Source organism: Eupeodes corollae, chromosome 1 (genome assembly GCF_945859685.1).
Source record: "Eupeodes corollae chromosome 1, idEupCoro1.1, whole genome shotgun sequence".
Classification (NCBI taxonomy): domain Eukaryota; kingdom Metazoa; phylum Arthropoda; class Insecta; order Diptera; family Syrphidae; genus Eupeodes; species Eupeodes corollae.
Window position 1 is genome coordinate 234,037,777 of NC_079147.1, and position 144,179 is coordinate 234,181,955.

At 33.8% G+C, this 144,179-nt stretch overlaps 2 protein-coding genes across 9 annotated transcripts; both read left to right on the forward strand.

Moving 5' to 3' along the window:
• Positions 1-2,507: 2,507 nt before the first annotated feature.
• LOC129943299 (sphingomyelin phosphodiesterase) lies at positions 2,508-74,475 on the forward strand. Of its 8 annotated transcripts, none has more exons than XM_056052627.1 (10): positions 2,508-2,628; positions 3,097-3,511; positions 61,537-61,722; positions 61,791-62,147; positions 62,209-62,342; positions 62,395-63,155; positions 63,212-63,465; positions 63,527-63,821; positions 68,291-68,476; positions 68,756-69,079. In XM_056052627.1, exons 3-10 carry the CDS (start codon positions 61,653-61,655, stop codon positions 68,898-68,900), a joined length of 2,202 nt encoding a protein of 733 aa, XP_055908602.1. In that variant the 5' UTR covers positions 2,508-2,628; positions 3,097-3,511; positions 61,537-61,652; the 3' UTR covers positions 68,901-69,079. The 8 variants fall into 8 exon arrangements, with proteins under 8 accessions (XP_055908602.1, XP_055908603.1, XP_055908601.1 ...); XM_056052628.1 differs by having other exon boundaries at positions 2,510-2,628; positions 3,130-3,511; XM_056052626.1 differs by having other exon boundaries at positions 2,587-2,727; positions 3,130-3,511.
• A 36,667-nt stretch (positions 74,476-111,142) lies between these two features.
• Positions 111,143-114,027, forward strand: LOC129943084 (CCAAT/enhancer-binding protein). The gene has a single exon (XM_056052303.1). The coding sequence runs from the start codon at positions 112,208-112,210 to the stop codon at positions 113,477-113,479; it is 1,272 nt and encodes a 423-aa protein (XP_055908278.1). The 5' UTR covers positions 111,143-112,207; the 3' UTR covers positions 113,480-114,027.
• The last annotated feature ends 30,152 nt before the right edge of the window (positions 114,028-144,179 follow it).

Sequence of the window (144,179 nt, forward strand, 5' to 3'; positions counted from 1 at the left end):
CGTATGTCCGTACGTTTGACACGTTTTTTTCGTCGTCCATAGCTCAAGAATCAGAAGAGATACCGATTTCCAATAAATTTTGTTAAACAGATAATGGTGCAGAAAGATGAAGAAACGGCTCTGAAGAAAATATCGTGGGTGGTTTTCTTGAGATAGTAGTTTAAAAACGAGGCTAGGATGCGAACCACACTGATAACTTCCCATTCCGTCTGTCGATTTGTCTTGCTTAAAAGTTTGTCAATATGTACTCGTATCAATTTTCACCAAATTTGCGTACTATTTTTTGTAGTTTTTATTTTTTATGGAAAAACGGACTGTTGGATTTTTATATAAAAATTACTGAATACCAAAAACAATATTTTCTGTGAAATAAAATAAGTTTGAAGCCAATATCTACAATTTTTGAAAAAAATATTTGAGTCGAAAATCAATTTTTAAAAACTTTTGTTAAATTTGTTTTAGGTTTTTAATTGTTTGTACAGAAACTGTCAATTCGATTTTTTAAAAATTTTACTGAATGTTAACAACAATATGTTTTGAAAGATAAAAGTAGTTTAAAGCCAATATCTCAAAGTTTTGAAAAGATATTTGAGTCGAAAATCAATTTTTACCAACTTTTATTAGTTTTTTTTTAGATTTTTTATTTTTTGTAAAAAAAAAAACTGTCAATTCGTTTTTTCTCAACATTTTTCAGAATGTTGAAAACAATATTTCTTATAAGATAATATAAAATTGAAGCTTAAATTTCAAGTTTTTGAAAAGATATTTGAATCGATATTCAATTTTTACCAACTTTGAGTAATGTTTTTTTAGAGTTTTATTTTTTATAAAAAAAACTCTCAATTCGATTTTTCTCACAATTTTATCAGATGTAAACAACATTATTCTTCGTTGTACAAAGTTGTTCTGGAGATGAAATCATATTTAAGTGGTAAAATTTTGGAAGCAGTTCTTTTTATAAAAAATAAAAACCTAAAAAAATATTACTAAAAGTTAGTACAAATGTATTTTCTACTTTAAACTTATTTTATTTATTGTTTAAATATTGTTGTCAACATTCAGTAACATTTTGAGAAAAATCGAATAAACAGTTCTTTTAACAAAAAATTAAAAACCTAAAAAAATTGCACAAGTTGGTAAAAATTGATTCTCGACTTAAAGATCTTTTTAAAACTTTGAAATATTGGCTTTAAATTAATCCTATCTTACGAGAAATATTGCTTTCGACACTCAGTAAAATTTTAAGAAAAATCAAATTGACAATTTTTTTTTACAAAAAATTAAAAATTATAAAAAAAATAATACAATTGTTACAAACTTGATTCTCGGCTCAAATAAATGTTTAAAAATTTGAGATATGGGCTTTAAACTACTTTTATCTTTTAAGAAATATTGTTGTTTTATTGACAGTTTTCTTACAAAAAATAAAAACTTAAAGGAAAATTTAACAAAAGTTGGTAAAAATTTACTTTCGACTCAAATAGCTTTTCAAAAATTAAAAATATTGTCTTCGACTTTTTTTTCACAGAAAATATTGTTTTCGATATTCAGTTTTTTTTTTATAAAAATCCTACAGTCTGTTTAAAAAAATCTACAAAAATAGTCCGCGAATTTGGTAATTGATGCTCGGTTCTTTAAATCTCTCAAATTAAATTCAACTATCCAATTTGTAAAAAATTAAGAAATGCTACTTAAATTGGTAAAAGTTAGTTTTCAGCTAAAATTCTAAATAGAACTATTTCATTATATGCAAAATATTGTTGTTAATTTTTTAGAATAATTTAACTGATAACTTTTTTAAAAAAACACGAAAACCTATAAACCTTTTAAGCAAGACATTTCAACAGACGGGATGGGAAGTTATCCGTGTGGGTCACATCCCAGCCTCTTTTTTCAATTAAAATAAAAGTAACAAAAGGTTCAAAAAATAAAATCGGTACTTACAAGATTGATCATTGTTCCACATATTTATTTAATTCTTCCAGACATACCTATAAACAAAAAAACACTCTTAATTTAAAATAACCAAGCTTTTTTTTATCAACAAATTTTCAAACATTGAACTATACACGAGTGGATGCCAAATTGCTTTTTAATTTTGCGTCAGAATTTTAAATTTCTACTGATAATATTGATCGCGTAATCATTTAATTGAAACTCTCCAAACACATTAAAAACTTTTCAATGAAGACAACCGCTCGCCAGCCCAACATAATTGGTCTGAATCGAACCGAGTTCTCTTTAACTCCCCAAACCGAAAGAGCATACAACAATCAAACTTATAAAGGGTGTCTCAAATTAAGCTATACAATGGTTTCAGCTTAACCAACCACACTTAAATGCCGAAGCTTGTCTCTCAATTCTTGGATTTGGGAAAAAGCGCAGCTCAGCTCAATCAGCCATCACCTTGATCATGCTTTCTTATGCTTTTAGCAGATATGAGGCGATGGAGCATGGGAATCCACAAACCACATCCAATTTAAAATGTGGGTAGAGCAGAGCTAGAGCAGCAACATCGACTTGGAAGTTGGAACTTGAAAGCACAGATCAGTCTTAGCGCACAGTCAGTGTAGATCCATCACTTGACTTGGTCGGTTGATCGTAATTCGAGTCCATTCACAGATTCGTGTCAGTAAAAGAAGTTCGAAATAGTTTATTTTTTCTTAGTCTTGCTTTCTTCTTCACCGCCTTTCCCTCCCTGAATGTGTGACTCACTTTAAGAAAATCGTAACAATTTTATATTTTGTCGCATGCCTCCGCGGTTTCTTTTTTTTTTTCTTTTTGGATTAAATTATTTTCGTTGATTTCTTTCAATAAATCTGCGCGCTTCTGTCAAAGAAAAGATACTTGTTTCGTTCACACAAATAAAAGATATAATTAAACCGTTAATTTATTTGATATTCACTCAACGTATCTATGAAAAATAAGCTTCACTTTATTCCAACCTTATTGTGAATCAGTTGGTCAATTGTTAAAAAAGAAAATAAATACTCGTAGTTATCGTTTACTGGCCTCTGTATTTATTTTCGTTTTTAGAGAGTTTTGTGTTGCTCTTTGTAATTGTAATTGTAATTGTAATTTTAATTGTAATTGAAGGCAAGTGTTGATTTGTTTTATATGAATTCACAGAGTGTGGAATTTGTGAGATATTAGATATCTAAATTATTTTAATTATAACTGTGGTGTGAGCTTCATTTTTTGATTTGCTCCAATTAATGAAATTTCAAAGCTGCACACACGTCAAGTGTCCTGTTTCAGACGTTTGAATCAGAATCAACGGGTTTTGTAATTTTGCCACCATCGGCCATCGCATCTCATCGAGCATCGACTGCGGTGACATCGGGACAAACAAAAGCATCAAAATCCCAGCCATTGCATCGTAATCGATAAAGTCATCGCTCGTCAGCCCGTTGCCGTGTCCATAGCCGTCCGTCCATTCGGAGTCCATTCCAGGCAGCAGCAGCTGAGTGAAGTTTTGCAGCAGAGGAAATCCGAGTTTCATTCAGGAAAAGTGAGTGCAATCAAGCGTGTTTTGTGGATTAGTAGTACCTGTCTGGTCCATATACTCACAATGCCATCCAGCATAGAGCCATATAGACCATGGCATGGCGATGGCATAGCCCCGGTCTTTCTCGCCTCTAGAAACCAACCCATAACCAGTTTATAAGCGAGAAACTAACCAATCAACCCAACCTCTCTCACTTTTCAAATCGCATTTTCTTGCTATTTTTTGCGCGCTATGCTGTTCTTCGACAGCAGCTCACAAAAACAAACTAAGAAAAATAAAAACATACAGAAAAGCTGTTCTCTTGTACTTCATGAATATTATAAGCTTTACTATGTAGTTTCCATACCTTGGGGATTATGCAGGCGTTAGTTGCGAAAAAATAAAATTACTTGAGTACAATAATCGTGGTAATCAAGATTGAGTAACACGAATTAAGGCAAGAAGTTATACATGCGTGTATAATAAGATAGAGTACCTACTTGCTTATTTTAATTAATATGCATACACCACAAGAGTGAATGTTCAATGAAAATGTTTAATTAATTTTTCAAGAAAATTTCAATTTGAAAAAGAAAAGCAGCTTTATTTTAGTTGAACGTAATCATAATAGTTTGCGAATTGACAACATCAAATGTTGAAAGTTAATATCGGGTTTTCTAATAGGGATTTTGACAACTTTAATTTTAATTTTCAATAATCATCAAACTGTCACTTTCAATTTATCCGTAATCTCAACATTCTTATCGTGGTAAGGGGAATGTTATAGCTATCATTGAAATGGATGAAACTGTTTGAATCGATATTTGATGGTGTTTCCCTTTGATTAGAAATGAAAATTATATATAAAATTTATTTTTCTATTTTCCGGACGGAAATTCATTTTCCTGAACAGCTGATACTTTTATGCTCAAAAGTGAAACGAATCGTTATAATGATTTGTATTCCAATTTTACACAATTCCAATGACAGATTTTTGTGGATTTCAATTAGGAAATTATTTTAAATGACAGAAATTTTTAAGGATAGCTATAAATAACCTGTCAAAAAATTGCAATGTTTGTTTTAAATGATGAAAACCAATGACAGCTATTACCAGCGCCTAAAGTACACGAACTTGATATGTTTGCAAATTATACAATTTTTTTACTGAATTCCGGAGTCGGTGACCGAAATTATAAAAGCAATAACTCTAACTTTTGGTCATAATTCTTACCCATATTAGACAGGAAATAATAAGTTTAGTACCAACATTTTAGTCTACATATTTGTTGTGGTCGAAGTGTCGAAAATATCGCTAGTCTTCTGGCGTCCCTATATAGCAAACGATTCAAATCAGTCAATTCTACTGCGTTCTCAAAAAATAGCTGTCACGCAGACAATATTATGGCATATTTTAGTATCTTAGTTTACACGCATATAAGATATAGCTGACCAAAGAATTTAAGCCGGCAAAACAATTTAAAGACCGATTGCGCTAGTTGTCAAGTCCTTATTCGAAAGCTTTTATCTATAATATTAATAGATATCTCAACTCAAGAAGATTACACCTACTTTAGAAGCAGGTGATTTCGAATAAAAAGTTTAATTTTGATGAAAATTTTATCAGAAAAATGCCCAAAACGGTTAAGCTATTATTTTCATGAACTTTTAAATAAATAATTAGCGGCCTTTAATCTATAACTTCAAGAATTTCATACATGAAGTCTTGCATCAATTGTGAAGCATTGGCATCAACTTTATCTTTTATAAGGTTTAAAGAAAAAGTTTTAAGGTGAGAAATCCCCAATTCTCGTTGGCCATTTATGATCAACTTTTTGTTCAAGACATTACACGGTCAATTAAATTACAGCGTTACAGTTGAAACGTTTTTATTTTCGGATAAGTAAGGTCCACAATCTAAACCCAAAAACCAAAAACCACTCTAAACAGTGGTAAGTTGAGGATGCAAAACAATTATCTATTAATTTTTATATTTCAGAGCGCCAAATGCTGCAATTCTGGTTATTAACGTAGTCTCCGACCTAATGATTTTTCGACAAAAATCGGGATCATACCCAATCAGCGAAAAAAAATGTTGCTAGTGAACTATTGGCTTGAGTTCTTATGTTAACTGAACTTTAAAAGTCGTACGACCTATTTCCTTTTGCAAAATACCGTGTAATCTCGTTTGTGGAATTCCTAATTCCAGGGCGGAACGAAATACAACAAACCTGGTGTTTGTTCAATTCTACAGACTATAGCAGATATATTCTCAGAAGTGCCTCAGCGACATTCTTTACATCACTAACTTTTCCTTACATGTCAAATTTTTTTATAAGTTTCGCTATTATCGAGCGGGAAGTTGCGTAAATACGAGTTGAAAATTCTAAAATATTTTTGAGCTTTTATAATGTCAACAGATAACAGCTTCAAAAGTGAAAGCTACCCAAAAAGGTACACCCAAATATTCGTAGTTGAATCTTAATCTATTAATGGTACCCGTACATTTAACTTCACGGATACTGTCTGTCCTGTTATTAAAAATGCTTTCTCAAATTAGCCGTTCGGATTTGGCATAAAAACTGAAGGTCTCCTCCATCACTGCTTCAAGCCACTAGGCCCTAGTTCTCAAGAGACTGTTTAAAAAAAAGTGCTTTAATCTTTTTCGAGTAGAATTTTATGATCAACAATATTTAGCCACAGTTAAAAAAGACTATAAAGAATATTTGAGTAATTTAAATTAAACTAAATTTCAACCTCGAAGTTTTTATATTTAAAACTTAAGGAACATTTAAGTTAGTCTTAAAAACGTACCTTAAAAGAACATTTCTGTTCAGCTTTGTCAGAATTTGTATTTGATATAAGAACAATTAAGTATCAATTTTTCTTAGAATATTGGAACTGACATATCAACTTTATCACAGAAGTTAATTGTAACAATACCCGTGGGTTTTTTTGAAATTCTTTAAATAGTATAGTAGAAAATTCCCAAGAAAACGCATCGGCAGTAGCCAGATTTGTGTATTTAAAAATTGGAACAACTGAAACAATATCTGTCAAATAGAAGAAAGTTTTATGAAAAACAAAAGTTAAAATTAACTTAGCAAACAAAAAAACTAATGAAATGGAAAATTTTCAAGAAGAAATGGTAAGAAAACTTCTGGAAAGTGAGATTCTATAAAAAAAGTTAATTTAAGAATTTAAAGGAAGTTTCTTCGTAAACTAATAAATTAACATGTGGTGCTTAAAGCTCGCTTCAATTCTTTATAGACCTGAATCGAGTTGAAAATAGCTTGATTCCATTATCGGAATGGAGTCAATTTTGTGAAAAAAAAACTATGTGGAGCAGTCGGTTTTACAGATAATGCATTATGGTCCGTTTATTTGCATGTTTGTGTACAAAAAATATAGTTTTGTTTTAATCAAATTTAAAAAAAAATGTGCATGGAGTAGTTTGCTATATTCTGGTGCTGAACTATTTAGTTCTTCATTGTTTAACCAGAATTAAACTCTCTCATTTGCACTCCATAAGAAACATCGATACACCATTTGCATTTTAGAAAGTGCTATCAAACTTAATCATTTTTAAATCTTCTTGTGTGGTGGAAACACAAAAAAGGTTTATTTAATCTTATCTTAGATAAACCCTTGGTGGAAACATAGCAAAACATAATTATCTTTTCTATTGTTTTCTATTGTAAAATAAGCCAAGTTAGTACATTTTCATTAACAAAACTAAATAATATCAAAAATAACAGATTGATTGTTTTCCCCAATGGAAAACACACGATTCCAATTGCACAACTACTCAATGAACACAGCCATCGAGATACAAATGCAATATCAATCGTACCAACATTTGAGAACGAAATCACATAAGATCCATTTAAGACTCATATAGTGTCAAAAACCCATTCGTAGTAAGATTCTACTTAAACTTTTATCGGTAGTATTCATACTGCGGATATTGTTTTTGTTATTCGTGTAAAATCCTACTATACTATTGATAGATTTTCCAACAAAACACGGGTATTGTTGAAACAAATATTACACCTGAAGGGTCCAACAACGCCTGTTATTTTTTTTTTTTTGAAAAATTGTTTTTAATCATACAACTTTCTGGATCGATTAATAATGTTGCTTTTCACTGAAAATTGAAAAGTCATACATATTTCTATTTTTGTAAAATATTGACTGAAAAGCTAGATATTTTCAAAGTTAATAGTACTGACGTAATATTTTTGTTTTAAGTATTTAAACCCAGATAAATTGCTTACCCTAAAACTATTTCCATTGCACCACCACATTTATACACAAGACAAAATATCTTCATTTTCAGAGCATATACTGTGCCTAGGATGCAAAACCATTGAACTTTTTCCAACTTTTTCTATGTGTTTTTTATTTTTTCAATTTAATTTTTTATTTCTCACCCCATGATCGACAACGAATTGATTGGATTTTAGAATAGATTTTCAATTCATGCTCTGCGACTGGACGACTGCTAACCTCTGGGATGATTCTTGTTGAGGCCGAACCTCTTGTCGTTCATATATTGTTGTAAGTCTATAGTTCCTCTGAGCTTTGTTTTTATCTTATCAAGTTTTTACCTTTTGACCTCTTTGTATTTTTGTTATTTTTTTAATTCAGTTAAAATATCGATTTTGCCGCCGTTGTTGTTTGCATTGTTTTGTGAGACGATTGCGGTCTGTCAATATTGAAATTATCACTTGAAATTTCAGCCTTATTCATTTTATAATGTACATATGTAGGTATGCGGTTGATTGATGATGATAATAATTTACAAACAAATAAGAGACAAATATACATAAATTCAGGAAATGATGGTCATATATACAAATAGAGCAATGCTATTTAAATTTTGAAAAAAGGAATATTTGATCATCAATTTGTTGTGAACATCTATTTACAATATGTATGTGCAATGTGCATTACAAATATCAACAACAAATATTTCTGCATTGTAATTTGAAGTTATTGAAAATATATTTTATGTGAATATCAAATTCAAGTATAGATACAAATAATAATTCCGGCCATGGATATGATTTTTAAAATGCACTCTTGAAATTCTCACAATTTTGAGTATCTTCCTACAAAAAACTTTATGTTCATTTCTATTTTTGAAATTACTTTGTAAGGTTCACTGAAAACCTTTTCAACCTTCTAAATTGTTAAAAAATAGTAAAATGTCACTTTTAACTCACAAATAAATACAACTTTATATTGTCCAAGAGAAATTTTGAACTTCACGCGTTTTCATAAATTTGGAAACAATTTCTTTTTCGGAAGCTTACCAAGAACTAATATACACAAATCAATAAGATTAATCTATTTGCTGTTTAAAATACGCATAATTAGATGTACATACGAATAACAAACCTTATCATTTATTGACTTCGTCATAGTGTGAGAACAAAATATTTTTAAACTATGGAAGCAGTGTTTTTTTTCATTGTCAACAAATGTTTTTCTTTATTGCAATTTTAATTTTTTTTTTTGAACAACTTATGATTTTAAATTTCATTGTTTGTTTCGTAATAGAAAAATATTAATAATTATTATTTGTACTACTTTCTTATCAAAACAATATGTAGGATTTCACACGAATAACAAGAACAATGTCCGCATTTCGCAGTATGAATACTACCGATAAAAGTTTAAGTAGAATCTTACTAGGGATGGGTTTTCGACACCATACGAGTCTCGAATGGATGTTATGTGATTTCGTTCTTAAATATTGGTACGATTGATACTGCAATTGTATCTCGATGGCTGTGTTCGTTGAGTAGTTGTGCATTCGGGATCATGTGTTTTCCATTGGGGAAAAAAAACTTTTACTGTTGATATTATTTAATTTTGTTAGTGAAGATTGACTAACTGGGTTTATTTTGCAAGAATAGAAAAGTTAATTAAGTTTTGCTATGTTTTCACTAAAGGTTAATCTCAGTTTAGATAAAATAAATCTTTTTGATGTTTTCAGTGCACAAGTAGATTTAAAAATGATTACGTTTGACAGCATGTTTTAAAATGAAAATTGTTTTTCTATGTTTCTTATGAATTGCAAGTGAGATAGTTTGATTCGTGTTAAACAATGAAGAACTGAATAGTTCAGCAACATATAAGAATACGCTACCAACTCCATATGCAATTTTTTTTTAATTTGTTTAAAACTAAACTATATATTTTCTTGTACACAAAAATGGAAATAAATAGACCATAATGCATTATCTGTAAAACCAACTTCTCCACACAGGTTTTTCTTCACAAGTTTGGAATCATAATCAAGCTCATTTCAACTCGATTCAGTTACGAGTATATACAAAACTGAGACGAGTTTCAAGCTCGCTTTGATACCACATATTAATGTAATAGTCTACGAACAAACCCCCTTCTTGAAGATTTTATTTTACGTCAAAGCTGCAATTGTTAAATCAACTATTTTTATTTCACTCAATTTCCTCTCAATTTCTTCTTGAAAATTGTTCATTTTATTAGTTTTAGTTAGATTTTTTTTGCTAAGTTAAATTTAACATTTGATTATGTCAAAGCTTTCTTCTATTTTTGATTTTTTTTATTATTATTCTGACAGATGTTCTTTCAGTTGTACCAATTTTGAAATACAAAACTCTGGCTACTGCGGATCGTTTTGTTGGCAATTTCTCGCCGTTCTATATAATATATGGAAACCAAAAAAACGCACTTAATGGTTGCGAATTTCGTGCCGAAAAGGAGAAAATAAATAACTTTTTAATAAAAGCAACTTCTCGTAAATTTTTTAAACTTGTGTTCTACCGATTATAATAGTCGGTCTTTCCACTTTCTCTTTACATATTTTTCATACCATTTACGTGTTTTAAATAAAATCGTCTTAAGTCAATAATATGTTGGGGCTTTAGAGTGTGCTATAAAGTGCCAGTAATAACCATATTCGTTTTCATCATTGAAACCAATCATTGGAGTTTTTTTTTGACAGGTTGGTTATAGCTTTTTTTGAATATTTATGTCATTGGACGCAAATTTCTTGATTGGAATCAAGCATTTAAGGTTAGAGTTGATCATTGAAAGAAAACTGTTAATTGAAACGAAAAGAAAATGGAAGCCTTTCAGTGGAACGGTTTTGTTTCGAATTGTGTAATTTGAAACCAGTTGTTTATTGAAAAAGATTTCCATGAACACAAAAAATTAAAATCCACAAAAAAAAAAGTTCTTCATTAATCAAAGAATTTATGTCGGTAAAGTGGGACCGTATCGAAATTCCGCTTTTTAAAATCCCGTTTTTAAAAAATCTCTAAAAAAGATGTAATATCCCGTCTTTTAAAATACCACTAATTCAAAATCCCGATCAATTAAAATCCCGCTTTTGAATATCCCGTAAAATTCCTACAGTCCCGCCTTTTTTTTTTTACAAAATACGTGCATTAAACTAAATAACAATAAGAGTCAAGGGTTTGAATGTTAAATTAGTAGACTTAAATATAATAATATTGTAATTTGATTGGTTTTTTGGTTTTTACTGTACATAAACATTAATTTTTGTTTACAATATTAACTCTTTCACAAAAATTTACATCCTTCAGCAAATCTACCTGTCAGTAACGCTTTTACCGCTCGAGTTGACTTTGTTAATTGATTTGAGTTTGTTTCTTTGACTTGTCTTACTTTATATTTTTATTTTTTAATGTGTTATATTTGTTTAAGATTGCAATAAAATGAAACTAGAAACTTATCTCATTTCTTATTTGTTCAATAATTTCGATTTTGCAATCAAAACTAGTTGTTTAATTTTTAAAAATTGCGCTATTTTTTAAAATTAACCAACTAGTATTGATTTAAAAAATACAACTCATCAGAAAATAAAAAAATATAAAGTAAAGCAGTATTCTTTAAAAACAAACTCAAATCAATTAACAAAGTCAACGATAGCAGTCAAATTGTTATCGGAAGGTAGATTTGTTTATGGACGCATATTTTTTGTGCAAGAGTTAATATTGTAAACAAAACTTAATGTTTATGTACAGTAAAACAAAACAAATTACGGTATTATATTATTTTAGTCAAGTAATTGAACATAAAAACCTTTGACGCATATTGTTATTTAGCTTACTGCACATATTTTGTAAAAAAGAAAAACGGGATTTGACGGGATTTTAAAAAGCGGCCTTGCAATTGATCGGGATCTTGAATAGGCTGGATTTCAAAAGACGAGATCCCAAAAAATCAGTATTTTAGAAAACGGGATTATAAAACTTTTTTTTGTCGGTATTTTTTAAAACGGAATTTTAAAAAGCCGGATTCCGATACGCTCCCTATAAAATCCTATAAGAAGGGAATAATAACTCCCTTTTACTACAAATGAAAGATTCGAAACAGATTAAACCCTGCAACTCTCAAAAATACATAACAAAGCATACAAACCTTAATCTTTGAACTAGACAAATTATTTTGAGATTTCAGAAACTCAGAAATCATATGGGTTTACGAAATTACTAAGTTTGTAACTTGCTTATATAACTTTAAATCTTATTCAAGATTATAAGCCATACACTTTATTGAATTCTAGTAAAATCGGTTCGGAGAAGGGTTTCAACAAAAAATTAGTGAAAGAATTATTTAAATATACACTGCCAACCACTAGAATGAAGCCACACATTTTAGATTTTCGCTTTTTATAGCTGTTGAAAGTGTTGTACTCGGAAATACTACCTTTGAAAAGGTCCGTATTTCACAATCACAAATTTATACAATCACTAGATTTATGGTTCGACAATTAAAATTGAATTTACCGGAAATACCAACGTACTCCACCAGATGTGCCCTGATAAGTCTATCTACGCTGAGAAATCGGCGCCTTGAAAATTGTGTGATGTTTGTTTATGATAAAATCTCTTGAATATCTATGTTCCAGGAAGAAATATACGATCAAAACATTTGTTTTATATCCCCTTGCATGGTATAATTACGGTTGTAATAAACCATTCACAAGATGTATGAAATTATTTAATGAACTTAAATTTAGTTTAGATATTAGTCTTGTAAGAAATGTATTTAAATTACAATTAAGTGAAAAAGTAAATATGAATAAAGTTTATATTAGTTTTAAGCAATCTGTAAGAGATAGATGAATGAATACATAAATAAATAAATAAATTAAAGGGTGAAGTGGAAACGAACTGTGAAATTCCACAAGATCAAAAAATAAACTAATTAAAAAGGGTATATAAAAGTGCGTCACTTGGATGAGGCCCCTTCCAAAATCTGAAAAAAATCGACAAAATTAATGAAATATTTACATTTTACGGTTAAACAACCATTCTGTATAATGTTTGTTTACATTATTATCCTTGTCTTCAAATTGTCTGCCAACTTCATAAACTTTGTGAAAAATCCATGTTCAAACGATTTCAATTTTGTTAAAGTGTAGTGCATATAGGTGCCTTGGCAAAAGTTACACGTCTTCTGATTGAATTCAACTTCTAAGACCCATCGAAGTGTGAATTGGGGCATAGTTTTTTTTGGAAAATCCAAGGCAGAGCTCCAAAAACGCTTTCATTTTCGGAAATTACCGTTCCAGCACAAATAAAAAGTTGTTACCGTTCATTATTGTGGACAAAAACTAAAAGTTTATAGCTCCCCACACAATTACACCTGATGCACGGCTATGATGTCATTTCAAAATAAGCTCATCTTTTTTCAGGTCATAGAAATAGAACTTGTAACCAACGGCCCGTCAAGGTAACATTTCTTTTAATCCAAATAGACAACGCGTATATTCATTCAATGCTTCAAATAACATGGTCTCTTGCAAAATTCATCCGATGCTCCTTGTGTACTTTCCTCAAAACAGTTTTATTTTTGAGTTTCCTTTTATCCTCTGAACCGTTTTTATTCTGGCTGATACTCAGCTTTTGACCCTTATTTTAGTCACTGGTAGAGTGAAATTTGAGATAAGCCGCTTTTCTCGTGATGTTCTTGTTTCTGCTTTGTACATTTTTTAATTTTCCCATATTTTTGGGGATCAGCAATATGATTTCTTGCAACTCTCAAGCTTCTGTTAAGTTTCATTGCTATTTCACGTCCTGAGAGTAGCAGAGCATCTATTTTTGCTCTTTTTTAGCTTTCACAGTTTTTCCAGAGCCCATGCGTGTTTCAAGTCAGTTTAAAGCAGTTGTTTTCAACACTCTTTTAGATATTCAAAACAAAAGTTTTTAAGAGATTGCATGGAAGTATTTGGAGTGGTCTCGTCGTAGTGGATCATTTTTAAACTCTTTCTCTAGTAATTTATGATTTTATATTGTGAAATTCCAACGCTTCTTTCCGATTTTGCATTTGACTTTAAGAATTTATAAAAGTGAAAGACGTTCCTATTCACAGGTAGTAAACATTTTCGGGTACAACAAAAAATGTTTGACCTCATCCTAGTGGTTAGCAGTGTACTTCTATTAAAAAGAAAAGTAAAATATTTGGTTAGCCTCAAATCTTCGACTTTAGTTCTACATTTATTAACATCCCATAGGAAGTTATTGTAATCGGCCCGATTTGTCGAATTGAAAATTTTGACATTTCTCGACGTTTCAAAATCCCTAGAGTCGAAATAAAAGATTTTTAGAAAAATGTCTAAGCGTGCGTGTGTTACGTACGTTCGCGACGTTTTTTTCTTCGTCCATAGCTCAAGAACCAGAAGAGATATCGATTTCAAATAAATAATAAGGAAGAAAGATGCAGAAAAGGCTCTCAAGAAAATTTCGTGGGTGGTTCTTTTACCATAGAAGTTTGAAAAAAGGTGAAGATGTTGATTAACCCTAAATATTTTAGTAACCAAAAACGCTAGAGACTTGAATTAAATTTGTAATCATATTGTAACGTGATACCAATCATATATATTTTTGTGAAAAAATCTAACAAACGGGTTTTTTATAAATCAAAAAACTGAAAAAAAAAAATGTTCAACAATGTTTTGACATCTGGAAACATTTTGAGAAAAATCAAATTGACATTTTTTTATAAAAAATAAAAACGTAAAATAAGCATTACTAAAATGTGGTAAAAATTGATTTTCGACTCAAATATCATTTAAAAATTGAGATATTGGTTTAAAATTAATTTTATCTTATAAAATAATATTGTTTTCAACAATTAATTGAATTCGAAAAAAATCAAATTGATACTTTTTCTTAGAAGAAATAAGGACCTAAACAAAAAATTACTAAAACTTTGTAGAAATTGAGGCTTAAGTAATTTTCGACTCAAATATCTTTTCAAAAATTTCAGATTTTAGGTTCAAACTTATTTTATTTTATAATAAATATTCTTTGGTAAAATTTTGAGAAAAATTGAATTGATAGTTTTTTTTACAAAAAATAAAAACCTAAAAAATTATGCTAAAACTTGGTACAAATTTATTTTCGACACAAATATCTTTTTAAAACTTAAAAATATTGGCTTTTAACTATTTCTGTCTCAGAAAATATTTTTTTCGACATTCAGTAATTGTTTTATAAAAAATAGTCAATTTTTTTTTTATAAAAGTTAAAATCTAAAATAGCACGCGAAATTGGTAAAAACTGATGTTCGGTTCTCGATATCTCTTGAACAATAGAAGATATTGACTTCAAATTAATTTCATTTATCCGATTTGTATTTGTTGATATAAGAAATAAAATCTTTTATGAAATGCCACTAAAATTGGTAAAAATTGGTTTGCGACTAAAAATCTCACTATCACAAATAGATTTTGAAATAAAACTATTTCATTATTTATGTAAAATATTGTTTGTAATTTCGAATTTTTTAAAGATAGTTCAACTTATACCTTTTTTAACAAAAAAAAACACAAAAAACCTACAAACTTTAAAGCAAGAGAAATCGACAGACGGGATGGGACGTTATCAGTGTGGGTCGCATCCCAGCCTCTTTGTTTATTTTATTTTTGTTATTTACTTAAATGACCTTATAATAGCTTGCAACAAAATTTGTGAAAAATCTTGTTTGTGTCGATAATAAAAACTGCGTAGATACTTTATAACACTAATACAGTATGGACTCGATTTATGGAACCCTCTGTTAGTGCAAGTTTTCATTTTTTGCAGCACTAAATTTTAAAGCTCTTAAAATTAAAATATGATAATAATCATAAGTGCAACTTTTCTTCCTCTTATTCTGCATTTCTGCAATTCATTTGTCTTAAGAAAATTGCTTGTACACATAATTGTTTGTAACTATTTCATATTTATACAAATATTTTAGTACAAAATTGTCTATTAAAAAAAGTGAATTTTGACCAGAATTGGAAACGGTTTTTTAAGTAAAGAGAATCTTTGTCAAATACTATGTTATTGACGAAAAGCCACATAAACAAAAAGTGAACCGCTTTTAAGAATTTGAGTATACAAAATAAAACAACCTCCGTCATTGTAACTGACCCAATTTCTTTTAGATGCGTAAATCGAGTTTGTACTGTAAACAGAGAACCAAATATGATACTAGCTTCCGGATTATTTTATACTTCACATTATGATTTTCTTATCAACTTAAACACTTAAAAGTCCAAGCTAAATTAAAAATAAAGATTAAAGAGCATCTAAAGAAATATGAAATCACTTTATTTACTGAGCAAAAACTTAATCATTTAAATTAACATATTTTTAATAAGATCAAATTAGCAAAATCAATAACTAGTCAAATAAGTAGCAAAGGTTTCATAGTGAGACATTGATAGCAAAATATTCCCAAAATATACTTTCTATAGTTTGGCTATCTGAACACTCAATTAATTGCTTTTGATATTTTTACAAATTGATCTGTTTTTCTCTTTGAATTTATTTCCCATCATTTCGGTTAATTTCTCAGAAATAATAATTTAAATTAAGTTTAAAATTTTAATAAACTCTGTTATCGATTAAAAAGTTAAAAATAAGATTGAAAATTAAAACACTTTCTCTTTTCATATTCGCTCGCAAAATAAAATAAAAAAAAACTAACAAAAAAGTGTTAAAAAACGAAGTTGGTCAACAAGTTTTTTGATATTTTGTTTAACAATAAATTTTCTGTTTATTCACAATCTCGAATTAATTTCCAACTTGTTGTTTGTGAGGTGAAGAGTGATGAAGAGATTTTCAGTGTTTACTTTTATAAGAAAATCCTTTATGCTTGTTATCTATTGGTCAGATACTACGTAACGTCTATACTCTGAACTTTTGTCTTTTCTTATCCATCAACACAAGATACTTTTTGGTAGATACTAGATAGTATCTAGTTGTAGCTTTCCCGCTGCCCTAAAAATACTGAATTCGTTGGTAGTTTTCATACACCTATTGTATATGTTTGCCTTCGTATTCCCAGTGCAGATAGTTTCAATCAATGCCAGATTCAGAGATTCAGAGCTTCAGAGTTGTTTTGAGGGCATGATGCAGATGATGAGCATTTTTGCCTTCGTCCAAACTCAATGAAGGAGTATATGAACTATCTAATACTAGAATCTATGTTCTCTTAGGTACATAGACTCTGTATAAAACAATTTTGAGGATACCCAAAAGTATCTGTCGTTCGCCTTTGGCATGATAAATGAATGCAGTGAATGGGCAGCAACTTTTTTCCTTATGGTGTTTCATGTTTTGTTGGGTGGTCTCACCAATCTTACCATACAAAACTCTGTACGGTTATCTACATACTATGAATAAATGTGAGTGTAGCTAAATATATAAATCCAACCATCTGTTGCATCTGCATACATTCCAATTCATTTCATAAACCGTTGTATCTTGTGTCAATATTTGCATTTGCACATGAAATTCAATTTCAATGGAGAACCAAAGATCCTATATAACTTCAAGTGTAGGAGTATTGTGGCCACGGTTGCCAATCGAAGTCAAATTTGTATGTTATAATAAAGGGTGTTTCAAATATAAAGCTAGTTTTGACATTTTGTAAAACTTAACTTACAAAATAAGACCGATACAAAAATAAAAATATATTAGAAAAGGTTTAAGGTTTGGCAATACTTTTTCAAAGATGGTATTTTTGACAGCTGTCACTTGATTTATGCTCAGTTTGGTTTGCCATTTCAATATGAATAAATTTACTTCTTGAGAACGTTTACAAATCGTGCAAATTTATTAGTAACAAAAATAATGGTTCGAAGCACGCACCGCAATGCAAATATGGATAGAATAAAACTTTTGGTGAGTGCATTATCTCACGTCGAGTCGTCGTGGGCCTGTGGCGTGGCCTTAAAGATAGTGTGGTTTAACACTGCTAGAATAATTTTTGTTAAGTTATGGAAAGTCAATTGTCTTTGCAGATAAACTTGAGACACTTGCCACGTTTGAAAAGAAGGTGCTAACATACGGCTTCAATTGCTGCAAAAATTGGGATGGGATGGAATTTATTCGACCCTGTCCAGGCGGCCTTTTCCCCGAAATCATTCTTAAAATATAATGGCACATCCTTATATTTATTATAAAAGCTACATTTTTGGTCATAATATTATATTATATGCCGTTCATTTCGTCTTGAAAGCCAAGCGTCTAAAAATATATTATAACACTTTTCTTTATTTAAAAGCTTAAATTGTTTCGTTTTTTTAAAACTATCATCTGGCATTTGACAAATAAAATTAAGCCATTACTAAAAATGAAACGATACCAGTTTCAGTAATTTCGATTTCGACAAAAATGGTTAGAGTTTTTGATACATATTTGGCAAAACTAAAATACACCTGGGTTGTCGAGAAACTGACTCTCGGCCAGCTATAATGAAATCGGTAGTCAAATTTTAGTTTTTGTCAAAAGATAGTGATGCGAAGACTGCACTCAAGAACAGTTGCTGCTGTTATCCGGAGTGACAAAACTGAGGTTTGGCGATTTCTCACCGGTCTTTGGAATTATACATCCCACAAAGGACTTTACACTGTACTCAAGTCACCAATAGTGTTGTTCCTATGCTGATGGAATCCGCCTTTGTGACTTGGAAAATTCAAGAGTGGTTGTTGAAAAGCCTCTACATCGTTTGTTTTGGAGCTTAAAAATAAATTAGTTGGCCCAACAGTCCGTTGAGAACTAGGCTCGAATGACATAAAACTCTTAACTATTCCTGTGTGCGAATAATGTTTTCAAGGATGGAGGGCACTTACAGTTTTAAGCCAAACGACTAATTTGATAAAGCTCTTTTCATGACAAGAATGACTCAACAACTCAAGACCTCTGGAATGACAGTCCAATTCACAAAACATCATGCCACGGGAACTACTGTCTTGGAACTTACTTATTCAATAATAATGCCGGAGCTGCTGAATCAGTTTCGACTAAAATTTTAGGAAAAGTGCCACTGAAAATTGACAAGATATGTGGCACATATTTGATTGGAAGAGAACTTAACTGGCAACCGTGTTGCGGATATCTGCAAAAGTGATGGTGCCATTTGCACTTGTCGTAAACATCTTCCAACCTACATAACCTTCATTGCTTCCCATATCCTTCTATATACCCAGTATCAACTATCACTGAATGCAATTCTCCTTTCTGTTTGAATGAATAAAATTTTCAAAAAACAAAAAAAAAGAATAATAAAAAGTTCTGCAACTGTGACACAGTGATTTGTTTTCACTTTTCCAACCTCAGACTCAAAGTCTCGACCCTATAGATGCAAACAACAACAGTTACAACAACAACAAAAAGGCACATACAAGTATACCCATTGAATAGAAAAGCTCCACATAACAAGATAAACTTCAACCAAAAAACCAACCCAAGTTGCATGGTTTATACTCCAATACCATTCGTGCGGGTTTTTCGTTATCAATTCCAGTTAACTTGCAACTTCAGGGCACATAATATGCCACGCATCCGTTGTTTTGTTGTTCATTTCAATTTGTTTGTATGGTTTTTATTTTTCTCGGATAAACCAAAGCAAAGAGAACCTTTGTTATTTTTATTTTGATTTTTATTTTTCTTGTTGCAAAAAAATGCTGGTGAATGGTTTTATTTTATGAGATTGTGATCCTTTATTTTGTTGGAGGTTATTTTTACCCTAATACAGTGTGCAACATTTCTTAATTTAACCAACAAAAGAGGTTTAATCTTCTGCAAAAGGAGTTGAGTCTCCTTTTAAAAGAGTGGCTCAAAATTTGTGTGAGGTTTGCTGATGATTTCTTTAAAATAATATTTTATCTCCTTAGACTTTCGAGAGACTTTAAATTAATCCTTTAAAATGTACTGCCGATTTACGATCATGTGCTTTAAAACTCAAACTTTTACCACCTAAATTGTATCAAATCAAAATGAAACCAAAAGCCAATCAACCTAATATTGTAAAGGGTGGTTTTTAAGTGTTATTTGATTTTGAAAATTTAACAGGCCTGTTGTTTTACTCGCATGGTGGTTTGGAAATTCGCCTTGAATGGTATCATGCCTCTGGAATAACATTTAAGAAGTTTTCAAATATATTTTAAAAAATACTGTGCAGATTGGGAATAGTGTGAGTATTAACTGAGATTATTTTGTTGGTGCATTGCTTTAGTAAAATAGCGTTCAACACTTTGAATCCAATGAGATTCGACGTTATATTTCCAAATGTTATAGATAAAGCTCTATTCCATGATTGTGAAAATTTTTAAGGTGACCCACAGATCAAGGTTATCACATTTAGCTCGGTTGAAACATTTGCATCATTTTGATATTTTTGCAAAAATGTATACTTGTATTTCCTTCCTTTATTTAAAAAGGGACGGGTAGACCGCCTTGACATATGAAATGCTATCAACACTGTCGTAGTACCAGTGGCGTGATAGTTAGTGTGTAGGACTGTCATGCCAGAGGTCTTGGTCACTGACAATATAACTCGCACATAGGAATGGTTGAGAGTCGTAAGTCACTAAGCCCTAGTTCTCAATGGACTTATGCACCACCTTATTTATTAATTTAGTTATCAACATTGTAAAAAGTGACAGAATTATCTAAAAATTATGACGAAAATTGAATTTTTGGTTTCAAGGTAGTACCAAAATTCAAAAATCAAATATGCTGAGGTTTAAGAGCTTAAACCGTATGAAGGGGATGGGGTAAATTGTGCTTTCCTAGGCTTTTGTGTGAAAGTTTAATAATAAAATAAATTGGAATTATTTAAGAATTTCGGGATCCAAGATGTTTTAAGCTTGACGACAACCAACTAAATAACCCCCAAATTTGTCGAAAACACTTGCCAAAATGTATATTTTTATATTTCAAATTAAATTTGTTCAACGCGCTTTCTAAGAAATCAGTTAAGTGTTATTTTGTAATTATCTCACGATTGTACAGAGTTATCCATTTTGCGTTTTCAAAAGTAAACTTTTTTTTAAGATATCGCCACGACAAGGAATTATGCGACCAGGAAATATCTTGCAATAAAGCCACATTCAAGTTTTGTGGCTGTGGCACAGTCTTAGTGAACGTATTCATAAAAAAAAGTCAGCTATCATATGACCACTACGCTTCGAATTGAAGGTGAAAGTGGTCGTTTTCCAAGAAGTAAGGTCCAATCACACATCTGACTAGAGAGCGCACTTAACAGTTTCTTTTTGTGGATGTAATGGCCTCTCATCAATTACTTTAGGGTACTCAGAACCCCAAATACTACAATTTTGTTTATTAACTGAAGAAAATTTTGTCCAAAAATCGCCGTCCACCGCCTGTTGTTCAAGTACCCATTCGACGTACCTACGACGTTGTGAATGGTCAGTTGGCTTCAGTTATTGTGTGAGCTAGACTTGCTATGGATGTAGGTGGAGATGCAAATGCAAAATACGCCATAATCCGCCGCAAGACAGTCCTAATTGCTGAGAACGAAGAGGAATCGACACTTTCACGTCTTCAGCAACACTTTCACTGACAGAGCGAAACAATGGTCTCTTCAAATTTCTTCACAGTTTTGCCAATTGCTTGCGTAGTTGGACGGTTATGTTAACCATAATCTCCTCTTAAAGCTTGAAGTGTGGCTTTGGTGGTATCACCAAAATGCCTACAATTTTTGGCCATTGTGGGATAGTTAAGCGATAGATGTTCGTAAATGTCAGACTTTCAACTGAAAAACAAAACTGCTTTAACAACTTACTTTGAAATATGATGTCGAATTCTAGTTTTTTGCAAAATGGATAACCCGATATAATCATAAAATAAACGGGAATAAATTAACAATTTCGGGGTCCCACAAGTTTTTTAAGTGTTACGACAATCAACTGAATGACTCCTAGTTTGACGAAAATACACAAAACGTGTATTTTTTCAATATTTCAAATCAATTTCATTAAAAAATTTCATAAAAATTTCACAATGTGCAAGAAGCATTTTCTAAGAAATTTGATATGTGATACTTTTACAACAATTGTAAAAAAAAAATATTAAAATGGATTAATTGCAATTATCTCATGATTCAATGATTTTGTCGGATTAATTCTATTTTTGTACATTATTGGGAAATATAAAATAAATATAAATAAATAAAATATTTTGAATCACAAATCCTTCAAGATGAATTCTTTGAGAAAGCACTTTTTCAAATAAGCCGTTCGGATTCGGCCTAAAATGGTTTAGAGTTGTAAGTCACTAGGCCAACGGACTCTTGGGCCACCCAATTTATTTTTATTTTATAAATAAAATATAAAACTAATTTTAATTTAAGAAAAAGTCACCCACAAGTTTACTTATATATCAAAAAACTAAAAGAAAATATTGGTCAGCTCAAACATGACATTTTTGTCACTTAGGAAAAACTTTAAAGGAACATTTTTTTGGCCTGTAGGATATAACCCTTTGTATATTTATTTTGACTAAAATTACGTCTGCGACGTTTTTAGTGAAAAAAATATGTATTATGTTGTTAAAAATATAGTGTATAATTCCAATTTTAAGTTGTTCAAAATTGTCAGATAAAAACCAAGTAAAAATTGTTTGTTATTTGCATTAAACGCAGTCAATTATAAGGTACTCTTTAAATTTTTAAAAGTCTTAAGAAATGCTTTGGAAATCTAAAATTTTGAATAGTACCTAAATATATAAACTAATACTTCATAAGAATATATATACATAAGCCAAAAATAATTGATTCCAATTTACACATTATATTTCAAAAAGTTGACCCTTTATACCAACTTCTTTATTCCATCACAATTTGATCGTCCATTAATACTAATTGTATTTTTTTTTATAAAATATTAACATTTTCTTGTAATATTTTTTATTTGTTTCTTAAATTTCTACATCAATGAAATCAGATATTTGTCCTACATACGTTATTTTTAACAATATTTTAATTTTAATTATTCTTGAAATAAACCAAAAGAAGTAAGTAAACACTTTCGAAACAGTCGTTGTGATCTGAAGTATTTTTTAAAACTCTCCTAAAAATCTAAAACTCACTTAAAACTCAAGTTTTTTATAAAACAAAATGTTTATGAAGTTTTTAAAATATAATCTTTAAAAAATGCTAAAGACAACCATAAACGAATTTTTAAGTCAAAACTCAACATATCGCTGAACAATAAATTGTATGATGATTTTGTAAATCACAAATTCTAGGGTTTTTAGATACAGTTTAAGATCTTATAAGTCTCATGCTCAAAAGTAGGACAATAACTTCTAGCATGAGAAGTTTTACTCCCACCAGATCGGTGAATCGAGGCACCACCCAAGGTGGGGTCCTTACGCCTCTTTTATGGAACATGGCAGTAAACGACCTACTTACATTATTGGAAGCAGAGGGTTTACGCACCCCCAAGTTCTCTCGGAACTCTTACAAAATGCCTTAAATAGGCTTACAAAATGGGCTAAGCAATGTGGCTTGGACGTCAATCCACATAAAACAGAATTAATACTCTTTTCGAGAAGATATAAAATTCTTCAGATTAACCCACCCAAGATTAAAGGAATACCATTATGCTTTTATGCTAAATATTTAGGCCTCATTTTAGACAAAAAACTAAATTGGAAAGCAAATATTGATGAAAGAGTAAAAAAGGCTACTGTAACGCTTTTTACTTGTAAAAAGACCATAGGATCAAAATGGAGCTTCTCCCCAAAAATAACCCACGGGCTATACACTTCGGTAATCAGACCGATACTCATTTATGGAGCTGTCGTATGGTGGACCGCAATAGACAAAATGGTAAATCTAAATAAGCTCATTAAAGTCCAGCGGTCAGCAGGTATGTTCATCACAGGAGCACTTCGCTCAACACCAACCGCAGCACTGGAAGTGCTTTTAAACCTAACACCAAAATTGTGGCAGCCAACTCATGTGTGAGGCTTAGAGCCACCTCTCAATGGAACAGTAGCAATATTGGACATACTACTATTCTAGACAATTTTAGATTTATCCCAGATCGCTAAGACTATACCACTCCAAAAATGGTGTTCGGTAAAAGCTTCCATGTGTCCAATGTCCATCCCTTCAAGATCCTCCTGGGAAGAAGAGAGACCCCTGGAAGATGATGCGGTACACTTCTATACAAACGGTTCAAAAACCGATCACGGAGTTGGAAGTGGTATCTATTCGGAACAACTGAATCTCAGTCTATGCTATAGACTTCCCAATCAATGTAGTGTATTCCAGGCAGAAGTAATGGCTATTAAAAGAGCACTATCCTGGCTCAAAGAAAACGTTATATTTTGTAAGGATATACGAATCTTCTCAGACAGCCAAGCCGCTCTTAAATCTCTCGCGTCTGTCTCCACAAACTCTCAAACAGTCCACGATTGTCGATCATCTCTGAATGAGATGGCGGAACGGTTTAACATTCATATCATTTGGGTGCCGGGCCACAGAGACATTCCGGGAAATTGCAAAGCCGATGAGCTCGCCAAAAACGGAACAGTTCTGCCTAATGTTGGACAAAAACATAACATAGGAACACCACTTGCTACATGCAAATATCTTCTCAAACAATATGCTCTAGAATCAACAAATGCTAGATGCCTAGCAACCAAGAGAATATGGCCAAGCATAGACTTAAAACGGTCAAAAAGCTTGATATCCCTGAGCAGACAAAGTATAAGTTTTACAATTGGAGTAATAACAGGACACTGCCTAATAAGAAGACATGAGGCTAGGGGTCTACACAAATGACTTTTGTAGAAGCTGCATGGACGAGGAGGAAGAGGAAACAGTCCAACACCTTTTATGTACATATCCAGCGCTCTCTATTAGAAGGAATAACTTCTCGGTAATCCCTTCTTCGATAACACCATTGAACTGGCAACGATTGACAAAACTGTTAAGTTCATTACTCTCCCATGAGTAACCTCATTAGTGGTATCTACATACCTAGATACAGTTTAGATCATTTAAGTAAATTACTTAGTTTCTGGAAATTCTTATTAGGTAGTCTTTATTTGACTCTATATGAATTTTAGAGGGAATCTAGAATTTAATACTTATATATTTTAGTTTTGAAAAATATTCTTTGGATTTAATATTTAGTACTAATTTCGAATCCGAACTTTGATTTTAACTATCTGGTAAATTGGCAAGAGTAAGATAGCTCAGGTGATAAGATATTATAACGGATTTATTATTAAGAACAGTTTCTTGAAGTATTGAAAAATTACACTTTAAATATTTTTTAACTTTTAATACTCAAATTTTGAGTTTAAAAATATTTTTTTCAAAATCTACACATAGTTTTGACTTGGTTAAAAAAGTCATAAAAATATCCGTTTTCACTCATAAATTGGTTTTACTACAGATTCATTATGAGAACAGAACTTATTTTCAAAGTTTTTTGCCTTTTCCTATGGAAAACCGGTTAAGCAGAAATGGTTTATCGTTTCTTTTGAATTTATCTAAGACAAGTAAAATCTAACAACTTATGAAGATTTTTCGAAAATGTTATAAAATATTATAAATATTTCAAGTCAATATTAAAAAAAATTATTATAGATTTGGAAAATCATTACAAATTTTCCTGGAAAAAAGTAACTTCATGAATAAAAGCCTTATACCTATAAGCGGTTTTCTTTCGAATTTAAAAAAAAAGTTATAACCCAAAACCTTTAAGTGATAGGTTTAATAATATTGAAGTTGCCTATTTTTCAACCTTGTCAACCAATGTTAATATTTCCAGTAAGCTAAGCTCAATTTTTATCCAATAATTTTGGCGAATTTGCTTACTGTGTGAAGCCCTGATGTAAACTCTATACCAAAATCCAAAATATATACAATTTAAACCACGATAACAACTTAAAAGCTTTAACTTTCATTTTATAAACAACAACAATCGTTTCAAAGAAAAGAAGGAAAAGAATATAAAAATACGAACAAAAAGAAAGAACAGAATTAGGAAATTGTGTCAGACCATCAAGTCAAGTCAAGTCAAGTTAACTGATTGTTGTTCTTTTGCTTTTCGTTGTTGTTGTTTTATATTATTCTCATTTTGACAGGGGATCTGTAATCGCAAAAAACCGTTATTATGTTGTAAGAAGTTTTTGATAGCTAGATACCGTATTCATACGAGAAAGTTGCGCTTATTAAAAATTCTCAGAGAATCGAAAGGGCCCTTCTGTCTGTTTACGCGTTCCCATAAAATACAATGATGCGTGATGTGTGCGGTGCGGTGCAGAAGTGGGGCGGTATGGTACGGTACAGCGACCCGGCCTATCCCAAAAAATGCAGTCGGAAGTTTCCCTTTTTTCGTTTTCATTTTCGCTGTCACTATCACTTGGCTATACTTAAAATTGAATGTTGCTGTACGACTTTTGTTGTTTTTGTATTCAAATGCCGCAGCGAAAGAGAAACTGAAATGTTGGTCGTAGGTTTTTCAAAATATTTATACATTTTAATGAAAAGTAGATTTCAACTGACATGAGACAACGTTAGGCTTAAGCTTTTTCAATTTGATTGGGAGTGGACGTTACAGAGTTTGAATTGAGAACCGTACTAAAATGTTTGTAGAAAGAAAGTGAAAATTTTAAGAATGTTTTATTAATTTAATTCGGGTTATAAACTACAGTTCTGGCTTTTTATGGATAGATGAAATTGAAAATTTATTATCTTTTTGATTTGCATAATTTAGCTGCGGGGTTTTTTGAATGAGGGTATTAGAGGTCGTGGATGTTTGTTGGAAATTGAAAAATAAAAACAGTACAAATAAGCTTGTGTGTCCTCCATTTAAGTACTTAACACAGTTGAATTACACGTCAAATATAATTTTATTATGGTGGTGCCAAACAACATTTTACCTTGAGTTGTTTAATAACAAAAACAGAATTTAAAAACAAAACCACGCTGTCAAACTTCATGTTTCACACCTACTAAAGTTTGATATAAAATCAAGGTAGGGGATTCTAGGGCAAGACTGTGCGTTTTGCAATTTTAAGTCGTTCTGTCTTTAAAATAAGAATTATATCAATGAGAAAATGAAAGTAATCTTTCTCAAATTGGGAACAGAAATAAGAACATTTTAGAAAATATTTAGAAAGTGTGGAATGCTATTTTAACTTTTTACAGTATCTTGTTTTATTACTTTTGAAAAAGTTAGCTCACATTTATAATGACAATTGTCAATTTGTCACAATTTAAGAAGTTTAAAGCTTATATATTGTTAAAATATTAACTTATGTTATTTTGAAAAATTCAAAAGCATATTTTTTAAAATATAGTTTGTTAAAATGTGGACCATACAACTGTCAAAGAGAATGTTTTCAGGGAAATATGAATTTTTGAAACTATCAAAAATTTAATTGAAATAAAGAGTCAAAAGTTTTGTAATTTATTTTAAAAAAAGGGAATATTGCTTGGGGAAGATAAATATATATTGTTAGTTGATAATGTCTTATTTAGAGACAACGGTGGTGGGCGCAAGCATGTGAACATCATTGATATTTCAAGAGTCAATATTTCCAAAATCAGGTATTTAATAATCGGTAATATAATCAGCCGATGTTTTTAACGGTCTACACCGAAGTTATTGTAATCAGTCCGATTTGTCGAATTGCAAAATTTTGACATTTCTCGACGTTTCAAGGTCCGTAGAGTCGAAATAAAAGATTTTTAGAGAGATGTCTGTTTGTGCGTTAGAACGTAGATACGTTCGTACCTTCGTACGTCCATACGTCTGAAAAGTTTTTTTCGTCGTCCTTAGCTTTAAAGAAACAGCTTTTGTTAAGGGTGTCCCAAAATTAACGCAAGATTTTAATTAAATAGAAAACGCCGTTTTTAGTCTTTTGATAGTTATATTTTTATTGGCTCGTAAAGTACATAGGATAGTGTTATGTATGGAATAACACATCGGACAAATGGCCTCCACGGCTTTGCATGCACATGCGCACTCTTTTGTTGAAATTTTCCATGACCATTCTGCATAAATGTGGCTGAATTTCGTTGATGCAGCGTTGAATCTCCTCCTTTAATGTACGGGTGGATGTGGGCTTCTTGACATAGACTTGTGATTTCAAATAACCCCATAAAAAGAAGTCTAATGGTGTTAAATCACACGATCTAGGAGGCCAATTTTGATCACCGAAACAAGAGAGTACACGACCTGGAAATGATGTCTCATGCAGTAATTGAATTGTTTCACGGATGTTGTGGATGTTTTTCGACATTCACATGTGGATTCTCCGAACCCCAAATGCGGCAATTTTGGCGATTGACAAAGCCATCAAGATGAAAATGTGCTTCATCGCTTAGGATAATTTTGCTCGAAAAATCAGGTACCATTTGTTGATGTTTAATAATCCATTCAACGAACTCTCTTCTCTGTCCATGGTCATTAGGCTTCAATTGTTGTGTTAATTGAATTTTGTAAGCATGAAGACACAGATTTTTGGTGAGTATACGCTGTAGAGACGTTCTTGAAATTTGCAATTCTTGTCCACGACGTCGAATTGAGGTTAATGGAATGTCAGCAACACTCTTACGCACTGCTTCGACATTCACATTTGAACGGCTTGTTTTTGGACGACCAGTGACCAGCGTCTCCAACGGATACAGTCTCCATGAATTTTTCAATTAATCTCTTCACAGTTGACGAAGTTAAAACACTATTCCGACCATATTTTGTATGAAATTTTCGAACTGCAGCCGTCAAGCTTTCACTATTTTTGAAATATTCTTTAATAATGAATACACGTTGTTCTATCGTGTAACGCTCCATTTTTAATAACCCTATACTGTTAACTGTCAAATTACTTTTTTTCAGGGTTGCCAACACTTCACTGCACAAATGGCGGCAAATTCAAATCTTGCGTTAATTTTGGGAAACCCTTTAAGCAAGACAAATCGAAAGACGGGATTGGAAGTTATCAGTGTGGGTCGCATCCCAGCCTCTTCGGTATCAAATAATTGAAAAGAAGCTGGGATGCCACCCACACTGATAACTTCCAATCCCGTCTGTCGATTTGTCTTGCTTAAAAGGTTGTCTATAAAAAACAGACTGTTGGATTTTATATAAAAATTACTGAATATCGAAAACATTATTTTCTGTAAAATAAAATAAGGTTCAAGCCAATGTTTTTAATTTTTGAAAAGATATTTGATTCAAAAATCATTTTTTACCAACTTTTGTTAATTTTTGTTCGGTTTTTAATTTTTTGTAAGAAAACTGTCAATTAGATTTTTTCAAAATTTTACTAAATGTTGAAAACAGTATTTTTTGAAAGATAAAAGTTAATTTATCCAATATCTCAAAGTTTTGAAAAGATATTTGAGTCGAAATTTTTTTTTTTTAGGTTTTTATTTTTTGTAAAAAAAATGTCAATTCGTTTTTTCTCAACATTTTTTAGAATGTTGAAAATAATATTCTTTATAAGATAAAATAAGTTTGGAAGCCTAAATTTTAAGTTTTTGAAAAGATACTTGAATCGATATTCAATTTTTACCAACTTTGAGTAATGTTTTTTTTTTAGATTTTTTATAAAAAACTGTCAATTCGATTTTTCTCAAAATTTTATCAGATGCCAAAAACATTACTTTTCGTTGCGCAAAATTGTTTTGGAGATGAAATCATATTTTAGTCGTAAAAAATTGGAGGTACATTTTTTTTTTTTTTGGATTTATAAAAAAAATAGTTTAACGGATTTTTTTCAAAAATATATTTCTTTGATATCACGTTACAATATATTATATAAACTTTAATTAAAGTCTCTAGCGTTTTTGGTTCGTAAGATATTTAAGATTAACGAAAATGTTCACCTTTTTTTCAAACTGCTATGGTAAAAAAACCACCCACGCAATTTTCTTGAGAGCCCTTTCTGCATCTTTCTGCCTTATTATCTTTCTAACAAAATTTATTTTAAATCGATATCTTTTCTGGTTCTTGAGCTATGACGACGAAAAAACCTCACGAACGTACGGACGTACGAACGTACGTACACGCACGCACAGACATCTTTCTAAAAATCTTTTATTTCGACTCTAATGACCTTAAAACGTCGAGAAATGTTAAAATTTTCAATTTGACAAATCAGACCCATTACAATAACTTCCTATGGGAAGTTAATAATACATTCCATGTCTAGTTAAACAACTTTGTCTAGTCAGCTTACAAAAACAAAACTATATTTTTTTAAGTTTTGCAACTAACTTTAAAAAAGATTGATACCACCGACGACGCAAGCGCAGAACAATAGATATAAGCCAGAATCCAATAGTCGAATACAAAAATTGAAATTGAAAACATTTACAGATTAAATAAGTTCAGTTCATTACAAAAAAAAAACCAAGTAACTAAACTAAGAAAAAGTAGTTAAATCAGTTGAAAAGAAATTCTATCGAAATATCAGAGTTAGTCTTAAGTTTTAAAATGACCTCATAGTGTTTTGCATGTTGGACCCTTTTCTACGATCACATTCATTGAGCTTCAAGGAGGTTTCAATTCACCAATGTCTAGAATGGAAAAGTCGAAAATTCATTTTTATAGGAATAAAAGTCAAATTTCTATCCGCAACAGGATTTCACTCTACCGTTTTTCTGCAGTGATTTTTCAAATTAAAAATGTTGACATTTCTCGACGTTTCAAGGTCCCTGAATCTAAATAAACGATTTGTATCGTAACGTGATACTTAACGAGTATATTTTTGGAAACAAATCAAGTAACTGATTTTTTTTTTTAAATCAACAAACTGAACAAAAATAATTGTCATCTCAAATACTCTTATGATTCTCCAAAATAATTTTGTGCAAAGAAGAATAACGTTTTTGACATCTGGAAAAATGTTGGGAGAAATCGAATTAACAATTTTTTTGTATAAAAAATAAAAACCTAAAAAAAAATTAATTAAAATTGGTAAAAATTAATTTTCGACCATATTATTTTCAAATTTGAGACTATGTCTTCAAACTAATTGTATCTTATAAGAAATATTGTTTTCAACATTCTGTTAAATTTTGATTAAAATCGAATTGAATTAAAACCTAAGAAAATAGTACGCAATTGCAACTAAAATTGGAAAAATTGGTTTTGGCCTAAAAATCTCTTTAACAAAAATTGATTTTGAAGTCAAGCTAATGCAAGATATTGTGGATATATTTTTAGAATATTTCAACGTATAACTTTTTTAACAAAACACGAACCCTTCAAATCTTTTAAGCAATACAAATCGGCAATCGAAATGGGAAGTTATCAGTGCTTTTTTCATGTAAATTTCTATAGTAATGGCTTTTCCAAAAAATCACTCCAATTGAAATTGCATACTTTCTACTAAAAGTGAAACAATGATGCTAAGATCATTTAAACAACATTTGTAAAGTTATCTTTTTAACGGATTACTTCATTAAATGTTTTTAAGATTCTAATAATGTGTTTAAAAGTTACGGTTATCAACTTGAGTACCTAATATTAATATCAATGGAATTTGTATTTATTAGTTATAACTTTCTTGACTTTGTTTACTGTTGTAGATGAAAACTTACATAAGCAAGATCTTTTGATTATTCTTTTTGAATAATAATTAAGTTTTGTTAAAAAAAAATGTCATTTTAGATGTAGAAACTGATTTTGAACAAATGTGTTTGCAGGTAGTAAATTACCTGTTTTTAATTAGGTACTACACAAATGTGACTCAGTTTAAGATAATGTAAAGCTTTTATTCTTGGCTTATATTTGTCTACTTTAGAGTCCAATTATATTACATCCGTCATTTGTTGTTTATTTTCTAAAATATAATTTTATTTGACTTTTTTTTATAAGTTTTAAAACAAACAACGAATTATTTTCTAAATCCGGAAATGTCATGTCGTGTGAAATGCGAAATCAAGTTTATTACATCACTACAAACAAATTAATTAATTGTGTCATGCATCGTAGTAAATTATTGCAGTTCATAAAGCGGAACCGAATTTCCTTATACTAAATTCATACAATCGAATTTAATATGAACTTAAAAAAAAGGAACCGCAAAAGAACAAATGTACTTCACGATGAATCAGAAAAATTGTAATGACCTTATGCACTAATGTAGGAATTTCTTTGTTCAAATGAATAAACAAAGAAGAGTAAGACCGTTGTCCATGTCCATGTTTGTTATGAGAACTTCAATAGCTTATTAAATGGGTTAATGAATGTAATAAAATGACTTGACCAGAAGTACCTACATACTCGTATGTATGACTAAAATAATCCAAGACTTCATAAAGACCAAGTGTTACCATGTTGATGGTAGAAAAACTACACCGTAATAATTAATTGTACCTATCTTTTTATTAACATAATATCTATGAATTGTATATAGATACAATAAAATAAAATATCTAGCTGGCAGAAAATTCATACTCAAACCCAAAGTTGCAAATTCTCTTAGCTTTAACTATTTTATGCGGAGGTCACGTTTGTTTATTTTATCGAAGAAAGATATAAAAATTCCAGTAGCAATATTTGGTTGAAAACCAGCAATAAAATTATGTAAATAATTATTTGATTTGTTTCTTTTTAGTAGAAAATTGATAAAGATTATAACACTGGGGAATGAAAGCTAAACGTCTTGCTCTTGCTCTACCTGGAAAAACCGCAACAATAATAGATTTAATGTTCAGGTACAGTGTTAGCTTCGTACTATTTTTAGTTTTAAAAGAAGACAAGTATTTTTGCATTTAGGTAAATTTTATAGCAACTTCGTGTTCAACTTGATAATAATCTTAACGATTTCTTTCTGTAGCTTGAACATTAGATAACTATAGAGACTAGTTTATGCTTGTTTATTTTTTAACTTCAAGTATGAAGTTATTGTAAGGAGTCCGATTTGACGGATTGAACATTTTGACAATTTTCGACGTTTCAAATTCCTTAGAATCAAAATGAAAGATTTTAAGAGAGACAGTATGCATCGTCCCTATACAGCTCGTCCCTGTAGATGCTGTCATATGCGGCCTTGAAATCGATCAAAAGATGGTGGGTGTCGATTTTGTGTTCTTGGGTTTTTTTGCAGGATCCACCGTAATGTGAATATTTGATCGACTGTGGACTTTCCTAGTCTAAAACCACACTGATTAATAATACCTATCAGGTTGTTGACGATGGTCTTTAGAAGTTCACATATTACGGCAGAGAAGATTTTGTAAGATATGTTAAAAAGATTAATTCCTCTATATAGTTGGTGCAGTTTAGAGTGTCTCCTTTTTTCATGATCGGACAAACAATACTGAGGTTCCATTCATCGGGCCTGCTTCCTTTCGACCATATCTTACAGATAAGTTGATGCATGCTCCTAACCAACTTATCTCCTGCTGCTTTCAAGATTTCGGCATTAAAGCCATCCGCTCCATCGGCGTTGATAGACTTCAGCTTAGACATGACAATCTTTACTTCGTCTAAGTCGGGAGGACGAGATTGTTGGCTTTCGTCGTCTATGTTGAATGGATCATCTTGCCGACAGCGGAAATCGGTACGTCGACGTCGTTATATAGTCTGCAGAAGTGGTCCTTCCATAAAAGAACGAGAGCTGCTCATGAGCTCTATGAGCAGCTATGAGCAGCAGTGGAAACACCAAAATGGAACCGCGGTCAATGCTGACGGTTCCACTAAGATGTTTCAACTTTCGTCTTTGCAGCCTTCGGTTCTAGGTTTATGTAATTGTGAACTTCGTTTCACCTGTTCATAAAACTTTCGAACTTCATTCCTGCTTTTAAACCGCTCAATATCTTCGACCGCACGCTTCTCATGCCCTCTCTTTTTCCTTCTGAGAAGTCGGCGTTCCTCTCGCCACTTCTGCTCATAGAGCTCATGAGCAGCTCTCGTCGTTTTATGCAGCGCCGCTTTGCGTGCTGTTGTTTGGCTGCATTTGCCTGCCAACATTTCTCATCAAACCAGAGGTTCCTTGTTGGTGGTTATTTAACCCCAGCACATCAGAGGCGGCTTCTCTGATTCCATCTTGGCAATGTACCACTGGTTTTCGGTACATTGTGTTGGCGGTAGAGAACTTCGAGAGAGGTTACTTGTTACTCTGTAGGAAAAGGATTTGGCGATCTCTGGCGATTGTAGCCGTTCGACGTTGTCTGGAAAACCGACGTGCTATCTTGGCTACAACGAGGTAGTCGTCCGAGTCGATGTTAGCTCCTCGGAAAGTTCGTACATCCATGATGCTGGAAGCGTGTCCGGCGTCGATCGCAATATGGTCAATCTGGTGGACGGTAGATTGATCTGAGAAGTCCAAGTACCTTTGTGGATGTTGAGGTGTGGAAAACGCGTACTGGCTACCACGACGTTTCGCCCCGCAGCAAAATCTATGAGCCTGAATCCCTTGTCGGAAGTGTTGTCGTGCAGGCTGTTCTTCCCGATTATTCCACCAAAGATGTCTTCCCTTCCTGTCCCTCCCTAGCTTGGCATTAAAATCGCCCAATACTATTTTAATATCTTAGCTAGGGCACTGCTCATATGTTTTGTCTAGGAGCTCGAAGTACATATCTTTGGTGTTGTCGTCTTTCTCTTCTGTGGGGCGTGCGCGCATATCAGGCTAATGTTATTTAGCCTTGATGCGCATGGTCATGAGGCGCTCATTGATGCACCTATAGCTCAAGACTTCTTGCCTAAGTCTAACTCCAATGACGAAGCCGCATCCAAATAAGCGCTGTTGGTTTTCGTGGTAGCAATCACCATATTAAATATCGCAGTATTTCCTGGATGGCGTGATATCTGCTTTATAGCGGTCTAGGGCCTCCGCTTATTCTTCGCCCGCACGTGGTCTGTTAAGGGTCCTCACATTCCACGTGCATATCCGAAGTTCGTTGTCCTTTATTCGTTTGCGTTGGCTGTCAACAGTAAATCCGTCCGTATCCGAGGCTTGTTGGTGCTTCGCAACTTTGAAAGCTTTTACGTGGCCAGGAAGTCACCCCGACGGCCCAACCTGGAGGGCCAGATTCTTAGTATAACTTCGGGGATGGGGAGCCGGATAAAACCGCTCCTTATAGGCCTGGGCTCCGAATAAGACGAAGAATCCCTATAAGGTGTTCACTAAGTAGTTCAACCTTACTGGAACTGTAGACACCACCGTTGATTCCATCTCGGGAATTCCTCCGCTGCCGTCTGGATAAGGAGAGGTGCCTTAGTGGAAACACCTCTCTCGTTTGAAGTTTAAAATTGTAATGGTTTTTTCCTAGTTCTTGTGAAAAGGAACTTTTAAATTACATTTATGGTATTTAACTTCTCGGCTGTTATTCATTATCATTAATACACAGGGTTATCCATTTTGTGGTTTCAAAAGTAATCATAAATAAGGTAGAACGTTGAAACACTACATCATTTAAATGACCACCACGTGAATTTTTGCAAACATCGATTCTTTTAAGGTTATTTTCGACCAGTTTTTGACACATATTGAGCGGATTCTCAGCCATAAATTCACGAATGTTGATTTTTAAGCGCTCAAGAGTCAAGGGTTAGTCTGCATAAACACGGTCGTTCGTGTAGCCCCACAAAAAAAGTCCAGCAGTTAAATTAGTTAAATCATCTTCCTTTAACTTAGTATGTTAAAAAGATAAATAAATATTTAACCTAATCGTGTAAAACTTTAAGCACTTTGTTGTCTCTTAGACAGAAGTACATCCGCTTAGTGTCCTTTAATTGGCCTAGGCTACCCAACGTTCAAAGAAGAATATAGTACTAGTAACATGTGAACCTTCAATCGAAAGAAATACGGACTTACATATATGAAACATGAACAAAAGACTTATTTAATATTCAATAAAAGACTCCATTTTATATGAATCCAAATCGCTTCAATTAGGTTAAGGAAATAAACATCGCATCAATTACTGCAAATAATATAAAAATCTATCAATTCCAAATGAAGTACCTGTCTCTACAAAACAATCCCACGAGATGAATAATTCAACAAAACAAAAGAACGAAAATGTCAAACGATAACAATACAAATAAAAAAAGTATGGTTATGGTTAAGGAGAGCCATCTTATATACATTGACATCCGTCGTCGATTTCAAGGTAAAAAGGAATCATTGACCTGAGTCTTCTGTGAAATCAATCTGTCAAAGTGTCATGTTGCTATCTTAACGATGACAGTAGAATGTAATTAGTCAACAGACATTTCTCTGGGGCATAACAAATTGGGATGAATAAACAAATAATGCTGCTACTTGATGGTCAATAAATATATATATTTTTTTATATCACATCAAATAAAAAGAAGTACATTTTGATTAACCGGTGAATTCTGTTCTGAGTGATAGCTTTTCTGTATTTGACTTTTCGAAGGTATTGTTAGTTATATTACACAACTGTTTCATGTTTTCTCCTAATACAGCTGTGCGGGGTTTGATTCAGTAGTTGTTAATCTTTTCAAAATAATAGGTTTGAGTTTAGGGCTGTAGACATCTCAGAGGTATACTGTATCAAAACATATGAAGTGGTACAGTCATAAGAGAGAGTAGAAAATTTAAACAGAAGGAATTTAATCAAGTAGGTTGTAAAATTTAACCGATAAAAATATTTCTAGCTAAAATTGTGGTGGCGAAAGTTTGTTGACTTCATTAGCTTTATTAAGCTCTCATAAGAGTTTTTTTTTGATAATCATTAGACAATATTGAACTGCAAAACAAAACAAGTTTCTTTTTATCTACAAAAAATGATTCCGTTTTTAAATACTTGAAATTTGCATTCCAGTTCTTTCTTCTTAAAATCGTTTTGATAGGTAGTTATGCAAATTTAAAATTTTTGCAAAGAATCGATTCTATGAAGTTGATGAGTACATGGAATTACTCATACTTTTTTATAAATACTTTTATGCCTAAATTTATAGTTCTATGATCTTCACATTGTCAAGTCAATAAGTCATTGGCGCAAAATTATAGACAGCCTATTTTAAGGGTCATAGAATAACACTAACTAACTATTTTTTAACTTTAATGTAGTTGTCTAGCTTTTGCTGAATTTTGAACGCTTTTTAACACCTTTAGCTTAGCACTAAAACCATTGCATTAAGAAAGTGTTATTGAACGCGCCTAAACAATGACAGTTCAGTCGAAAAATTAAGCGAACAAACCTTCAGCAAACAAATTAAGCTGTCAAATGTCGTTAAAAACAATTAAAAATTTATAAATTTAAAGAAGTTGAAAACCATTTCTTAATCCATTTTTTTTGTAGGTTTCCGTGTTTAGTAAGAAATGCATATTTCCAAAAAACATTAACTAAAAACTAGCAACAATGTTTTGCATATGCTCAAATTGATTTGATTTCAATATTTGTTTTTTTGTCGATTACCAATTTTTATCACAGAAGAGAAGGATGACAAGACCAAAGATATGTTCTTCAAGCTCTTAGATAAAACACATGAGCAGGGTCCTAGCTACGATATTAAAGCTGTCTTGGGCGATTTTAATGATAAGGAAGAGAAGACATCTTTGGTGGAATAATCGGGAACTTTCCGAAGAGCTAACATCGACCCGGACCACTACCTCGTTGTAGCCAAGGTAACACTTCGGGTTTCCAGACCCAAGGCAAAACAGGGAGGTGCAACGTCGAACGGCTACAGTCGCAAAAGAACGCCAAATCCTTTTCCGACCGAGTTATAAGTAACCCCTCTCGAATTTTTCTGCTACCAACACAATGTATCGAAAACAGTGGCAACATTGCCAAGAAGCAATCAGAAAAGCCGCCTCTGATGTGCTGGGTTTCAAACAGCCACCAACAAGGAACCCCTGGTTTGATGAGGAATGTCGACAGGCAAATGCAGCCAAACAACAGGCACACAAAGCGGCGCTGCATAAAAGGACAAGAGCTGCTCATGAGCTCTATGAGCAGAAGAGGCGATAGGAACGCCGACTTCTCAGAAGGAAAAAAAAGGGCATGCGAAGCGTGCTAACGAAGATGTTGAGAGGTTTAAAAGCAGGATCAAAGTTCGCAAGTTTTATGAAAAGGTGAAACGAAACTCACAGGTACATAAACCTAGAACCCTAGAACCGAAGGCTGCAAAGACGAAAGTGGAAACATCATAGTGGAACCGCAGTCAATGCTGAGGATATTGAAGGACCACTTCTGCAGACTGTATAACGGCGTCGACGAACTGAATTCCACTGTCAGGCAGGATGATCCATTCGAAATAGACGACGAAAGCCAACAATCCCGTCCTCCCGACTTAGACGAAGTAAAGATTGCCATATCTAAGCTGAAGTCTAATAAAGCTTCTGAAGCAGATGACTTGAATGCTGAGCTCTTTAAAGCAGCTGGAGATAATTTGGTTAGGAGCATGTACCAACTTACCTGTAAGATATGGCCGGAAGAAATCATGCCCGATGAATGGAACCTCAGTATTGTTTGTCCGATTCCGGAAAAAGATGCCCTCTAAACTGCATCAGTCTACTAAACATCGCTTAGAAAATCTTCTCTGCCGTAATATATGTGAACCTCTAAAGCCCATCGTCAACAACCTGATAGGTCGTTATCAGTGTGGTTTTACACCAGGAAAGTCCACAGTTCATCAAGTATTCACATTAAGGCAGATCCTGGAAAAGCCCAAGAACATCAAATCGATACCCACCATCTTTTCATCGATTTCAAGGCCGCATATGAAAGCATCTACAGGGACGAGCTGTTTAGAGCCATGTCTAGTTTTGGCATCCCTGCCAAACTCGTCCGTTTGTGCAGGATGACCATGGAGAATACACGCTGCTCCATAAAGGTTGGAAACAGCTTAACAGAACCTTTCGATGTCAAAAAAGGTTTTAGACAAGGTGATGCGCTGTCATGTGATTTTTTTAACATCGTGCTTGAAAGAATATTGCAGAGCTCACACGTCAAAACTAGAGGCACTATCCTTCAAAAGTCTGTCCAATTACTGACGTATGCTGATGACATTGACATAATCGGAAGAGCTCAGCGTAATGTCAATGGGGCTTTTGTGAGCATTGAGGCAGAGGCGGCAAAATTGGGTTTAGCGGTTAATGAGGGCAAAACAACGTACATGCTGTCGTCAAGAAAGGACATACAACACCGACGTCTTGGTAAAAAGGTCACCATCGACAGATGCAACTTTATGGTAGCCAAGGACTTCGTCTACCTGTAAACGCAGAAAACAACACCAGCGCTGAGATCAAACGCAGAATAACTCTTGGTAACCGCTGTTTCTTTGGACTAAGAAAGCAATTGAGTGGTAAAGTCATCTGTCGAGGGACCAAAGTGTTGCTATTTAATACCCTTATCATCCCCGTCCTGCTTTACGGTGCAGAAGCATGGACTATGACAAGGTGGAGTCCTTTCGCCTCTTTAATGGAACATGGTAGTAAACAACCTACTTACAGCATTGGAAGCAGAGGGTTTTAAGGTGATTGCCTATGCTCACGACCGCGACGTTGCAATATCTGTAACTGGGAAGCACCCCCAAATTCTCTCGGAACTCTTACAAAATGCCTTAAATAGGCTTACAAAATGGGCTAAGCAATGTGGCTTCGACGTCAACCCAAACAAAACAGAATTAATACTCTTTTCGAGAAGATATAAAATTCCTCAGATTAGCCCACCCAAGTTTAGAGGAATACCATTAAGATTTTCCGACCAAGCTAAATATTTGGGACTCATTTTAGACAAAAAACTAAATTGGAAGGCAAATATTGATGAAAGAGTCAAAAAGGCTACTGTAGCGCTTTTTACTTGTAAGAAGGCCATGGGATCAAAATTGGGCTTCTCCCCAAAAATAACCCACTGGCTATACACTTCGGTAATCAGGCCGATACTCATTTATGGAGCTGTCGTATGGTGGACCGCACTGGACAAGATGGTAAATCTAAATAAGCTCATCAAAGTCCAGCGGTCAGCAGGTATGTGCATCACAGGAGCACTTCGCTCAACACCAACCGCAGCACTAGAAGTGCTTTTAAACCTAACACCACTTGACATCTTCTCTAAAAAGGTGGCTGCCAACTCATGTGTAAGGCCTAGAGCCACCTCTCAATGGACCAGTAACAATACTGGACATACTACTATTCTAGACAATTTCAGATCTATCCCAGATCGCTTAGACTATACCACCGCAAAAATGGTATTTGGTAAAAGATTCCATGTGTCCATTCCTTCAAGAACCTCCTGGGAAGAAGAGAGACCCCAGGAAGACGATGCGGTACACTTCTATACAGACGGTTCAAAGACCGATCACGGAGTTGGAAGTGGTATATTTTCAGAACAATTGAATATCAATCTATCCTATAAACTTCCCAATCAATGTAGTGTATTCCAGGCAGAAGTTATGACGATTAAAGAAGCACTATCCTGGCTCAAAGAAAACGTTATATCTTGTAAGGATATACGAATCTTCTCAGACAGCTAAGCCGCTCTTAATCTCTCGCGTCTGTCTCCACAAACTCTCAAACAGTCCACGATTGTCGATCATCTCTAAATGAGATGACGGAACAGTTTAACATTCACCTCATTTGGGTGCCGGGCCACAGAGACATTCCGGGAAATTGCAAAGCCGATGAGCTCGCCAAAAACGGAACACTTCTGCCTTATGTTACACAAAAACATAACATAGGAACACCACTTGCAACATGAAAATATCTTCTCAAGCAATATGATCTAGAAACAACAAATGCTAGATGGTCACAAAGTACCACCTGCCTAGCAACCAAGCAAATATGGCCAAGTATTGACTTAAAACTAGTAGTACCCGTGGCATGATGGTTAGTGCGTTGGACTGTCATGCGAGGGGTCTTGGGTTCAATCCCTGCCTGTGCCACCTTAATTTAAAAAAAATAATTTTCGCGGGTACTGCCTCTTGCGAGGAATTGACAATTCCTTCAAGAGTAATTCTTGTCATGAAAAAGTGCTTTCTCAAATTAGCCGTTCGGATTCGGCCTTAAATTGTAGGTCCCTTCCATTCCATTCCTGACAACAGTACTCGCACACAGGAATGGTTGAGAGTTGTAAGTCACTAGGCCCTGGTTCACAAAGGACTGTTGCGCCACCCCATTTTTTTTTTTTTTTGATTGACTTAAAACTGTCAAAAGGCTTGATATCACTGAGCAGACAAGCTCTACAATTGTAGTAATAACGGGACACTGCCTCATAGGAAGACATGCTCTGAGGCTAGGGGTCTACACAAATGACTTCTGTAGAAGCTGCATGGACGATGAGGAAGAGGAAATAGTCTATGCACATGTCCAGCACTCTCCATTAGAAGGAGTAAATTTCTCGGTAATCGCTTCTTCGATAACACCAGTGAACTGGCAACGATTGACACAAAACCTCTCTCAAACTTTATTAAAAGTACAAAATGGTTTGTTTAAGTTCATTACTCTCCCATGAGTAACCTCATTAGTGGTATCGACCCAAGAGGTCTACGTGCGTCAATGACATCTGGACAGCCTCTCCAACCTAACCTAACCTATGGACTATGACAAAAGCGGATGAAAACACCTTGGGTCGCTTCGAGAGAAAAGTTCTTCGTGTGATCTACGGTCCCGTATGCATCGAAAGGGAGTGGAGGAGAAGATGGACCGACGAGCTGTACGGGCTGTACAGCGACGTAGACTTAGCCAGAACGGTAAAAGTCCAACGATTAAGATGGCTGGGTCACGTAGAGCGCATGGAAACCAATGCTCCGGCCCGGAAAGTCTTCGAATCCACAACCACAGGACAGCTTAGTAGAGGAAGACCGCGGATCAGGTGGCGCGCACAAGTGGAAGGCGACCGCACCAAACTTGGAGCGCAAAAACTGGAGACATCTAGCTAGAGACCGAGCTAGATGGAGAAGTTTGTTGGGTGAGGCCCTAGTTCACACAGGGCTGTAGCGCCACCTTAAGTAAGTAAGTAAGTATTTTTAACTTCATGTAGTTAGTAGATTAATGTTTGTCATTACAATTACAACTAATTAGATCGATTGTATTTAATTACAATTACAAACAACCAACTACTGATTGCTTGTAATTGAAAAAAAAGTTGAACTTTATTACAAAAAGTAATCATTATTTCCCAACTCTGCTCAAATAGAGCGTTTTTTTCAAAAAATCAAATCAAAAGGTGTGGCGCAACAGTCCGTTGTGAACCAGGGCCTAGTGACTTACAACTCTCAACCATTCCTGTGTGCGAGTACTGTTGTCAGGAATAGAAGGGACCTACAATTTTAGGCCGAATCCGAACGGCTAGTTTGAGAAAGCACTTTTTCATGACAAGAATTACTCTTGAAGGATTTGTCAATTCCTCGCAAGAGGCAGTACCCGCGAAAATTATTTTTTTAAATTAAGGTGGCACAGGCAGGGATTGAACCCAAGACCCCTTGCATGACAGTCCAACGCACTAACCATCATGCTACGGGTACTACGAGCGTTTTTTAATAGAAGAAAATTAGAATTTAACAAAACAACATTTTATCGCTACCTCTCTTGAACTTATTTTAGAAAATGAAGATATCGTCATTATATGTATTTTAAAAAAGGTACATGAGTTATGTTTTTTAACTTTTTCATCTTTAAAACTATATCATTACCTTCGAGCACAACTGTCTCTTGTGTGACAATAAAAATGATCCCATTACGCCTCGTTGGCGCTCAACAATAAGAGCTCAATCAACTCGAGACATTTATCTGTCATCTGTATGACTGACGACCGACTGAGACTGAGACCGAGGCTTAGGCTGCTGGCTGACAATTTGCAAATTGTCCGTATCTGTAACCTATTGTGCGCATCACAATCAACTAAGCCAATTAAATTGCAGCCTCGAAGCCTACAAACATGAATAAGTTCATTTATAATCTCGATCGTGGATCGTAGTAGTTTTGTTGTTGTTGTTGTTTTTCGAGAACTTCGGGTACCGATCGTACTTATAGCTATAAAAATTCTTAACCAAGTTATTTGTTGTTGTGGCTTTTATGTTTTGTTTTATTTCTTGTTCAACGATTTCACTATAGAAACAATTTGCGTGTGGCTAAAATACAACAAATAAATTCGTATCTGTATCTGATGGATTTTCCTTTCGACTCTCTTTTGTGCTTCCAGTCCGGGCCTTTGCCATCTGCCTGATGATCTGGTGGCCTAGGTCTGGGTGATTGGCTTAGCTCGTGTTCAACACAAAGCTGCAAAGGCACTGCACTTAAAATAAACGAGATTTTCACGATCATCTGCACAGCCTTGTGTTGGCAGCGCTGAAAATAAGTTTATTGCCATCCCGGTGGTGGTGAATATGAACAGGCGGCGGCTCGGCGATATTATGCTAGGAATAGATTGAAAGTGATTTGTTGGCTGGTGGAGGAGGCGCGATCTAGTGTTTCCACCTTTATCGGCCTCCAAAGTGCATTGTGTCATAGCTTCACAACACAGCAAAACTTCGATGGAAAGAAAACCTTAGATTAAATTATGATCTCGTGATTGTGCCGTGTTAATAGCAATCGAATCCAAACGAAAGTTATGATGGAATCCGACGCACGCATGAGTTGGGCCTTCAGTGTATCTAATTGAATGTGAATGAATGACTGGGGGGGGGGACAAATTTCACTCAAGCTCAACCAAGAGATGATCGTGATGGGCTGTCTGAGGCATAATGGTAAATGTAATGGGTTTAACGAACCACGTTTGGCGTGTGACTTTAATAAGAGTAGAGTTCGAATATCGTCTAAGTAGAAATGTTGCTTATTTGTTCGAGAACAAGATTTTCCACACAAAAAATGCATTGTTTAGTGACGTCATAATCGCTTCTAAGTTTAATGTAAATTTAACTTAATGGATAATTTTCTACATTATTCAGTCTATATTCTTTTAAAGATCGATAATTATTTTTGGGTTTATATCGATTATTGAATGAAATCAATTGATGAATTTGAAGTTTATAGCAAAGTTCTTTGTTTTTAATTCTTTTTTCAATATTTTAGTAGATTGTTATTTCAATTTGTTGATTAAAAGTTTCTAAAGTTCGTGCATTTGTTCAATCAATTTATTTGATGAAAAATACTTCAAAACTGTCCTCGTTTATTTGTATCTCATCATAATTCAAAAAATGTTTTGCTTATGGCATATTTGAGTACGAGTACTTGGCAAGATTATTAATTTGTTGGAGTCGTGGTTCAATGTCTAAATAAGCACCTGAAGTATAGAGTAGAATTTTAACATAGTTATATGAAAATTTAATGGGTTCTTTTAAGTGGATTACTCTTATTAATTTAACACTATTACTACAGTGGTCAATAAAAAATAACGGTTGTGGCAGTGTTGAGAGACTTCATACTGATAGCGTTCTGCAAGATACTTTGGTTTCTTACATTTTAAATGTAAGGTATGTTTTTAGGTTTTTAGTTAGTATCATTCAGTACATTTTAGATAATATAAAATTTTAGTGAATTAAAAGTTTATTAAAAAAATAATACAGGGACGTTACAAAAGTAGAGCGACAGGAGCAGCAAACGACGTTTTTTGACATTTCTCTTCAGGAGGGTTTACCAATGCATGATTAAAAGATATACGAGCAAACAAAGAGTCGAAATTATTAAAATTTACGACCGAAGTTCGGACTCAGTTGCCTTAAAGTTAAGAGCGTTACGTCCAATTTATGGTCGTCATAATCGTCCTAGAAGACCAAAAATTGAGCGGCTAGTGGAAAAAAATGAATCTACAGGTACAATACAAAATTTTTTCGGTATTAGTGAGAAAAAGAAGTGCCCGAAATGTCGAGAATATTGCTCCCGCTAAGGCTTCAATTGCAGAGAGCCCAAATGTGTCTCGTACGTCGTCGTTCTCAAGCGTTGGGCTTCTATGTGACGTCGTTGTGGTGAATTTCGCGAAAAGATATTGGCCTACATCCTCACAAGGTTAGATTGACGCTAGAACTGAAGCCGCTTGACCACTAGAGCGTCGTATGTTCAAGAATTGGACTAAGCAACAACTTGACAATGATTCGGATTTTCATCGAAAAATCATATTCAGCGACGAGGCTCATTTCTGGTTAAATGGCTTCGTTAGTAAAGAAAATATGCGGTATTGGTCATACACAATGGAATCGACTTTCACAGGAATAGAAAATTTCATTGATATCCAAAACCATTTTGTAGCGCTCTTATTGAAAAACCCGATACAAAACAAATTTTATACCATTTACAGTAAATATCCTTCTTCTCGATTATTGTGCTTGAATCTTTAACAAAACATATGCACTGCATGTTACATAAATAGGGACAAGATCTAAATTAACTTCAAATAACCTGTGGTGTAAGGATTCATAAAGTGCTGTCAGATAATTGAGCGAAATTTGGGCCCAGTACCGTTTTATGACTTCAATAACCTCTTCGGGTTTTTGGTATTGCTGTCCTTTTTTGGTAGACTTTTCTTAAAAGCTATACTGACACGTTTTCGGTGATGATCAGGTCAGGAGAATATGAGGGCCATGGTAAAGGTTCACATTTTGCCCCTGAATTCAGGCTTTTGTTGTCCATGCGGTATGTATTGGCACATTATCGTTTTAGAGAGTAAATCGGTGTCCACCAAATAATTCAGAAAAGTGAGGAAAATCTCGTTCCAGAATCGATTTATAAGTTATTGCTGATTGCCCTCATTTTAGAGCTTAAAAAACCCAACTACAAGGTATGGTAATAAGTGATTGCAACCCATACTATTAGACAACCTCCTTTGCTGAACCGTTTTTCAAGAAATATTTCTTCCTTTCTTAAATCATGAAAATAGCAGCAATATCCATCAGGTCCATCTAAATTAATTTGTTTACCATCGGAAAAGTAGTACCCGTGGCATGATGGTTATTGCGATGGACTGTCATGCGAGAGGTCTTGGGTTCGATCCCTTCCTATGCCACCTAAAGTTTTTTCACGGGTACTGCCTCTTGCGAGGAATTGACAAATTCTCCAGGAGTAATTCTTGTCATGAAAAGTGCTTTTTTATATTTGCTTAAAACTGTAGGTCCCTTCAATCCCTTACAACAGTACTCGCACACAGGAATGGTTGAGAGTTGTCAGTCACTAGTCCCTAGTTATCAAACGGACTGTTGCGCCACCCAATTTATTTATTTTACCATCGGAAAAGACGATGGTATGCCAAGCTCGATTCGACTTGATGAGATGATGTTGTAAAATTAAGGCGTTCGCTCTTGCATTCAATGGTCGTTTTTCTTCATTTTTTTGTTTCGTATAAGGTCTACTTTCTGTATCACTCAAGCAACGGTCAATCTACTAGCATTTAACTCAGCTTCTACTATGAATTTACTAATAGAAAGCCTTGAATTTAAAGTAGCTTTCACTATCAACCGCCTTTCCTGAAATAATGTTGCTTGACATTTGACACAAAAAAGGGATTTTTTTATGACCTTCTTTGGAAAAACCGCCATAAAACTTAAATTTATCAACTAAACCCAAAATTTGTTTAACAATATATAAACTTAATAAATACCTCATTCACTAAGCAACTTACCGAATCTAACTGAATCGATAGCAGACCTTGAATCAAAGGTGAAAACCTTTAAAACTTCTATAAGTAAAGCTTTTAGAGTCTCTTGCCCAATTAAGGCGTACTACGGTAAAACCCTTCCTTCTTGGTGGAATGAAGAACTGTCCAGTCTTAGGAAAATGACGAGGACAATTTTCAATATCTGCCACAAACATAAGTTTTACCAAAAGTATAAAGACTCTCTTAAAATTTACAAGCAAGCCCTGTCATCAGCCAGAAGACAAGGCTGGAGAGAATACTGGATGCCTCCTTCTCAAAGATGTGCCCATGTCGTGGAGACAGGTCAAAGTAGTTTTTATCCCGAAAGTGGGTAGGCGAGGTCACGAATCCGCGAAGGATTTCAGACCAATAAGCTTAACATCTTTTGTGCTTAAAACCTTGGAGCGCATTCTTGATTACCATATTAGAGAAATCCTAGTTGGGAGACCTCTCGAAAGCTCTCAACATGCTTATCTTAAGGGAAAATCTACGGAGACTGCCCTCCATGAGGTAGTGCGTACTGTAGAACAAACAATCCATTATAAAGAATTTACTCTTGCCACCTTCCTAGACATAGGAGGTGCTTTTAACAACGTCCTTACCGAATCCATAGAAGAATCGCTCGTTAAGAAGACTCCATTCGAAAATGGATTATTTCCATGCTCAGTAGTAGGAAGATTCGAGCCACTCTAGGCAATAAAATCGCAACAAAACACGTGAGTAGGGGAACACTCAAGGGTGGTGTCCTTTCGCCTCTTCTATGGCTTCTGGCCATGGATACAATTCTCGTTAAATTAGAGAGATGTGGAGTGAAGGCGGTAGCCTATGCGGATGATTTGCTGCTATTAGTTTCAGGAAAGTACACCTCTGTGATAAGTGTAATCACTTAGCAGCTGGGCCACGAGTTGTAGACTAGGAGTTAATCAAAGTAAAACTGAACTGTTGCTCTTTACCACCAAAACTAAAGTACCGCCCTTCACACTACCTCGACTCAACGGTCAAATCCTATAATTATCTTCCAGTGCAAAATATTTGGGAGTTATACTCGACCCTAAACTAAACTGGAAACTAAATATTGAAGTACGGGTTAAGAAGGTCTGTGTTGCCTTCTACGCCTGCAGAAAAAACTTTCGGCAAAAAGTGGGGACTTCAGTCGAAGATGATTTTATGGACGTACACAGCCGTAGTACGTCCAATCTTAACATATGGTTCGATTGTGTGAATATTGTGCGTTAAACGTTATTTTGGATCTTCTACCAATCGACCTTTTTATTAAATTCATAGTTTCCTGCATCGCTATTAGGCTGAAGGAATCAAATAGCTGGTTGTCAAAACCTTATGGTCACAGCAACACAACGAAATTGATTCCCTCAGATATTATTTCGGTAGACACTGACTACTCCGCTCCTACTTTGAGCCTTAGTAAGGGTTTTAAGGTTATTTTCCCATCCAGAGAAGATTGGGAGGATGACATCGTGTCGATAGGTTTCGACACAACCATCTTTACTTACGGCTCAAAGATGGAGTGAGGAGTTTGTTCTGGGAACTTTTCTGAGTCCCTAATTGTAGCCAAATCCTTCAGGCTTCCTGACTTGATAGCGTTTTTCAGTCTGAACTGCTGGCAATAAGGGAGGCATGTTAGATACTTAAACAAAGCCATTAACTCGGCCATATCCTCATCTAAATTGGTCCAGCAATGTCGCGATAAGCTTGCGAGCCTGAATATTAACCTCGGTGTCACCCTGATCTGGGGGCCATATTGGTATCGTGGGAAATGAACGGGCTGACGAGCTAGCCAGGCAAGGATAGGCCCTTCATAGCTCACTTGCGGAAATGGTTAACATACCTCTTGGTGCTATGAAGGGTAAAATCTTTTCTATCTACCAACCTGAATAAAACCGAAGGTGGAGCAATTTACCCAACTGCATTATATCTAGGAAGATATGACCCCCCTATAATAAAACCCGTACAAACGATCTTCTATGCAGGCCAAGGCAAAGCATAGCCACGATTGTTGCGGTTTGTACCGAACATTGGCCTATAGGAGTTCATGCAGAGAAGTTGGGTATCTCTTACAACACCTTTTGCCGTAGCTGTAGTGACCCAAGAGAAAGTGAAATGATAATCCATTTCCTCTGCAAATGTCCTGCTTTGGCAAACACTAGAATGAAATACTTTGGAAAAGCATTCTTTCAAGAACTTGATGAGCTATCTGAGACAAAGATTAGAGACCTAATCTTTTTTCTCAATGCGACAAAATGGCTCTAACATAATCGCTATGAAGCTTCTCTATAAATCTGTCCCTTTCAATCACAGGCCAAACGAGTTTTTGGTATCAAAACGGCACACTACAGCGCTAATTGGACTTGGGTTTTTCCAAAAAAACCTAAGGGTTTAAAAAATATCATCAAATAAAAAACGAAAAAGGCTTGTCCCTATTCACGTGACACAAAGTGTATAGTGCCTTAATACTCTTATAATGTCAAACACAGTGCGACCAATTAGGAAAGAAAGATAGGATTGGTGAGAAGATACTAATGCAATGAACCAGTCAAAACATTCCACATTCATGAAGTGCGGCTAAGGAAAGAAACACTGTACTGTATTTTTAAAAGTACGAGTATTATTTTGAAATTTTAATTTTTAGGTTTTTGAATTTTGAATATAAAAAATGAAAAACTAAATAAATATATGGAATACAACTTTAGAACGAAAACTTTTTCAAAAGTGCTTGCTAGTGTTACAAAGTTTTCTTCTGTATATTTTGTTTAGTATTTCATTTTTTTAAACAAAAAACTATTCGAGTAGTAATAAGAGTTCGTGCAGTTCGGAATTTTCTTCAAAGAATTAAACCACGTAAGCACCCTGCCGAAATATTTATAGCTGTTTACCTCGAAACTTTGATAAATCTCAAAATGATCAAATCGACAGATGAAAACGATTACAAATCATCAAATTTATAGTGAATTAATAGTTATTTATAGTTAACTAAAAGAAGATGAAAAATTGAAAAATGTATTGATATTTAGTATTGACCGTTTTAATAGTATAAATTTGACAATGTTGAGATAGTGACAAATTTCGAATTTTTATTTTAATCTTAACATTTAACCTCATAACTTTAAATCTGTACATAAGTCTGTTTTGAGGAACAATGAACTGAAAGACATTAGTACTTAAAATTCCATTCAACAAAATATTACCTAATTCACTAAAACTTTCATCTCAGTTCCAAAATATACAATCAATTATTTTTACAACTATACAACTACATCTATTTATTGTCATATTAAATTGACACTACAATTCCACTCTTATTCAAAGTAAGTCATACTTATAAATCATTTAAGACATTTCAAAACTTTACATTGAACACGCTTACAATAACAAATCTTCAAGGCTATCCGTACCGTTTATCTAAAGGTTTATGTAAATTATAAAGCTTTTATATTTTAGCAAACCAAAAACCTTAATAAAATATTTTAAATTTTATTAGCATGCCAAATAGCGAATTCATTGCAATTGCATTTTATGCAGTAAATAGATAAATAAAAGTTGCATAAAAAGTCGTTTATAATTTAGACTAAGCTATCCCTTAAAATGCATAAAATGTAACCCAAATAAAAATCCTATACCATATTCAAAGAAGTAAAGTTATGAAAACATTTCAAAATATGATGGTTTTGAAAATATGAAAAAATAAACATGGCTCAATATTTTAAACAATATTTTTTACAGAATTTTCAAGGGCTTAATATTTTACTAAGAAGCTATTTTCTAAGTATTTATCAATTTACAACCTTTCTTTTCGTTTTGCTGACTTGTAAATTTGTAATTCTATTGTATTAAAAAACGGGCATCCGAACATGACTTAACACTGACAGCTCGTGAAAATAAACAAGCCAAACAAACAGAGATATTAGTTGGAATTCACATCTGATGTAGACTAAACCATTTTATCCATTGCTCTTATAAGAATACTTGTAAAGTGTTTTTCAATTGGCACAGGTAGATTTTGGCGCCCCGTGGTGGCCATTTTGTTTTGGTGACATCTGTCAAATCTTTTTGTTGCTTATGCCAATTCACCATGGCAAGCAAACGTTACGGTAGACGTGGTTACCCTTCATAGTCGGCTCTTCAACGTTTGGTGGCCAAATTTGAGACTACCGGTTCAATAAACAATCAGCCAACACCCGTGCGTTCAAGGAACGCAAGATCGGCAGCGAACAATTCAGCGGTTCGTGAATGAACTCGGCCTTTCTCAGACTTCAATTTGACGAATCAAAAAGTTACCGTTTGGTGTGGTAACCATATTGACCTAGACGACTTGTGGTTTCAGCAGGACGGTGCTACGTGCTACGCAAATCACAATTGACTGATGCCCTAAAGGTGAACATAACACAGGCCATCGCTCAAATTCAGCCGGATCTATGCGGAAGAGTAATTGAAAATTGGGTCACACGGATCAGTGCCACCGTAAGAAGCCGAGGCGTGCATAAGGTGATCTTAAGTGTTTTCTTAGGTTTTCAAATCCATGGGATTTACATCGGCATTTGTTGAACAAGGCCAAGCCTTCGAGTATTTCGAAATGTTTTCTTAATTTAAAATAAAACAATTGTAGCGTTCGAATTATAAAAAACACACAGTTTAACCTTTTCAAGCGAAGTTGACAAGAAATATTGTCTAAGATAATGACAGAAGCCTTGTTTTTAAAATTCCGATTGGTTCAGCTGATACCAAGCCGATAAATTTTTAACTATAAAAAAGTACCTTGAAAATATTGAAAAAAGTCCAAACATATCTACGAAACTGACTCCGCGAGCCATTTGGCTCAGTCGTGTATGGGCAGCTTAAGAAATTACTATGAGCAATTTGAGGAATTGTGAAGTAAATTAAGTTGCTTCTTTAGATGATAATTTGATACACGAAAAAACAGTTGGAAAGTACATAAGTTAAAAATATTGAATTTTGTATAAAATTGTTGTACTCGCTCGGTATAGACTCTTGACCCACGGACTGATTGAAAAACCTAATTTTCAGGTCTTCTCTATTACTGTCTTACCCAATTCACTGAGAGATTCAAAAAGAGACAGCTTTTAATAAGTAGACTCGGCTGGACTGTATAGAGAAATCAAGATTACGTATTTTCCTCAAATAATTTTAAAAAAAGCTCAACGCAACTTTCGTGACTATATCCAATCATAAATAACTCTACTTAGTCAAAACCCCACCATCCTATACCCATGAGCCAAACAAATTGCGAATCCAATCAAGAAAAACAAATAAAATAAAATAAAAATAATGTGAATAAAAACACAACCAAATAAAAACAAACAGACCAAAAATTTATTCAAAAATGCAAAGTTTGCAAATTTTTATTGATATTGATTCGTTGTATGACGACTTCGTCAACGACGAGGGCTAACAAAAGATTGGACGGACGGATGATGATGATGCTGGTGGAATTGACTACACGCTCGCTGTACTGATGGCTGAACTGAGTTTTGAAGCCTGATGCACTGTCGATAGTAAATATATCGATATGGATGATGTTCATTCTATACAAAATCCCCAAACTTCATTTGGTCTTCACTTTATTTGACTACAATGTGATATGGCCGGACTGATACGCTTTGCTTACAGGCAGCTAGGATAATTCTGTATATGTCGGCTGATGTGTATTCATTCGAAAAGGGGGTGAGGGACTTTTCTACTATACCTATACTACAGGATATCAGATATAGTCCTGTCGCTGCTGCTCTATAGCCATGAAGCCGAAACAAACATGTTAAACAACAAATGAATTGCTGACGACTTCATTTAAATCAGCACAGGGAAAAAAGAAGAGAAAAAGAGTCCATCACGAAAATAGAGTCAATAGATTCAAAATTGGTAGAGGAGAAGGGAGATAGATGGAGCGTTCTTTGTACTATTTTAAGGATTTCCAATATAAAAGTTGAATGCTCATGTCTCAGAAAGAAAGTTAAAAACATATAAAAAGATGCAAATTGGTTAAATAATTTTGATTATAAAAATGGTACTTAAAAATATTGAAAAGCAACGTATTTCACATTCTTGATGTGCGACTGAGAAAAGAAACTCTGTATCTAATTGAGCTGTAAAATTGTATTTACTGGTATCCATTCTCATGCTACTTGGCATCCATGATTATTCAAATTCTTCATCCAAAGAGTAACTATAGCTTGAAGGTTAAGGCGCAGACCTGTCATGTAAGGCTTCTAGAAATGCCTCTTTTTTTCTGGCGAATAATTGACGAATCTTCCAAATTTATTATTTATCGTCGCAAACATCGAGTTTTTGAGTATTGTTAGTATATCCTAAAAACTTAATACTTAATAGATAGAAGTTGAAACACAAATTAATAAATAGAGTCAAAATGACTGGCCAACGACTTTAAAATCGTCTTAAATACTTCAATTGGTACTTAAAAATGTGAAACTTGTGGCTTTTGTCGAAATACTTCAAGTACTTGAAAACACTACTATGGTCTTGTCCTTGTTCTTAAAGTATAACAGTACCAGGGTATTGAAATACCAGTTACAGGTTACTGGAGTACCAGTCATAGGAAACAAGAGAACCAGTATCAGAGTAGCTTTGCCAGGTTCTATTACATTTAGGAAAACTTAATTTTTGAAACAGAGGGTTTTTTAATAAGGGCGGGTACTCGTAGATGTTAAAGCTGTGAGTGAGGTATTAACAAAAAAAAAATGTATTTGAAAGGTTCATGTATTTCATTAAGTGTAGAAGCTGTCATTCAAATGCCCGTGTCCGCTTCTTACGGTGGTGGCACGAATCCTAGTGGTCCAATTTTTAATGGCTCTGCCGCATAGATCCGGTTGAATTTGATCGATGGCCTGTGTTATGTTCAAATTAGGACATCAGTCGATTATGGTTTATTTGCAAAGACCTACGACTTCAGGCAACACCACAGGAAAAAGTCTAGCTGGGTCAAATCGAATAACCTTGATGGTCAATTCACATCATCCCTGCGAGAGATAACCTTACCCTCAAATCGTTCATGCAAAATGTCAATCGTGGTGTTTGCTGCGTGGGACGTATCGCCATTCTGCTGGAACCACATGTCGTCAAGGTACATATGGTTTAATTTGTGCCATAATATATAAGCTATCATCGTTATGTAGCGGTTGCTAACGTCGTTTTAAAAAAAGTTCGGACCAATTACGCCACCGACCCAAAATCCACACCAAACGAGAACTTTCTGAGGATGCATTATCACCTGGTGAACCTCGCGTGGGTTTGTGGCGTCCCATATATGGCAATGTTGCTTGTTTACATAGCCATACAACCAAAAATGTGCTTCTTTGGCCGAAATTCGAGTCCTCGATCCTCCAATATTTTAAACGATTCGAGGCCCAGTCAGCGAACAGCTCCTGGATCAGTTGGATCCTGTACAGGTGTAGGCCCAAGTCCCGACGCAAAAAAATTTAAGTCTGTGAAAGGCCGAGTTCTTGTGCACGGCGAGGAATGTACTGCCTTGAGATCTGCTGTACACTTTCACTGACCGCGCCGATGTTCTCGAACGGTCTAGCGTTCCTTTAACGAATGGTGTTTGTTGATTGCTTACTGAACCGGTCGTCTCAAAGAGTCAACTGTGAAGGTCCACCAAGTCTACCGTAAAATGGGCGCAATGCGCGCAACACTTATTTTGATAATAAAGTTTTATCATTTGAACGTGCTGTTCAATCTTTTTCCTTGCCATGATGATTTGGCATAAACAACTGAATAATAAACAAAAGATTTGACAGATGTCACCAAAACAAAATGGCCGCCACGGGGCACCAAAGTCTATCCGTGTCAATTAAAAAATCATTTATTTAGGTATCGTATGGTTCTAGTTTCTATAGTTTAATTATGTCATTAAAGAATTCTTTAATTTTACTCTTGGTGAGTCAATTCAATCCACTGACCTTTGCATTCATTGTCAAACAATTATGACATCCGCCGAATGATCTAGCATTTTCAATTCCTAAAATTACCTTATCATTTCTGACGCTGTCAATTTCTGACATGCTCAAAGCGTCTACGACATTCCACATGCTCTGTATTTATATGTTTCTGTGTTTTCTAAGGACTGTGCAATGAAGATGACTTTTAAGGAATCAAAAGTAGAAAAACCAAGATTCGTCCCGAAATTGGGCCGAATGAGAAATTGTAGAATTGGTATGAAGGGCGAAAGGGTTGCAATTTCAAATAAATCGATTACCAACATCTATTCAACTTTCTTTCGGCGGATTTGGTGAAAGCATAAGTTTGGAAAATAAATTAAACTTTCCCTTAACCTCTTTCACCTAATTCTGTTATAGGGTTGAATATTGTTTCAAAGATTTTCTTCTACTTCAAAATAAATAGAGTCAAAAACTTTAAATTTTCAATACTTACAAATCGTGTTAAGAACATATGTCTCATCCAATTCCAATTTCGACGTTCACTTAGTTTGTGAGCTACAACACTGACTGACAGTTCATCTAAAGTATGAAACACTTTCCGATATCGTAGGGCTTAGACATTTCCCAAAATGGTTTCGCCTAAAAAGAAAAAGTGTTTAATTTTACATTTGTTGTATCTAAAAAAATGTAATCTACGTTAGAAAGCCAAAAGTGTTAATAAGTGCAAAGAAAGAAAAAATCGAAAACATATTATTTTTCTGTAAAGGGGCGTGACATCCACCCACTTTTGGTGAATTTGCTTTGTTTTCATATTCTTCATCATTTCACATTTCAATCTTTTATCAAATCTTGTACAACTAACCCTAGTATCCCCTATGAAAAATATACGTCAGTTGTCAGTTCTTGTTAAGTCTTTTGTCCATGAAAATCTACAATTCATATGAGTAGAGTTACTCTATATGTACCTATGTACCTGGTTATATATTCCTTCCCTTCAATGTGACACAAACATGTCTACTACCTGTGAGTTTAGACAGTTGTGTAATGCAAATGTTGCATTCACCTAAATGTGTCGATACATATGTATGTTGCGTCCGGTCGGGTTCTGTTGATTTGATTAAAAGCATTCATTTTTTGTGAGCTTGTATCTCTTTTTAGAATACCAATTTCAATAGATAATTGTTCTTTCAAGTTTAGTTAGATCGTGCAGTCTTTTATTTGATTCAAATTAACGAATTAAAAAAAGAAACTAAAACATAGAAAAAGTCAATTTGTTCGTTAAAATTAAAAAAAAAAACAAAAAAAAAAGACAATGTCGAGATACAAAAAGACTAAAAGATACTTATTCGTATAGGTATTGATTATTCACATTCCACGAAAATACGGGTAATATGTCATGAAGTCGTATATGCTATACAGCAATTCAATTAGAATATAGTGAACTGGATTAATTTATGCACTGTTAGAATATATCTTCCGGAAATTCTTTGCATTATACGTCATCTTGTGATTTTATTTGCTACTATGCTCCACGCATAGTAATCAGATGCGGGAATATATTTCCCAGCCTCAGCCTTATCACAGCACCCCCAAGTCCCAATACACGCCCCCATTCCGCCCCTAACTTGTTTCCCTGAAGCATTCGAAATTTATTCGTGAAGTATGGAATATGGTGGTGGAGATGCTACGCCATACAGAGAGAAGCTTGAGGCATGAATCTTATTTTGAAATGGGCTCTGAACTGAAATTTGGAAGGAGCAGAGCAGAGCCGAGCAGAGGGGAGGTGTTGTATTGTTTTACGCAGAAAATACAAATGCAAAATGTTCCTTTTGAAATTTATTTATTTATGCAAGAACAATTCGTGAGAAAAGCGTATTTATCTTTATGGGGCACGATAGCCTTTTTGGATCTTAATTAGATCTTAAAGTGAGAGGCGCGTTATATAAAAGTATGTTTTCACTTGAATACTGATTTGTCGGCAACAGTTTGATAATTTTTTTTCTTTCGTTTTCAATCTGAAACATGGATAAATTTTATACCTACTCGTCGTCGTTTAATTTTGTTTTTGATGTAAAATTTATTTCAAATTGAAAAATATGAAATCCAAGTTTTTGCATATTTTGAAGGTAACTGTTTATGGGGGTATAGGAATATCTTCTGATTAAAATTTAATGGATGCGAAATTAATTAAACAGAAACTTTTCTTAACGGCACTCTCTTTTATATGGCTGTGTTAAATTTCGTTTTTAATACTCATTTTTTGATTTATATATATATTTTTTTGCATTTAATTAAATATGGGTAAGTTTGTTTCATCAAATTAGACAGAAGTTTTAATTTGAATAAGACAAAAACCTTTCTATGAACATTTTCAGGATATACGAATATATAAATCTTTATGCATGTAACTGAATATTATAATGAAATTTACTTTCATTATGGTTTGCTGAAAAGATTTTATACGTTTTCGGATTTTTAAAAAAGTTTAAAATTGATTTGTATATAGAACTAACTTCTTCAAGTACGTATACTGATTGGAAAGTTAAAAAATTAGAAGTTGGGGGATTATATTAAATTTTTAAAAATAGAAAAATAGAAGAAAGCTTTTATAAAGAAAAAACTTTACTTTTCGAATCATGATATCGTAAATTCGTTGGTAAAGATAACTCGATAACTAATCCAGTTTTAATAAACCTAAAAATAGGTGTGATAATGATGTGTATTAATTCATCTCTTATTCCTTTTTTATGTTAGACGGCTAAAGAACGAATCCCTGTATTTGACAGTACGGCCGAATTTGGGCTCAAGGGTATACCGACGAGCATTCCTAGAAGCGCGAGTATTACGGTTGAACTGTTTAAGGGGACCAGTGCAACTGGCTATTTCACTAGAGCATAAGCCGTTAAAATAACGGTAAAAAGAGGTCAGACAAGAGACCTTACGACGATGTTCAAGCGAAGCAAATGATGATATTATCATCTATGAATTTAAATGCTCTACGTTCAATACTATCCAAGAGGCTTAAGTAAGTTGCAGGAGCACCAGCCCAGAGATGGGAGTTATACTCAAGCTTTGGACGTATGTAGGTCTTGTAGATAACAGCCAAATCAGAGGAGGAGAAAAACTTCTTGCATCGCCTTAGAAAACCCAAACATTTTGCGGCATTTTAGGCGACATCGCGTTTAACAAAAGTTGCTGACCCTCATACCGAGAATATCGAGGTGTTCAGTCTTATTGATGCAAGTGCCATCCATGGATAATGGCAAAGGGGGTATATCACGCTTTAACGATACAAGACAGGATTGGGTTTTCGAAGCATTAAATTCCACGTGGTTTTTTAATCCCCATTGAACAATGCTGTTTAGGTCGGAATTTAATGAGCTTATCATATTTTGTCGTTGCAGTTCCACATCCGAAGAAGTGGGATGTGGGTCTGAAAATGAGTATGAAAAGCTAAGAGTATTATCGTCAGCGAAACTATATATTGGATTAGATGTTGCACACAGGAGATCATTAATAAAAATAAGAAAGAGTGTTGGAGATAAAACAGAGCCCTGGGGCACACCAGCATTTATATTATGGTTTTCGGACTTGAATCCATCCAATACTACTTGTATAGAACGATCCAAAAGGTAATTACTAATCCAATAAAGCAGGGATTCATGAAAACCGAAAGCGCGCATTTTCGATAAGAGAGCCTGATGCCAAACCCTATCAAATGCTTTTGAAATATGAAGTGTAATAATCTTACTTTCTTCAAAACCATGTAAAGATGTGCTCCACTGTTCGGTGAGATGAACCATGAGATCACTAGTGGACCTATTGCTACGAAAGCCGTATTGCCGGTCATTAAGAAACTTTCGATCTTTAAGATATTTCTTGAGCTGATAAATTATCAGCGTTTCCATGACCTTGGAAAGAAGGGACGTAAGTGCAATCGGCCCGTAGTTAGATAGTGAGGAAGATTCGCCTTTTCCATTCTTTTTAAGGTCATGGGAAGGCTGATTAGTTATCAGCTGAAGAAATTTCCCAAAGCATGGAAGCTTCTTAATGACCTACAGTATGGCTTTTGTAGCAATCTTACCGAACAGTGGAACAAATTATTTGAGAGAAAGTAAGACTATTGCACTTGATATTTCAAAGGCATTTGATAGAGTTTAAAATTGCGTGCTTTTGGTATTGATCAATCTTTTCTTCTTTAGATTAGAACCTACGTTTCGTATCTTCCAATTCAAGTTGTATTGGATAGTTTCAAATCTGAAACTCATAAAATAAATGCTGGTGTCGCCCAGGGCCGTGTAGATTTTAATGGTTCAAAACCTCAATGCCGCCTCCTGTCGTTAAAGCGTAACCCACTCCCGCTATCAAAGAGCGGCGGTTGCATCCAGGAAACTAATCAACTTTCAATACTCAGTACTGTGATAGGTACACATAGCACCTCTTATGGCATGATCACATATTCGACATCACCAAAAACGCTGCAAGGTGCTTAGGATTTCTCCAACCGTGTACAAAATTTGCCCCCCCTTCTGATCTGGCTGTAATTCACAAAGCCTTCAATCGTCCAAAACTTGAATATGAGTCACATATTTGGGCAGGTGCTCCAAAATTCTGTCGAATTAGCCAATTGCATTCCTCCACACAAACATTTCAGCCGTAATACTCGCACTTCCAGGAATGCTCATCACTTTACCCTTTAGCTCAATTTCGGACGTTCTGTTAAGTATATATATTTTTTTTTAACCACCCATCGAGAACGTCTAATGCTTTACAGAACTCTGTTTTTCCCAACTATTTCAACATTTTAAGAACAATGTGCACCGTTATCTCCTTCCCCATTTTCCTAACACGAGCATTGTGTTTAAACGTGAACATGTTTATTATTGTGACATTTTCCTTACAAAATTGTTTAAGGGTTTAATTGAAATTCAGAGCTAATTCTACTGTGTTTTGAATCACATCCTTAAATTATTACCTGTAATATAAATGTAGCAGGTGTTTTCTTCAGACTTGTGCAAATCGTGAAAATGTATTACCAAAATAAAGGTTGCCTTCGCGTCCAATTCGAGAAAACATAGATCCTGTAGCGTAAACTATAAAATGGTGCGTTTTAAAACCACTTGTCTACGAAGATAAGCCTGAGGCGATTGACACCTTGGAAGAGAATATTCGGCGCGTTATTGCTTACATACGAACTTTTGCTCCAAAAAGTGCAAGTTTCATCTATTCTGCGTACCATCCTGACCTCTCTCGAATAGTTTGAATTGGTACTATCTTCGGTAATCAGTTACTATCCATAATCATGATTTTAAGCACATAATCAATCTGCATTAGAAATGTCCGTACTCCCGTGCTCCCCATACTTGAGCTGCATGTAGCAAGATTGGTTCTTCTACTGCCTTAAAAACAGTGCACTTACTTTTGTTTAAGAAACACCTACTCCAAGATGCGCTGATGGAAGCTTTTGCATTTTTAAGCTTTTCTCTCGGATGCGTTTTCGTATTTTAATTTTTTGTCGAGTTCACTCCAAAGTAATTGAACTCTTTGACTATCTCTATATTCTCACCATTGTAGTCCCATTTTTTATTAAGGCAGTTTTTACCTTCTCTGTTCTTGAAAATCATGATCTTGGACTTTTCCAAAAGTCCGTCTAATCATAAGCTGTAGAGATTCTGGAGATGACGCGAGAACCACAATATCATCATCGAACGAAGTGCTTTAATTAATTCTCCAGCTTGTTTGATACCAGCAAGTAAGAAATCGACTAAGTCAAGTAAGAAATCGACTAAGTCATCGGTAAAGAGAGCGAATAGGCTTGGGCTCTTCGTACAACCTTATCGGATGCCTGATTATGTTCTGAACCAATCTTACCTTCCTGTACCATTACAAACTGCTGCATTAGTATCCATATACATCCCTTGAAGGGCTCTTCCAAACTTTAACCACATTCCAAATTCCCAAACCAAAGAGCTTGCTTTTTGACCGTGTCAAATGCAGACTTGAAATCTATGAAAAACGCGTAAAACTTCTTCATTCTTCTTACTTAACCGGATCTAAAACCTGTCTGGAATTCTTAATTAATTATTTTCGTTTCATTTCTTCTTGGAAATCACACGTCCAAAAAATCACTCTTTAAAACTGTTGACTTGGATTGAAAATATTCATTAAATCATAGTTCTTAGATGCAAGAATATTTTAATTTTTATTTCACAAAAAAAGTCTTAAAATATTTCATAAAATGAGAAAAAAGTTGCACATGCATGGCTAAAGTTTTGCTAAACCGGAATATTTCTATTTTGTAAATAGTACTTATCTTACCTCAGACATTTTACAGACAATTATAATGTAGTATCTAAAGCAGTTTTAAAACTTTCAACTATGCGTTTAATAACACAACAATTTGTAACATGAACTTTATTTAGCTAAAACAAAAGCACGTAGAACAAACAAGGAATCCATTAACTTAAACTCTTCCTAAAAGTATCCAAACACTATAATCTGATGCCGTATTTTATAGCAGAGGACTTAGTGTTTATTAAGCTCTAGCGTTTTTTATTTCAACCACATATTTTCTATATTAAACTGTAGTATTAACAAAATCAACCTGTTTGAAAAACTACCGTGTTGAACCGATGAATAATTCTTCAACTTAATTTTGTTCTTCAAATTAACACCATTTTCTAGTTAATATATTATTTGTAAGTGATTTCAAGTTAATGGTTTAAATTAGAAAATAAAAACCGTCTACTGAAGCAGTAAATTCAAAATCAATAATCCATTGGAACCAGGTCAGTAGTGTACTTGAGAAAATATTCCCAGTTACTCAAATGTGCCAAAGTGCACTTATAACAAACACAATTCACAAAAACACATTACCCAAGAGTCGTATGGGCAGGGGTTAAGTACTCCTTTATACTCGTAGCAAGTTCAATAGACTTATTCTGATATAGATTCTAAAATCCGTTAGGAACTGCTTTAGCTTTGCTTTTTGCCTTTGCTCATCACTCTTATCATTTTACGAAGTGTGGATGGGTTTGTAGTACGCAATGAAGTTGCACTTTTGATGCAGTATCCACTTGTACAAACTCGAGTACTGGGTTATGCAACGGAGAAATCATTTCTTCCTCTCTAAATGGGTGTACTGATTCTGGGTCTCGGTCTTGGTGTGGGTTTGGGTAAAGGAGAAAATCAAACGAAGATGTTGATGATTTGAATTGCTCACTCTGAGGTTGCTCTTCAAATTGATTTTAAAACGATTCTTGTTTTCATTCGTTTCAGATCCCAGATTCCATCATCACCACAGCCGCCCTGGTGTGGTCTGGAATCAAATAAACAACATATATACCGTTGTGAGGAGCATCATAAGCTATCATCAGAGGTGTGTACATTATTCAATGTTAGATATGACCAAGTCCTTGGTCATATTGGCCATTGTCAGTTGCATAGACTTTGATGGAGCAAATGGTAAGTAATGTTTTTATTAGAATCATGATTGTTTGATATATGTTTGGGTTTGTTGTCCTTGCATATAGGTTATCCTTTTGTGTACCAAAATAATAGAAATCCAGCTATAAAATGGATGGCACCAGAGGACAATTGGGACATACAGTCGGCGCCGAGGAGTATTATTCCACATGTAGAGCTGAGAAAGTTCCCCAACCGGACAAATCCGGCATTGAGCGACAATGACGAAGAGTTTCTTGAGCACTTAAGAGAGCTCAAGAAGAATGGCAGTGAGGCCAGGATGCTCTGGTTTGACACTCCGTCTGATGGGCTCACTTATTTGCCCTTTGTTGATAAGGCTTTGAGGCTGTTGAACCTTAAACAGGTCGCCTATGAAGTAGAGAACAGTGTGATGTCAAAAGTCTCCTGCACAGCGTGCAAGGCTGGTGAGTTAAAATTTTGAGCTTCTTCAGCAAGTTTCACTTTACAGATTTTTCTTTGCCTTAGGTGCTGGACTCCTGCAGCACTATATCCGGACCGGAAAGACTGAGGCTGAAATTATCAAAATGATCTACGAATTCTGTGTGAATTTACAGATCCAAAGCCCCAGAGTTTGCCAAGGAGTCAGCCAGTTATTTGGGGTAAGTTTTCACACGAATCTTTGACACTGAAATTCTAATTCTATTTTCTTAGGGTGAAGTAGTGTACGTCTTGAAGAGAACTCCTCTTGGACCTGATGAGATATGCAGCTTTGTGATTGGTGATGCCTGTGGGGATGTCTACAATCCGTATCATGAATGGGAAGTTGCATTCCCTCCAGTTCCCAAGCCACCAATTCAAGAAGTTCCCATACCGAAAGAGGGAGCTCCATTTTTCAAAGTACTTCACATCTCCGATACTCACTACGATCCACACTACGTCGAGGGTTCCAATGCCGAGTGTAACGAGCCACTCTGTTGTCGTTTGAGCAGTGGTCGTCCGTCAAACCCGAACGCAGCTGCTGGAAAATGGGGTGATTATCGAAAGTGTGACACACCCAAACGGACTGTTGACAATCTATTATCTCACATTGCCGATACCCATCAGGATATTGATTATATCCTGTGGACTGGTGATCTTCCTCCACACGATGTCTGGAATCAGACGAAACGTGAGAATCTAGAAATCATTAAGGAGACAGTGAAGCAAATGACCGAGAAGTTCCCTGGAGTTCCGATATTCCCAGCCCTGGGAAACCACGAAAGCGCCCCGGTTAATAGTTTTCCACCACCTTATGTCAATCAGGACGATAATTCTATCTCGTGGTTGTATGACGAACTCGACGTGCAATGGAGGCGGTGGTTGCCTGCGAGTGTGTCGCACACTGTTCGTCGAGGAGCTTTCTATTCGGTTTTGGTTCGACCTGGCTTTCGAATTATCTCCCTGAACATGAACTATTGTAACAATAAAAATTGGTAAGGAAATTATACAAAATCAGGGGATAAATATGAACTTATTCTTTTTCAAAAAGGTGGCTTCTTCTAAACTCTACTGATCCTGCAACTGAACTACAATGGTTTATCTACGAATTGCAAAGCGCTGAGTTTTCCAATGAAAAAGTTCATGTCATTGGTCACGTTCCGCCAGGACATTCGGATTGTCTAAAAGTCTGGTCAAGGAACTTCTATAGGATTATTGCACGTTATGAAAATACGATAGTTTCACAATTTTACGGACACACACATTTTGATGAATTTGAAGTTTTCTATGATCCCAGTGATTTAGGTAAAGAAAACAAGAAATAAGTATTAGACATTTGTTAACGTAGTTGCTTTTAATTTTCCAGGCCATACCACAAGTGTTGCTTATATTGGACCATCAGTCTCACCGTACTATGACTTAAACCCTGGATATAGAATCTATTACATCGATGGAGATCATGATCAAACGACAAGATTGGTCATTGATCATGAATCGTGGATTATGAATTTGAAAGAAGCTAATTTGTATGATTATCCAATTTGGTATAAGTTGTATACAACCAGAGCGTCGTACAGTATGAAAGCTCTAAGACCACAGGATTGGGATAGCTTGATCGATGAGATGGCTAATAATCAGGAGTTATTTGATGTGTATTATAAGTGAGTGTTTAATTTGGCTAAAAGACGGTATAACTTTTCATGTATTGACATAATATTTAAAATTTTTGAACATGTGTTTTGACGTACAGGGTGTAGATTTTTTTAGATTACTGATTTTTTTTTACTGTGACAGCTGTTTCCGGCTAAAAATGTCGACAGAAAATCAGTATCAAAGAGAAACGAAATGAGCTGCTTAACTTTTTACTAACGATTTGAAAATTGTAAATACATTTCCAAAAAGATGCAATGTAGTTTAAACATCAGTTCACTTTTTGCAACTAAGTTTTGAAGGGTGTCAGACTTAATTCATCCGCTTTTTTAAAGCTTCACAGTTTGCCTATTAAAACAGCTGGAATTGAAAAGCTATTACGTGCATTTTTGCGTCAACATAAAGTAAGGCTTTCGTGAGCATTCGAATATTTTTCTCGAACAATAACCTTGAAAGAACGTTTTCATTGTCTGCCTTTTTCTGTCTGCGGTGATTTCAGGATTTGGATTTTTGTTTCTGAAGAACAGTGAAGTATTGACGTTATTCAAACAATAGGAAAACGCTTCAAGCACTTAAGTCCAATTTCCGCCAATCAATCCGTAAGAAAGAGTCCGAAACTATTGACAATGTCTAGAAAATTGGATAGACAGAATGAGCTTTTGCGAAGGCAGCCATTTGCACGAACATTGGGATATTAAGGAACCAGTTATAGCTATCGTTGGTCATCATTGAACATTTTGTTTCGAGATTTAAAAGCGGATGAGTTCTAATTTGTATTTAGGCCAGGGCTATTCATTTTTGATGTTTTAAGTTAAATTAGTACAATTTGGTAACGATAAAATAAACTAAGTATTTAAAAACAAAATATCAAATCTCAACTTTCAACAACCTCACTAGATTTTTACACTTTTATATCAATGAGAGTACAACAGTTGTTATGGTTAGAACAACAGCAAGCATCTCTTCAGTTTTTATGTTCTAAGGCCATATACTGAGTCTCTGTGGTGGAGAGAGCGACAGTAGGTATGCATTCTACGAAATAGGTCCTCCTTGGTATTTAAAGAGATAACCTGTAGTTGACTTTCTGTCATCTGACTCATTAGCCCAGTTAGCGTCCTAAAATCCTTCTAAACATCCTTCAATGTCTCGAATATATTCTAGCTTGTAATTTATTGTTCCTTTTATAAAACGGAAAAGTCGTTTAACTGCTATCCAATGAGACTTTGAAGGATTATTATTAAATCCACTGCAAAGGATAAATCTGGGCGACTTTCTTGTGCTACATATAAAATTCTTCCAATAGCTTCTTGATATGGAACGGTTTTTATGTAATCAGTTTCGCGTTTGCTTTGTTGATGTGTTTCTTTTATTAGCTTTTGGTTAATATCTAAGGGTGTGGTTACCGGATTACAATCCTCCATACTGAACCGCTTCAGAATATTTTTTAAGTATGTCCGTTGGTCTAACCATAACTTTCCCTTTTCTCGATCGCCACTTATTTCGATTGGTATTTCGTTGCTTCAATCCACTGATGGAATTTCGTCTTCATTCCCCACTGAATCATATCCTGTCAAAATTTCACAATGAGATGTATCGTTTGTCTCACCATATTTTGGAAAAATTTACTTATGATGGAAAACTGCGTCTCGACTTATTATGAGTTCTTTTTTCTTAACGTCATAGAAGCGATATGATTTTGAGTGTGTGCAGTATCCGATAAAAATTACTTCTTTCCCTTTGGCATCGAATTTCTTCCGCTTTTCTTTTGGAATGTGAATAACTGCTTGACAACCGAAAACTTTAAGATGCTGTTGATTCACTTTTCTCCCACTCTAGATTTCTTAAGGTGTTTTTTCTTTTGTACCTTTGCAAGGTGTTCTGTTAATTAAACTGCCGTATTTGCAGCTTCAGCTCAAAAACGTTTGTGTAAACCAGACTCGATGAGAAGACAACGCGCTTTTTCGATTATGGTTCTATGCATTCTTTCTGAAAACCCGTTTTGTTCTGGAGAATATGGAACCGTAGTTTGATGTTGAATGCCTGCATCTGCTAGAATCTCCTTCATCTTTAAATTGCAATATTCCTTTCCATTGTCGCTTCTAATGGCCTTTATTTTGTTATCAGTCTGATTTTCTACAAAATTTTTGAACTCAAGGAACTTTTTCTCTACCTCATTCTTGCTTTTAATGAAAAACGCAAAGACTTTTCTTGAAAAATCATCAATGAATAGAAGCATGTACTCTGAATCTCCAATTGATTTTCGTTCAATCGGACCACAAAGATATGTGTGTACTAATTCTAGTATTGATTCTGCTCTAATACTAATTGAGTTAAGCGGCAGGCGTGCCATTTTACCTTTGATACATATGATGCAATCGATTTTTGAACTGTCGCAATCAATATTCTGCACCACTTTCGGAATCATAGCTTGAGTGGTTTCAATACTTGGATGTGCAACACGCTTGTGCCAAAGTTCAAAGTGTGAAGCTGCATTATTTGTAACACATGCACTTTGGTTGGGTGGTCTGTTGAGTCGGAACATATTGTTCACCAAGCTTGCAGTTGCAACAAAATTACCCCTTTGGTCTTTCACTAACCATCTGTTCTTGGAAAAAATCATTGAAAAACCCTTCTAAACAATTTTCGGGACAGATAAAAGATTAATGCAAAAGTGAGGAAAGTGAAGGACTTATAAAGATTCAACCTCACTTTCTTTGAATTTTCCAATAAATACCTTCATATCGACTTTACCTATACCTTGGACTTGCATTTTTGATTTATTTGCAACAATTACCTCAGAGTTAAGATTTTCCATCTTACTTAAAAAGCATGCACTATTTGAGCACATGTCAGCTGACGCTCCCGAGCCGAAATACCATTCTTCTTTGTCAAGAGCCGTGACGGAAAAACATCCTAACATCGCATTCTTCTTTTCTTGATGGTTATTATTCTTTTTTGGACATTTAGCAGCAATAGGGCCAAATTTGTTGCAGTTGTAACATTAAGGACCCTTAAAGTTCCCAGAGTTTTTCTTGCTCATGCCAACAAAACCAGTATCTTGACTTGCATCCAAATTAACGTCTTGAAGAAATTTGGTTTTAATACTGTCTCCTGTAATAAGAATCCCAGAGCTTTGAATTACCCCTATCATTGGCTTGTATTCTTCGGGAAGACCAGCTAAAAGCATTGATCCTATCCATTCTTCATCTAGGTTAAGACCAACAGACCTGAGCTTGTACTATGTATTTAAAACATCGTTAACGTACGCATCTACTGTAGAGAAATCTTTCAATTTTGTAGAACAAAACTTTTGGATGAGGCCAACTGTCCTCACAAGACCAGAATCTTGAAAAAAAATTTCTGAAGAGAATTCCAAATCTCCTTAGCGCTTATGCAATGTCTTATATGAGGATAAATGGATCTTTCAACAAGCAATATAAGCTCTGATTTTGCGTTTAAGAGCTTCGTTGCATCCTTCTCCGTCATTTGGAAATAAGCTTCAACGGAAAATTTCCAGTCTTCGAAGTTTTCGCTTCCTCGAAACTTTTCAATTTCGTTTCAGACATCTTTTCTCAATACAAATGTCCTTATTATTTTATATTTAGACCGTGATATGGCCCATTAACCTGATGTTTTAAGATTCATTTATTTTCAATACATCAAACATACAAAAATTAGTACAATTTGATAACGATAAAATAAACTATGTATTTAAAAACAAAGTATCAAATCTCAACTTTCAACAATTTTTAATTTTCTTAATGATGAACTCGTTTTCAAATCTCGGGACATACTCTTTCCACTAAAAGCATTTTATTTTCTTCGTATTCCAACCTGTCACTTTTACATTCAATGATCAACTCTAACCTTAAGACGCCTGTTATAGCTATCCTTGGTTTTCATCATTGAAAACGAACATTGGAATTGTTTTGACAGGTCGTTTATTTCCTGATTGAAATCCACTTACAAAACTTCTTCTGGCAGAAATATGTCATTGGAATTGGGGAAATTGGAACACAAATCAGTGGAACGATTCTTTTAACTTTTGAACATAAATGTATCAGCTGTTCAGGAAAATGAATTTCTGTCTGCAAAAGAGAAAAATACATTTTTAGAGAAAAACAAATGCGCAATTATCCTTTTTTCCCTCAAAAAAAATTCTTTGGGTGATTTCCGATCGATCAGTATATAATTTTCATTTCTAATTTCAAAGATAGCTATAACTGGCCCCTAAAAGGTCGATCCCAATGAGGAAATTTGTATTGAATGACAGATATTTTCAATGAAACCTATAACCAACCTATCAAAAACATTTATAATAATTGGCTTTAATGATAAAAATCAATAATAGCTAAAACTGGTCGCTGACTCTCACTTAAAAAGCCATTTCTTTTTTTTTTATTTTTATTTAGTTTTGTTTATTTTTTAGTCTCAAACATTTCAATTCTCTAGTATTCAAATTTTATTTTTATTTTTTCAGAAACTATTGGAAAAACTCTCCAGTGAAACCATCTTGCGATCACGAATGTCGAAAACGTATGCTTTGCGATTGCAAAAGTGGCCGAAGTCATGACCGCAAACACTTTTGTCAAGATGTCGAGGCCAAAATCGACGTTGGCACATCCAAGGGATGGAAAGATTGGATTTTCAGAGGATTCTCCGCATCGTATGTTGAAAACCTTCTTAAATAACACATAATCTGCATTGTGTTGTCTATTATTCGTTTCAATATTATTTTCTGTGGGTGTTTTTGGTTCCTCATCATTATCCATTTTTAAGTATTCATCGTTCATTTGGTTTTGAACTAATTTGAATTTTGTTTCTTTTTTCTTACAATTTATTCTTTGCTTCTGGTGATGGTTTCAAAAAAAATGTATTCTAACGCAAAACCCCAAAATAAAAACACAAATACAACTCACACAAAACACAACAAAAAAAAAAACAGTTCCTCAGATGAAGATGAAGGCCTTGAGAATAATTTACTCGACAGCAATAACGTTGAAAAGGACAACACGGATGCAAATCATAATATTATTGGAACAACTGAAAGAATTCCGGAAGTGATTTATGTCGGTGGCGGAGGGCAATAAAAAGGAAAAAAAAGAACTGTATATACCCATAGCATAAGTATAAAGGCCCAAAACTTTCTCTATACATATATATATACGAGTAGCATAACGGTAGCATAAGGACGATGGAAACCTTAAAAAATAAAAAGGCATTTTTTTATGGGTTGATTATGTAGAATTTATTAAATAAGTTTTTGTTCCCTCTTTTATTTTATTTTTGCTTTATTACTGGGAGTATTTATGTACCCAAAAGCTACTTGGAAGGGTTTAAGGGCACTGGGAGGAGACTGGTAATAAATAACCGCACTCCAGCAGGAGTCAGTTGAAAGTTAATAGCTTTAACGGTGTAATTTGACTTGGTTAAATATTAAATTATGCTACATGCCTATTTTGTGTAATTAGATTTATTGGATATGTAAAAAAGGTTATAAAACAAAAAGGAGTTAAAAAAGCAATCGATGTTGATCAGTGTTAAAAGATGTTAATCAAACAATAATCAAATTTGTATTATTTGGAGTGAAATTTTTGAACAAAAACGATATGGTTTGAGTTTAATGTTATTGAAACAAGCAAAGACAATTTTTGTAATTTTACTGTCAAACCTCAAATGAGTTAATTAAAGAAACAGCTTTTAAATTCGGGTGGGATATTGGATTCATTGTTTTTCAACTTTTGTAGATGTAATATTTTGACGATAAATTATTCACACATTTTTTCAAAACTAAACGGTTTTGTATCAGCAAATATTTCTGCATTAAGCATAATCAAACATAAAGCATAAAATACATGAAATAAGATTTCATTTTGAATACTTAGCCTACTATTTGGGAAATCGTCACTTTTGAAGATGTCATTTCTTTTTACATTTGACAATTAAAAACTCCGCCATTACTAAAAATGTAACGATTGCACAATTCACGCTTTAACAATGCATTAAAATGTTTTTAATTTTCTATAAAAAGAGTGAAAATATTCAAGTCGCAGAAAGCAATTTTGAGTAAAGGTGGACAATTTATTTAATAAGTTATAATAAGTAAGTGCTGTGAAGAATCAAAACCGTATTCGTTGTTTAAAAACAATTACAAATATTTCACTCGAAATAAAATTGAAATTCTTTTGAAATGAAAATTTGAGTTATGAAATTCACTTTTCTTAATATGAAGTAAATTTCGTGTTTTTCATTCCGATTTTTCCGAATTTCAATTCATTCCAAATCGACTTACGATTAAGTTGATGTGATTTGAATTCAATAAGAAGAAATTTGTTTTAATTATAGAAAATCACGCTAAACTAACACTTCGTATCGTATGAATAGGGACGAGTTTTTTTTTCGTTTTTTCTTAAACCCTTAGATTTTTTGAAAAAACCGAAACACACATTTTTGGATTAAATAAACTTTTACGGCGATTTTTCTGAAGAAATTCATAGGTTAGGTTAGGTTATAGTGGCTGTCCAAGATGGAAACGGACACACTTAGGCCAGTTTAATGGCCCATTGTGATACCACATGAATCTTGAGGCTTCCTCCTAAGCTCAATGGAACCAGTTTGAGTCCCTTACGAAACGTGAGGGGCTGATTATACCGATATGATTTAGATCGTTCAGATCGTTAAAGAAGAATTCTTCTAGGTAATTCTTGCGTTTTCGAGCTAGAGCAAGGCATGTGCAGAGAAGATGAGGAACTGTTTCTTGCTCTTCCTCGTCCATACAGCTTCTGCAAAAGTCATTTGAGAATACGCCTAGTCTAGTGCCGTGCTGTCCTATTAGACAGTGTCCGGTTATGACACCTATTATCGAGTTAATATGCGATCTGCTTAGAGAGAGCAAGCACCTTGAACGATTTAAATTCAGTGTTGGCCAGATGTTTTTTGTGACTTGACACGTGGTGATGTTGTTCCACCTGGTGCCTGCCCTCCTCACAGCGTCTTGCATTAGCAGCAGTTTACAAGTAGCAATTGGTATGCCAGTACTTGCCAAACGTGGTAGCATGGGCTGTACTGAACCGTTCCTGGCGAGTTCATCTGCTTTACAGTAACCTGGAATGTCTCTATGGCCCGGCACCCAGCAAAGGTGAATATTAAACTGTTGCGCCATCTCCATTAGAGATGATCGACAGTTATTGACTGTTATAGAGTTTGTAGAGACAGAGTCCAGAGATTTCCAGAGAAAATACGGATATCAGATGTTGATATCACGTTTTCTTTGAGCCAAGACAAGAATTCCTTTATCGCCAAAAGTTCCGCTGAAATACGCTACAATGATTGGAAATTCGGAATGAGAGACTTAATACCAGTCGTTCAGAGCACACACCTCCACCAACCCCTTCTTTTGCTGTCATAAAAAGTGACAAATCTTTGTGTGTCACATGAATAGGGACTAGATCTAAATTTACCTCTAAGACCTTTTAAAGTAAGGAAAATAACAACAAATCTTACAGTTTAGGTAAATACTGGTTTATTGAATGGATTAAAATAATTTTTAGTACTGTCTGCTTCCTTCTGATTTCTGAATTACTTCAAGTACGGATTCATAGAGTAGCGTCAAATAATTGAGCGAAATTTTTGCCTAGGACCGTTTTATGATGGCTCTTCGGTTTTTTGGTATTGTCGTCCTCCTTTGTACACTTTTCTTGAAAGCCATACACATATGATTTTTAGGTCAGGAGAATATGATGGCTGAAACACAAACACGCTTTAGCTTCGGCTTCGTCTGCGTTAAGATGGGCTTCTTCGAGGTTGTTTTGAATGACGTTTCTATAGTAACCAATAAAAATTCCTCCAAAAGCAAATGTATTTTGTTTGTTGAATTTTTTTAAGAGCTGTGAAGCTGTCAGACAAAGCAAATGTTCAGCAAATTTGAACTAAAGCTTCCGTTTAAAGTCACATTACGTTCTTTTCCTTACGATTGACAAACGAAACGTAAGGTCAAAGCTTCATTGTGATAGCATGCATTGAATTCCTATGACCGAACTCAGAAACGACAGGCAAAGCCGAAGCTGAAGCGTGTTTGTGCTCAGCCATGAGGACCATGGTAATAGATTCACATTTTGCCCCTGTATCCAGGCTTTCCTTGTCCGAGTTGTTTGTCTTGGTGCATTATCTTGTTGAAAAGTCTATCTTTGTGTACCAAATAATTCAGAAAACTGCGAAAAAGCTCCTTCCAGCATGATTTTGTAGTGATTACGACGTTTTATAGCTTTGAAATTAAGCTCAACTATCACGTAATACGTGATTACTCCCAATACCATTACACCGCCTCCTTTCCTGTGGCGGTTTTCAAGATAGATTTCTACTTTTCTTAAATCATGAAAATAGCAGCTATATCCATCAGGTCCCTCCAAATTAATTCCTTTTCATCGAAGAAGACGACGGTATGCCAAGCTCGATTCCACCTGCTGTGATTTGTTGCAAAAATAAGGTCTTGGTGGCTTTGTCTTCAATTTGTTGGGGTCGTATTTGGTGTACCTTCTGTATCACCCAAGCAACAGTAGAGCTGCTAACATTTATCCCAGCTTCTGCATTGATTTTACTAATGGCCTTGAATATGATTTTTCTGAAATGGTGTTGCCTACTTGACTTTTCCTTTAAGGTTTTGTGTATACCTCTCTGGGTCCTTGAGGAAGTTGTATACAACATTTGAACTTCTTCTAATTAATCGGATGATTATGCCGAAATCCCGGTAAGCTCGAAATTGGCATATTTGCTTCTTGGAAAGACCCTTACCTCTACCCGTACTTCTTGAATTTATCAAATTGAAACTCTTACTTGGCTCCCAAATAATCAGAGTATTCTTTTATCTGATTTAAAACACGCTAATAGGTTAATTAAGATCTTAGTCCTATTCATGTGACACAGAAAATTAGGTACTTCTTATGACCTTCTTCGGAAAAGCCGCCAAAAAACATGTATTTAGTAACTTAATCCAAAATTTTTGTTTGCAATATAAACATAATACTTCAATATTTCCACATTTGTGGTTTTCCAAAAAAAGCCTAAGGGTTTAAGAAACATCGGCAAATAAAAAAGGAAAAAAGCTTGTCCCTATCCATGTGACACGAAGTGTAATTTCCGTGTTCTATTTTTCGATTTTTACGATTTTCAATTCAACAATTATAGAAAATAAAACTAAATTAATTTTTCAATAAGACTTTGTTCGTTGAAAGTTTCAGCTCCTACTTCATATTTGAGGAAACTGATGAAAACTTAGAAAACAAATTTTCAGTACTACAAAAGTTCTTCGTATAACATTTCGAGTAAAGCCAATGTTCGATTTCGAAAAGTATAAGAAGTCATAAAATTGATCGAAGATATAACTCTGAAAACAATTTAACTTGATTTTCAATTTAGATTTAGATTTCGGGAACTTAGCTCATTTTAGTGTTGACATTTCTATCGACTCTTCGATTATCTTTTAAATCAGGCATTTGAAACCTTAATAAGACCTAAAGGCCAGAAAGCAGCACGAAACAATAAACAATTTAGCAATACATTTGTAGTTTACTACCGTTTAACGTCTGGAATATCTCTGCAGAAAGAGGTTTAAAAAATCAGGTTCTAGATTTTAAGGGCACAAAGTTAAAGTTTTCAGTGCGAGTCAAACTCAGCTTTTTTTAATGAATTTTTTGCGTTTTCATAAATTTTAATCGTTTCAAATTAAATATTATTACCTAGACAAAATTGTACAATCTTTTAATAATTACATTTATTTAAAACAAACAAGTAAAGAAAACCTGATTGGTTAGGCATTTATAATTACTTAATTTGGTTTTGGTAAGTATTTAAAGCTGAAAAAAGGTTTATGGTACATACACTCCTAACTACACTGTAAATACAATCAACACAAAAGAACAAAATGCTTCTGAATAATTTTTAAATTTCAAATAAAAACTATTACAAAATTTATCATCAATTATCTTTTCATAAATTTCATGATACAAAAATCAAAAACAAAACAGATTAAACGTTATAACATCAATAACTAGTCTGCCCAAATACGTTATGAATCTTGGCTAATCTCAACCTGCACAAATGAAACATGATGGCATTCCAAAGAGCAATGATTTTTAATGAAAACAAAACAAAACAAATATAAATCACGAAAAAACTAACATACCATTGAAAACAGTCAACTGCCATAACTAATTTAAGTTATAAGAAACAAAAATGTAAAATAAATGAATTTATTGACGGTTCTCAGCTGTCAAGTTATTCAGCAATAAACAACGGCAACTCTAAATAATTCTAAACACGATGGCAACATCGACAACTATAATTATATTAAACAAAATGTGCGTGAGCGAGATAAAAGTACGAGTGATGTGGATTGAAAAACCTTGCTTAACTTTTCCAGTGAAAATGAGGATATGGAAACCTTTCAGGATGCAAGAATGCTTTGCAAATGTGATACAAGTTTTTATTTACTACCTAATAATTTATGTTAAAACAAAAGTTATGTTAATTTTATAAATCAAATTTAACATTATGCATGAATGTTTAAAAATACAATTTTTAAAATTTAAATTAATTTTATTTATTTTAGTGTTTTTGTTTCATTAATTGTTATTGTTTTGTTTTTGTGTAATATTATTTTTATTATGAAGGAAATAAATCAATGCTGTATATTTTAATATTTTGTAAGATTTTAAGAATTTTTGTTCAGTGTTTTATTTTTAATTAAATAAAGTGACCTTATTTTTAAATAAATTAAATTTAAATTCTTGTTATTTTACATTTTATTAAACTTTAATAATACAAAACTACAGTTTTCAAATAAAGACTAAGAGTAAACGGAGGGGTTATTTTATTTTGTAAAGTATTTCATGAAAATGTTCAAAAAATTGTATGAAAAGTGTTTTTTATTCAATTCAAAAATAAATAATAAAAAAATACTTAATTGTTCTTGTTTTTTAAAATTTTATAAAAGGATTCTCAAATTTTTGATTTACATGGCAAATTCCAGTAAATAATTGTTTAAATTTAGTTTTAGTGACGACCAATTTAAATTTAATGGAATATGTACGTTAAATGCACCGACACTAAATTGTATCAACGGCTAAATCCAAAGTAAAAAAAGACAGAAAAGAAAATCTAAAGGTTTGTGAAATTGTATGGAGTTTTCTGGTTCTACATCTAACTACAAACTATAGGTAATCTTTTTAGAGACTATTTTGAATCAGTTTACGCAGCTACGTCTCCTTGTAAGCTTCCTGAATTTACTGTGTGTAATGTAGATGACATAGGGACAATGGCGGATCCAGAGGGGGGTCGTAGGGGTCATGACCCCCCTGGGAGATAATTTGTTTTTTATTTTTGTAGGAATTCCCTTCAATTCAAAACTAATCGTATTGAGTTAATGGATATGACCCCTATTATATTTTTAATTATTTATTTTTTGAATATGAAAACAAAATTTGTATTTTGCATTCTAAACTTTGTTTGGAAAAAGTATCACTTTTAACTGCGGGCTTTTCAGCCCTATTCTAAAAACTTAGCACAAATTCATCAAATTTTGACTAATGGACGAACCATGGGGGGACATATGAGCCATAAAGCTCATATAATTAAGTTGTATAGTAAAAAGTTTTTTTACTAATTTAATCCATTTTATTTTTTTTATGCACATAAAAAGTGAACATTGAAGTGATTTTTACTACCGACTCATAGAAACTATGTATATGGCAACTACATTATAATGGTAAAAAAGTCACAAAAGGTGGGTCCCCCATTCCATCCGCCTGTCTGTCTTTCCTGACCTCTAAAGCCTAAACCACTGTGCCGATTGAAACTGAGTTGATTAGCTTAAGGCGTTTTTTTTTTCATTTTTTAATACTAAAAATAACAGCAGTTCCCATGCAGAATTTTTGGTGTAATTTCGAAAATTCGATTTTTTTCAGAAATGAACCGATATATTTTGTTAGAACTTTCTCTAATTTTTGTCTTATTTCGGCTTCTTTCTACAAGAAAATCATATCTTGTAATTGCTCCAGAAGGGAACCCCTCATAAAGCCGTTAATTTGTTTTCAAATTTTCTCTAGATCTTAATCAACAGATTTCAAAAATCTTGTCTTTCAATGCAAGCTCTACTTGATGGTCAAATTTTCAAATTGATGATGATTTTTGATGATCGAAAATGTCATTATTTTTGTTTTGGCATTTCAGTTTAACTATTTTGGAGGTATTTCAGCTGGGCAACATATTTCTTTCAAAGTTGATTTTCTGTTGTATAAGATTTTTAAGATCGTTACAAATTGAAGAAATCTACATGTTGAAGTGAATTTGCTTTAGATGTTCTAGAACTGAGATTTAAACAAGAATTTCAAGAATATGAATGCCCCAAAAACATAAACTATTGGAAAACACATTTCTTTCTTTCATTTCTTTTTCTATAAAAGCTTTGAATCTCTTAAGAACTTACTTATGTACTTAAATAAATGCACTTATTTCCTTAAATTCAAGCACCAAACACTTTTCTTTCTACAAATATTTTCAAGCATCAGCTCCAATCTACGTGTGAGCAGACTGATAGCGATAGTAATAATTGACTCCAGAAAATTGAGTTCGAAAAACTACGTACAAAAAACCCATACAATTCATGATATGAAATTCTTTCTCATTTTCTGGGTTTTTGAATGTTTTTTGGAAGAAAGCAAAGTTTCAAAACAATTTCGTACATTTCTCCATGAAAGCAATAAAACCCTCTAAACTACTGTGTTTTGCTCTTAAATATTGCATATTTAGAAAACTGATATAATCTTGAAATGCTTTGATAATAAGAAAGTCTACTTAATTAAATAATTAGACTATACCTTGGTGGATAATAGCATTCTAAAATAATTCAATAACTAATGTTGTCATTTTAGCCTTGAAATGTTAAAATTAACGTTAAGATTGACATTATGTTATTTAAATTTTGTTAACCTGCTTTGAAGAACATTTTTTAGCGATAAGTAAAAACTCGTCTATATGGTAAGCGCGTGACAGATTTGGAAGGGGAGGGGGCCCTGATTCGCCCTGGATCCGCCCTTGCATAGGTATAGTTCATTTAGAAATGTTTGATGTACTTGAAGAGTTAAGTGGGATTGACGATAACAAAGGACTTGGTCCTGATGGTATATCTATAAAGATAATTACAAAATGTGCAACGTCTCTTGCGTTACCTTTGTTGCTAATCTTTAATAAACCTCCACAAACTAGTCAGTTCTTAGATGAGTGGAAAACGTCTTACATTGTTACACTTTTTTTTTCTTTTATTATTATTATTATTAATTATAATTAATATAATATTAACTATTCCAAACAAATTATCACGAGAAAATAAACCGACGACGGCGGCTGCGTAGCGCCGAACGACGATGCAACTCGCACTCAACCGAGTACGAATGCGACACAAAAGAGAGAACAAAAAAAAAGTGCAACAATACAGCTCTTTGACAAAGCTGTAACCGCGGCTGCTCAGCTGGGCTGGGTTCTTTTGGAAGAATTATGTTTATATAAATTATAACAATGTTGATTGATTTATAATAATCAATCAAATTGCTATAATATGGAAATATGTTATTGCAAGTACCTACAGTGGGGTACGTTGCAATAAAAATGGGCGCCAGGAATTTTTTTTTAAAATCGAAAAAGAAAATTCCAAAACTCTTTGCAATTAGTGAAGTGGTTAAAAAAAGAGAAACACAACGAACAATTGATTTTGAATTTAAAAATGTATTTCTTTGGGAAACCGTGGGATTGAAGATCCCTGGACTAAAACCCAAAATGTTTTCAAAATAAAAATTAGCGTATTACAAAAAAATATTAAATAATAAAAAAAACAAATTAAAAAAAGAAAATGGGCTTTTACCACCGGCCGCGTACCGAACAAAAGAACAAAAAGAACAAAGGAACAAAACAAAAATAGCTACTTATCTTTTTTTCTATTTCCCTCCTCTTGAAATCCTCACACCTCGATCCTCTATCCTCGAATCTCTAATTTTCTTTTTAATTTCTTCGATTTCCTGATTTCCTTCTCCTCGATTTTTCCTTTTTCTTTACAAACTCCTCGAACTTTTCCTTATCTTCTTACTGCTCACTTGTAAGGCTCTTTCTAGAGTGCCTTCCAAGCTAATTTCCAACTACTTTCTTCCTCCCTCGTCCATTCCAGTCACACACACATTCATACAACACAAGCATCCGTTTTCGTGATTGTCGGTCACGGTATCGCGGCTTCCTGGAAGCTTTACGCTCATCAGGAAAGCCACCGTTGTTGACTCTCAGCGAAACTTTACTTCCACACACACAATCACGGTTTCACCAAGTTGTTGGATGAGTTTCCAAAACTTGCCGAAACATAATGGCGAGTTCAGACCCCTTCCCAACTATTCTTATTTCTCGAGAAAGTGTAAAGAAAAACAAAAATCGAGAAGAAGTCTAAACTAGGCATTTTCCTATTACAATTAATATTACACGCGAGATTCGAGGTGTGAGTTTTGTACCAAAAATGAAATTTAGCGACTTAAAAAACGCGGCGTTAAAAACCCATTTTTTACATTAACGATTAAATGTTATATTATTATTATTAAATCTACGTTACTATGATAATTGTTAAAATACAAATATGTTGTTGTTGTTGTTCAAGTAGGGTCCGCCTGACCGCATACTTCTTCGGCTCATCCGCCGGCATTTTCGACCTTGTCGAAAGAACTCGTTCTCGATCACCTGTTTTTGTTGCTTTTGCAAAATAAAGGCTAGGTACACCTGTGGTTGATGAGACCATGGTTGCCCTCAACTTTGCCGATATTTTGCAGCAACAACGGGAAAAAGAAAACAGCCAAAGGCTGGTTTTTGTTGCGGTAAAATTTACCGTAACAACATATCGCACCTCCGCACAGTGGGATGATCCATAGCAATAAATAAAAAAATTAACTGTTTTAACGGTACTTTTGAGTGAATGGTAAGTCATGTTAAATATATGTAAGGTATAACTGCATTAAAATTATTTGGAATTGTTAACTCGTGCAAAAGTTACAGAGCCGTTAATAGTGACTAGTGAAAATTTGTTCTCAGACAGTGATAATAAGCAATTTTTTACTTTAATTTAAATCTGTTGCAAATTAAATTGTGCGCATAAATAATTAATATACCATGGCTTATAATATTGATCAAGGTATGTTAAATCATATTTTGCTTAAAAAAAAAATTGTTTATTTCGTGGTTAATTTAATATTAATTTTAAAGTGGATGGGTTATTCGACTTTTTTTTTAAATGAATTTCGTGTTTAAGTAAGGTTTTCTAAAATACCCCAAAAAACCCTGTTGAGATCTTTCTTGTTTTTTGATTATCTATATATCTATTCACTAAATCACGAAATAAGAGTTTGCGCAGATTTGCGTTTTTTTAATTATTGACGTTTTTGTAGGCTCAAATCCATCGATCAAAAATAGTGACCTATTTCAAACATGGATTGAAAGTGAGAAGTCAGTGAAATTAAGTGCTGTTTCTGAAAAAATTAATGAACTACTTGGCCTAAGAGAGTCGAATGAAGATGTTGAAGTTCAAATTCAAAAGGCTTCTAAATATTACTGCCTTAAATTGAGGGAAAAATGGGAAAAATCACAGAGAAAACGGGATAAGTTCATGCAACTTAATGAACGATGGCTTAGCCTTAATTTGCCGTTAAAAATAAATATGATTAATCGTGAAAGTGAGACAAATGATCGAAGTCTACCAGGAACGAGCAAAGGTAGGCCATCGAAAAATTTTGAAGCATGCAGCGAGCGCACGAAAAAACGTCGCGTACAGGAACTTATTTCCCAACACACTACAGAGGAGATTAACTACGCTGCTAAAATGAGTAGTCGCTATTCGGATTCTCCTCAAAAATCGGATAAGACTTTAACTATGGAGCAAGGCCTAGCATTGTACTTAGATTTGGATTTGTCTAAGAGGAAGTACGCTCTTCTACGTTCTGTTGTCAATGGTGTCCACAAAGACTGTTTTCCGAGTTATTATAAATTACAAAGATATAAAGCTGAACTACTGCCTGAAATTGCTGCTGTGTCCGAAACAATAGCTGAAGTCAACCTTCAATCGCTATTAAACAAAACTTCAAAAAGTATTGTTGAGATTATCAAGGACAATCTGTCATCTGAATGGAATACGAGCACTTCATTCGATCTAATATGCAAATGGGGCTTTGATGGTAGCTCTGGACATAGCAATTACAAACAAACATTTGTAAATAGTGATAGTACGGATAGCTTCTTATTTCTTAGTGCTTTCGTGCCATTGAAATTAGTGGATACTATAAAAGGCACAGAAGTTTGGATAAATTCCAGACCAGGTTCCACTTATTTCTGTCGGCCTATGAAATTAATTTTTCAGAAAGAGAACAGTGCCCTGATTGCGTCCGAGCAAAGTCACATGGAGGAGATTATTGAACATCTTCAACATTGCTATATCCATATTGATGGCAGAGAAATAAATATTAAATACACAATGCTAATGACGATGCTTGATGGCAGTGCAATAAATACATTGAGCGGGACAAATGCAGCACAAAATTGTTACATATGTGGAGCTAAACCTTCACAAATGAATTTACCCGCTGTAGAAGATCGAAAACCAAACACGAGTAATTACAGATTTGGCCTTTCATCTTTACATTCTTGGATCAGATGTTTCGAGTGCTTATTACACATCTCCTACAGACTACCCTTTAAAAGTTGGCAAATACGCGGTCCAGAAAATAAAACAGCGTTTGGAGAAAGAAAAAAAAATATCCAAGAAAATTTTAGATTAAAAATGGGTTTACTTGTCGACATCCCTAAACCTGGGTATGGTACAAGCAATGACGGAAATACCGCTCGACGATTTTTTTCAAATCCCGAATTAAGTTCGGAAATAACAGGGGTACACAAAAAACTTATACGCAACTTCGGAATAATATTAAGGACAATCGCAACTGGTCGTTAAATTAATGTGGAAAGATTTGTTAAGCTTTTGGAAGAAACGAAAAATATGTATCTTTCCCAATACAGTTGGTACTACATGCCAAGCAGTGTTCATAAGCTGTTGGTTCATGCGAAAGATATTATTTCCTTTTTCCATTTACCTATTGGTGTCCTTTCTGAAGAAGCATTGGAAGCTAGGCATAAGGAAATCCGAAAGGCCAGGTTGGATCATAGCCGAAAGTGCTCCAGAATAAGCTCAATGACTGATTTAATTAATTATTTATTAATAACTTCGGACCCACTTATATCGAATGTACGTTCAAATAGCTCACATGTTTCTAAAGTTGATCCAGATATTGATCAATATCTAGTCAGTAACAATTTAGAAATCTTAACGTTGCCAATTGATATAGATTTAAACGATATTGATGGAACATCAGAAAGCGATAGCAATTAATTTATTATTAATACATTTTTAATTCTTATATTTTATTTTTATCATAATTATTATAAATAACATAAAGTTTGAAGTTTATAAACCAATTAAATTTGAAAAAAATATTTGAAAGATGAGAAAAATAAAGTTTAAGTTCCAAAAAAAAAGTTCGCTTCTCAACTCTTTTATTTCCAAAAAAGCTGGGCGGGGCATTAATTGCTGGGGTAAGTATGTACTTTTTAGTAAATAACATAGATATTTAATGTAATAAGTGATTGCATGCAAAATAATAAGGAATCAGCCCTTAAAACAAGAGATAATAATTTCGCCGTTTTTCCTATACACTCGTCCCACTGTGCTCCGGTGCAATAATGACGTAAATGCAATTTTCTTAAATGTTCAGGAATCACGGTTAAAGTTTGCTTTCTTATTGAAAATACTATATCGCCCTAAAGTAGGCCTACAGAATCGACTTCAAGAGTCCTAAAAATAGCTGACTATTCAGTGAGTTAGAGTTCATATTATTACCTTTTATATCTTTCACCTGTTTCTTTTTTAAACTTGTGTAGGTTTGAACTATTGTGGAGCTCAAGGTACATTACGACTTTGTTGCTCCGAAAAATTTTATAGTTTAAACTTTTGTGTCAAACAAAAAAGTGGCCTCTTTTGGGCACTAGCAAAGATACAATCACGTCAATTTTACCAGGGATAAAACTTGACATTTGGGACATTATGGCGTTCTTAACTCAATTTCAGAAAAAATTGCAATTGGGTCGATATTGCACCGGAGGTGCGATATCTCCAATTTTTAAGTCAGGTCCAAAGCAAAAAATATTAAATTAACGACCAATATTTGTTTCGAGATGCATTCAGTTAAGATAACCTGGGGCGTCCCTCAAGGAAGCCACATTGGTCCATTGCTTTTTAATCTGTTCGTCAATGATATTCCGGACATTTTCCAATCTTCCTCAAGAAAAACTGCATCGATTGTTTTTGATTATATTTACTATCAATAATATACTTTAAGACAAAGTATTGCTGAAGAAGATTTTAGGAATCATATTAGATGCGAAGTTAACATTTAGTAATGAAATTAATAAATTATGTAGTCAATAAGTCATATACAATGTTGGATTTTTTGAGAAGGAACATTAGAGAGTTCTCCCACCCATAAATGCCCTTAAATGTCTCTTTATGACATTTTTAAGTTCAACCCTTGAATACTGTTGCGTGGTTTGAAATCCTTACTATGATAATCATTCTTTAAGGATTGAATGGATTCAAAAGAGTTTGACGTTTTTTTAAGCTAAATTGCAACTTTTTGGAATGCCATCAGAAGAAGGCATTTTTCTATTATGATAATAAAATATGGCCACATTATTTGTCTTGTATTGTTCGACACACTTACACTTTTATTTGCCCAAAAGGGGTCTCCGTATGGTTTTCTATTTTCTTGATAATTTTTCAAGAAGATATTATGGTAGACATGTACCAAATATGCGTTGGATCAGAAAAACCAATGCTGTTATTGATGAAATTGATATTTAAAAAAAAATAGTATTATAATTGTTTTTGTATTAATCATAATGCTATTATTATTTATAAATCTAAGTAATCTAAAAGGGAATTTACTCTCAAATTGATGAAACAATAAACTAAACTAAACTGAAATCCATAGGAAATTTTGTTGAAAGAAGTGAAATTCCGATTTCAATTCGTTAAGATTAAATTGCTGTATTTTGAATTCGACAAGAGGAAATTGTTTAAAAACAGAAGTATTTCAATTATAAAAAAGGGAATATAACCTAATTTTTGAAATTTGTGAAACGAACAAAGCATTTAAAGCATTATTTTAGAACGACAAATGCATTCCTTATTCTTACTTAATAAATAATACTATAATAGAGAAATCTTAGTGGTTTATTTGAACAAGATTAAGTCATACGAGGATGGGATTTACTATTATCAAAAGCTTTCTGACAATCTTCCGTCCAACTAAAATGTACATCTTTTCTCAATGAGTTGTATAAAGGTTGAATGTGTGATGCGAGATTTGGAAGGAATTTATTATATTAATCTAGAAGAACTTAAAAAGATTGCAGCTGTGGAAATTGCTTCGACTTTTTTTTGGGTTTGGGCTAATCCCTTTATAACACAGTGTATGACCTGATCTACGCTATCACAAACAAATTTACATTTTTCAACATTTATGTGAACGTTGTGACTCTCTAGACGATCTAGAACTTGAAAAAGATTGGAGTCGCAATCAGCTGCAGTGGCACCTCCAATTAATATGTCTAAATAACGTGTAACGTTTTTAAACCCTTAAAGAATCCAATTCATGACGGATTGGAATATTGCCGGTGCACTGCTTATTCCGAAAACAAGATGAGTAAACGCAAAAAGGACTAAAGCAGCATTCACATGAGCGCGACCAACGAACGACGAATGACTTATAAAATGTGAGCTTATATACGTTTGAAGACATATTTCCACACAAATTCTTTACAAAACGATAGCAATATAGTTTCTATTTGATTTATGATGCATACTTTTACTTTTCAATATCAAATATTAATAAATTTAAGAAAACAAATTTATTCGTCGCGAAAAAAATTGAAGTTGATACGAACTGCCAAACTTTATTCGCGTTCCACATTATCCACACTCCCAACGAATAAAATAATCGCACGTACTTAACCTAAAAAAACCATTCTTGTTTTGGTTTCGGTGGTCAAAGTCAAACTTTATTCGCGACGAATTAAAAACTCTCATGTGAAAGAAATGTCAAAATCGACGAATATTCGTTCATTCGTTGGTCGTTGGTCGTGCTCATGTGAATAATGCTTAAGAGCTTACGCGATTGTTCTCTTACAGAAAGTTGCTGATAAGCAGCCTTCAAATCAATTATTGAAAAATGTGAACATCCCGACAACCCTGCAAAAATAACCTGAATACGATGTAGTGCTCACTTAACCTAGAACCTGTGACTGAATGAAGATTAAGGTTTGTTTTTTTCTAATTTAATATATTGAAACTTATCTAAATATTGTTTTTCACTTATGATGGATGTTGTTGCTCCAGCATCAATCTTCATAGAAAGTAGCTGTCCAATTGTTCTTACTGTTACCTCTTTAGATTTATTGCAAATATTCACGCTATTAACGCTCTTCGCATTCAATCGAAAACGGAACGTGCTAGCTGTGTGGCCTTTTTTGTTACAGGCAAAACATTGGCATTCTTTTGGTGGACACTGATCCTCGTTATAGGCACTTCTCCCACAATGAAAATAATTCTGCTTGCTGTTACTATGCAGCGAAAGACTGCTGGAACTTGTTTTGTTAGAAGAATTTAGAGAACTAGGCGCCACTGCACGTGGTGTTTTATCATGATGTATACTTGAATTTGTATGTCGCAGAAAAGGCTTTTTGTTGTTATAGATAAAATTTTGTGACATAGGTTGAATGGCACATCTATATTTAATGCTTGCTGACACACTTTTTCGAAGGTTAATGAGTCATCACGAGGGAGCATTTCCTGAAGTTTATCACTTTGAACTCCTACAATAAACCTGTCTGCCAGAGTTTCATCGAGAATGAGAATGAAACTTATACTACGCTAACTTATCGTCTTTCATATCCTCTAAGAAATCTCCGAATCGACACAATTGGACAGCAGATTTGAGGCGCACAATAAATCGTTCAGCAATTCACCATCTTCTTAATAAATTTAATTAAATTTATAGCGCTCCGCTCTTTTGTTCTTAGCATTTTAATCATTTCTTCGAACGATTTTTCACTAAGCAATTTCGGAATAGTTAATTGGGATTTCGTAAATTTCGGCTCGCACTACCGAGGTTTTGCCTCCTCTTGGATAGCATTTACAATATACAAATTGTTTAATACGATTTTGTATGTGCCTTGAAGTTACCCGGAACAAAACGGAACAAACACATGTTTCGGTAATCCTTGTCGGAAATATTATGACTTTATCTTGTTTAAATAAACCACTTAGATTTCTATTTAATATTGTTATTTATTATGTTAGATGCTTACATGCCCATTGTTAGAAATAGTAAGTAAGTTAGTAAGGTAAAAATTAGTAATTGGTATAAACCTGAAATTTACTTTGCATAGTTTGGTAATGAACGGGTGATGCTTAACAGTATACATGGAATATAATAATTACAGACTGTAATTATGTTCCACATTTCAAGTTCAAATTTAATATATGTACGTATAACACTTATAACATAACGAGTAAAACAATGATACTTAAAAACTTTCAAGGAACTTTTTCGATTGTCCTACTGTCAAACACAACACCAGTCTTTATCAACCGATATTTGAAAATTGCCTTCCGCTGAGAATCATAAATCTGCAGCTAGCTGTAACGCATATCAATGTACAATACAAAGAAAAACAATAATATTTCATATTTATTTTATTAAAAAGCATATAGACAAAAAAAAACTTATGAAATTATACAAATTCTATAAATACCAGCATACTTTTTTATTGACTGATGTGATATCTTTCAGTTGTTTTGATTTCACTTTAAGTATGATTTCGAAAAATAGTCAGAAACATTTTCAGCGGTTTTTCATTTTACTAGATTTGGGGAACCTAGGTGTGTGTCTATTATTAAGTTTTTTTTTTAAGTTTTAAAATATGATATGATTAAGCGCAAAACTCTATTTTCCTTTTTCAAAAATATAAATGATTTCCTTAATATCAAGGACGGTATCCAAATGAATAGTGTGCGTGAATACACCATTTACAAGTGTCATATTTATTCTTTGAAAAAGTTAAAGATTGTAAAAAAAATTCTCGGAATAGCTTTCAAATACAGGTCTTTCCAATAGGAAGTTTCACTTCGATATTTAAAAATATAAAGGAATTTGATATATCAAAAGATGACAGCTGTCAAATAGCGGGATATTCCAAATTTAACCTCTTATTGGACGTTTTAAAGCTAGTTAAATCATAGGATGTCATCAAAATTTAACATATAGTTCCAAATTGTTTAAACAACAAAATTTATCTGTGCTTAATTTTTGTTAAGAAATTGAATGATTTGAACTTTTTCCATGTAATCAAGTATTGAAAATAGTTTTTTTGGATTTACCTTTAAACTTTGGAAGTTCGTTAATGACGAATAAAATGCCAATAGCTAAAATCTATTAATTACTATTTTGAAAGAACATTTATCAATAATTGTTTGAGCTCGTAAATCCTAAAATGTGCTTGTAAATACAAATTTTTATATAAGAATGCTAAGTTTGAGACGATAATTATGAATAAAGCTAATCTAGTTAGTTGAGATCCTATATAGGAAAAAAATGTGTAAACCAAAGTAAAGGTGCCGTGAAATAAGGCCAATTTAAAAAATTGGCCTTATTGCAGCTTAAAGTTAATCATATTGTATTGAAAAAGTAAAATGATGCCAAATTATTTTCACACACAAGACCTTATTTTTACGGTGAGACAACAGACCTGATTGGGAACACTATAGGACTTCGGGTAGGTGCGAGGTTGAGTTGATGCAAACCATATTGATAAAAGTGAAATAAAAACCATTTGTCTTTATTTCACTTTGTTTAAGTGTAATAAGACCAGATGTTTTAAATTGGCCTTATTACATCTTACAAAAATTACACAAGGCCAATTCTTTTAATTTGGCTTTATCTCAAAATCGATAATCGTATTCACAGTTTTTTTTACGAAAAATTAAAACTTAAAAGAAAAGTTTACAAAAGTTCGTAAAAATTGATTGTTGACACAAATATCTTTTCATTAATTTAAAATTTTGGCTTCGAACTTAACTTATAAGAAATATTGTTTTCAACATTCAGTAAAATATGAGAAAAATCGAATTGACAGTTTTTTTTACGAAAAATTAAAACTTAAAGGAAAGTTTACAAAAGTTCATAAAAATTGATTTCGACAGAAATATATGTTCAAAAATTTGAGATAATGGCTTCCAACTGATTTTAGCTTAAAATAAATATTGTTTTCAACATTCGGAAAAATTAAAAAAAAATCAAATTGTCAGTTTTATTACAACAAATAAAAACCTAAACCAAGAATTAATAAAAGTTGGTAAAAATTAAATTTCCACTCAATTTCTTTTCAAAAATTTGAGACAACTAATTTTAGCTAATGAGAAATATTAGTTTCAACATTCTGAAAAATTTTGAGAACAATCGAATTGACATTTTTTTTACAAAAACAAAAACCTAATAGGTACTAAGACTTGATAAAAATTTACTTTCGACTCAAATAGCTTTTTAAAAGTTAAAATATTGCCTTAAAACTTTTTTTTATTTCAAAGAAAATATTGTTTTCAATATTCAGTAGTTTTTTTCTTTTTTTATAAAAATCCAACAGTCCGTTTTTTCATAAAAAAAATAAAATCTACAAAAATAGTGCTCAAATTTGGTAAAAATTGATATCGCTCAAATTAATTTCATTCATCCAATTTTTAAAATTTAAGAAATGCTACTAAAATTGATAAAAAATTGTTTTCGACTAAAAATCTATTTACCAAAGCTAGATTCTCAAACTAAATTATTTCCTGATATCAAAAATATTGTTGATAATTTAAAAATTTTTAAGAATAATTAATCTGACAACTTTTTTAACTCAACACGAAAACCTACCAACAAATCGACAGACGGGATGGGAAGTTATCAGTGTGGTTTGCATCGTAGCCTCTTTTTTTATTTTGTAAGGTCCGATCACACCTCCCTCTTAAATTACGTGGGGTTTCTCAAAAACCATAATACGGCATCTAAGTGCATTTGTTTTTTAAATAGTGGGAGAGCGATTCAAACCGATATTTATTTAAAAACCACCCCAAAACTTCTGTTTGTCGTATTTTATGGTTTCAAAATGTTGTTTATTAAAACTAAAATTATAAATACTTGGAATCAGAAAAACCACTGTTAACTCTTCACTCTTCATCTTTCAAAATCTATTCTTTATTCAAACTGAACTAAACTTAAATGTTTGTACTTTCCGCTTTTGAAACATTTACATTTAAATTTTCTACAATTTATAATTTATTTTATCTTTATTCCTGCTCAAGTTGCTTAATCTTACTAAGTTCTTACTATTAAAATTTGGTTTTTAAATGTTTAACGGCTAAAATAATCAAAGCTTTTTTGCTTCAGTTTAGAAAACTTAACGAAAATGTGCTTTTTCTAAACAAAACATTTATGGTTGTTGTATGAGCTAATTTCGTCCACCCAAAAAATACGATATCATTTAGATCGTACGTTATTTCTGTTAAGAATTATAAAAACAATGTAATTATTTTGAGTTTAACAAACAAAACAGTTGCATTTTTTTAAAATCTGCAGGAAATAATATGTTTATGTGCTTTTAGAAATTCTTGTATAGGGATTTTAATTTGTATGCCAAGAAAAAAGACTTATAAATAAAAAAAAAGCATTTTTAGTTTTTGAATTTCAAATCTAATGATCTATTTATAAAATTGTAAAACATATCGATAGCTGTTATTAGCTTGATTGAAAATAATAAGCGTAAGTTTGAAAAGAAGTAGCGTAAGATTGACAAAAATTATAAGAAACTCATTTATATCTTGATTTTCTGAACTAACAAAATTGCTTTCATTTAAGTGCACGTTTTTATTCTGACTTTAAATATCCTTTCTTTCAAAGTGTACAAATACACCGAATTTAAGAATCTAAAAAAGAAGCTGGGATGCAACCCACAATGATAACTTCCCATCCCGTCTGTCGATTTGTCTTGCTTAAAAGTTTGTAGGTTTGTGTTGGATTAAAAAAGTTGTCAGTCGACATATTCTTAAAAAATTTAAATTTACCAACAATGTTTTTCATAAAAGAAAGTTTGAAAATCTATTTTTATTGAATAGATTTTTAGTCAAAAACGAATTTTTATCAAATTTAGTAACATTTCTTACATTTTTACAAACTGGTTAAATGAAATTAATTTGAGAGATATCAAGAACCGAACATCAATTTTTACCAAGTTTGCGTACTATTTTTCGGAGATTTAATTTTTTTATGAAAAAAAAACCGACTGTGGGATTTGTATAAAAAAAACTACTGAATATCGGAAAGAATATTTTCTGTGAAATAAAAAGAGTTTGAAGACAGTATTTTTAACTTTTAAAAAGCTTTTAGAGTTGTAAGTAATTTTTTACCTAGTTTATTCTTGTTAGGTGCTAATTTTTTTGTAAAAAACCTGTCAATTAGATTTTGCTCAAAATTTGACTGAATGTTAAAAACAATATTTTTCAAAATATAAAAGGAGTTTAAAGCCAATTTCTCAAAGTTTTAAAAAGATATTTCAGTCGAAAATCAATTTTTACCAACTTTTATAATTTTTTTGTTTAGGTTTTTATTTTTTATAAAAAACTATCTATTTGATTTCTCCCAAAATTTTACCAGATGTTGAAAACGTTATTTTGCTTTGCACAGAATTATTTTGGTGATAAAATCATTTTGTATTAGTAAAAATTTCGATGTGACACATTTTTTTTTCAGTTTTTTTTTATTTATAAAAAAAAACCGTTATTTGGTCTTTTTTTTTAAATATATACTTGTTTGGTATCACGTTACAATATAATATTATGTACAATTTAATTCAAGCCTCTAGCGTTTTTAGCTCGTAAATTATTTAGGGTTAACGAAAATTTTCACCAGTTTTTAAACTGCTATAGTAAAAAACCACACACATCTGTATAACAAAATTTGTTTGAAGTCGATATCTATTTTGGTTCTTGAGCTATGTATGAGGAAAAAACGTCGCATAATACTATTTATAAACATATTCGAAAATTCAGCTTACACAATGACTACTTTGACTTTAAGAAATGTACTTAATACTACGACTACTCAGTTTTCACATTTCTAAATTTAGGTTTGTTTGTTTTTGTTTTTACGAACTGTCAATTAAAAAATGTTACTACAATTTTTGGAAAAGCTGGTGAGCTGCTAACTTTGTTAACCCTTTAAATGGCTTGGCTAAAATTTTGCGAGATAGGATGTCAAATAATGGCAAATGTCAAAGCCCAGATGTATAAAGACGAATACGCTTATCTTAGTAAAAAAAACTTTCTACAATTTTCGGTCGGACTTAATGGTTCACAGTGCAAGCTCTTTACTTTTTCATTTTTACCACAATATTTGCTTGTACTTCAGCTAATCATTTCCATTACCAATTCTATTAATTTTGCTCAGGTAAACTCACTAAAAACATGATGGATACCAATCGGAGGGTTCATTATTCTCCAAAGAGATAAAAAAGACACTAATTAATTGATTGTACAAGTAGGTACCTTATATTGTTTATGCGTCGTCATAATTTTTCTTGAACTCTTAAAAAATGGTTCGATGACTCAAGTTGATTGAAGCCAGAGTCAAAACATCCGAATTATTCACGTTCACGCCTTAATGCCATTGTACTAGGAAGAACTCTCGCACCTACCGTGTTCACTGTACAGGTTATAATATTCTTACATATAATAACACCCAATATAATTTTCGCATTTTATCATAAGAACAACCGATAAGCAGTTCGTGCAACCTTATCTTCGTCGTCATCACAAATTTTCTGATTTCATGTGCCTGCGGGGACTGTGTTTGTTGTGTTTAGATTACCAAAAAATATTATAATTTCACTCTCTAGCTAAAGGGTGTTTCTTTCTATTATAAGTGCGATAAGATTTTTAAGTAATCGATTGAAAGGTTTAAAAACATAAATATCTGGAAGGTTCTAACTTTCGTTCTAGAGATTGGTGTTAGTCATTTGCTGTACACAAGCAGAAAGCCATGGGTAATATATTTAATTTTCAATGGTCCAAAAAGAACCTAAGAATTAACGAAGTTTAGCTTTTCTAACGCAAAGAGAACTCTGGGACCCTAACAATACAAATTTAAACAGAAAATGCTTAAAGTTAAAAACCTTAATCTTACCGTAATAAATAACACCCTTTGAGTTTAATGAACCATCAAGCATACATTGTTAATTCATTAAAAAATCACCTGCGATTTTCTTATCGGTCAGCTAGTCTCTCAAGCTCGGTAGTGTCATTTTGCAGCCTTTGCTTCCTGATCAAAGCTTCTCGTAAATGAATGACTAAAATTTATTATTTGTTTTTATACTTTCCATAAAATGACCTCGAATAACCCAATCAAACACACCTATTGATTTCGTAGGATAACGAAATAAGTTTGCTTCCCTGATGATAATATAATATTGCATCGATCCTGCCAAGCCTAGTTGTGGATGAGTCGATTCGATTTGATAAGTCGCTTTTTGTGTAATTTACATGATGATTGATTTTGTTTCGAATGAAATGTTCCTTTGTGTAAGAACGTTCTTGCTAAATTGTTTATATTTTTATTTGACAATACGCGGTATTGGGAACAAAAGTTTTCAGTAAAATTATGAAACTATATTTTGCGTTGCAGAAATATTTTGTCAAAGATAATAGCAATATTGCAATTTCGAGATATTGATAAAAGAATATTGATCAATCAGAAAAATACATTTTAAAATTGAGTAAGAGAAAGTTTGCCAATTCACAAAAGGTATTGTTCATTTTTTAAGAACAAAAGATGTGGAGTATTTTTTTTTTAATCTATACTTCTATACTAATATTATAAATCCGAATGTAAGTTTGTTTGTTACGATTTCACGCAAAAACTACTTAACCGATCATCATGAAACTTGTCACATACACTCTTGAAGGTATTAGAAGTAACATAGGATACTTTTTATTAAAAAAAAATAATTTTTTTTTACGAAAAATAAGAAAATTGTTTGTCAAAATATCGTCAAATTTAGCTACTTCAACGCCATCTGGCATCATCTAGCAACATAGTAATGAAGTTTCAACCCTGAATATTGTAATACCAACCCACTGTATTACCGACGGTGGCGACAATATCTAATTCAATATCTAATTCAATTGAATATAGTTTCAACTGTTTCTAATTATTCTATATTTATTGTTATTTTCTTCTGTCGTTACATGCAGTATAATACTATTCACATTTTTGAGCTTATCCGTAATTTTTATGGTTAGCTGTTACTTTAATATTTTAGATCTTACTCGCTGATGTTAATTCTTACTCTAACAAACAATCTTACATTCGCATTTATAATATTAGTATAGATGTCCGTCAGAAAAGACCACAAAATAGCAGTTGCTGTAGCTTCGTCAGGTATTGCCGCGACGCTATTATAGGGCGGTCGTACGGCACATTCCGTTTTAAAATTACCATTGAATTTGGCACAGGAAGATTCGCCCATCTGTAATTTTAGTAAAAATAGTTCACGAGGTAGGATGCTGCTAGAATGCAAGCTTTTAGTGTGGGATGAAAGTACAATGTCTCACAAGGAGGCTATAGAAGCTTTAAACCGGACCCTCAAAGACTTGCGAGATAGTACAGATAAAATGGTAGGCATGGTAGTTTTATTGGCTGGTGATTGCCCTCAAACGCTCCCAGTGATTCAGGGGACACCAGCAGATGAAATTCAAGCGTGCATTAAATCATCAAGCTTATGGCCGCCTGAAAACGAATATGAGAGTGCATCTTCATAGTGACGTGGATTCAGGACTTTACGCAGAAATTTAGTAGAAAGTGATGTGGATCTCATTGCTAACGTTTTTCCGGAATTGCAACACAATTTGTGTAGTGATCAGTGGTTGTGTGCAAGAGCAATTTTAGCACCAAGAAATGAAATTGTAAATAGGATCAACACTGACATTTTAAACGAGGTTCAAGGAGAAATGAAGGAATATTTGTCAATGGATACAATTATGGACACGGAACTAAGTACTTCATATCCTGTGGAGTTTTTAAATTCGCTTGAATTATCGAGTGTACCGTCACATAAACATCAATTGAAACTAAATGTACCAGTAATGCTTATGCCAAATCTAGATGCTCCTCGGCTATGTAATTTAACAAAACTTCGAATAACAAAATTGAGACAGAACATACTTGGTGCTACTATTTTAACAGGTGTCGGTAAGGGAAATAGTGTTATAATACCTCGGATACCAATTACTCCCACTGACCTTCCATTCCAATTTAAAACGGTTCAGTCCTAGCACTGAAATCGTTGTTACGGGCGATGTCAATGTACACAATTCTTCATGGCTTCAACATTCGGGCCAGTCAATACCAGAAGGAGTGTGTGCTGAGATCTTCGCTGAGTTAAACCACCTAACTCAGCTGGTCAACGTGCCCACTCGAACATCGGACGTCGTAGGTCGAGCAGAAAACACTCTTGACTTGTTTCTTACCTCTGACCCTGGTAAGTACACTATTAGTGTTCTATCTCCTCTAGGCACATCTGACCATTGTGTCATATCAGCACATTTCTCGTGTAAAAACTCTCCAGTTAAAGAAAGAGCTCCTATGAGAACCGTTTGGCAATACGAGAAAGCCAACTGGGACGGTCTCAACAATTACTTTAGGATCTTTAACTGGTCACTATGCTTCCTCGATAGTGACGTTGACGCCAGCGCTGATATGATCACAAGTTTGATTCTCCTGGGAATGAGAACTTTTATCCCGAATAGGGTTAAAAGCATCAGACCTAAGGAAAACGCATGGTTCGATGGGAGCTGTAAAGAGGTTATTAGGGTTAAGAAGGTAAGTTTCCGTTGTTTTAAAGCCAATCCAACTGAGGAAAACCGAAATAAGTTCAAGCAAGCCAGGAAGGCCTGCAACGCCCATATTCGACGGACCAAATTTTTACATGGCCAACAATTACGGCAAAAAATACTGCAATGTCCCAAAGGCAGTAAAAATGTTTGGTCATTTGTAAAAAATATGAGGAATTCTTCCTCTTCCTCGGTTCCTACGCTCGTTGTGAATGACACTTCATTTGTTAGCTCTTTAGAGAAAGCAAATCTCTTTGCTAGGCAGTTCGCCGCCAATTCAACTCTGCCAGTGAGTGTTATGACTCCGCCTGTACTTGAGCGAGTTAATGATTCTATGGGGCAAATCTTTTTTCGCACTCGTACTGTAGCGAGAGTCTTAAAAGATCTTAACATACACAAATCTGCTGGTCCGGATGGTATCCCCGCTATTGTTCTGAAGAGGTGTTCATCATCGCTGGCAAAACCACTGCGTAAGCTTTTTCATCTGTCCTACTCCTCAGGTCTCGTTCCGAGCGGATGGAAAACCGCATTTGTCCAGCCTATTCCTAAAAAAGGCGAATCTTCCTCACCGTCTAATTATCGACCGATTGCACTTACGTCCCTTCTTTCCAAGGTCATGGAAACGCTGATTAATTATCAGCTCAAGAAATATCTTGAAGAACGGAAGCTTCTTAATGACCGACAGTATGGCTTTCGTAGCAATAGGTCCACTGGTGATCTCATGGTTCATCTCACCGAACAGTGGAACAAATCTTTACATAGTTTTGGAGAAAGTAAGATTATTGCACTAGATATTTCAAAAGCGTTTGATAGGGTTTGGCATCAGGCTCTCTTATCGAAAATGCGTGCTTTCGGTTTGCATGAATCCCTACTTCATTGGATTAGTAATTATCTTTCGAATCGTTCAATACAAGTTGTATTGGATGGATTCAAGTCTGAAAACCACAAAATAAATGATGGTGTGCCCCAGGGCTCTGTTCTATCTCCAACACTCTTTCTCATTTTTATTAATGATCTCCTGTCTGTTCCTGTTCTGATCTATTGTTGTTTCGCTGACGATAGTACTCTTAGCTTTTCATATTCGTTTTCAGATTCACACCCCTCTTCTTCGGATGTGGAACTGCAACGACAAAATATGATAAGCTCATTAAATTCCGACCTAAACAGCATTGTACAATGGGGAATAAAAAACCGCGTGGAATTTAATGCTTCGAAAACGCAATGCTGTCTTGTATCGTTAAAGCGAAATATACCCCCCCTGCCATTATCCATAAATGGCACTTGCATCGAGGAAACTGAACATCTCGATATTCTTGGTATGTGTGTCACCAACCACCTTTTGTGGAACGATCACATACGCGATGTCGCCAAAAATGCCGCAAGATGTTTGGGTTTTCTAAGGCGATGCAAGAAGTTTTTCTCCCCCTCTGATCTGGCTGTTATTTACAAGACTTATATACGTCCAAAGCTTGAGTATAACTCCCATATCTGGGCCGGTGCTCCTACAACTTACTTAAGCCTCTTGGATAGTATTGAACGTAGAGCATTTAGATTGATTGGTGATATTACCATCATAAGATCATTTACGTCACTTGAACATCGTCGAAATGTTTCTTGTCTCACCCTGTTTTACCGTTATTTTAATGGTTTATGCTCTAGAGAAATAGCCAGTTGCATTCCTCCCCTTAAACAGTTCAACCGTAATACTCGCGCTTCTAGGAATGCTCATCAATATACCCTCGAGCCCATCTTCGGTCGTACTGTCAAGTACAGAGATTCGTTCTTTAGCCGTACTATGCGAATGTGGAATGCCTTGCCACACTCTGTCTTTCCCAGCTATTGCAATATTCAGGAATTCAAAACCAATGTGCACCGACATCTCCTTTCAACCCCTCTCTCCCTTTCCTAGTGCTCACACTGTGTCTACATAATAAGGGTAATATATCCTTTAGAAAACCCATACTTCTCTCATGGTCAACTTTATGTAGCCTGTTCACGTGTATCTAATGCCCGGAATATACACATATTTGCACCAGACGGGAAAACTTATAACATTGTTTATAAAAATATCTTAAATTAATACTTTGTATTTTATTTTTTTTAAATTGTTAGAATTCAGAATTATTTAGTTTTGTTACGGTGAAATATATTTTAACATTTGTTGTTGCATTTCAATAAGCAATGTCTGTAGTAATTTTTAAAAATTATTGATCTCAGCCAAGCAATAAAATTTAGTTATTATATTGACTCATTTCTATTATTATACCCTTACCCTTTATCTCTCATACTTATTTAATTTCTCCACTGCGGGCGAAGCCGCGGGTAAAAAGCTAGTTTTTTTATAAATTGTTTCGAAATACATTTTATAAATTTGTCATATTTTTCACTAAATTATCGAAAGAGTACTTACAAAATTGAAATCAGAACATTGCTTCTGTTGGCTCGTGAACAAATTAGTCTTAGTTTTTTGGCTTCTAAGGGTATTTTTTAAAAGTTTTTCTGCTTTTAATTTAAGAAATGATTCTTAACACTGAAACCTTCAAAACACATTAAAAAAAAGTATTATAAGACATTGAAGAGGTCTTGAATGTCTAATTAACTTAAAACGACTTTTATGATAATTGTTATTTTTAAAAGAATTTGCGTTAAATATATTGCACACATACCTGAAGGATCGAAATTTTGAAATTTCATGTTTTGCTCCAGAAATTGAGATATGTCAGCATTTTGCTAAAATTAAGAAAAAATATTAGACATATTATTAGGCATTTCACGAAATAACTATTTTCTAAAGGCTAAGCAATTTATTATAGATATTTCACGATTGTAATCCTTTTTTGACAAGACCCTTAGTTTAAAAAAAAACACTTAACAACTGACCAATGTTACAGTTTGTAAAACAAACACATTGACAGTTGGTGGAAAAATCAAAACAGAACAAAAAAAAAACAAAATCTGTATAACAAAGATATTTATTTGAGATGTTAGAAACTCACATTTCATGCGGATTACACAATTTATAAAAAAGAGGCTGGGATGCGACCCACACTGATAACTTCATATCCCGTCTGTCGATTTGTCTTGACTAAAAGTTTGTCTATTTGCGTACTATTTTTTGTAGATTTTATTTTTTAAGAAAAAACGGACTGTTGGATTTTTATATAAAAATTAATGAATATTGAAAACAATATTTTCTGTAAAATAAAATAAGTTTAAAGCCAATAATTTTAATTTTTGAAATGCTATTTGAGCCGAAAGTAAATTTTTACCAAGTCTTAGTATTGTTTTTTTTAGAGTTTTATTTTTTGTAAAAAAAATGTCAATTCGATTTTTTTTTAAATTTTACCAAATGTTGAAAACAATATTTCTTACAAGATAAAATTAGCTTGAAGCCAATATTTAACATTTTTGAAGAGATATTAGAGTCGAAAATCAATTTTTACCAACTTTTATACATTTTCTTTTAGGTGTTTATTTTTTGTAAAAAAACTGTCAATTAGATTTTTCTCAAACTTTAACTGAATGTTGACAGCAAGATTTTTTGAAAGATAAAAGTAAATTAAAGTCAATTCCCCAAAGTTTTGAAAAGATATTTGAGTCGAAAATCAATTTTTATCAACTTTTATACAATTTTTTTTAGGTTTTTATTTTTTTTAGAAAACTGTCAATTCGATTTTTCTCAACATTTTTCAAAATGTTGAAAACAATATTTCTTATAAGATAAAATAAGCTTGAAGCCTAAATTTTAAGTTTTTGAAAAGATATTTGAATCGATATACAATTTTTTAAGAACTTTGAGTAATTTTATTTTAGATTTTTATTTTATATAAAAAAAACGGTCAATTAGATTTTTCTTAAAATTTTATCAGATGTCAAAAACATTATTCCTCGTCGCACAAATTTGTTTTGGGGATGAAATCATATTTCAGTCGTAAAATTTTGGAGGTGACCAATTTTTTCTCTTTCAGTTTTATTGATTTATAAAATACTGTTATATTGATTTTTTTTTTCAAAAAATATACCTGTTTGGTATCACGTTACAATACATTATATACAATTTAATTCAAGTCTCTAGCGTTTTTGGTTCGTAAGATATTTAGGGATACCCAAAATTTTCACCTTTTTTTCAAACTGCTATGGTAAAAAAACCACCCATGCAATTTTCTTGAGAGCCCTTTCTGCATCTTTCTGCCTTATTATCTGTATAACAAAATTTATTTGAAATCGATATCTTTTCTGGTTCTTGAGCTATGGACGCCGAAAAATATGTCACTCACGTATGGACGTACGGACGTACGGACGTACGATTCATTTCTCAAAAATGTGAGTTGGCATACAAAATTAAAAATTGGAAAACACCTACATTACTGTGATAATATAACTTTTCTCAAAGTCAAAAATCATTGTTGCAGCCACTTTTTAAAAAAGGTTGCTTTTATTCATAGCATAAAAATTATTTTCAGTCTTAAAGTTTAAAACAAAAGAAAAATTATTTTCCATTTTGTATGTTATTTAGAACAATGTTTATCGGTAGTAAATGTCCTTAAAAATTATTGATGAAACGCTAAAAGGCTAAATCCAAAAATATGCTATACAAATAGCAAAGATAATATGGAATTGCGATTGAATTACGTCAATCGCCAACATGAGGTCGAAATCTTCAATCAATATCTGTATAGAAACTATCTTTTGTCGGTTGAGAGTGATTTAAAATTAAACAGCAAGCATTTTTGGAATTTTATAAGCTCAAAGCGAAAATCAAATGGCATACCTAGTAGTATGAATTATCTGGACACCACAACTAGTGAGATTCCAAAAATATGCAACTTATTCGCAGATTATTTATAATCTGTGTATTCATAAGATTCTTCTTCCATCCAGGAGAAGCCTTTGGTAAATAGAATTGTCGACATCGGCTCGGTTAACCCTAGTCGTTTAGAAATCGAAGAGGCTCTATCTGGATTAGATTCTAATAAAGGTGAAGGACCCAATGCAATTTCTGCTAGTCTCTTTAGAAAATTGTGCAATACGTTAGCTGAACCACTTTTGATATATATTAATACCTGGAAAATTTCATTTTTGCCTCCGTGATTGAGGCAGGAAACCACTAATTCTATAGACCAATATGTAAAATTTCTGCATTACCAAAATTATTGAAGAAACTAGTTTGTAACAAACTTTCAGATTTGTTTCCTAGTCACATATCAGTTTTTCAACTTGGTTTTATATCATGTAAGTCAACCGCGACAAACTTAGCTTAAATTACTCATAATATAATATTAAATATGGAAAAGATGTGCCTAACTGGTATTGTTTTCACAGACTTTTCGAAAGCATTCGGTAGAATAAATCACAAAGTATTACTCCATAAATTATCTTCTTTAGTTATTCACTCTTCTTTATTCTTTCTCACCCTCTAACTATCGACCGATTGCACTTACGTCCCTTCTTTCCAAGGTCATGCAAATGCTGATTAATTATCAGCTCATGAAATATCTTGATGATCGAAAGCTTCTTAATGACCGGCAATACGGCTTTCGTAGCAATAGGTAGACTGGTGATCTCATGGTTCATCTCACCGAACAGTGGAGTAAATCTTTACATCGTTTTGGAGAAAGTAAGATTATTGCACTTGATATTTCATAAGCATTTGTTAGGGTTTGGCATCAGGCCCTCTTATCGATAATGCGTGCTTTCGGTTTTCATGAATCCCTGCTTCATTGGATTAGTAATTACCTTTCGGATCGTTCAATACAAGTAGTATTGGATGGATTCAAGTCTGAAAACCGTAAAATAAATGCTGGTGTGCCCCAGGGCTCTGTTTTATCTCCAACACTCTTTCCAATTTTTATTAATGATCTCCCGTCTGCAAAATCTAAGCCAATACATTGCTTCGCTGACGATAGTAGTCTTAGCTTTTCATATTCGTTTTCAGATTCACATCCCCCTTCTTCGGTTGTGGAACTGCAACTACAAAATATGATAAGCTCATTAAATTCCGACCTAAACAGCATTGTTCAATGGGGATTAAAAAACCGCGTGGAATTTAATGCTTCGAAAACCCAATGCTGTCTTTTATCGTTAAAGCGTGATATAGACCCATGGGTATGGCACTTGCATCAATGAGACTGAACACCTCGATATTCTCGGTATGTGTATCACCAACCACCTCTTGTGGAATGATCACATACGTGATGTCGCCAAAAATGATGCAAGGTGTTTGGGTTTCCTTAGGCGATGCAAGAAATATTTCACCCCTTCTGATCTGGCTATTATCTACAAGACTTATATACGTCCAAAGCTTGAGTATAACTCCCATCTCTGGGTTGGTGCTCCTGCAACTTACTTAAGCCTCTTGGAAAGTATTGAACGTAGAGCAATTAAATTGATAAATGATAATATCATAATAAGTTCATTTATTTCGCTTGAACATCGCCGTAAGATCTCTTGTCTGACCCTTTTTTAATGTTATTTTAACGGCTTATGCTCTAGTCAAATAGCCAGTTGCATTCCTCCCCTTAAACAGTTCAAACGTAATACTCGCGCTTCTAGGAATGCTCATCAGTATACCCTCGAGCCCAACTTCGGCCGTACTGTCAAATACAGAGATTCGTTCTTTAGCCGTACTACGCGAATGTGGAATGCCTTACAATAATATTTTCAATGATTCAAATTGGCCTCCTTTTTGCGGATGACCACAAACTGTTTCTTAAAATTTGCTGTGAATCTTTTTTTTTCTCTCTTTGAAAGATTAAGCAAGATTAGTTGACTGGTGTAAAAGGAATCATTCTTCTACTTAAAATTTCAAAGGGTCAAGTATTGTCGTGCTTCAGGAATTACAACCCAATTTAGTTTGATTATATTATAAATCACATTAATTAAGAAACAGTGAGAAAAAAAACAACTTGTCCTTTTTACTTCACTATGACGATATGTTAAACAAAACCAATCAAATGCTTGGATGCATCAAAAGAAACACTAGAGGATTCTCAGATCCCTATACCATAAAATTACTATACAATTCTTAAGTAAGGTCGATTCTAGAGTAGTGCAGCAAAGACTGAAAGCCTTATTATAATATGTAATTCAAGGGATTTGAACTACCTAACAAAATAAAAAATGTTGACACCTGTTTTATTTTCTTTTAAAACAATAGCATCCGCCTTCGTCATATCATATATCTGTCGAACCTCAGACTTACAAGATATATTTTTTGAAAATCTAATTTAATAATGAACCAAGAAAGTTTATCAGTAATAACATCGTTTTGTAATATACATATGTACATACATATCTTAAAGCAAGATCAAATAACCCGTCTTCTCTTGTTTCTACTAAGGAACTACCTCCTAACTTAACTTCACTAATTCCGTCATTTTTATTCCTATTACAAATAAAAATACAAAATCGTCTCACAGTTGACTAAACGATATGAGTTGCGGTTATTTACCTTATGGTGAATCATTCTTGAGATTCTCTAAATGTCCAAAGAAATTCCCTTAAATTCAAAAGAACCTAAAGTACATTGGCCATACATTTTCCCGGAACCATAATAAATCTAGAATTTGTCAATCTGATCTAGAAAGAATAATAAGAACATCATTGCATCGGTATAAAGTGAAGAACTTTAACCACAACTTCTATCGAAAATCAATTTCCTCCGAAACAAATGCAAAGGTACCTGTCCAGCCCAGTCCAACACCACCTCCACTCGAATACCCATCATTATATGTTACCTATGCTATAATTTATTGTCTATACGGTCAACCATCGCACTCGTCATCATTGTTGTTGAAAACGTGCAGCATGACTCGTCAAGTAGTCAAGTCAAAAAACCAAAACGCTTGCATTAGCACCTCTCGTCCGACTCGAATGCACCTTAATTAGTGTAAATTGTAATTTTGCAATGTGTGCTCCAATTTGCCGATTCGTCTTTTATTCGCTGCGGCTTCTTATATTCCAAGTCCGAGTTCGACAACAACAAGCTACTGCTACTGACCAAACTATAGCACTCCAGCACTTTATAGCACCCGATGACATGGGTTTGGAAAATTTTTCGATTCCGATCCTCAGGCAATTAACCACGAACTTATATGCAGAAGTGCAGAGTTCGTTCTTAAAATGCTTTTCGGGAAGGTGTGAGCCATATTGATTGCCTAAGCGTAAATATATCTGTCAGGTGCATGCCGCGGCGATCGGGCCCTTTCTTTCGAAGCAGTGGCATAGTTATGTAGTTCAGGCTTTGTTTTTATTTTATTTTGCTTTTGCTTATGGAATAACTTTGCCTCAGCAATTAATATTCAATTAATTGGACTTTGCTTTAAATATTTAATATTTTTTCTTATAGTCTATATGCATTGCTATTTGATTATCGGAAACGCACGTGGGAAGGAAATTAGGTGTCAACTGTAAATGGTTCAATTAAATCATTTTACATAGACCTGCACTTACAATGAATTTTGATTTTTTCCAGAGGTTATATTGATGCATATTATGCAGAACAAGCTAAGAAAAAGAATCAACATTTCTTCCACCTTGTTCCAAAATTTAAATTTTAAATCAAAGCTTAAATGGAGATATTAAATATCAACTTATCAAGTCAAGTGCAAAAGAAGTACTGTACTGTACATATTTTATTGTTAATAAATACAAAATAAGATATAAAATGCCTTTCTTCCACAAAAATTTCGACAAAGCTGAGTTGTGGTCGACAGTTTTATTTATACTATCGTAAAACTACCCAAAAGCCCTCTTATTTCCGAACCCAAAAAACAAAGTTTTTTTTAAGTTTTAGATACTTATTTTTCTACATTTCATAAATTTTGGATAAAAATGTGAAAAATGTTGGGACGTTTTTTGTTGACAAAATAAATAAGTATTACTATTTGAAGCCCAAAATTTAAACTTCTTTGCTTTTTTCCTTATTGGTGATTTTAACCTTCAACAGAGCCGTCGAGAGGAATTCTGGGCCCGGGACGGATTAATCTCGGGCCCCCCCATGTTTAACATTTTTTTTAAGTTCATGCCTACTGATATGGTAGTTTCTAATTTTAATTACGAATAGCTTGAAATTGGTTGGAATTAAAGGAAATAATCAGTGTTTGGTTGGCAAAATGAACTGTTTAGTTGAAATGAAGGACGTATAGAAAATAATTCTACATGCGATTAGATCAGAATCCGAACAGAATCATACATTTAATTCGATATTGCCAACGACATGTTAGTAACTGATAATACGAAGCACGAAGATCTATTACCTATTTGGCAAACGAGCTTTTTTAGCTTCCTGAGCAGCAAAACGACTTATAATTGCGTCGAAATTCTATTTCCTTGCCAAAGGTGCTTCGATGCATAGTGTAGCAAGTCTCTTAGTTCTGGGGATAAATAGCATTGAGAAAACTCAATGACGGAAGTGCTGCTTTAAAATTGGCTTCATAAATGTGTGATGAATTATTTCAACTCTTGAGACACATGCGAGTTATACTTTTGGATGAACCTTGTATCGGAGTTTTTAATCTCAAGATCGTCCATTGTTGAAAACTATCATAAAAATGAATATATAGCATTCAAATTTTTCATCGTATCGAACAGAGGAGAAATCACACACATAATTGAATATATCTTACCGATGCATGGACAGCTATAACTTTGAGGTAGTTAAGGACTTTGTCTACCTAGGCACCGCTATTAACACAGACAACGACACCAGGGCTGAAATCAAATGAAGAATAACTCTTGCAAACCGCTGCTTCTTTGGACTAAGAAGGCAATTGAGAAGTTAAGTCCTCTCTCAAGCATCTAAAATCACCATCTATAAGACACTCATCATCCCGCTTCTCATTTATGGCGCTGAAGCCTGGACCCTGTCAAAGAAAGATGAGAGCGTCTTAGGATGATTCGAGAGAAAAATTCTTTGGGTGATTTTGGTCCCGTACGCATAGATGGAGAATGGAGGAGAAAATATAACGACGAACTGTACTGGCTGTACAGCGACACTGACCTAGTTAGCAGAATTAAAGTCCAACGGCTTAGATGGGTAGGTCATGTAGAGCGCTCAACGCTCCAGCCCGGAAGGTCTTCCAATCCAATCCCGGTGGGAGAGGACGTCAACCAACTTGGCGTGTGAAACTGAAGACAGCTAGCTAGGGACCGAGCTGGCTGAAGACGCATGTTGGTTGAGGCCCAGGTTCGCCCGGACTGTAGCGCCACCTTAAGTAAGTAAGTAATTGAATCAACTATGACGTAAAAGGTGTTTTTCTTGAAATTTATGTTTTCATCTGCTTCAATTTGCTTTCCAGCTCCTCGGTTTTCTTCAAAATGTCTTTTTAATTGCGTTTTTCGGTTCGATGGGAACGATTCTAGAACATCCTCCAATCCAGTAGTAACTGCTTTGCATTCAGATAAAAATTGATCTCATCCGTTTAGAATAATATCACATATAATTCGAGATCAATAGTGCTGTTTCTGGCTAGAAGAAGGAAACTTCTTTCATTTATAGCGCTAAGAACCTTGCACCAAATCGAAGCCATCAGGACGCGGACACATTCAAATTTTGTGCACATATTTTAAAACGCCAAACATCTCTTCGAACCTTAGCAGTTAAATTAACATCGCTTAAGGCTTCTAATGATGTTCTAAGTTTTTTCAGATAATTCAGAAATTGTTTCACTGCCTCAATTCTAGCTGACCATCTTGTATAGGAAAGTTTGTGAAGGGATCTTAAGAATTTCCCAACGTTGAGCACTGCTCTAAACAAGTTGAAACACTTTTGAACAACACCATAAAATGTGATTGCCGCAGTACAACATCCCACTTAATCGACTACACGCAAGTTAAGGCTATGAGCTTCACATGGTGAATAGGAGTTTGTATAAAATATGACTGTGCACGATTATACTGCCCTTTCATATTGCTTCCATTGTCATAGCCTTGTGCACAACAATCTTCTAAAGGGATTCCGTTCTTTGTTTTTAACTTCCCATAGGAAGTTATTGTAATTGGTCCGATTTGCCAAATTGAAAATTTTTACATTTCTCGCATTTCAAGGTCCCTAGAATCGAAATAAAAGATTTTTAGAAAGATGTCTGTGCGCGCGTGTGTACGAACGTTCGTACATCCGTACGTTCGTGACGTTTTTTTCGCCCTCCATAGATCAAGAATCAGAAGAGATATCAACTTCAAATAAATTTTGTTATACAGATAATAAGGCAGAAAGGGCTCCCAAGTAAATTGCGTGGTAAATTGGGTGGTTTTTTTTACCATAGCAGTTTGAGAAAAAGGTGAACATTTTGGTTAACCCTAAATATCTTACGAACGAAAAACGCTAGAGACTTGAATAAAATTTTATATAATATATTGTAACGTAATATCAAAGAAGTGTATTTTTTGAAAAAAACCCATCTAACGGATTTTTTTATAAATCAAAAAAAATGAAAAAAAAATTTGTAACCTCCAAAATTTTACGACTTAAATATGATTTCATCTCCAAAACAATTTTGAGTAATGTTTTTGACATCTGATAAAATTTTGAGAAAAATCGAATTGACAGCTTTTTTACAAAAAATAAAAACCTAAAAAATAAAATCTACGAGTACATATAGACAAACTTTTAAGCAAGACAAATCGACAGAAGGGATGTGAAGTTATCAGTGTGGGTCGCATCCCTGCCTCTTTTTTTCTTATAAAAAGCGAACACTATAGGGGAAATATTACCTTTATTATGTAGACACAGTGTGAGCACTAGAAAAGGAAGAAATGGGTTCAAAGGATGTGTCGGTGCACGGTGCATGGCAATGGCTGGGCAAGGCATTCCACATTCACATAGTACGGCTAAGGAACGAATCTCTGTACTTGACAATACGTGCGAAGTTGGGCTCGAGGGTATATTGGTGAGCATTCCCAGAAGCGCGAGTATTACGGTTGAACTGTTTAAGGGGAGGAATGCAACTGGCTATTTCTCTAGAGCATAAAATAACGTAAAAATAGGGTGAGACAAGAAACATTTCGACGATGTCCAAGCGATATCACCAATCAATCTAAATGCTCTACGTTCAAAACTGTCCAAGATAAGTAAGTGGCAGAAGCACCAGCCCAGATATGGGAGTTATACTCAAGCTTTAGACGTATATAAGTCTTGTAAATAACACCCAGATCAGAGGGGGAGAAAAACTTCTTGCATCGCTTAGAAAACCCAAACATCTTGCGGCATTTTTGGCGACATCGCGTATGTGATCGTTGGTGGTTGGTGATACACATACCGAGAATATCGAGATGTTCAGTTTCCTCGATGCAAGTGCCATTCATGGGTAATGGCAAGGGGGGTATACTTCGCTTTAACGATACAAAACCGCATCGAACAATGCTGTTTAGTTCGGAATTCAATGAGCTTATCATATTTTGTCGTTGCAGTTCCACATCCGAAGAAGAGGGATGTGAGTCTGAAAACGAATATGAAAAGCTAAGAGTACTATCGTCAGCGAAACAATGTCTTGGATTAGAAGTTGCAGACAGGAGATAATTAATAAAAATGAGAAAGAGTGTTGGAGATAAAACAGAGCCCTGAGGCACACCAGCATTTATTTTGTGGTTTTCAGACTTGAATTCATCCAAAGCAAATTGTATTAAACGATTCGAAAGGTATTCATTAGATGAATTAGGGATTCATAAAAACCGAAAGCACGCATTTTCGATAAGAGAGCGTGATGCCAAACCCTATCAAATGCTGTTAAAATATCAAGTGCAATAATCTTATTTTTCCCAAAACGATGTTAAGATTTGTCCACTGTTTGGTGAGATGAACTATAAGATCATCAGTGGACCTATTGCTACGAAAGCCGTATTGTCGGTCATTCAGAAGCTTTCGATCTTCGAGATATTTCTTCAGGTGATAATTAATCACCTTTTCCGTGACCTTGGAAAGAAGGGACGTAAGTGCAATCGGTCGGTAACTAGAATGTGAGGAAGATTCGCCTTTATTGGGAATATGCTGGACAAATGCGGTTTTGGGAGCGGGTCAAAATGCTGTATTTTTAAATACTGTATTGTCAAAACTCTGTCTTTCTCTACTGCGCTGTCCTGTTGGTTCGGATTCGAACCGGAGCATTGGTTTCCATGCGCTCTACGTGACCCAACCATCTTAGTCGTTGGACTTGCTATACGATACTGTATGGTCATAATATTGTAATACTGGTTAATTTTCTGTATTTCAAAATAATTAAATAACTATATGCTAAACGTTCTTTCTGTCTCAAAATGATGTATTGTTAAGAAGTTTAGACAAATCATGTAGTTTGGTGCAATTGTTTATTCATTTGTTGATTACGATATTTCAGATACTAAATACCATCTTCAAATCATCCGTAAATCTAATAGCAATATGCTAAACGTTTTTCTTGTTTATTTGCGATCGAATCATAGACATCGATTCCAAATAAATTGTGTTATACATCAAAAGGCGCAAAAAGGACTATTAGATAAATTAAGTGGATAATTTTTTTAAAGCAATTAAAAAAAAAAGAAGAGTGACAAATTTGGAATCTCTCCAGCCGATAATTCCATCAACTTCAAATAAATTTTAAATTATAAATTGTGACGCTATATCGAATAAGTATAAATATGTTTTTTGTATAAATATTTTCCACCTCAAATATTTTATAAATAAAAACGATGGTACCACCTGAATAATTATGTGCATCGAAAAATATCGTTTTTGACATCTGGTTTAATTACAAAAAAAGGCTGGGATGCGACCCACACTGATAACTTCCCATCCCGTCTGTCGCTTTGTCTTGCCTAAAAAGTTTGTTGGTTTTCGTGTTTTATTAAAAAAGGTGTCAGTTGAATTATTCTTAATTTTTAAATTATCAATAATATTTTTCATGTAAAGAAATGGTTTAGAAATTGGTTCGAAAATCTAGTTTTTTAAATAGATTTTTAGTCGAAAACAAATTTTTACTAATTTAATTATCATTTCTTAAATTTTAACATCATCAATGAAATTAATTTGAGAGATATCGAGAACCGAACATCAATTTTTACCAAATTTGTGAACTATTTTCTGTAGATTTTATACTTTTATAAAAAAAACTACTGAATATCGAAAACTATATTTTCTGTGAAATAAAAAGAGTTTGAAGAAAATATTTCCATTTTAATTTCTGAAAAGCTATTTGAGTCGTAAGTAAATTTTTACCAAGTTTTAGTATTGTTTATTTTTAGGTTTTTATTTTTTATAAAAAAAAACTATCAATTCCATTTTTCTCAAAATTTTACCAGTTGTAAAAAACCTTATTTTTCGTTGCACAAATTGTTTTGGACATAAAATCGTTTTCGAGGTGACAATTTTTTTTTGATTAATTAAAAAAAAACATTAGTTGGAATTAAAACGTTACATTATATTATATAACATTTAATTCAAATCCCTAGCGTCATTGGTTCGTGAGATATTTAGGGTTACCCAAAATGTTCACTTTTTTAACTTCCCATAGGAAGTTATTGTAATGGGTCCGATTTGTCAAATTGAACATTTTGACATTTCTCGACGTTTCAAGGTCCCTAGAGTCGATATAAAAGATTTCGTACGTCCGTACGTCCGTACGTTCGCGACGTTTTTTTCGTCGTCCATAGCTCAAGAACCAGAAGAGATATCGACTTCAAATAAATTTTGTTATACAGATAATAAGGCAGAAAGATGCTGAAAGGGCTCTCAAGAAAATTGCGTGTGTGGTTTTTTAATATAGCAGTTTGAAAAAAAGGTGAAAATTTTGGTTAACCCTAAATATCTTACGAACCAAAAACGCTAGAGACTTGAATTAAATTTTATACCAAACAGGTATATTTTTTGAAAAAAATTAATACATCGGTTTTTTTTTTAAAATCAATAAAACTGAAAAAAAAATTGTCACCTCCAAAATTTTACGACTGAAAAATGATTTCATCTCTAAAACAATTTTGTGCAACGAAGAATAATGTTTTTGACATCTGATAAAATTTTGAGAAAAATCGAATTGATATTTTTTTTTATAAAAAATGAAAATCTAAAAAAACATTACTCAAAGTTCGTAAAAATTGAATATCGATTCAAATATCTTTTCAAAAACTTGAAATTTAGGCTTCAAGCTTATTTTATCTTATAGGAAATCTTGTTTTTAACATTTTGAAAAATTAATTAAAAGTTTTTTTACAAAAAATAAAAACCTAAACAAAAATTTTATAAAAGTTGGTAAAAATTGATTTTGAGATATTGGCTTTAATTTACTTTTATCTTTCAAAAAATCTTGTTGTCAACATACAATTTAAGTTTGAAAAAAATTTAATTGACAGTTTTTTTACAAAAAATAAAAACCTAAAAAAAAAATGTATAAAAGTTGGTAAAAATTGATTTTCGACTGAAATATCTTTTCAAAACTTTGAGATATTGGCTTCAAAGTAATTTTATCTCATAAAAAATATTGTTTTCAACATTTGGTTAAATTTTTAGAAAATCGAATTGTCAGTTTTTTTTACAAAAAGTAAAACTCTAAAAAAAAAGCAATACTAAAACTTCGTAAAAATTTACTTTCGACTCAAATAACTTTTCAAAACTTAAAAATATTGGCTTGAAACTTATTTTATTTCACAGAAAATATTGTTTTCGATATTCAGTAATTTTTATATAAAAATCCAACAATCCGTTTTTTCATAAAAAATAAAATCTACAAAAAATAGTACCTACTCAAATTTGGTAAAAATTGATATGAGTACATATAGACAAACTTTTAAGCAAGACAAATCGACAGACGGGATGGGAAGTTATCAGTGTAGGTCGCATCTCAGCCTCTTTTTTAAACTGCTATGGTAAAAAAAACGCCCACGCAATTTTCTTGATAGCCCTTTCTGCACTATTATTAGTATAACAAAAATTATTTGAAGTCGATATCTCTTCTCGTTCTGAGCTATGGACGACGAAAAAAACATCTCAAAGGTATGTATCTACACACGCACGCACAGACATCTTTCCAAATATCCTTGCAACGTCGAGAAATGTCAAAATGTTCAATTTGACAAATCCGACCCACTACAATAACTTCCTACGGAAAGTTAATAATCTGCAAAGGATACTTTTGAAAATCATAATATTTCGTGGGAAATTTTATTTACGATAGGCCCAATTGTTTGTCATATTTTAACTGTGTTATTCTAATTATTTCTGTGTTTTAAATGCATACTTAACAGCACCATTAATAGCTGATAGATGGAACCACCGAACATGAGGCTTCAAAATCTTTTCTTATCACACCACAATTATAATTAAAGATACCGAATTTGAAGTTCCATTGTTTTGTTTACAATTCTAATACCAATCTGCTACATAGCGACCGATATAATCAATTATTGACCAAATTATTCTCTAAGTATTTAAAAAAAAAGAGAAACGTCCCCACTCAAAATCTCAAAACCCCAAAACAGAAGAGAGTCAAAATTAATCTCACAAATACACTAATACATGATAGCCATAAGAAAAAAAAAGAAATCAAAAAAGTATACAACCCATTTAAGTGCCGTTAAGCGATGTGACGTCACGATTAATCATCAAACTGGAGGAAGTACCACACTTCTCACACACAACTCGGAATAATCACAGAGTGCATAAGTTGCGGATGTTAATCCAAAAAACAACAACAACACCACCAACTTTGTTGACGAAAAGCTTTCGTGCCGGTTCTGTTTCTGTCTTCTGTCTGTGTTTCGAATGGCCCGCTTCTTGGGTATCTTATTCTGTGTACTGTCTTACGTCTAATACCAACCAAGCCGACCAAACAAACCAAAGAAAAAAGCTCCCGTCGCGTCGTCGTCGTCGGTCGCAGAGCGCTGGTAGTCGCAGCGTCACAACCTCATCGTCATCGTGATGCATTCCAAAGGCAAGAGTAAAAGTGTTTTTGTTTTCTGTATCGTATCTTCGTGCTTGTTTCGTTTCGTTTCTTTTTCTTCGTTCGTCAATCCGCGTCGCGTCGTAACGTCGTCGAAGTTTAGTTGGTCGTGTTTCCATAATTAGATTGATAATACGGCTCCATCTTTCTACTTTTTTCTTTTGAGTTTGTTTGCTTCTGCATTCTCTTTTTGTATTCTAAAGTTTTCTTGTAAAGCGTCTTGTTACATCAACACCACTTCTGACAGCAGCGCCAAAAAGACCACAACCAACGACAACGATAGAGAAGACGAAAACGAAAACGACGACAACGACAAGAACGTCGAAGTCGACGAAGTTCGACATAAGCACGTTTGTGCTTTATGACGCTTTGGGTCTATCGTCTATCCGTCCGCGTCCGCGTCCACCACGTATGTATGTACATACATAAATACCACTCGTAGATACTACCTGTAGATGTAGCTGAGTCTTACAAAATAACGAAGTCTTGTAAGAGAGTGCCCCCCGAAAAAGCAGATAGAGAGAAATAAAAGTATCTGCGCGCGAGTGCACTGCGTGGATACATAATGCGACTGACTCTATAGCCCCCGAAGACTAAACGAACGGAATTTCTTTTTTGGAAGCTTCAGTTACCATCTACCAACTGCCTTGAGCGGACGTTAACGGAAACGCGTCCCCTAATTTATTAAGTCTTTTAGATTGAAGGGACTTTAGTTGTCTTTTCTTTTTTCTTTCTTAAATCGGTTTGTGTCTTCGAAGGAAACAAAGCTTCTTCTTCTTTAGCTCCATACTTAAATACCTACTCATAAACTTCCTGAGATTATCTCCTATGGTTGTATCTCATGCTCTTTTCGGTGTTTCGTGCATTTTTGTTAAGACCGCCAGTTGTGCCCCAAACGTGCAGGGGCCAATACCTTCTCCTCGTATCCGGGTCGTACAGAGCTTCTTAGTGGAAAAAATATATCGGAAAAATATATAATCCGTTGCATCACTGTCTGAACACTTCAGTCGATCGAAGGTTGTTGAGCGAAGCTATACTTAAAAACAAAAATATTTAAACTGAACGGTTTTGGATACTGATCTCGAAGATTCTAGAAAAAAAAAACTTTATTTTTCAAAGCTTTTTGTGTTTTCGAATTTAGAAAAAATTTAACTTTTTTAAGAATTGTGATAAATTTTTTATTTTTTTGAAAAGTGAACTCAAGCCTTACCTGTGGATTACCTTAAGGCTTTTTTCAAAAAGTGATTTCTCCAAAAATAAAAATAAGAAATTAAGTTAAAAAAAATGTTTCTGACTTAGAAATACATTTTTTGAAAAAAAAAATATAAGAAAAAATCCCAAAAAGTGTAAAAAAAAATAAATTTAAAAAAGAAACTCCCTTGTAATGCTTAACATGGAGTCGCCCCAAATGTACGATACCGTGCAGACTCTGTCACAACTGGACCTCAAAAAACAGCCCGCTCAAGCGATCATCGGTCAGATTACTCTGACAGCGATGGCTAACGGCGGCAACAGCTCTGCCGATGCAAACAATAATCACAATAACGGTTTAGTGGTAAACAAACATTCTGTGCATCACATGCAACAAGCAGCGGCTGTGAACAACAACAATAACAACAACACCACAAACGGCAACACACCTCAGCAACAGCAACAACAACAGAACAACAACGTTACAACCAGTATGCTGCAAAAACAAATGATGCAGCAATATTCACAAAGCGACCTGGACGAGCTGACCACTCAGGAAATAACCCTCGACCTGCAGCACCTCATCGATGATCAATTCCGTGAGCAAGAAGCCCTGGGAATATTCAGCGACATGGTTGCCAGTCCTGGAGGCTTCGGCGGAGGAGGCTTAAACACAAATGGAGTGGTGAGTGCAGCGGCCAAAGTTCTACAACAGCATCAACTGCAACAGCAGACTTTGAGATCAGCCCAGAACCATGGGTACAGTCGAAATGCCCTGGCCTATATGCCTCAGGCGGTTCACTCGGGAGCGACCTACAGCAATAATTCGAGTGGTGATGAGAACAGCTCAGTGGGTTCCGAGGCTTCCACTATCAAAGAGGAACCAATCGACCCTCAAGAATACAGGAGGCAGCTCCAGGACGGCAATGCCGCAGCAGCAGCTTTCATCGGTGCCGCCAATGGCACGACGAATGGACTCTACAACTTGACAGGCGGTAGTGGAAACCTACCGTATCAGGCTGCAAATGCTGGAACGAATGGCAATAACGCCTTCACAACGCTCACCCCTGCCAATGGCCTGCATCACGCTAATCTACCACATCTTTCCGCTGGAGCGCATCTCCTTAAATCACATCACCTTTCCAACAACAAGCAGATGCTACCGCAACGGAAGCAATCACAGAAGAACATTGACAAAGGTACAGACGAGTATCGTCGGCGTCGTGAACGAAATAACATTGCAGTTCGCAAAAGCAGAGAAAAGGCCAAAGTGCGATCACGCGAAGTCGAAGAGCGTGTCAAGACTTTGCTCAAAGAAAAGGATGCCCTACTGCGGCGTCTCGAAGAAATGACCAATGAAATCCAGCTGCACAAACAAATCTACATGCAATTGATGAATCATGCCAATCCGGAAGTTAGTCGAATATGCAGAAGTTTTCTCAACATGAGCGATCACGGCCTCTAGAGCTAGAAGACTTTCTCTCCTACACTTAATTCCGATATGCGCACTGCTGGTCTCAGGATATTTATTCCTCATCCAAAAATCCTCATTTTCAATTTTATTTGTGTACAAAACAAAAAAAAAATATTACAAAAATAAATGTCCATGTTTCCTTAAAAGAAATTGTGTTATAAAAATCATGGTGACAGTTAAATACAAAAAAAAAACAAATCATTATTAAACATATAAATTAATTGTTGTAAATATTTTTGTTCGTTCTCGTAAATTATTTTCATATATATATATTTTTTTTGTAAATTCATCTAAATTAAAACAAAAGAAAACATATAAATATTTTATTTTGTCAGGTATACATTCATTAAATTCGTACTTAAAATAATTAAAAACAAAATAATACCATTATTTAGATGTAAATTGTATATTTTTATTGAATATTTAAACAAAACAAAAAATTAAATAAAAGATTGTAAGATAAGCCAAAGAAATATATATCTAATATTTAATAGAAAAATTATGTAAAAACAAATCAAAGCTTATGACAAAAGAAAGAAAGAAAATAAAAATGTGCAAAGTTTTAATTTTTAAAATAGTTTTTTTTTTTTTACAAATAAAATATTATATGATAAAATGTTAAAAAATGATTATATTTATTTATAAGTTAGCAAATCACATCGAATATATTTTCGTTGTTAATTTCGTTGAAAATATAAAAATTAAACTATTAAGAAATTTTAATGGAGAAAAATAAACATTGTAAAAAATAATAATCATTCAAAGAAATAAAAATAAAATGTAAAGTTGTATATTTTTGTATGAAACTCTATACCTAAATGTATTTAAAATTTTTTTATTTAGTGAAATTTATTTTCTATAGGAGAAAAATAAAAGACGATTTTTCGTCTTGGATGCAATAAATAAAATTTAATTTAAAACATAAACAAAAAATGGTGGTTTTTAATTTTATACAATTTATTTTTCAGTGTCTTTTCAATTTTTGGTGCGATTAAAAATAAATTTCTTAAAAGGATCAAAAACATTAAAATCTTATCAATTATTTTATTGGTTGATAAAAGTGTTGGATTTCAATTGGAGGCTTCTTGGAAATGTTTAAATATGCATTTAAGAACCTGGGATAGAAGCGCGATCGTTTTTTGTGGTGTCTTATATTTGTTGGATCTCGATTTCTCGATAAACAAGGGAATAGGCATTGCATGTCATATTTTGAATAAACATATTTTTATGCAAATATTTACGAAGTCTTTTATTATTTATACTGAAAGAAGGTACAACATATCCTAAGCGGTAAAGATACTAAACAAGCTTTTACTCTGTTTTGGAAAATTTTAGATTCAGTGGTTTCTTCTTAAGTTCCTAAAAAAACATTATTTGAAAGTTCAAATAAACCTATTTGGTTCAACAAGTAAACGGTGATTTTTTAAGAGCTTGAGAACTTTAAAAAAAAAAACGCATAAAATTTGCAAAATCTCGTCGATTCTTTATTTGAAACGTTAGATTGGTCCATGACATTTACTTTTTGAAGATAATTTCATTTAAATGTTGACCGCGGCTGCGTCTTAGGTGGTCCATTCGGAAAGTCCAATTTTGGGTAACTTTTTCGAGCATTTCGGCCGGAATAGCCCGAATTTCTTCGGAAATGTTGTCTTCCAAAGCTGGAATAGTTGCTGGCTTATTTGTGTAGACTTTAGACTTGACGTAGCACCACAAAAAATAGTCTAAAAGCGTCAAATCGCATGATCCTGGTGGCCAACTTACCGGTCCATTCCTTGAGATGAATTGTTCTCCGAAGTTTTCCCTCAAAATGGCCATAGAATCGCGAGCTGTGTGGCATGTAGCGCCATCTTGTTGAAACCACATGTCAACCAAGTTCAGTTCTTCCATTTTTGGCAACAAAAAGTTTGTTAGCATTGAACGATAGCGATCGCCATTCACCGTAACGTTGCGTCCAACAGCATCTTTGAAAAAATACGGTCCAATGATTCCACCAGCGTACAAACCACACCAAACAGTGCATTTTTCGGGATGCATGGGCAGTTCTTGAACGGCTTCTGGTTGCTCTTCACTCCAAATGCGGCAATTTTGCTTATTTACGTAGCCATTCAACCAGAAATGAGCCTCATCGCTGAACAAAATTTGTCGATAAAAAAGCGGATTTTCTGCCAACTTTTCTAGGGCCGTAAAATCTTCTATGTGGTCGAATAACACAAACCCAATTGCTGCGAACGGCGACGAATCGACATTTCACGGTCTTCAACAACACTCTCAGAAACAGACGCAATATTCTCTTCTGTACGCACTGTACGCATTCGTGTGGTTGGTTTAATATCCAATAAAGTAAACTGAGTGCGAAACTTGGTCACAATCGCATTAATTGTTTGCTCACTTGGTCGATTATGTAGACCATAAATCGGACGTAAAGCGCGAAACACATTTCGAACCGAACACTGATTTTGGTAATAAAATTCAATGATTTGCAAGCGTTGCTCGTTAGTAAGTCTGTTCATGATGATATGTCAAAGCATACTGAGCATCTTTCTCTTTGACACCATGTCTGAAATCCAGCGTGATCTGTCAAATACTAATGCATGAAAATCCTAACCTCAAAAAAATCACCCTTTATTTGCTGACGATTTGAAAATATTCAGTTCCATGAAATGCTTTAAAACTGTAAGACTTTTATGATTTGTACTTAAAGTATGGTAGTAAGTATTTGGTATCAAAGTGGACTGCAGTGACACTTAGATAATTATTTAAAAGGAAAGATGACAAATTCTCAACATTTTTTTTTTCAAAGATACCAAGATTTGTTTTATTTGTTAGAAAAAATTCTTATTTCACAAAAAATGCTTAAAAAGCTGATAGTACAACAGCTTTTTATTTAATTTAATTTATTAACGAACCAATTTTTATGAAATAACGACATTTGAGTTTCTTTGCAAGAAGTCAAGGAAGTTGTGAACTACTTCTAATTTTTCAATTTATTCTTTTTCTTACAAAATTCAGTGCTTAGTATTTAGGCTGGGATGCGATCTACACTGAAAACTTTCCATCCCTTGCCTAAAAGTTTTGTATGTTTTCGTGTTTTGTTAAAAAAAGTTGTCAGTTGAATTATTCTAAAAAATTGAAAATTACCAATAACATTTTGCATATGATGAAACAGTTTGATTTCAAAATAAATTTTTGTTACCGAGATTCTTAGCCTAAAACCAATTTTCGCCAGTTTTAGTAACATTTGTTTACGCACTATTTTTGTAAATTTTAATTTTATAAGAAAAAACTGATTCTGGAATTTTTATAAACAATTTGCTGAATTTCGAAACCAATATTTTCTGTGAAATAAAATAAGTTTGAAGAAAATATTTCTAATTTTTTTAAAGATATTTGAGTCGAAAGTAGATTTTTATCAAGTTTTACCATTGTTTTTTTAGTTTTTTTTTTTCAATTCGATTTTTGTCAAAATTTAAAAGAACAATATTTCTTATGAGAAAAAATTAGTTTGAAGCCATTATCCTGAATTAAAAAAAAAAAAAACATATTTGAGTCAAAAATCAATATTTACCAACTTTTAGTAATGTTTTGTTTGAATTTTTATTTTTTGTAAAAAAAAATGTCAATTAATTAATTTAATTTGTTTCTAAAAAAATACTAGTTTGGTACCGCGTTAGAATATATAGTTATAATTAAATTCAAGTACCCAGCGGTTATGGTTCGTGAGATATTTTGGGTTAGCCAAAATTTTCACCTTTTTTGAAATTGCTATGGTAAAAAAACACCCACTAAATTGTTTTTTGAAAATCCTCTCTGCATCGTTTTGCATTATTTAAAGTTGATATCAATACTGGTTAAAACACTTCCCGAACGTACGAACGTACGTACACACGCACGCAGGCACAAATATCACTCTAAAAATATTTTATTTCGACTCTAGTGACCTTGCAACGTCAAGAAACATCAAAATTGTCAATTCGAGAAATCGGGCCAATTACAATAACTTCCAAAAAATCAAAAAACAAACAAAATATGTTTTCACTTAAAAAATGCCAAGAACAATTCGAAGAATCCAGAATAATCTTACACACTGCGATGAAACTAATTTTTGACATGAAATACAATTTTTACAGACATTTAGTTTTCTTTTTACAAAAAACAATACTACAAACATTGTTTCTGAATATAAAGCAATAACAAAACGAATTTCCCGTATTTTAAGATTTAAAAATGTACCTCCAAAAAGAGTTTGTTTTAAGAAATTTTAATACTGTCTGATTTCTAAAAAAATTAATTTATTTAATTTTTCGAACATTTTCCTTGAAAATCATTCGATACAAACAAAATTAGTTAAAAAAAAAAAACGTGTAAAAACAATGACATTTTTGATAATCTAATGTTGTTGAGAAAATATAAGAGATTGTTCAGAAAAATAACTGAAATTTGTTGATTAGCTCTTGCGAAAACTTAATCACAAAAAACCGTTCTTTGGAAGATACCCTTCTGGAGAAATACAAAACTATTTGTTTTTATTGAAAGAAGGCAAATTAAGAGAAACAAATGTTGGACACAAATTAAAAAAAAAAAAAGATGCTGAGATGCGACCCAGACTGATAACTTCACATCCCGTCGGTCGATTTGTCTTGCTTAAAAGTTTGAAGATTTTGGTGTTGGGTTAAAAAAAAGGTGTCACAAAACAATTGTGTGCAAAGGAATCTAACTATTTCAACATCTAGTAAAATTTTGAGAAAAATCGAATTGACAGTTTTTTTTACAAAAAATAAAAACTTAAAAGAAAATTTAATAAAAATTCGTAAAAATTGGTTCTCGACGCAAATATTTTTTCAAAACTTTAAGATTTTGGCTTCCAACTAATTTTTACTTATTAGAAATATTGTTTTCAACATTCGGAAAAATTTTGAGAAAAATCGAATTGACAGTTTTTCTTACTAAAAAATTAAAAACCAAAATAAAAAAATTAATAAAAGTTCTTAAAAACTGAATTTTGGCTCAAAAATCTTTTTTAAAATATTACATATTGGTTTAAAACTACTCTTATCTTTTTATCTACTTCGTTATCATCATTCAGTAAAATTTTGAGAAAAATCTAATTGACAATTTTCTAACAAAAAATAAAAATCTAAAAAAAAAAACAATACTAAAACTTGGTAAAAATTTACTTTCGACTCAAACAGCTTTTCAAAACTTAAAAAAAATTTAAAAAGAGGCTGGGATGCGACCCACACTGATAACTTCCCATCCCTTCTGTCGATTTGTCTTGCTTAAAAGTTTGTCTATATGTACTCGTATCAATTTTTACCAAACTTGCGTACTATTTTTTGTAGATTCTATGTTTTATGAAAAAACGGAGTGTTGGATTTTTATATAAAAATTACTGAAACCAATATTTTTAATTTTTGAAAAGCTATTTAAGTCGAAAGTAATTTTTACCAAGTTTTAGTATTGTTCTTTTTTAGAGTTTTATTTTTTGTAAAAAAAACTGTCTATTCGATTTTTTTCAAAATTTTACTGAATGTTGAAAACAATATTTCTTATAAGATAAAATTAGCTTGAAGCCAATATTACAATTTTTGAAATGATATTTGAGTCGAAAATCAATTTTTACCAACTTTTGTTAAATGTTTTTAGGTTTTTATTTTTTGTAAAAAAAACTGTCGATTCGATTTTTCTCAACATTTTTCAGAATGTTGAAAAAAATATTTCTTATAAGATAAAATAAGTTTGAAGCCTAAATTTCAAGTTTTTGAAAAGATATTTGAATCGATATTTAATTTTTACCAAATTTGAGTTAAGTTTCTTTAAGATTATTATTTTTTTATAAAAAAACTGTCAATTCGTTTTTTTTTCAAAATTTTCTCAGATGTCAAAAACATTATTCTTCATTGCACAAAATTGTTTAGAGATGAAATCATATTTTAGTCGTAAAGTTTTGGAGTTGAAACATTTTTTTTCAGTTGTTTTGATTTATAAAAAAAACGTTAAATGGATCTTTTTTCAAAAAGTTTATTTCTTTGGAATCACATAACAATATACTGTATACAATTTAATTCAAGTCTCTAGCGTTTTTGGTAGTAAGATATTTAAGGTTAACCAAAATGTTCACCTTTTTTTCAAACTGCTATGGTTAAAAAACCAAACACGCAATTTTCTTGAGAGCCCTTTCTGCATCTTTCTGCCTTATTATGTGTATAAAAAAATTTATTTGAAATCGATATCTTTTCTTGTTCTTGAGGTGGACGACGAAAAAAACGTAGCGAACGTAAGGACGTACGAACGTACGTACACACGCATGCACAGACATCTTTCTAAAATTCTTTTATTTTTACTCTAGGGACCTTGAAACGTCGACAAATGTCAACATTTTCAATTTGACAAATCGGACCCATTACAATAACTTCCTATGGGAAGTTTAAAATAGTGTTTTTAAACTTTTTTCATTGCACAGAAAAAATTGGTAAAAATTTGTTTTCGACTAAAAATCTATTTAACAAAACTAGATCTTAAAACTAACCTATTTCTTTATATGAAAAATATTGTTGGTAATTCAAAAATTTTTAAGAATAATTCAACTAACAACTTTTTTAACCCAACACGAAACCTTTACACTTTTAACCTTCGGAAGGCGGCTTATTTGCCTTAGTGAATTACATTTGGTGTTGTTCATGGTCCCATCACCTTTTATAAAAAAAACAGTAATGAAACTGAAAATCAATTATAATAATATATTAATTTACATTAAAAGAAACTGAGAAAAGTATTCTTTTGAGGTTTTGTAAAAAAGTAGTGGGGTGATGGGTAACCCCACTTGGCATCGGAAGGTTAAGCAAGTTATTAGTGTGGGTCGCATCGCATCCTCTCTTTTTTGTCAAATCGCATTATCTTGGTGGCCAGTTTATATCTCCACGGTGAGAACTTACGCGGTGAGGAAATGTCTCTTGCAATGAAGCCATAAATAAATAAATAAATTGGGTGGCGCAACAGTTAATTGTGAACCAGAGCCTAGTGACTTACAACTCTCAACCATTCCTGTGTGCGAGTACTGTTGTCAGGAATGGAAGGATCCTACAATTTTAGGCCGAATCCGAACGGTTAATTTGAGAAAGCACTTTTTCATGACAAGAATTACTCTTGAGGGAATTGTCAATTCCTAGCAAGAGGCAGTACTCGCGAAAATTAATTTTTTACACAGGCAGTCCAACGCACTAACCATCATGCCACGGGTACTTCATAAATCCATATTCACTCGAATTTTGTGGCATGTGGTACCGTCTTGTTGAAACCACATAATCTCCTAGTCGTATTCTTCAATTTCAGTTAAAAAAGTCGGTTATCATATAACCATAAGGTTTTGAATTAACGATGACAGTCGTTCCATGGTCGTTTTCGAAGAAGTAAGGTCGATCACACCTTCGGACCAAAAAGTGCACCAGTGATTTTTTGTTTATTTTATGACCTTTCTTCAATTACTTGAGGATTCTCAGAACTCCAAATACGATAATTTTGTTTATTGACATACCCACCGATTGGGAAATGTGCTTCATCGTTGAAGAAAATTTAGTTCAAAAAATCGCAGCGCCATCCAGCACCTGTTGTTCAAGCACCCATTCGAAGTATCTACGACGCCCTTGTGAATTGTTACCTGGCTTCAGTTATTAAGTGAGCTGGACTTTATATGCATGTAGGTGTAGATCCAAATGCAAAATACGCCATAATGTAAGACAGTCGTAATTCCTGAGAATGACGAGGAATCGACATATTCGGGTCTTCCACAACAATTTCACTAAAATTTGTGTCAAAATTTAAAAATCCATATTTTATTTAAAGTTCATTTGGAATGACCATTAAAAGTATAGAATATTTGGAAAAGAAAGAACTTAATTAAACAAGATGAAGCGGTTAGAAATTACATATTTCAAAGGAATAAGTACAATCAAAAGCCTATTTGAGTATTTGTTATATCTCTAAGTTCATATTTAAAATAAGACATTTTTTAGAAGATAAGTTTCTAATTTATGCAGGGAATGAATTTTGTTTGTAAATTTTCGCACCTTTAAAGAAGACTAAAATTCTGTGCAAACCCATACCAACCGCCATACAACTCAAGAATGCCAAATAGATTTGAATAAAAATCTATGCATAAATTTAAATGTCATACTTTTGTCACAATTCACCGCTGGGAACATTCTTCAAATCTCAATTGCAAATTTGTCAACGTAAACTAATAAATAAACAAGATTAACAAGCGTCTAAGCAGTATTTTCCTAACATTCACAATTAAATTTGAAACATAACAAAATTCAAAATAAAATTATAAACAAAAAACAATTAAACCATTTCTTTTTTTTCACTCCCTTCTCCGTCTCCGCGCCTCGGAACAAAAGACGATCCACGTGAGATGAAAATACGATCTGCTGCATCGAAACGCGCAAATCTTCAGGGACCGTTTATATATTCTGATCGCAGATCGGACAGCGATCAGAATATAAAAGCCCAACCGCGTACCGTATTACAAGAATACTACACCGAAGACCGCGAACATCACATTTATCGTTGCCAAGTATTTTTGGACAGCCCCATCCTCGTATCTTTGCAATAAATAATAAAATTAGTAATTAACACTAAAATAATTAAAGTGTCCATTTGGTGGCTGTTTTTGTTGGCGCGAAATGACAAATGGACAAATTGAATGGATTTATGGTGAATTGAGGTGTGATTTAGGACCGTGCAGCAGCGCGTCTGCTTGCTTACCTTATGTATCATTTGAAAGAGGTAAAACGATTTCAATTTAACAACAATAAAATACATGAGCGTCAGGTGACAATGATTTGACAGGTGATGCAGTATCGTATGCATTTGGAATTCTACACCAAGGATAAAATAATTATTGTTAACACGATCAATGAATTTGGTGTTTTTGGTTGAATTTATTTCGGTTGAAAATCATACTGGATACAAAATATCATCAAATTTATTTCGGTGACGCGACCGACGATGCGACGTACGGCAGAGTCACGCTTGACAAATTTTTCAGCTCTGAATCCAAATCCAGAAAGTGAAAGGAAGAAAATGTGCGAAGCTAAGACACTAAGGTTTTGGCTAGCGGTGTATTGTACTAAGTATAGGCTCTGACTCTGAGGAACTTATGGCTCAAGTATGTTGATCATGACTGCCACTAAAGCAAATACAAATTCGATAAAATATATTTTAGCGTTACTTTTTATAGTTATTTTTATAAAAAAAACATAGTTTTCGAAAGCTTCTGGAATAATAGGATCCAGGAAAATGGTATATAGGAATACAATAGGGCCCATTGGAAGCTTTGCAGAATTTCTGACCATATTCTGTCTTTTCACAGTTCTGAAAAGTTGTTGGTTTTTGATTTGATTCGTTTATCAAAAAATGAGTTAAAATCTAATCTTGAAAATTTACCGTGCGATGTTTTCTATGTTTGACGAGTCTTTTTGCTAATTACTCGTGTTAAACTAAATTTGGCTGTGCAATGTTTTCAATGATATTTCTATGTTGTGACCATAAGTTCTATGATTTTCTATGGCTGGACAATAGAACAAAATATAAAGTAACAAAAATGATTGAACTTAAAATGAATGGTGGCAACAATACTCTCTGAGGGTGATAATCAGTAGCCCGCGTAGATGGGCGCTATTATCCCGAAAGCGTGTGTACTGCGCTAGAGTAGTTAAGTTAGATATGACGGCAAATATTCGCGCTTGACTTGTTTATCACTATCGCGCAACAATCAGGTATTTTCGCATAGAGTACAAATTTTGTTTTGGTTTTATTGTTTTTATTTTTATGTTGGTCGATATAACCTATAGCTGCAAATTTAAATTACTTACGCGACTTTAAGGTAAACGATTTATGGTTTAAAGGTGTGCGACATGTTGCTTTAAGAATTTTGTATTGTGCTCGTAGAAAAAATAAAACAAATTTTACATATTTTAGCCTTTGAACTTACTTCAATTTTTTTGAAATATGTTTTTAAAATTATTATTAATGTTTATATTTAATATGCAGAAACAAAAATTGTGCTACTTTTCATTACCTATTTGTGGGGTGAAATTAAAAATAAGACCCACACTTTCAACATCTTAATGGTTCTTTTTAAAATGAATATTTTTATAGAATAAGTCAAATTAAATACTTTAAAAGGTATTTAATCGATAATTGATGTTTAAGCTATTTTTCGTTGGGGATAATCGTGACGTTATACAAACTTAGCATTATTCTTTTAAGGTGGGATTATTTAATTGTAAGAGAAACTACCAATACGATATTTCTAAAACTTGGTCAAGTGGTTAAAAACGTTATATTTCTTAGTACAAAATTATGTTGGAAGAAATATCATTTTTTGTAAAATATTTGAGACGCAAATACTTTTTCCATTTTTTTTGTATTTATAAAAAAAATAGTTGTTTTTTTTTTTTAAATTGATATCAATCCTATATTACTTTGCTAATTGTATGAAGAAAGCAAGTGGGAACCCTAACTTAATAACTGATTCAAAATCAAATAGTAATGATCCGAGGATAATTGCAAACACGTTTGCAAACTACTTCAAAGAAGCTCATTTAGAGCATAGAACTTTTAGATATCCTAAAAAATCTACCACTATTTTAAGTTTCCCCCCAAATTCTATCAATTTCGTTATACATAAGTGAAGATACCGTCCTTAATAGTATCCTACAACTTAACAAATGTTTTAGCCCTATTCCCGACGAAATACTAAGCACACCAGTTATGTGTTCTTTTAAAACGTCTCTTAATAACACGCTATTTCCTTTTATTTGGAAGAGCTCTTTTTTGATACCAGTACACAAAAAAGTTCCTAAAAACGAAATAATGAACTACAGACCTATTGCTAAACTATCTGTGATACCTAAACTGTTTGAGTCTACGTATGTAGTTTCCTTTCTTTTCACTGTTGTTCAATTATCTGTGATAACCAAAATTTTCAACAAAAAAAAATGTACTAGACATCTGACTGTCTTCTCTTGCAAGAAGACTTAACATTATTCAGGGAATGGTGCATAATAATCGTCTTGTTTTAAATGTTGACAAATAAGTAAAACTATGACTTTTACACGCAAAAAAGTTCCAATCGTTTTTAATTAGATACATATTTGATATGCGTCCTTTAAGTAAAATAAATTAGGTGGCACAACAGTCCATGAAGAACCAGGGCCTAGTGACTTAAAACTCTCAACCATTCCTGTGTCCGAGTAATGTTGTCAGCGATGGAAGGGACCTACAGTTTATGTGCCGAATCCGAACGGCTAATTTTGAAAAAAAAAAAAACACTTTTTATGACAAGAAATACTCTTGGATAATTTGTCAATTCTTCGCAAGAGGCTGTACCCGTGAATAAAGTTTGGTGGCACAGGAATGGATTGAACCCAAGACCCCTTGCATGACAGTCCAACGCGCTAACCATCACGCTACGGGTACTACACGTCCTTTAAGTAGAGTATAAGTATTTTCTGACTTGGGTGTTGTCTTTGATTCTTAACTAACATTTAATGAACATATTAGCTTCATAGTTAAAAAAAGCAAACACAGTTCTGAGTGATATTAAGAGCTTTGGCAGTGATTTTTGTAATCCATATGTTTTAAAATTACTTTTTGTTTCATTTGTGGGACCAGTCCTGGAATATGCTTGTACAGTACATATCACAAGACTCAAAGCCATTCAGAAAAGATTTTTGCGTTTTTGTCTATGATCGCTCCCGTGGTTTCATGACATTCAAACATTTCCGCCTTATTTACAAAGACTTTATCTCATAAATCTTCCTTCTTTGACAAATCATAGGATGTACTTGCCGTTTTGTTTTATTTTTAGAGTAAAAAACGGACAAATTTCATCACCATCAATTCTGGGTAGTTTAAACTTTAGTTTTAGTCGTTACGAACTTATTGTGATTGTTAAATTTAAAATTTATTAAACGATGAATTCCGCAATGATGTAAAATATTGGATATGTTTGCCATTTGATAAATAAATTTGTATCATTTCACTTTTGTTAATGAAAATACACAAATCATTATTTTTCCTGAATAGTTCTTAAATAAGTACATCATTAAAAGCGATTTGTTCACATAAAAATAAATTAGTCCGTTGAAAACTACAATTTCAAATGCAGGTAACCCTGGGTTACACAAAATTTTGGTTAGGCAATCCTATGTTGTTCGACATATAATTAATAACCTTTCGTTTGACATCAAAATCAGAGGGCATGTTTCATCCACAGGCCCACCTACCTTCTAACAGGGCAAGTAGGATATATTTTTAATAATAGATCAGTGTAGTTGCATTTTTGCAATCTTATTTTGCAATATCATTCTTCTTAATTAATAAAATATTGGTCATTATCCTTCTACTTATATAAGGTTATATATTAAGTAACACAAAAATAAAAAAACAAAATATATATAGTAATCAATTCTTTGGCTTTAGGTTAAAAGGACTTAAGTCAAAAACTGGTCACACAGACTGCATAAATTTAAGACAGTTCATTTCAGAATTTCAGAAAGTAGTTAGCTTATAGCAAGCTTCAAACTACGATAAGAGGGTCATCATAAGTGCATATGTTAGTTGTTATTAAGATACAATTAAAGCCTAACACACGCACAAAATACAAAACATAATTAACAATTAACATGAATTAATACAGAACAACAAAAAGATAAAAAAAGTCCTAAACAAAGATTTTAATCCCACCTTATTTAAATTTAAATCTATCGATGAACAATTTAAGTTATATAAAATGATCATTCGACATAAAGCTTCATTTTTACCATAGTTAGTTTTATGTATAAAATCAAAAGAACGTAGGTTATGAGTTTCGCCTCGGTAATTCAAATGTACACAAGATAGCAAATAAGGTGCATCAATTTCACCTTTAATGAGTTGATGAAGAAATATTAAATCATTATTAACACGCCTCTGGTGAAGAGATCGCAATTGAAGAAGCTGAATACGATGTTCATAGGCAGGCAGATCATAAGGATCTTCTATCTATCGGACAAAGCAAATGAAATTATGCTGAATTGATTCAATACGTTTTCTATAAATTTCGTAGTAAGGAGTAAAAACTTGCGATGCATATTCAAGATAAGGACGAACATGGCAATTGCACGATGAAAGAGTAACATGGGTATCATTGAATTCATTTGCCCAGCGTTTTATAAAACCAAGCATAGAACTTGCCTTATTGACAATAAAATTAATGTGATGTGTAAACTCTAAGTTGGAACCGAATTAAACACCCAAATCTTTAAATCTGAAGACGCGACAGTTTTTGCTGTGATATACAATAATCAAATACACTAACGACTCATTTTTTTATAGTAAAAGTTATCGTCTGGCATTTTAAAGGGTTGATTGCAAGGCTATTTTTCCCACACGAAAATGTGAAACTATCAATGTCGGATTGTAAAAGGATACGATCATGGGTAAACTTTATAATCTTACAAATTTTCATGACATCAGCAAAAATGAGAACTTCATTTGAGCGTAGACATGACGAAACGTCGTTAATAGACAGGATGAACAGAAAAGGGCCAAGATGGCTTCCCTGGGGAACACCAGATTGAGCAACAAAAGGTTCTGAAAAACAATTTCTAAATTTTACCTCATAGGATCTGTTTTGATCCAAAAATGGTGGAAAACCAAGAGCTTTGAGTTTAAATAAAATAATTCCGTGGCTTAGTTGGTCAAAAGCTTTAGAAAAGTCATTGTATACACAGTCAACTTCATAACTTTGTTCTAAAGTGTTTGAACATATGTTTAAATTTAAATAAGAACGTAAGGGGTTCAACTAAAGCATTACTACACTTTTTTAATACTATCGGGGGAATACCATCGGGACCAGCTGAGCAGTCATCATTCAACGCAGATAAAAGATCAAAGACCATACTCTGTAGCACAGGGATGTGACAACAGCTAGTTTGCGAAAAGAAGTGAAGATTATGAAAATATACTTCATCAATTTCTTGAGGACTATTAACAAATTACTCACGGAAATTTATTGCGAAAGCGTTACAGATATCAACAGTTTTATCTAACGAAAGGTTCTTGTAAGTGAAGTTAACTGAAAAGCCATCTGATTTTTTCTTGAAGTTTACAAGTTTCCAAAATTTGTTAGGATTCTCTTTCAAAGTGGTGCTCATATCAGTAACATAACAAGCGTATACAAAATTAGAAAGAGACTTAAATTCATTAAATAATTTAACATAAACAGAGAAGTTGTTTGGAGACAGAGTTTTGAGATAAGTTTTCCATGCCTATTTCTTTTGTTACACAATAAACGCAATTCTTTCGTGTACCAAGGGTGGTTAAAGCTGGTATTTCTTGATTTTTTAAAAGGAAGATTTTTTTTAAACAATTATTAAGGATCTTATAAAAAATTGAAACTGCTTCGTCAATATTAGAAAATGCTAAAGTATCAGTAAATCCAGAAATGGTTAAATCTCCAGACAACATCTGGAAACTAGCTCTTCTGAAATCAAAATTATGTAAGCAATCAAAGGAATTACTGTGTTCAGTAAAGTAATTACTTAAGTCAAGAAAAATGTCCAAGGGGTAAGGCAATATTTATCAATATAAGTAATTCCTGATCTAGATTCTAGAACAAGAGTACTTATAGCGTCAGAAGAAAATACTAAATCGAGAATTCGATTTTTTGAGTTTTAATACAGCTTGTTTGCTGTAAGTCAGTAAGAAGGATTTTATCGAGAAAAGATAGTTTCAATTGTGAAGAAAAGAGAGAGGCTTCAAGGCAAGATTCGTCTTCTAATGGAATCCAGTCAATGTGTGGTAAAATCACCTATGAAGTAAAATATTGGTGTCAGAGCAAGACAAACTGATAATAAAGTCTAATGCTAAGGAGAGTTCGCTATAAACAGACTCTAAACTTTTTGGAGGAATATAAACGTTTAAAATGAAAATAGTCTTAGTCTGAACCATTATCTTTACACATACCAGTTCAATTGATAATTCAAATGGAAAATGTACAGAAGAAAAGAAATGTGTATTTTTTACCGCTATGAGAACACCTCCACCTAAATCCTTTGCATTACCAACATGACGATCGTTTCTGTAAACTTCGAACTCTTGACTGAAAAGTTCTGTGTCGGAAAAGCTTGAATTAAGCCAAGTTTCTGTCAAAACGAATACGTCATGTGGAAATGATTGGGAGTCGAGAAAAATGTCCGCAGTCTTACTACGAAGTCCTCTTACGTTATGGTAAAAGAGGGCAAGCCTGTTAAGTTTTTTGGCTTGGTTGCCAAAGAAACACCTCGTAAATTCTTTGACTAAAGTCTCTGCAGGCCATATATTTCTATTACAAATTGAATCGAAGAACGCGGGATTCATTACTAATTTAAAAGAAGAAACAACGCTGTTTTCTTTATTGATCTCAGTACACCTAATGGATGAGCTACAAGGTATACTCTTGGTAGAAACTAAGTGAGAAATTATATCTTCTGGCGTTGTTAGTGGGGTTAGAAGAGATATAAAAATTATTTTTGGTTTCAATACAGCTTTGATATGGATGGAATTGTTTATTACTGTTCCAGTAACGGAGTCGCTAATGGGAGCTGAATTTAAGTCAAGAATTTGAGTTATATGAGGAGTTCCAGTGGGATCTGAAACTATTCGTTTTGAGGGAGGGGTAGAATTCCTAGCAAGCACAGAGTTTTCTCGGCTTCTTTTTTTAGACTTTTTCTTTTGTTTATCAGGTACACTTTCTGCGTTAATAAATAACACCCGAACCTGATTGCGCGAGAAGATCTTCACTTGCTGAAGAGAAAGTAAAAGGAATTTTGGGCCTATCTAAGTCATCAGTTGAAGTGAAACAAACAACAAAAACAAATTTTAATTTTCAGTATATTGTCCAAAGACTAAATAAACACGGTACTAAGCAGTTATTCTAGACTGAAGTTGTTAGGGCCGTTAAAAAATATCAAATATGTATTTTTTTTTTGTTGACGTAAGACCTTTTTAACTAACTCAAATTAATTTGTATAAAATTCAATTCTTTGTTTGTTACCGAGAACGACTTTTTCACATCCTCAATCCGTACTGAATCCATGCTTCCAGTTTTCAAGAAAATAGGCTGAGGTCAATCTTCGTCAGATTCCAATTCATCACTATTAGATTCTAAGATGATTTTTGAAAATTTCCGGCTGGCAGTTTCAGCAGTTAGGCTATAGGATATTTAGATGATTTAATAAGTTTATGGACCTTTTATACGGCTTTTAACGGGAGTTGTGATATGTTTATTCATTTGCCTTCTTGATTAGAATAGCAAGTTTTAAATTGCTTGGTTTGAAAATTTGACATTTGCTGTCTCAGCTGGACAGATTTTAATTTTTCTACATCTATTAATGGTATTATTAGGAGTTGCTGCCTTAAGGCATATACACGTTTTCCTGAACCCTTTTTGTGAAGTAGAAGTTATTGTAACTTATAAGCCATTTTTAAACTTTCATTTCAACCACGGTTTTTCATTATGACTTGGGGATGTGTTAAAAAAGTAAGTTTTCTATTTGTTCTTCTAGTTATTGAGTATAAGATGGAGTTTCTTGATACCGGTGTTTTTACCCCGTGGTCTTTTTTAGATGAAATCTGACACATACAAAAATGTATTTCCATAAAAACGTGTTTAAAAATTTGATTCAAGGAGATGGGGCATTTCAATGAAGGATCAAAGAGGTATTAGGTAAACGCCCTCGAAATTTGCGAAAAATATTCTCAAAACTATATGCACTATATAAAAAAGTAGAACAAAATTGATGAATTACAAATTTAACACTGGTATGACCCCTTTAACCTCTAAACCATACGAGAAGACAAGAAAAAAAAACAAAACATATAGTTAAAAATTTATGATAAAGATCGTAAACCCAATTTTCGTATAAAAAACAAAGATGTGTTGGAAAATTTCTTAATTTCCGTTGTAAAAGTAGATATTTTGGTTTTGTTTTTAAAATCGCTTTTCCACTTTTAATAGATTAAATATAAGTTTGTTACCTTTGCCTAATTTTTTAAACTTTTGGAAAATAATAGACGGCAAAGATAAAATTTCAAAAAGCCCAATTGACATGAATTCATTGAAAAGATAAAAAAGGGCTATTTTTCCATAAAACATAGAAGTGGATAACAAAAAGATACAAATGCCGACTTTATGAAAAGAAGTGTTTAGTAACCAATTTACCTACATATTGGAGAATTTTATGACATTTTATTACTTATGCTGTTCATTTGGTGTTTTATTCTGTTTATGATGTGGTGACCATTCTAAATACTAATGAGGTTATTCTTTAAGCTCATTTATGATCTCTTCGATCATGAACTAACATGTTTTCGGTTTCATGTAAGAATTTTTTTTAAACAACGTGATGAAATATCAATTTTATTTGTTTAAAAAATATATTCAATTTTATTTAGTATGTATCTGAAACACGAACTTTCACTTTTCAAGAAAGGTTGAATTGGTGATTCAAAGATATATGTATGTATGTCACATATGATTCACCCCGTCGTCTTCGGTCATGGGTAAAAAGTTGCCATGATGATGATGATGATGACAAACCGAGCAGAATTATTTATCTGCACACTCATATCTTCAAAAAGCTTGGTGTGATTTTAAATGAGTTTTAAAAATGTTTAACTTTAGCCAAAATTAATAAGGTGTTTGGCTATTAAGGAGCAGTTATTCCTTAAATTGGAAGAATATTATAATTATCTTGGTTCGTCCATTAATTTCAGGATGCAGCTAGATACATCTTCTGATTGGTGAAATAATTTCATTTATTAAAAAGAACTCAGTAAAAGGTTTTAAAATAAAACATAATTCGATTTAATGAAATTTAAACATTTTATAGTTAAGTTCCAATATATAAACTCTAATAATCGTTTTTTACACTCAAATAAGAGTTCTATGTCTGTTCTATCTTTCGAACGAAAGTTGGGAGCTATAAGTTCTTTAATTTCGTTGCAATTTAAAAGAGTACATTTGGTATAGAGGATAATACAGAGTTGTTCAAAAAGAAGGTTCATTTAATCGAAAGAGGTTTTATTTCATTCTAAGAGGAAAGTTAACAGTATAAAACGAGCAATCACGGCTTCGGTTGCAGACAAATCCAGACGCTTTTTAACAATCATTCATTAATTTGTTGAGTCTTAAATGCGACAGTTCTGCTTATTAAATTAAGTTCAAAGATAAAAAGTGAGCTAAAGATCATTTTAGATTAAAAATACGATTGTTTTGATGCATTTCTAGAACTCAATCCGCGGGGATACGACGTTGCTGGTGATCGACCGTCTGAAATGTTTAAGTTAATTGAATTTTAAAACCCTAAAACCCAAGCTCATTATGTATTGTGTCATTTCAAAAAATTTACGAGATGCCTGGGTTTTCGAGAACACAAAGGACAAGAACAGCAATGTCATAAGTTGTAGTTCACATAAATAACTTGTCCCAACAGCTTAAATGTGTTTTACCATTTTTACTACAATCCTTCTAGAAAGAGCTTGACGCCTCAACGACTAAAAAGTGCTTTCAGTCTACGAACTTTGACTGAAAAATGTTTATTAATCGTGTTTTTTGGAAAAGCCATCTGTAGTACAGTAGAAACTAAAATTTAAAAAATACAACGTCCCCAGTAGAATTTCTTCCTATGAAAAGTACAGTGAAGTCCTGCTACAGGTAGATTTCAAAATTATGCCCGATATTTTCTTACCATATCATTTTTAGAATTGGTCATTTTATAAAGTTAGAACTAGTTCTGGGCTGATCTTCGCTAAATTTCTTACAATTTTGTTAAGAATTATTCTGACAAATGTTCAATTGTATCAACTTTAAAATATACAAACCGGACTACTGGGGACAGTGTTTAGAAACAGTCTTGTTAAATGTGAAAAGATGACAACTTCGAAATATTTTTTAGTTGATATATAATTGCGACAAAAACAAATTTTCAAGGGTTAAAGAGAGTTGCAGAAAGATGGTCTGGATGGATTTGGAACTAAAGTGGACCAAAAAACTAACCTTAAAAGAACGCTGAAGCATTTATGTTAAAATGGTTCTCAACAGAAAAACGCAAAATTCCATAAAAACAATTTTTGATCATATACGAATTCGTTGACTTGAAAAATAGAAAATTAATGTTGAAGACCTAAAACGAATTATTCAAGAACATAAAGCTATATTGAAGTTTTTAAAAACTTCTGATAGAATCAAATGAGGACACATAAGCCATCACATAAGTTATAAGAAATTATGTAGTAAAATACTAACTAAATGTAAAATACACTCAATGCCACATGAATAGCTACAATTTTTTTTTTTTATTTGTTAATATTATTTTAAACCCATTACGTTTTTTGGAAAAACCCGAATGTGAAATAAGTGAGGTATGTATTAAGTTTATATTGCAAAGAAAAATTTTAGATTCAGTTTTATGACGGTTTTTCCAAAAAAGGTAATAAAAAGTACCTGTTTTTTCCGGTCAAATAGATAGGGACAGGATCTAAATTAACCAATAAGCTTGTTTTATATCAGATAAATCTGATTATTTGGGAGCGTAGTACGAATATTAATTTGATAGTATCAAAAAGTATGGGTAGTGGTAATGGTCTAATAAAGAAAGCCAAATTCAACCTTATGAGGTATGAAAAAAACAACAAAGGAAGAGTCAAGAAAGCCACATCATTTTAAGAAAAACGGGTGATAGTGAGAGCTGCTTCAAATTCTAGGCTTTCCATAAGTAAAATCAAGGCGAAAGCACGATTAAATGCTTTTAGATGGACTGTTGCTCGGATGATTCAGAAGGCAGACCATACGACACAAAAAAAGCTAAAGAAAAAACACCATTGAATTCTGCACGCAAGAGCTAACGTTTTCATTTTGCAGCAAACCATATCAGGTGGAATCGAGACACCGTCGTCGTCTTTACCGATGAAAAAAAATTAACTCGGACGAACCTGATGGATATAACTGCCTTTTAGATGATTTAAGAAATGAAGAAATCTATCTTGAAAACGACACAGCAAAGGAGGTGGTGTAATATTATGGGGAGCAATCACCTATTACGGGACAGGGGAGTTAGATTTTCACAGCTCTAAAATGGCGGCAATCACGTACAAGTCGTTTCTGGAACTAGCTTTCCGCAGTTTTTTGAATAATTTGGTCGACAAAGATGGACTTTCCAACAAGATGATGCACTAATATATTCAGGGGTAATATGTGAACCTATTACCATGGCCCCCATATTCTCCTGGTCTGAACATAATGGAAAAAGTGTGGGGATGGCTTTCAAGAAAGGTCCAATACCAAAACTGAAAACAAATTATTGAAGCCATAAAACGTTCCTGGGCCTAAATTTCACTCAATTTACTGACAGCACTCTATGAATCCATACACCGATTACTTGAAGTAATTCAGAAATTCACATTACTAACAACTATTTTACTCCACTCAATAAAACCATAATTAACCTAAACAATAAGATTTTGTGTTATTTTCGTTACTTTAAAAGGTCGAATTTAGATCTTGTCCCTATCCGTGTCAAACAAAAAACCCTATCCGTTTGAAACAAAAAAAGAGGCAGTTTTTATGATCTTACTTACTTAAGGCTGTGCTACAGTCCTGTGTGAACTAGGGACTTACCCAACAAACTTCTCCATCTAGCTCGGTCCCTAGTCTCCAGTTTCGCGCTCCAAGGTGGATGAGGTCACTATCCACTTGTGCACGCCACCTGATCCGCGGTCTTCCTCTACTGCGCTGTCCTGTGGGTGTGGATTTGAAGACTTTCCGGGCCGGAACATTGGTTTCCATGCGCTCTACGTGACCCAGCCATCTTAGTCGTTGAACTTTTACCCTTCTGGCTGAGTCTACGTCGCTGCACAGCCCGTACAGCTTGTCGGGACCGTAGATCACACGAAGATCTTTTCTCTCGAAGCGACCCAAGGTGCTTTCATCCGCTTTTTTCATAGAATAACGCAGAGAAGATTTTATAGGCGATGTTAAGCAGACTGATTCCTCTATAGTTGGTGCAGTTTAGAGGGTCTCCTTTTTTCACGATCGGGCAAACAAAACTGAGGTTCCATTCATCGCGCATGCTTTCTCCGACCATATCTTACAGATAAGTTGGTGCATGCTCTTAACCAACTTATCTCCAGCGGCTTTACTAGACTTCAGCTTAGATATGGCAATCTTTACTTCGTCTAAGTCGGAAGGACGGGATTGTTGGCTTTCGTCGTCTATGTTGAATGGATCATCCTGCCTGACAGCGGAATTCGGTTCGTCGTCGCCGTTATATAGTCTGCAGAAGTGGTTCTTCCATATCCTCAGCATTGACGGCGGCGGTTCCACTATGATGTTTCCACTTTCGTCTTTTCTGCCTTCGGTTCTAGGTCTATGTACCTGTGACTTTCGTTTCACCTGTTCATAAAACTTTCGAACTTCATTCCTGCTTTTGAACTTCTCAACATCTTCGACCACATGCTTCTCATGCCCTCTCTTTTTCATTCTGAGAAGTCGGCGTTCCTCTTGCCTCTTCTGCTCATAGAGCTCATGAGCAGCTCTCGTACCTTCTCCCAGCACCTCCCTGGTTTGCCTTCGGTCTGGAAATTCGAAGTGCTACCTTGGCTACAACGAGGTAGTGGTCCGAGTCGATGTTAGCTCCTCGGAAAGTTCGTACATCCATGATGCTGGAAGCGTGTCTGGCGTCGATCGCACTATGATGAATCTGGTTGACGGTAGATTGATCTGGAGAAGTCCAAGTTCCTTTGTGGATGTTGAGGTATTGAAAACGCGTACTGGCTACCATTACGTTTCACCCCCCAGCAAAATCTATGAGACTGAATCCGTTGGCGGAAGTGTTGTCGTGCATGCTGTTCTTCCCGAATATTCCACCAAAGATGTCTTCCCTTCCTATGAAGATTATTTTAATATCGTAGCTAGGACACTGCTCATATGTTTTGTCTAAGAATTTGAAGAATATATCTTTGGTATTGCCGTCTTTCTCTTCTGTCGGGGAGTGCGCGCATATCAGGCTAATGTTGCAGAATTTAGACTTGATGCGTATGGTCATGAGGCGCTCATTGATGCACCTATAGCTCAAGACTTCTTGCATAAGTCTGGCTCCGATGACGAAGCCGCATCCAAATACGCGCTGTTGGTTTTCGTGGTAGCAGTCACCATAGCAAATATCGCAGTTTTTCATCCTCTTTTTACCCGGCCCATCCCATCGTATTTCCTGGATGGCGGTGATGTCTGTTTTATAGCGGTATAGGGCCTCCGATAATTCTTCCGCCGCACGTGGTCTGTTAGGGGACCTAATAGTCCATGTGCATATCGGTAGTTCTAATATAATAATCTAATGGGGTGGCGCAACAGTCCGTTGTGAACCAGGGCCTAGTGACTTACAACTCTCAACCATTCCTGTGTGCAAATAATGTTGTCAGGAAGTTCCTTGTCATTATTTCGTTTGCGTCAATCCGTCCGTATACGAGGCTTTTTGGTGCTTCACAACTATGAAGCTTTTACGTGCCCAGGAAGTCACCCCGACGGCACAACCCCCAACCTGGAGGACCAGAACCTTAGTATAACTCCAAGATAATACCGCTCCTTATAGGCCTGAGGTCCGAATAAGTCGAAGAAGAACTATAAGGTGTACATAAAGTAGTTCAACCTTACTGGAACTGTAGACCCCACCGTTGATTCCATCTCGGGAATTCCTCCGCTGCCGTCTGGATAAGGAAAGGTGCCCTTAGTGGAAACACCTCTCCTCCCCTCTCTCGTTTGCTGCCCTCAACAACTTTCCACTGGGGTTGGAACCCAATCTCCAGTAGAGGTACTAGGCACCCGATGTTCACCACGGGGAGGTGAGAGTAGGAGTTGGTAGACAGAGTTGGGTTTTGAGAAAAACCTGTGGACGCTTGTGTCTTCTTGAATGCACATGTCTACCATTTGAACAGTTTTTATGATCTTTTTCGGAAAATCCGTCATTAAACTTGTATTTATCAACTTATTTCAAAAATGTTTGCTTGCAATATTAAACTCAATATACATACCTCATTCATTCAACATTTAGGGTTTTCCAAAAAAACCTAAAAGTTTAACAATTATTGGCAAATAAAAAACGAAAAATCCTTGTCCCTATCCATGTGACACGAAGTGTTTATCTACAAGATTAATATTTGTACATTGCACAATTATCATAGAGTTTATCGTTAAGGGATGCTGTTTTTTAACTCAGCCTTAAAAGTTCATATTTTAACCAGTGTTATGATGTTCATTCAATATTTTAGTTTGATCTGATTCAGTTGACTCTAATATAAGATCACTTTTCATTAAGACCTTTCTTTTAAAATCTTCAAAAAATCCTGATACTTGTTCATTCGAATTAAATCAAAGATAATAAATATTTTTTCAAATTAACCTAACAATTTTGTTCTCCTGTCAATCTTTTATTAGGGAACAACCGGAAGATGACCCTTTGAACTGCCTCTACTATACAAAATACTCCAACCCACAACACCCTGATGATGACGACGACGGTGTGCATAATAATATGTCAATGCTATTGAATCACATAAATCCATAAACCATCTGGCACTATTATGGTACCCCAGGCTATCCAACTCCAATCTGTTGTCTTGGCATGCCTCTCAGATTTAAACTTCAAAAAGATGTGCCCTCCTTTGCATCCATAATACGATCTTACCTATATAATATCTAGTCCATCTATCTCTCTATACTCCTTCCCATCCGACCTAATCATCAAATTTTGTTTTATTGCCACTTTGTGCTACTTCTATTTTTATCTCAAGATTTGAAGACATAATTTGTATAGCATATAATATTCGAATCATTATTATTATTTTGATTATTATTTTCATTCAACCAAAATCGTATATGGCGCATAAAATATAAAAATAACAACAAAAGATTTAAACTAATATAACAATGAGTTTATGCTTTCGGTTACTTAATCGACTTTATGGTGGTTATATACCGCAAATTATGCGATCAAAAAAAAAGTTGGTTATAAATAAATTTAACTTTGTTGTTGTTGTTTTTGTTGTCTGATTGTCTCTTTCTCACCTTTTTCATTCATTTTAACTTCTTTTTCTTCGCCATATAAACCGACTTTTTTTATTTTATTGTTAGTGTCTTTTGTTATGTAAGAAAATCCAACAGATAGTGTAACTCTACTTAAGTTGGAAAAGATGTGATGAATAAAAATAGAAAAATAAAAGTATTTCAAGAAATTGTTAAAATTAAGTTTGGATCTAGCGCATATTATGCGCTTGATATAATCCAAGACTGGCTGATGTCTCGAAGTTGGAGTCTTTTGACTTTTGGAGGGGGATGGATGGAGGGCTTTATGCAAAAATATAAAACGGTGTTTTACTAGTTTAGGTATTTCTGACCTATTAAAACTTTCGCTGGTTTTGTGGAGAGAGACGCGAACCGCTCCGCCATTCCACCGCACAGCTCCGCTCCACGCTGAAGTTAGTAGATTTAATTACAATACGCGCTACTGTTTATTTCTATTGTTGTTGTTGTTGGTTTCTTTTATTGTTTATGTAAACCCAAAAATCCTAGTTACGTTTATGTTTTTGTTTTAGTGTTTTTATTTGTTATAAACAATGTTGGCGAGTATAGGAGAAGGGTTGTTGTATAGTAAAATTAAGTATTTTGAAGTTTTGAATGCTGCAATAAGCAGTTTAGGTTATGTTTTAATTTGCTGGATTGTTTTCCATTTTGTTTAAATGATTTATGAAGAAGATCAGCAGCTAGCGTCGTCGCTCGATGTTATGAGAGGTGGTTAATTTGAATTTGAATGATTTTGTATGTCTTGAGTTTTGTTTTGTTTTGTCTTAATGACTTTAAGATATGTATTTTGTATTTAGTGACGTGATGAGTGCCTATTCATTTTTTATTTTTATTATAGACAGTGTTACGCATTTAATTAATGCATTTAAACGGAAATGGTAGATAACTGTGATTTGCAAATATGTATTTAAATTTTAATAGTATACTATTATTAGACTGTCTTTATAATTATAATGGTCTTTGTATATGTATTTACATTGGGGTGTATAGAGTCTTAGGACAATTTACACTTGGTTAGTCATAAATGAAAAATGAATTCGAGATTCAGGTGAAATAAGTTAAGTGGGTTTGGGATTATGTCGTCTTTTAAGTCTACCTAGTTGTTTTTTCTGAAGTAGAAAAAGACTTTTATTTCTTAGAAAAAAAAAAATGTATTTAAAATCGGGAATTATTTAGAGGACCTGCTTATCATAGATTGGTGTGGTATGATAGCATGGTATGATGGACTACGTTAAGGAAAACCAAAAACGTAAAATCTTTACATGAGGACAGAGAATGGCATGTATTCAGCTCTATCGGCTATTCCTTGTGAAACATTTCTCCCACTGAATTTTACTATTCTCGAGAATACAATTCTCCTCGGTGAATTCTTTTCCCTGGGAACAAGAGTTTTACCAACATAAAAATGAGAAAAATATTTGAACATACAATTTGAATATTTTGACATTTCATTTAAAAACCAAAGAAGTTAGTTTGTGTAAAAAGTTTTAATTAATAAAAATGCTAAGATTATCAGTCTTATGGTTATTAGAAGAAGAAAAACAAAGAAGGCGAAATGAAACGAGATGAATACGACGTGGTTTAAGGGATCATTCAAATCCTTTGGAGTTACCACAAGCATTACTTTATGTCGAAAAGCTATTCGTTTGAATCATCAAATTTTTATGAGTATATGCTTGATCCACAGATTTCACAATTATTACAGAGTTAGTTAGCCGTTTTTTAAATATTTGGTTTAAGGACTTTCTAATTTCTTACCTCGTGCAGAGAAATCTAGCACTGTTCTTTCTTTTATAAAAATAAGTGCATGATTGTGCTTTTTTGCCGAAGAAGGCTGTCAGAGCGGAGTGGGGAAGGATCATGAAGTTGTATTGGCTTAATCTTCATTTTCAGCAGTCCTTTCGAATGTCTTGTGCTTCTTTCACAGCGAAATGTGCCCAACATGGATTAAAATCCGAACGACCGAAGAAGAAAAGAGGAAAATAACTTCGACTTTTAGGGGAAACATAAAATACCTGGAATTATAGGCTGTTTAAACGGCACTCATGTGGAGGAAATTGCTCCACCAACAAACAAACATTTGTATTTGTATTTTTGGACATCATATTTGTTTTTGTTTGTCACAAAACAATTTGAAATGTCCTGATTTTTTTTTTTATTAATGAAATAAATTTTCCATTTGTTTGAAGAATTAAACCTTAAAAATTCAATCATATTAGTAAGTTTTAATATCTACGTTTATTTATTTATTTATTTTTGTTCTAGCGATAATTTATGTTATCGATACCCTTTGAGATTCCTTTGTAAAATTGTAACGGAATATTCCACTAGAAAGAGAAGAAAATCTCCCAAAATGTTGTTTACCAAATTTACTTACTTACTTACTTAAGGTGGCGCTACAGTCCTGTGTGAACTAGGGCCTCACCCAACAAACTTCTCCATCTAGCTCGGTCCCTAGCTAGATGTCTCCAGTTTCGCGCTCCAAGTTGGGTGAGGTCACCTTCCACTTGTGCGCGCCACCTGATCCGCGGTCTTCCTCTACTGCGCTGTCCTGTGGGTGCGGATTCAAAGACTTTCCGGGCCGGAGCATTGGTTTCCATGCGCTCTACGTGACCCAGCCATCTTAGTCGTTGGACTTTTACTTTTCTTGCTAAGTCTACGTCGCTGTACAGCCCGTACAGTTCGTCGTTCCATCTTCTCCTCCACTCCCCTTCGATGCATACGGGACCGTAGATCACACGAAGAACTTTTCTCTCGAAGCGACCCAAGGTGCTTTCATCCGCTTTTGTCATGGTCCATGCTTCTGCACCGTATAGCAGGACGGGGATGATAAGGGTCTTATATAGCAACACTTTGGTCCCTCGAGAGAGGACATTACTACTCAATTGCTTTCTTAGTCCAAAGAAACAGCGGTTAGCAAGAGTTATTCTGCGTTTGATCTCAGCGCTGGTGTTGTTTTCTGCGTTTACAGCGGAGCCTAGGTAGACGAAGTCCTTGACTACCTCAAAGGTACGTCTGTCGATTGTGACGTTTTGACCAAAACGTCGGTGTTGTATGTCCTTTCTAGACGACAGCATGTACTTTGTTTTGCCCTCATTAACCGTTAAACCCATTTTTGCCGCCTCTGCCTCAATACTCACAAAAGCCCCATTGACATCACGCTGAGTTCTTCCGATTATGTCAATGTCATCAGCATATGCCAGTAATTGGACAGACTTTTGAAAGATAGTGCCTCTAGTGTTGACGTGTGAGCTCTGCACTATTCTTTCAAGCACGATGTTAAAAAAATCGCATGACAGCGCATCACCTTGTCTAAAACCTTTTTTGACATCAAAAGGTTCTGTTAAGTTGTTTCCAACCTTTATGGAGCAGCGTGAATTCTCCATGGTCATCCTGCACAAACGGACGAGTTTGGCAGGGATGCCAAAACTAGACATGGCTCTATACAGCTCGTCCCTGTAGATGCTGTCATATGCGGCCTTGAAATCGATGAAAAGATGGTGGGTGTCGATTTGGTGCTCTTGAGTTTTTTCCAGGATCTGCCGTAATGTGAATATTTGATCAACTGTGGACTTTCCTGGTCTAAAACCACACTGATAAGGACCTATCAGGTTGTTGACGATGGGCTTTAGACGTTCACATATTATGGCAGAGAAAATTTTATAGGCGATGTTAAGTAGACTTATTCCTCTATAGTTGGTGCAGTTTAGAGGGTCTCCTTTTTTCAGGATCGGGCAAACAATACTGAGGTTCCATTCATCGGGCATGCTTTCTTCCGACCATATCTTACAGATAAGTTGGTGCATGCTCCTAACCAACTTATCTCCAGCTGCTTTAAAGAGCTCGGCATTCAAGCCATCTGCTCCAGCGGCTTTATTAGACTTCAACTTAGATATGGCAATCTTTACTTCGTCTAAGTCGGGAGGACGGGATTGTTGGCTTTCGTCGTCTATATCAAATGGGTCATCCTGCCTGACAGCGGGATTCAGTTCTTCATCGCCGTTATACAGTCTGCAGAAGTGGTCCTTCCATATCCTCAGCATTGACTGCGGTTCCACTATGATGTTTCCACTTTCGTCTTTGCAGCCTTCGGTTCTAGGTTTATGTACCTGTGAATTTCGTTTCACCTGTTCATAAAACTTTCGAACCTCATTCCTGCTTTTATACCTCTCAACATCTTCGACCGCACGCTTCTCATGCCCTCTCTTTTTCCTTCTGAAAAGTCGGCGTTCCTCTCGCCTCTTCTGCTCATAGAGCTCACGAGCAGCTCTCGTCCTTTTATGCAGCGCCGCTTTGCGTGCCTGTTGTTTGGCTGCATTTGCCTGCCGACATTCCTCATCAAACCAGGGGTTCCTTGTTGGTGGCTGTTTGAAACCCAGCACATCAGAGGCGGCTTCTCTGATTGCATCTTGGCAATGTTGCCACTGGTTTTCGATACATTGTGTTGGCGGCAGAGAACTTCGAGAGAGGTTACTTGTCACTCGGTCGGAAAAGGATTTGGCGATCTCTGGCGATTGTAGCCGTTCGACGTTGTATCTTCTCCCAGCACCTCCCTGTTTTGCCTTGGGTCTGGAAATCCGAAGTGCTACCCTGGCTACAACGAGGTAGTGGTCCGAGTCGATGTTAGCTCCTCGGAAAGTTCGTACATCCATGATGCTGGAAGCGTGTCTGGCGTCGATCGCAATATGGTCAATCTGGTTGACGGTAGACTGATCTGGAGAAGTCCAAGTTCCTTTGTGGATGTTGAGGTGTGGAAAACGCGTACTGGCTACCATTACGTTTCGCCCCGCAGCAAAATCTATGAGCCTGAATCCATTGTCGGAAGTGTTGTCGTGCAGGCTGTTCTTCCCGATTATTCCACCAAAGATGTCTTCCCTTCCTAGCTTGGCATTAAAATCGCCCAGGACTATTTTAATATCGTAGCTAGGGCACTGCTCATATGTTTTGTCTAAGAGCTCGAAGAACATATCTTTGGTGTTGTCGTCTTTCTCTTCTGTGGGGGCGTGCGCGCATATCAGGCTAATGTTGCCGAATTTAGCCTTGATGCGTATGGTCATGAGGCGCTCATTGATGCACCTATAGCTCAAGACTTCTTGCCTAAGTCTGGCTCCAATGACGAATCCGCATCCAAATAAGCGCTGTTGGTTTTCGTGGTAGCAGTCACCATAGTAAATATCGCAGTTTTTCATCCTCTTTTTGCCCGGCCCATCCCATCGTATTTCCTGGATGGCGGTGATATCTACTTTATATCGTTCTAGGGCCTCCGCTAATTCTTCGGCCGCACGTGGTCTGTTAAGGGACCTAACATTCCACGTGCATATCCGAAGTTCGTTGTCCTTTATTCGTTTGCGTTGGTTGTCAACAGTAAATCCGTCCGTATCCGAGGCTTGTTGGTGCTTCGCAACTTTGAAAGCTTTTACGTGGCCAGGAAGTCACCCCGACGCACAACCTCCAACCTGGAGGGCCAGATCCTAAGTATAACTCCAAGGATGGGGAGCCGGATAAAACCGCTCCTTACAGGCCTGGGCTCCGAATAAGTCGAAGAAGCCCTATAAGGTGTTCACTAAGTAGTTCAACCTTACTGGAACTGTAGACGCCACCGTTGATTCCATCTCGGGAATTCCTCCGCTGCCGTCTGGATAAGGAGAGGTGCCTTAGTGGAAACACCTCTCCCCACCTCTCTCGTTTGCTGCCCCCAACAACTTTCCACTGGGGTTGGAACCCAATCTCCAGTTGAGGTACTAGGCACTCGATGTTCACCACGTGGAGGTGAGAGTAGGAGTTGATAGACAGAGGTTGGTTTTAAGAAAAAACCTATGGACGCTTGTGTCCTCTTGAATGCACATGTCTACCATTTGAACATCACCAAATTTGCGTACTATTTTTTGTAGATTTTATTTCTTATGAAAAAAACGCACTGTTGGATTTTTATATAAAAAATTATCCACTGAAAATCGAAAACAATATTTTCTTTAAAAGAAAATAAATTTGAAGCCAATATTTTTAAATTTTGAAAAGCAATTTGAGTCGAAAACCCATTTTTACCAACTTTTGTTAAATTTTTTTCGGTATTTAATTTTTGGTAAAAAAACTGTCAAATCGATTTTTTTTTTCAAAATTTTACTGAAAACAATATTTTTTTGAAAGATAAAAGTAAATTAAAGCCAATATCTCATAGTTTTGAAAAGATATTTGAGTCAAAAATCAATTTTTACCAACTTTTATTAATTTTTTTTTAAGTTTTTATTTTTTGTAAAAAAAAACTGTCAATTCGATTTTTCTCAAAATTTTATCACATGTCAAAAACATTATTCTTCGTTGCACAAAATTGTTTTAGAGATGAAATAATATTTTAGTAGTAAAATTTTGGAGGTCACATATATTTTTTTTCAGTTTTTTTGATTTACAAAAAAAACCATTAAATGGATTTTTTTCAAAAAATATACTTCTTTGATATCACGTTACAATATGTTATATAAAATTTAATTTAAGTCTCTAGCGTTTTTAGTTCGTAAGATATTTAGGGTTAAC

Bases quoted from the DNA above. Each gene is read 5' to 3' on its own strand.
- LOC129943299 (XM_056052627.1), top strand. From the start codon at position 61,653: ATGTTAGATATGACCAAGTCCTTGGTCATATTGGCCATTGTCAGTTGC. The intron at 62,148-62,208 runs GTGAGTTAAAAT...TCTTTGCCTTAG, and splicing joins CTGCACAGCGTGCAAGGCTG to GTGCTGGACTCCTGCAGCAC. The intron at 68,477-68,755 runs GTATGTTGAAAA...AAAAAAAAACAG, and splicing joins TTCAGAGGATTCTCCGCATC to TTCCTCAGATGAAGATGAAG.
- LOC129943084 (XM_056052303.1), top strand. From the start codon at position 112,208: ATGCTTAACATGGAGTCGCCCCAAATGTACGATACCGTGCAGACTCTG.